General features: G+C 37.8%; 2 protein-coding genes and 1 non-coding gene across 5 annotated transcripts; all 3 read right to left on the bottom strand.

The window, feature by feature from the left end:
- Nucleotides 1–10,124: 10,124 nt before the first annotated feature.
- LOC121968890 lies at nucleotides 10,125–10,230 on the bottom strand. Its single transcript, XR_006108408.1, has one exon. It is a non-coding gene; the product is annotated as a small nucleolar RNA R71 (small nucleolar RNA).
- Nucleotides 10,231–38,386: 28,156 nt separating this feature from the next.
- On the bottom strand, nucleotides 38,387–82,075 carry LOC121968283 (NAD-dependent malic enzyme 59 kDa isoform, mitochondrial-like). The gene is made up of 19 exons (XM_042518722.1): nucleotides 81,887–82,075; nucleotides 80,923–81,019; nucleotides 65,815–65,933; nucleotides 65,565–65,732; nucleotides 61,679–61,807; nucleotides 61,356–61,416; nucleotides 47,454–47,557; nucleotides 47,289–47,372; nucleotides 46,899–47,005; nucleotides 46,057–46,159; nucleotides 43,908–44,021; nucleotides 43,383–43,448; nucleotides 43,103–43,175; nucleotides 42,942–43,028; nucleotides 42,806–42,860; nucleotides 39,274–39,345; nucleotides 38,941–39,003; nucleotides 38,740–38,854; nucleotides 38,387–38,611 (listed from the first exon to the last, which is right to left on the bottom strand). Exons 1-19 carry the CDS (start codon nucleotides 82,010–82,012, stop codon nucleotides 38,543–38,545), a joined length of 1,812 nt encoding a protein of 603 aa, XP_042374656.1. The 5' UTR covers nucleotides 82,013–82,075; the 3' UTR covers nucleotides 38,387–38,542.
- A 1,038-nt stretch (nucleotides 82,076–83,113) lies between these two features.
- LOC122056481 (putative nuclear RNA export factor SDE5) lies at nucleotides 83,114–115,550 on the bottom strand. Of its 3 annotated transcripts, XM_042618458.1 has the most exons (13): nucleotides 114,806–115,550; nucleotides 113,445–113,564; nucleotides 112,250–112,859; nucleotides 109,849–109,874; nucleotides 101,398–101,475; nucleotides 100,902–100,975; nucleotides 100,553–100,788; nucleotides 94,212–94,300; nucleotides 94,037–94,090; nucleotides 84,691–84,758; nucleotides 84,488–84,594; nucleotides 84,323–84,393; nucleotides 83,114–83,486 (listed from the first exon to the last, which is right to left on the bottom strand). In XM_042618458.1, exons 3-13 carry the CDS (start codon nucleotides 112,812–112,814, stop codon nucleotides 83,370–83,372), a joined length of 1,485 nt encoding a protein of 494 aa, XP_042474392.1. In that variant the 5' UTR covers nucleotides 112,815–112,859; nucleotides 113,445–113,564; nucleotides 114,806–115,550; the 3' UTR covers nucleotides 83,114–83,369. The 3 variants fall into 3 exon arrangements, with proteins under 3 accessions (XP_042474392.1, XP_042474391.1, XP_042474393.1); XM_042618457.1 differs by lacking the exon at nucleotides 113,445–113,564; XM_042618459.1 differs by lacking the exons at nucleotides 83,114–83,486; nucleotides 113,445–113,564 and adding an exon at nucleotides 83,498–84,173.
- Between the last annotated feature and the right edge of the window lie 28,629 nt (nucleotides 115,551–144,179).

Genomic DNA, 144,179 nt, shown 5'->3' with positions numbered 1-144,179 from the left:
TAGAGTGAGTCTACTTGGAGTTCAAGATATAGATTGATTAGAGGATGACACGGTCTATGCCTCAATTGATCAATCTAGATGTCAAGGATAGAAGGACATTGTCACATATTGTGAGAGTTACAATTAGTAGTCACAAAGGTGGTGTTGGATCTCAACATTCTTGTAACTTGGGTAGTAATGATGTGTTGCTAGATACCGCTCATTACTTATGCTTCTAATGGGTTTAGGAGCATTACCAATGTTCCAAGAACCTATATGGTCATATACAAAGGCAATTAGATGGAGAATAGGTTCATATAATGAACCAAGATGATTGGGTTCATGTGATGAACCAAATTAGATTAAGACTAATCCAAATAGACTAATTGAATTGGACTCAATTTGATTCATGTGTTGAATGAGTCTAATTTAGATTATGACTCATTGAATCAATTTAATTCAATGAATAGAGATTCATTAAATTTAAATTGACTTGAATCAAAGGTTAGATTTGATCAACCATGGGAGATAAATGGGTCAAGTTTGACTTGACTTGAGAGGGAAGATGAAGGGTCAGGTTTGACTTAACCAAATGCCACCTCATTTGTGACTTGGCATGGGCCGGCCAATGATGGTGTTCCACATCATCAAGGCCACATCATTGTGTGCCACCTCATGAGGAACACCAAGAGTCATGACTCTTGGTATTACATGGAGGTTTCAAACTCCTCCATTAAGTGGTCGGCCACATTAGTGAGGCATTAAGCAATTGGTGTGCTAATTCAAGTCTTCTTCTTCCTCTCTACATTCTCTTCTCCCTCTCATCCTCCATTGTCGTGACCACCAAGAGTGCTAGCACACTCTAAGTGGTTTTTCTCCACCTTTTGTCCGTGCGGATACATTTAGAGGGGTGTACACTTGACACCCTACGAGATCCGACAACTCTTGGACGAGCGGGATAAGCGAAGGGCTTCGCTACAAAGGTATAATCTCTACCATGTAGATCTAGTGTAGATCTAGGATAAAATTATATATATGTAAATTTTTATCTTCGCACGGATCCGTGGTAAGAACTTCGGGGTTTCAGCAATGCAAAAAACGGTTTTTGCGGCTTGAAAGTTCTAACAACCACTGTTGTCACAATAAATTGTGATAACTTTGGGAAAACCAAGAATCACATCTAAGTCTATCAAGAAGTTTCTGAGTCATACAGCTTCTCTTGCTGCCTCAGAGGCTGCCACATACTCAGCTTCCATGGTGGAGTCTGAAACGCATTTCTGCTTAACACTCCTCCATACTATGGCCCCACCTCCCAACGTAAACACATACCCCGAGGTTGATTTACTACTGCCCCTATCTGATTAGAAGTCTGAATCCATGTAACGCACAGGGAGCAAATCATCAGCCTGGTAAACCAACATATAATCTCTAGTCCTTTTTAGGTACTTTAATATATATACTTTACGGCAGTCCAATATCCTTGTCCTAGGTTACTTTAATATCTACTAACCATGTCCACAGTAAAATAGATATCCGGTCTCATACATAGCATCGCATATATTAGGCTTCCTACAGCTGAAGTATAAGGAACTGCCTTCATCTCCTCTATCTCCTTTAGTATCTTATGACACATCTTTTTAGATAAAGGTACTCCATGCCGAAAAGGTAGAAAACTTTTCTTGGAATTTTGCATGCTAAAATGAGCTAGGATAATATCGATGTATGAAGCTTGAGATAAGCACAACATCCTTTTCTTGTGATTCCTTATTACTTTGATCCCAAGAATATGTCCACATTCTCCCAAGTCCTTCATATCAAACTGCTTGGGCATCCATACCCTTATGTATGACAAAACTTTGACATTGTTGTCAATGAGCAAAATGTCATATATGTATAGTACAAGAATTGTCACCATGTTTCCGTCACTTTTCTTATATACACAAGACTCATCTGTACACTGAATGAATCCATGTGAGCAGCAATAGATAAAAGAATCAAGATAGACTTAAGCATGGCTACCAGCGAAAAAGTTTCCTCATAATCAATTCTCTCTTTCTGAGTATACCCCTTCGCAATAAGCCTCGCTTTAAAGGTTTTCACCTTCCTATCTATTCCTCTTTTCCTTTTGTATACCCATTTACATCCAATGGCTTTTACACCATTTGGTGGTTCTACAAGCTCCCAGACCTGATTAGAATACATAGATTTTATTCCAGAGTTCATTGAACTTTGCCAAGATGTCGCATCTTTATCTTGGAGTGCTTCATCATATGTCCAGGGATCAGCTTCATGTTCACCAGGGATCAAGTCCAAAGACTCTCCCAAAAACATGAATCTTCCAGGTTGTCTAACAATCCTCCCACTACGACGAGGCACTACCTGTAATTATACATTATTTGTGACACGTGTTGCAGTTACTTGTGGTATCTCATCTTGTACCGTTGGCACTAAAATAGAAGTGTCCTCTCTTATTTGCTCAAGAATAATTTTACTCATGGGCTTGTGGTTCATTACATAGTCCTCTAAAAATAGGGCATTGGTGCTAATAATGACCTTCTAATCTTTAGGACTATAAAACAAACCGCCTTTCGTTCCTCTAGGATATCCCACGAATAAGCGTACTTCTGTACGTGATTCCAACTTATCAGCGTCTCCCTTCAGCACATGTGTTGGACTACCCCAAATCCGAATATGTTTCAAACTAGGCTTACGCCCATTCCATAATTCTGTGGGAGTAAAGGGTACTAAATTAGAAGGTGCCAAGTTCAGAATGTACATCGTCGTTTCCAGAGCATATCCCCAAAATAAATTTGGTAATTCTGAATAACTCATTATTGATCTAATCATTTCCATAAGAGTCATATTCCTTCGTTCCGCCACACCATTCTATTGGGGTGTACCAGGTGCAGTCAATTGGGATTGAATCTCGACCTCTGATAAGTAACTCCTAAACTCTCCTAAGATGTACTCTCCACCACGATCAGACTGTAGTGTCTTGATACTTTTACCATGACGTTTCTCCACATTAGTCTTGTACTCTTTGAACTTATGAAAGCACTCAGGCTTGTGGCGCATCAAGTAAATGTACTCATATCTTGAATAGTCGTCTATAAAAGAGACAAAATATTCGAAACCACCTCTTGCCTGGATAGTCATAAGCTCACACAAATTAGAATGAGTCAATTCCAACACTTCTTTGGCTCTATACCCTTTTGCCTTAAAAGGCCTCTTGGTTATATTTCCTTCCAAGCAAGACTCACAGGTCGAAAAGTTTTCCACTACTAATGAACCTAAAGGTCCATCAGCTATTAACCTTTGATTCCTACTCAAGTTAATATGACGCAACCTTAGATGCCAAAGATATGTTTGGTTCATTTCCAAAGGTTGCTTTCTCTTGTTAGAATTAGAAGATGTGTTATTAATTTCCATTTGTTACATCGTGGGAGTTATTGGATTAAGAGTATACAAATTGTCAACCAACGCACCAGAACAGATAACCACCCTATTTTTCTTTACAACCACTTTGTCATCAAAAGAAACAGAATATTCATCCATAAATAATTTAGAAACTGAAATCAAGTTCTTTCTAAAACAGGGTACGTAAAGATAATTTTTCAAAATCAAAGTTTTATTCCTATCAAAAGATAAATAAACATCTCCCATCGCAACAACCACCACTCTCATAGCATTGCCTATGTAGACGGTGATCTCCCCTTCATATAGTTGTCTGGTTTCCTGAAACCCCTACAATGAATTGCAGACATGATCAGTGACTCCCGTATCTACACACCAGGTATTGGTAGATAACACTGCTAAATATATTTCAACAACTAATGAATAAGATATACCTTTATTGTTCTCCTTTCTGCGAGGGCAGTCCACCTTCCAATGTCCAGACTTCCTGCATATGAAGCACTTACCTTTCGACTTCTTCACACCTGCCTGCGGCCCAGTCCCTTGAGGTCAAATCACTTTCTTTGTCGAACCAACTTATTTCTTCGTCTTCTTTCCGCCTTTCGACTTAGAGGCAGAAACGTTTTCAGCAATGTGAACTTGAGAACTTTGATGAAATATCCCTTTTGTCGCTTGGAGTTTTGTCAGAAGTTTCGCCAACGAATAAACCCTTTTGTTCATGTTGTAGTTCAGGTAGAACTGCTCAAAACTCTTGGGCAGCATTTGGAGAATGATATCGACCTGGGTTTCCCTATCGATTTTAGCTCCAAGGACTTCCATCTCATTCAAATGAGTCATCATCTTGAGGATATGATTCCTTACGGGTGTCCCCTCAGTCATGGTGGTCATCATTAAGTTTCTCATTACCTCCTGCCTGGCAACCCGATTCTGGTGTTCAAAGAGTTTCTTGAGATTGAGCATCATGTTATAGGCAGTGGGTATGGTCTGATGCTGATGTTGCAGCACATTTAACATAGAAGTCAAAATATAACACCGCGCCATCTCATCTGCCTTGATTCATTTCCTATCTCTCTCTACCTCCTCTTCACTAGAATCCTTATCAGGCTAGGACAGACCTCAAAAAGTACGAACTTATATTTTTCAACAGTTAAGACAATGTCCAAGTTCCATTTTCAATTAATATAATTTGGACCAGTAACTTTATTTTCTTTTAAAATAATAACAAGAGGATTGAAAGCCATTTTGAAATCTTGAAAATCACAAAATAAAATATTTGGTCAAAACTTTAGAATTTAAAATAATATTGATTTCTCAAACAATATAATTTAAATTCACCAATACCTCAAAACACCGTGAATTTCATATGCCACGATAGTGTAGACGTATACTAATTCAAACATTTGTAAGAGGAGGTTTTACCCATTAATTTTATTATCTTGTCAACCTAACTTTATGACAAATAAAATTAATAGTTGATTCATCTTCGGTCACACAAATAATAGCAGTGACTCTAATGGGGAGGATACTATTAAATACACCTAAGTATATACCATTACTTGATACTTAGTCCATTAATTAGGATTGTGCCCTTCAGATGGAGAAGATCACACATACCTAAATAACTTCCTATAATCATCCATAGAGGAAGTTTAATCTATTGATCTGCAAACAAACTCATCCAATATGGAGGAAGGCACTTAAAGTCAACGCGCAAGTTTGAATGCATCACTTACAAACCAGTAATGGAGATCGTGAAATTTATTTAAATAATACCTCTCCTAGTTAGTTATTTAAATTGAGGAATTTTAACATGCACACACATCACAACACATAAAAATAACATATAAAGGTAATAAATATGAAAATAAAATTTCCAACTATTATGGCCTCATCCATCACTGTCCTCCAATATGCCGCCAATGGATCAAGCCGTCGCATTTATCTTGCTTCCTTCTTTGCCGCACCTCCGGTCCTCAAAATAGCACCACGCATAGCAAGGATACAAGCCGCAACAAAAAGAAATAAAAATTTACATTTATCGATCCTATATTCTACAAAGAAATTTACATGTAATCTAGATCGAACAGAATGTAAAAAATAATACAGCAACCGACTATATTTAATTATTACAATCATGAACAACACAAAACAACCGCGACATGCCCGAGGGTTCAAATCATACACAAACACAAAAAGCCATAATGGTTAGACCTAGGACGCCTGCAACCACAGAGTTAATCTTTCTTGCACATCCTACTATTATCATGCCTAAACTTATATATGAGCAATGCATAATTTAACCGAAAACCAATCACACAGAGCTAGAAACCTCACTCTGATACCACTTGAAGGCGTTGGAATTCCGTTCTGTTTTAATTTTCCCTGTACAAAAATTGTACAAATACAGAACTTTTCCTAGCAACCTATATTTTTTATCAGACAAGTGTTTGATCAATCGAGCAAGTACTTAATGGATCAAAGCACACCTTGATCGAAATACAAGATCGTTGACCTCTTATGTTGGTATTCAAGATCGATACAAAGAAAACTAAACTAATTACACAGCAAAATCCAAGAACTAGTTGTACCTTTCCTTTGTAGCAAAAGACCTCTTGATCTTCTGTTCTATTCCTCTCCTCTTCTTGGACGTCGTGTGGGTGACGATCTACCAAGATAACAAACACCCTTCCCTTCTTTGTTTCCAAATCGTTGACCACCAAGATAAGCTCTAGGATGAGGCACCTTCTCCTCTTCTTCTTCTTTTCCAAGCTATCATCCACAAAGGATTCTAAGCAAGGGGTGTTGGCCCTAGCAAGGAAGAGGCACTGGCCCTAGCAAGGAAGAGGCACCGCCCTTAGCAAGGAGGTGGAGGTGGCGCCGACCCTAGCAAGGAGGTGGAGGTGGTGTCGGCCCTAGCAAGGAGGTGGAGGTGGCGCCGGCCTTAGCAAGGAGGAGAAGAGAATTGTGGGAAAATTAGGTTTTAGGGGCCGCCACCTACTCCCTTTTATAACCCTTGCCACCGGCCCTAGGAAGGTAGGATTAACCAATAACCAAACGTGGATGGGTGGATGCGAGGCTTTATATAGAGGCTACAATAAGGACCTAGAGGAGGAATTGGTTTAGACCTCCTGATGAGCTTGAGCTTCCTGTGTTCAGCCCAAACACTCAACTCAATTCCATCAATAATAACACATACCACTAAAGAGTTATTATTAAACTACCGCATCAATCTCATATTACAATATGGGCTCCTTTTTATCATGAGTGTGTTAATCTCTCTGTGTTTAAGATATCGTATGTCCATTAATTAAATGATTTACTGACAACTCAATTAATTAACATCTGATTCCAAGAGTAGTACCACTCAACTTTATTATCATGCCAGACTAAGTCCACATGCAGGGTTTACATGATAATCCTTATGAGCTCCTCAAGGGGACATCATCAGCCTAAATAATTAGGGCACATATTCCTTCTATAATTAACAACACACCATATAAACAGTATTATCTCGCAACTCATCGAACTTATTATTTAACGAATAAATCTCACCCATTGATAGGTTAAAGAAATAAATACTAAGTATACGTGCTTATTATTATATAGGGATTAAGAGGACGCACATCCATAATAACAGAGATTTTGTTCTTTTATGTAGTCAGTACAAATCAAACAACCTCAAACGGTCCTGCTCAATACACACATAGTGTACTAGTGTAATTTTATAGTCAAGACAAACTAATACCAAATTACACTACAACCGTTCCAATGGTTTGTCTCAATCCATCTTGGTTGTGAGCTACTATTTATAATTTATAAGGAACCAATAACATGATCTTCTGTGTGGCACCACACACCATGTTATCTACAATATAAATTAAATGGACAACTGCATTGACATATATATAAATATAAAATACAAACATTTGACCAAAGTAATTCTCATTTCAAAATATTTCAAAACAGATATTCATACAAAAGCTAGGCTTATAGTATACATCCCAATAGGGAGGATCTCGACCTCGACTATGTCCAAATTCGGGGAGATTGAAACTTAAAAAGGATATAGTGATATGGTACTCGCTCAAACCTTGTACGAAGCGTAGTCAACTTTTGTAGTCAGGAGGATCTCAAACCCGACTACATCTAAGTCCAAGAGAGTTTGGACCCTAAAAAGTACACGATAATATGGTACTCGCTTGACCCTTGTATGAAGGAGAGTCCGCTACCGCAGTTGGAAGGATGCCAACCATGACTATATCCAAGTCCAAGGGAATTTGGGGCATGAAAAGGACACAATAATACAGTACTTGTTCAACCCTTATACAAAGGGGAGTTCACTATCACAGACAGGAGGATCTAAACCATCCAAGTCTGGGGTATTTGGGCCTTAAAAAGGATACGATGATATGTTACTCGCTCGGTGATGTGCGTAGATTATATACTCTTTTATGCATGTTTTTACGCACATTTACATACTTTGAGCATGCTTGATCTATGCATTTTTATACTTCCAGCTTTCCTTTTAGCATATTTACTCTTTTGGTTCGGAGATCTGCTTTTTGTGCATTTTCTGTACACAGGATTCGAAATTGGTGAAGATTATGCGTCCTCGGACAAGCTTGGAAGGAATTGAAGGGAGAGAGCATCAGGCCGTGTAGTTTTAACAGGAAGGGAAGAGGACATGGCCGTGTGAATCTCACACGGTCGTGTCTTGATTTGAAGAAATTAGAGGGATGCCTTACATGGTCGTGTAGATCTACACGGTCGTGTGAGGTTCCAAGCAAGCTGGTGGCCGTGTGCACCACACTGCCGTGTAGCATTTCCAGAGAAAGGGTCCTGGCCGTGTGAGTCACACGGCCTTGGCAGAGAAGGAACTGGACATGGCCGTGTGAATCTCACACTGCCGTGTCGTGTGGCGCCCGATTTCCTCCTCTATTTAAACCCTCCTTCATGAATTGAAAGGGATCTCTTCCCTTTGGGAGAAGGCAAGATTTGGTGGTATCCTCCCATTCTTGGGAGGATTTCAGGCGTTCGAGGGGAGTTCTTGACGATTTCGACTCCGGAGCGAGGATTGGATCCGAAGACGAGGCTTCTTCGTAGATAAGTTTTCTCTTTCCCCCTTTTCTTGGTTTCTTGGATTGGGGATTTAAAAAATGCTTGTAATCTTTATTTCTTCGGGTATTCTTCCTCGATTCATGGAGTAGATCTTGTATTCTAGGATTAAGGGAGTATTTTTATGATGGATTGATGTAATCTCTTATGGATTTGCCAATTTCTTGTTTCAATGACATTGTCTTGCTTGTATCAATTAGATCTTGAATGATTAATGGTGATTTGTGCTTAATTCTCATTCTTGATTGATTGTTTGGATTTCTTGTGGACTTAGTAAAGATAAACTCTCACTCGATCATCCGAGGGATCCATGTGACAGGTGCAAGCCCGTGTAAGGACGTTTGAGAGATAATCTTGAAGAGGAAATAGGAATATTCAAGAGAGTAGGATGGATCTTGTGATTAGTTTCTTGTATCTTGATAGATTAATAAGTTGTGGGCTTCTATGTTGATATCCGAGGAAGGCATAGTAATAGGTGCGCTTCTGTGTAAGGACAACGTAGGTTCACGTCTAATTAATCATATTTAGATACATTTCTCAGTCCTTAGTCGGTTATCTATTGCAAGAGAGAACCGGCAACTTTCTACAAGTGTTTGGCAATTGAGGGATAAGAATTGGTGAACCATTTACATTCAAGAAATCTTACAAAGAAACCGAAACTCCTAGAATCTCCTCTTATCATAACCCAAAACACTAAACTCTTGTTTGTTGATCTTTAATATTAGATTTGTTTACCTTCACTTTGCATTTGAAACAATTGGATAGTTGTTTAGCTAATTCGCATTGAGGCATTTCTAGTGCTTATTCCAGTCCCTGTGGATACGATAATCTTTTATATTGCTTGCGACATTTCCGTACACTTGCGGAGCGTAACAAGTTTTTGGCGTCGTTGCCGGTGACTGCATTATAACATTAGGAATTATCAATTGAGTTAGACTAAACATAACATTTGTTTTCCTTTCATATTGCATAGTTGTAACTAATCATTAGATTTCTGTTTTTACTTTCTTGTATAACTTTTACTTCTTGTTAATTCTTTTTGTACAAATTCAATTCTGTATTTTTTATTCTTTTATTTTTTTTTCTTTCTTTTTCTATTGAATTGTCATTTGCTATCTTGTTCTTGTGTATGCGAAGATCTAACTTTGCAGGGGAATTCTTTCCTTTTGACCCTGAGATTGACAGAACTTTCCATAAAAGAAGAATTCTGCAAAGGCAAATTGAAGAACAGGAACATTTGAACATGGCGAATAGACCACTTAAGGATTATGCAGCACCTTATGCAAGAGGTTTTCGATCTAGTATTTCAAGACCTTCAGTGGAAGCTAATAACTTTGAGATCAAACCCGCGATTATATCTATGGTGCAGCAGAACCATTTTGGTGGAGGACCTCATGAAGACCCCAATCAACACTTAGAGGTCTTTTATGAAATATGTGGTACCATGAAAATAAATGGAGTTCCTTCAGAAGTAGTTAGATTATTGTTATTTGGGTTTTCTTTAAGAGATAGGGCAAAGCAATGGCTGAATTCTTTGGCCCCTAATAGCATCACCACTTGGGAGCAGTGTGAGCAACAGTTTCTTGATAAATTCTATCCACCAAGCAAAACAGCTCATATGAGGAATTTAATTGCAAGCTTCAAGCAAACTGACTCAGAATCTCTTTTTGAAGCATGGGATAGATATAATAGTATGCTCAGACAATGCCCACATCATGGGTTGGAAAGATGGTTAGTGTTGCACACTTTTTATAATGGTATCAACTATCATACCAAAGTGTCCCTTGATTCAGCTGCTGGAGGGGCACTTATGAATAAAAGTTTAGATGAAGCTGAAGAAATTATTGACAGTGTAGCACAAAATCATCATCAATGGGCAAATGAAAGAAGTGGTGGCTATTCTTCTGTAAACCCAACAATTAAAGCATCAGGGAAGTTTGATGTAGATGCAGTCACTCTTTTGTCTGCAAAATTGGACGCTCTTACAAAGAAATTTGAGAATATGGGGACTAGTGCTAATATGGTCAATGCTATTAGTACATCTTGTGAAGTATGTGGGAGTTCAGAGCACTCAAATGACTCATGTCCATTGGGAGCTATCACTGCACAAATCAATCAACTGGAACAATGTGATGCAATCATGAGTTACAATCAAAGGCAGAACAACCCATACTCAAATACTTATAACCCTGGATGGAAGAGTCATCCCAATTTTTCTTACAGAAATAATCAAGATCAAGGACCATCTATGGGGGCAAGACCAAATTTTCAAGCTGGGCAACAAAATTTTCAACATCTATTTTCTCAAGGCTTACCAAAGTCAAATATTGAAAAGATGCTTGAAGAAATTATCTCAAGTCAGAATGAAATGAAGCAAGATTTAGCAAAGCTCATTCAGAGAATGGATAATTCTGAAAAGCATCAAAAGATCCAGGATAGTCAAATTGCCCAACTAGCTTCCTCATCATCCAGAGCACCAGGACAACTTCCAGGAAAACCTAATGTGAATCCTATGGAGCATTGCAATAGAATTGAGCTTAGGAGCGGACGGACCTTGGGAGACTCCCAAGTGACTGCTCCAAAAGGGATACAAAAAGAAGAAGAGCTCTCTCCTCTTATATCAAATCAGATTCAAGCTAATGAGGAGAGTATCATTGAGGTTGAAGAGACTTTTCCACTGAACCATCAGAGCAAAGCTGTCCCTTTTCCTCAGAGACTTACAATGCTCAAGAAAGATGAAGAATTTGGCAAGTTTTTAGAAAAAGTTAAGGAAATTTGTGTAGAGGTACCTCTTATTGATCCTATTCTTCAAATGCCTAGATTTGCCAAATTCCTGAAGGATCTCATGTCAAACAAGAGAAGAAGAGGAGAGGTTGAGACAATTGCGCTTAGTGAGGAATGTAGTGCCATTTTGGAGAAGAACACTTCCCCAAAACTAAAGGACCCAGGGAGCTTTTATATTCCTTACAACATAGGAAAATATTTTTTTTGAAAAAGCTTTTTATGATTTGGGGGCAAGTGTTAGCCTCATTCCCTATTAAATTTGTAATAAATTAGGTCTCAAAAACATTAAACTTACTACTATGGCACTTCAACTTGCCGATCATTCCTGCAGGTACCCTTTGGGTATTATAGAAGATGTGCCAGTAGAGGTGGATGGGAATGTTATTCCCACAGATTTTGTCGTGTTGGACATGGAAGAGGACCCCAGGATTCCTATCATATTAGGAAGACCTTTCCTTGCTACAGCTAGAGCTATAATTGATGTCAAAAATCATAAGCCTTCTTTGGTAATTGGTAAGGAAAGGTTGGAATATGATTTATCTAATATCTCTAACCATGTCTCGTCTCTTTTAAATGCTTGTAGTAGGACAAGCATTTATAAACTTGAGGAATGGAATTTCCATCCTCATGGAAGGCCACCAAACGAAGGAGACAATGTGGTGGAAGATGTTGGGAGAAGATCTCCCAACAAAATCGAAAAGTATATCTGTCCTCCAAGGGCGAGGAAAATAAGTGAATGATCAAGTTTGGTCGAGCTAAAGACCTTAAACAAGTGCTTCTTGGGAGGCAACCCAAGGGTTATTTTAGTTAGTTTTGATTTGTATTTTAATTTCTTTTAGTTTGATGCATTCTTTTGATTTTGTTTTCAGGTTAGGTGCAAAACAGAGCCCGGCCGTGTGCTATACACGGCCAGGCAAAGGTTGCAGAGAAGGGAAGTGCTTGGGCCGTGTCATCCAGACACGGCCGTGTAGGATCTCCCGAGGAGAAAAAGGACTAGGTCATGTCCCAAACACGGCCGTGCAAAGAATTCCGAGAAGAAAGATGGAGAGGCCGTGTCCCAGACACGGCCGTGCGAAGAATCCAGAGAAGGAAGAGGGGGAGGCCGTGTGGATCTGCACGGCCCGTGTAGGAGAGTTATTTAAGTCTTCTTTCTACCTTACACGACCAGATCTTGGCCGTGTTCCGCACACCCCCAACTCTCCAAAACATCTCTTTCTCTCCCAATCTCTTAAAAACTCCTCTCTAATCTCTCAAGATCTCTTAGATCCGGATTCTCTTTCTCTCTAAGACTTGGACTTTTTGTTCTCCTAACCTAAGATCTTTGCTCTTTGAAGTTTGTTCTTTGAGTTCCATTTTTCCAACCCTAGATAATTCTTCCCCTATCTAAACTCATCAAGATGTCCAACATTTTGAAGAAACTTCGCAAAGGAGGTGGTGGATCCAGTGGAGACAAAGAGAAGGAGCCATCAAGGGACAAAGGAAAACAACCAGTGAAGGGCAAAGGCAAAAGGACTTCACGCAACGAAGGTAATGACAATGAATTCAATATTGTGTTTAGAAATGATGATCAAATAACTAGATTTGCAATTCTTGTCAATAGAAAGATAGTGTGTACTAGATATATGGACCCAACTGTTCTTGATATGCTTGGAATTAGGGGAGATGTAGATTTGATGATTGGGTTTTTGGATTGGAGTGATATTATGTACACACATTTGCCTACATATCCTCATCTTGTTTTGAAATTTTTAAGTTCATTGGATGTCCATTTTACTAATGAAGATGATTATTTTGGAAAAATCTCATTTAGACTAATGAATCAAGAATTTCTATGGGCATTTAGTGACTTTAATTCTTGTTTTGGATTAACCACCGGTAGCCCTCGTAGGTTTGATCCAAGGTTTAATTGGAATCATTTTTGGAATGCAATAACTGGGTTAGATCAACCTTATGAGCCTTCAAGAGCTAAGGCCTCCCATATGCAAAACCCCATCTTTAGGTATCTACATAGAGTCATGAGTAAAACTATTTTTGGTAGGGGAGAGAGTGATGGGATGGTTAAAAAGATAGAGCTTTATGCTTTATGGGCTATGCTTTATAAGGTTGAATTTGATTCTGGTTTTCATTTTGTTCAAACCTTATTAAGATCTGCTAGGGCATCATCGGGATCAATTGTTTTTGGTGGTTTGATTACCCGAATAGCTTATAATTTAAATCTTGATGTTGATGGGTTGGAAATAATTCATGGTAATGACATGATTGGCATTGATGCATGTCTTGCTATGAAAATGATCGTTCGGGATGAGAATGGTTTCGCGTTTCCTAGGAGGAGTGGTTCTCCTTTACCCCTTCCTTTTCCTGAACGAACTACTATTCGTAACCCGGCTAATTGGGTAATTTCTGAGTTAGATTTTGAGGATAACCCTTCTATACCTGGAGACACTGAGCCACATCATGAGCCCTCGTCATCTGGACACCCACAGCCTTCTAGTTTTATGGAGCCTGCTAGGCATTCTTTTGCATATGGCACGGGATCTTCTAGGTTTGATTTTTCAGATTTTCATACGTCTCTAGAATCACTTCATGAGAAGCAAGATGCCCAACGAAAAATGTTGGAGGGGCGCTTCTCTTTATCTGATGATCAGTTTAGGGAGGTACAAAATCATTTTCAGTTTACAAGGAATTTTCAAGGTCAAGTGGCTGAGTTTGTGCAGGATTATGATACTGATCAGGCTAGGATGAGAGATTTTATGCAGAGCATGATGCTTACTAGCCAACAAGTAGATGCTTTATATGAGTATCATAGATCCTTGGGTGAGATTCCAGGTTTTCCTAGTTTTCCTATTGGCCAACCACGTCGTAGACCTCCTTTCCCTTGTCCACCTCCTCCACCATATTGATTTCATCGGGACGATGAAAAGTTTAAGTCTGGGGGGGTGTCATGTACTGTTTAGTTTGGTTTTCAGTTTTTAGTTTTTGTTAGTTTTTCATGTTGGTTCATATTTTTATTGCTTGTTGCTTTATTTTGCTTGTTTTTGAAATAATCATGGCAAAAAAAAAAAAAAATTGAGAACATCAAATCTTCACTTATATGCTTTCTTGGATTCAAGTGAAATGTTAGCATGATTATTGTCTTGATTCATGATGTTCGAATGATGCTAGTAGTAAACTTTGTGTAGTTCTTTTTTCTATCTTGGGAAGCATTAATAAGCTAAGAATCTTATGGTGATGAGTTTTAGTTTTGGTTCAACCTTAAGGATTTTATCTTCACTACACTTGTGCTTGATGCTTGAATAGTTGATGTCATTGAAATAGTCATGATTCATCTTGTTTGATTAGTACTTGGTTTCCATGGTGATTTCTCAACTTCCATTTTGGTTACTGGATGAGGCTCAAATCATTAAAGCTCATTTGGAAAAATCAAAATATCCCAACATGTGTGCTAAAAGTACATTTGTGAATAAGTTTTGCACAATGCAAACACTTATAAAAAAAATAAAAAAAATAAGGGATATAAAAAATAGTTGTCATGAGTGGAATCTAGCAAGTCACCCCTTTGAGACCGAGTTAGGTTACTGGGGAAATGACTGCCTAGCTTCCCTTGAGATTGAGCACACCTTTGAGACCTTGGGTTAGTTGAGAAATATGAACCAAGTGAATGGTGAGTAAGTGCCTATCACTGGTTACTTGTCTTTCACTAGAAACATTAGGAATTCAAATTTGATGACGACTTGACTAGGACATGGATTGAAACTTGAAGGGTGTTGAGTTACTTTTACACTGTGCACAAGATTCTTATGCTTGAACCATACTTTACTTGTCTCCATGATCACGCTCGTTAATGAAACTTTTTGATAGAGTTAGGAAAGTGCACTAGGTTTTATGAATGTGTTATAGAACATATGAATTTAGACTGCAGCATTTTGCTTGAGGACAAGCAAAGGTTTAAGTCTGGGGGTGTGATGTGCGTAGATTATATACTCTTTTATGCATGTTTTTACGCACATTTACATACTTTGAGCATGCTTGATCTATGCATTTTTATACTTCCAGCTTTCCTTTTAGCATATTTACTCTTTTGGTTCCGAGATCTGCTTTTTGTGCATTTTCTATACACGGGAGTCGAAATTGGTGAAGATTATGCGTCCTCGGACAAGCTTGGAAGGAATTGAAGGGAGAGAGCATCAGGCCGTGTACCACACACGGCCGTGTAGTTTTAACAGGAAGGGAAGAGGATATGGCCGTGTGAATCTCACATGGCCGTGTCTTGATTTGAAGAAATTAGAGCAGATGCCTTACATGGCCGTGTAGATCTACACAGCCGTGTGAGGTTTCCAGAGGCCAAGCAGGTGGTGGCCGTGTGCACCACACGGCCGTGTAGCATTTCCAGAGAACAGAAGGGTCCTGTCCGTGTGAGTCACACGGTCGTGCAGCTTTAGCAGAGAAGGAACTGGACATGGCCGTGTGAATCTCACACGGCCGTGTCATGGGGCCGTGTGGCGCCCGATTTCCTCCTCTATTTAAACCCTCCTTCATGAATTGAAAGGGGATCTCTTCCCCTTTGGGAGAAGGCAAGATTTGGTGGTATCCTCCCATTCTTGGGAGGATTTCTGGGCGATTCGAGGGGAGTTCTTGACGATTTCGACTCCAGAGCGAGGATTGGATCCAAAGACGAGGCTTCTTCGTAGATAAGTTTTCTCTTTCCCCCTTTCTTGGTTTCTTGGATTGGGGATTTAAGAAATGCTTGTAATCTTTATTTCTTCGGGTATTCTTCCTCGATTCATGGAGTAGATCTTGTATTCTAGGATTAAGGGAGTATTTGTATGATGGATTGATGTAATCTCTTATGGATTTTCCAATTTCTTGTTTCAATGACATTGTCTTGCTTGTATCAATTAGATCTTGAATGATTAATGGTGATTTGTGCTTAATTCTCATTCTTGATTGATTGTTTGGATTTCTTGTGGACTTAGTAAAGATAAACTCTCACTCGATCATCCGAGGGATCCACGTGACAGGTGCAAGCCCGTGTAAGGACGTTTGAGAGATAATCTTGAAGAGGAAATAGGAATATTCAAGAGAGTATGATGGATCTTGTGATTAGTTTCTTGTATCTTAATAGATTAATAAGTTGTGGGCTTCTATGTTGATATCCGAGGAAGGCATAGTAATAGGTGCGCTTCTGTGTAAGGATAACGTAGGTTCACGTCTAATTGATCATATTTAGATACATTTCTCAGTCCTTAGCCGGTTATCTATTGCAAGAGAGAACCGGCAACTTTCTACAAGTGTTTGGCAATTGAGGGATAAGAATTGGTGAACCATTTACATTCAAGAAATCTTACAAAGAAACCGAAACTCCTAGAATCTCCCCTTATCATAACCCAAAACACTAAACTCTTGTTTGTTGATCTTTAATATTAGATTTGTTTACCTTCACTTTGCATTTGAAACAATTGGATAGTTGTTTAGCTAATTCGCATTGAGGCATTTCTAGTGCTTATTCCAGTTCCTGTGGATACGATAATCTTTTATATTACTTGCGACATTTCCGTACACTTGCGGAGCGTAACACTCGGCCTTATGCGAAGGGGAGCACACTACCATAATTGGGAGGATTTCCACCCCAAATATATCCAAGTTTAGGGGAGTTTAACCCCTGAAAGGGATACAATGATACGATACTCGTTCGGCCCTTATATGAAGAGGAGTCCGCTACTACAGGCCGAAGGATCTCGACTCGGAGTACTTCCAAGTTTGGGAAATTTTGGGCCTGGAGAAGGAGATGGTGATACAATACTCGCTCGACCCTTATACGAAGGGGAGTCTGCTACTACAACATAGAGGATCTCGACCTTGACTACATTCAAATCCGAGAAAGTTTGGACCCTAAAAATGACACAGTGGTATGGTACTTGCTCGACCCTTGTACCAAGGATAGTTCACTACCACAGTTGGAATATGGTACTTACTCAACCACGACTACATCTACAGGGGAGTTTGGGTCCTAAAAATGACACGATGATATGGTACTCATTTGATCCTTGTACAAAGAGGAGTCCGCTACCATAGTTAGGAGGATCTTGACCCTAACCATGTCGAAATCTGGGAGAGTTTGGGTCTTGAAAAGGAGACGACGATACGGTACTTGCTTGACCCTTGTATAAAGGAGAGTCCACTACCACATCCGACAAGATCCCGACCCTGACTACATTCAAGTCCAAGGGAGTTTAGTCCCTAAAAAGGACATAACGATACAGTACTCATTCTACCCTTGTACGAAGGGGAGTCTTCTATCGCATCCGGAAGGATCTCGATCTCGACTATGTCCAAGTCTGGCAGTGTTTGGGCCCTGAAAAGGAAATGGTGATATTGTACTCGCTCAACCTTTGTATGAAGGGGAGTATGCTATCACATCCGGGAGGATCTCTACTCCGACTACGTCCAAGTCTGGGGGAGTTTAGGCCCTGTAAAGGACACTGTGATATGGTACTCACTCGACCCTTATACAAAGGGGAGTCCGCTACCGCAGCCAGGAGGATCTTGACCCCGACTATGTCCAAGTCTAGGGGAGTTTAGGCCTTAAAAAGGATACAACGATATGGTACTCACTCGACCCTTGTATGAAGGGGAGTTAGCTACCACATCTGGGAAGATATCGACCCCAACTATATCCTATTCTAAGGGAGTTTGGACCCTAAAAAAGATACGATAATACAGCACTCGCTCATTCTTTTGTTAGAATGTATACTAAAAGCCTAGCTTTTGTATAAATATTTATTTGGAAATGAAAATCACATTGGTCAAATGTCTGCATTTAGTTAAATATAGTTGTCCATTTAATTTATAGTGTAGATAACATGGTGTATGGTGTCACACAGAAGATTATGTTATCAGTTCCTTATAAATTATAAATAGAAGCTCACAACCAAGATGGATTGGGACAAACCATTGGAATGGTTGTAGTGTAATTTGGTACTAATTTATCTTGACTATAAAATTCTATTAGTACACTATGTGTGTATAGAGCAGGACCATTTGAAGTTGTTTCTTTTATACTGACTGCATAAAAGAACAGACCCTCTGTTATTATGGATGTGCGTACTCTTAATCCCGATATAATAATAAGCACACGTACTTAGTATTTATTTCTTTAATTTATCCAATGGTGAGATTTATGTTAGAACACAAGAAGCTCAAGCTCATCAGGAGGTCAAAACAAATTCCTCCTCTAGGTCCCTATTGTAGCCTCTATGTATAAAGTCTCGCATCCACCCAAGTCATCCTTATGGTCGTCCATATCCTTGCTTGGTGCCCAAGAAAGGTGTCGACCACCCCTTGCTTGGTGCTCAAGCAAGGGGCCGACCAAGATGGGTTTAAAAGTGAGTTTTTAATTTTTTAAATCTTTCTTTTTGTAGCCATCTATAATGTTTTAAAAGAGAGATTTTAAATTTTAAAAATTTCCCTTTTTTTGAAGCCATCCACATGGTTTTAAAAGAGAGTTTTAAATTTAAAAAATCTTTCATTTTATAGTCATCTACAATGGTTTAAAAGAGAGATTTTATTTTTGTTAAAACTTTCCTTTTTTGTAACCATAATTTAAAAGAGAGGTTTTAATTTTAAAAATCTTTTCTTTTTATAGTCATCTACAATGTTTAAAAGAGGAATTTTTAATTTTAAAACTTTTCTTTTGTAGTCATCCACAATAGGAAATTTAAAAGAGAGATTTTAATTATTGTTAAAATCTTTCCTTTTTAGCCATTATCAAGGATTATAAAAGAGGATAGATGGTGCCTTAGAAGAAATAATAATCTACACTATTTCTATTCCTCTTCTATTCTCCTTGTGGTCGACCCCCTCATATTCTTATTCTCTCTTTGCTTTCTCACCTAAGGCCGGAGGCATCAAGAGGCTTCAACCATCTTGTGGCCGGCGGGTTGCAAGGAAGAAAGAAGAACAAGAGGTAGTGTTCCTAGCTTTGATCCCTTGATGGCCGAAAGTCTTGGAAGAAAGAAGGACTTGGGTGGTTTTTGCGTCTTGGTAGATCGTCACCCACACGACGTCCAAGAGGAGGAGAGGAATACAGCAGAAGATCAAGAGGTATTTAAGGTACAAAGAAAGGTATAACTAGTTAATTGTTTCCGCTGTGTACTAGTTTATTTTTCCTTTGTATGGATCCTGAAGTACCGACACAAGAGGCTAGCAATCTTGTGCTTTGATTGAGGTCTCTGTAGTTTAGCCTAGGATTTACTATAAGGAGTTTAAATATTCAATTTCTTTGAAAGGCTTTGACTAGGAAGTGGTGGATGATCTCATACCCAAGAAGGTCGAGTGCCTCGCCAATGACCTGGAAGTCAATCCTTGAAATAGATATTTAATCAATTTCTGTAATATGGTTTAACTTCTGATGAACACATGGGTTGAACTTGGATTAATAATGTTAAGTTTCATTTGCAATCCAAGTTTAACTTCTGAAAAGCACATGGGTTGCTAAGAAAAGTTCTGTGCTTGTACAAATTTTTATACAGGGGAAACAAAATGGAATTCTGAGTAGCGCCAACAATTGGTATCAGAACTAGTTTTCTGCCTCTGTGTGTTTGGTTTTTAGTTAAACTATGCACTTTTCATACATAAATTTAGGCAGGATAATAGTAGGATGTGCAAATAGATTAACTCTATGGTTGCAGGCATCCTAGTTCCAACTATTATGGCCCTATTATGTTTGTGTGTGATTTGGGCCCTCGGGCATGTCGAGGGCATTTTATGTGTGTGCATGATTGTAATTATTAAATACAGCAGGAGCTGTACTAGTTTTAGGAGTTTACATTCTGCTCGATCTAGATTACATGTACATTCCCTTATGGAATATAGGATCGATAAATGTAAAATTTTATTTTTATTGCGGATCGTATCTTTGCGAGACGTGGTGCTATTTGAGGACCAGAGGCGCAGCGGAAAAGGAAGCAAGATAGGTGCGACGACATGACCCGTTGGCGGCGGCTAGGGTTAGTGGCACACGGAGGATAGCTATGGATGAGGCCATAATAATTGAAAATTTATTTTTCATATTTATTGTCTTTTATGCTGTTTATATGTGTTATGTGTGTGCATCTTCAAATTCCTCATTTTAAATAACTAAGTGGGAGAGGAATTATTTGAATTCCACAGTCTCCATTACTGGTTTGTGAGTGATGCATTCAAACTTACGCGTTGGCTTGAGTGTCTTCCTCCACATCGAATGAGTTTGTTTGCGGATCACTAGATCAAACTCCCTTTATGGATAATTATAGGAAATTATTTAGGTTTGTGGGATCTTCTCCATCTGAAGGGGCACAATCCTATTTAATGGACTAAGTATCAAGTAATAGTATACACTTAGGCGCATTTAATAGTATCATCCCCATCGGAGTCACTGCTATTATTTGTGTGACCGAAGAAAAATCAACTATTAATTTTATTTATCATAAAGTTAGGATGACAAGATAATAAAATTAATGGGTGAAACCCCCTCTTACAAATGTTTGAATTTGTATTCGTCCACACTATCATGGCATACAAAATTCACGGTGTTTTGAGGTATTGATGAATTTAAATGATATTGTTTGAGGAATCAATATTATTTTAAATTCTAAAGTTCTGACCAAATATTTTGTGATTCTTAGGATTTCAAATGACTTTCAATCCTCTTATTATTATATTGAAAGAAAACAAACTTACTGGTCCCAATTACATTGATTGGAAACGAAACTTGGACATTGTCTTAACTGCTGAAGGTTACAAGTTCGTACTTTTTGAGATCTGTCCAAGCCTGCCTAATAGTGATTCTAATGAAGAGGAGATTGAGTATCATAAGAAATGGGTCAGGGCAGATGAGATGGTGTGATGTTACATTTTAGCTTCTATGTCAAATGTGTTGCAACATCAACATCAGGCCATGCCTACCGCATATGACATGATGCGCAATCTCAATGAACTCTTCGGACACCAGAATCGGGCTGCTAGGCAGGAGGCTATGAGAAACTTGATGACGCCCACCATGACTGAGGGGATACCCGTAAGGGATCATATCCTCAAAATGAACCCTTTTGAATGAGATGGAAGTCCTTGGAGCAGAAATCGATGGGGAACCCCAGGTTGATATCATTCTCCAAACGCTGTCTAAAAGTTTTGAGCAGTTCCACCTGAATTACAACATGAACAAAAGGATTTATTCGTTGGTGGAACTTCTGATAGAACTTCAAGAAGCAGAAGGGATATTTCATCAAAGTTCTCAAATTCACATTGCTAAAAATGTTTCTGCTTCTAAGCTGAAAGGTAGAAAGAAGAAAAAGAAACAAGTTGGTTCAGCAAAGAAAGTGAATCGATCTCTAGGGACTGGGCCGCATGCAGGTGTGAAGAAGCCGAAGGGCAAGTGCTTCACATGCAAGCAGTCTGGACATTGAAAAGTGGACTGTCCTCACAGAAAGAAGAACAATAAAGGTATATCTTATTCTCTAGTGGTTGAAATATGATTAGTAGTGTTATCTACCGGTACTTGGTGTGTAGATACGTGAGCCACTGATCATGTCTGCAATTCATTGCAGGGGTTCCAGGAAACTCAACGACTATATGAAGGGGATATTACCATCTACATGGGCAATGCTACAAAAATGGCGGTTGTTGTAGTGGGAGATGTTTATTTATCTTTTGATAGAAATAAAACATTGATTTTGAGAAATTATCTTTATGTACCATGTTTTAGAAAGAACTTGATTTCAGTTTCTAAACTATTTATGGATGAATATTCTATTTCTTTTGATAACAAAGTAGTTGTCAAGAAAAATAGGATAGTTATCTGTTCTGCTATGTTGGTTGGCAATTTATATACTCTAAATCCAATAACTCTCACGATACAATAAATGGAAATTAATAATACATCTTCTAATTCTAATAAGAGAAAATAACCTTCGGAAATAAACCAAACATATCTTTGGCATCTAAGGCTTGGCCATATTAACTTGAGTAGGATTCAAAGGCTAATAGCCAATGGACCTTTGTGTTCATTAGTGGTGAAAAATTTTCCAACCTACGAATCTTGCTTGGAAGGAAAAATGACCAAGAGACCTTTTAAGGTCAAGAGGTATAGAGCCAAAGATGTGTTGGAATTGGTTCATTCTTATTTGTGTGGACCTATGACTATCCAGGCAAGAGGTGGTTTCGAATATTTTATCTCTTTTATATATGACTATTCAAGATACGGGTACATTTACTTGATGCGCCACAAATCTGAGTGCTTTGATAAGTTCAAAGAATACAAGGTTGATGTGGAGAAACATCATGGTAAGGGTATCAAGACACTACGGTCTGATTGTGGTGGCGAGTACCTCTTAGGAGAGTTTAGGAGTTACTTATCAGAGGCCAGTACACCCCAACAGAATGGTGTGGCAGAACAAAGGAATATGACTCTTATAGAAATGGTTAGATCAATGATGAGTTATTCAGAATTATCAAATTCGTTTTGGGGATATGCTCTGGAAATGGCAGTGTACATTCTGAATTTGGTACCTTCTAAGTCAGTAACCTCTACTCCCAAAGAATTATGGAATAGGCGTAAGCCTAGTCTGAAATATATTCGGATTTGGGGTAGTCCAGCACATGTACTGAAGGGAGATGCTGATAAGTTGGAATCACGTATAGAAGTTCGCTTGTTTGTGGGTTATCCTAAAGGAACAAAATGTGGTTTATTTTATAGTCCTAAAGATCAGAAGGTCATTATTAACACCAATGCCCGATTTTTAGAAGATGACTATGTAATGAACCACAAGCCCATGAGTAAAATTATTCTTGAGGAAATAAGAGAAGACACGTCTACTTTAGTACCAACGGTACAAGATGAGATACCACAAGAAACTACAACACGTGTCACAAATGATGCACAATTACAAGTAGTGCCTCGTCGTAGTGGGAGGGTTGTTAGGCAACCTGAAAGATTCATATTTTGGGGAGAATCTTCAAACTTGATCCCTGGTGAACAAGAACCTGATCCATGGACATATGATGAAGCACTCCAAGATAAAGATACAGCATTTTGGCAAAGTGCAATGAACTCTGAAATATAATATATGTACTCTAATCAGGTCTAGGAGCATGTAGAACCATCAAATGGTGTAAAAGCCATTGGATGTAAATAAGTCTACAAAAGAAAAGAGAGACAGACAGGAAAGTGGAAACCTTCAAAGCAAGGCTTGTTGCAATAGGATATACTCAGAAAGAGGGAATCGATTATGAGGAAACCTTTTCGTCGGTAGTCATACTTAAGTCTATCCAGATTCTTTTATCTATTGCCGCTCATATGAATTATGAGATTTAGCAAATAGATGTCAAGATAGCTTTCCTTAATGGAAGTCTTGAAGAAAATATTCATATGAAGCAACCAGAGGGATTCATTACGAAGGGCAAAGAACATCTTGTATGTAAGCTCAATCGGTCTATCTATGGACTGAAGCAAGGTTCGAGATCTTGGAACATCCGGTTTAATGAAGTGATATAGTCTTATGGATTTATTCAGTGCATGGATGAGTCTTGTGTATAAAAGAAAAGTGACAGAAACGTGGTGGTATTTCTTGCACTATACGTAGATGACATTTTGCTCATTGACAACAATGTCAAAGTATTGTCAGACGTAAGAGTATGGTTGTCCAAGAAATTTGATATGAAAGATTTGAGAGAATGTGGATATATTCTTGGGGATCAAAGTAATAAGGAATTGCAAGAAAAGAATGTTGTGCTTATCCCAAGCTTCATACATCGATATTATTCTAGCTCGTTTTAGCATGCAAAACTCCAAGAAATATTTTCTATCTTTTCGGCATGGAGTACCTTTATCTAAAAAGATGTCTCCTAAAATATCAAAGGAAATAGAGGACATAAAAGCAGTTCCTTATGTTTCGGCTGTAGGAAGCCTAATGTATGCGATGTTATGTACGAGACCGGATATCTGTTTTACCGTGAGTATGGTTAGCAAATATCAAAGTAATCCAGGACAAGGACATTAGACTGTCATAAAGCATATATTGAAGTACCTGAAAAGGACTAGAGATTATATGCTAGTTTACCAGGCAAATGATTTGCTCCCTATGGGTTACACAGATTCGGACTTCCAATCAGATAGGGACAATAGTAAGTCGACCTCAGGGTATGTGTTTACTTTGGGAGGTGGAGCCATAGCATGGAGGAGTGTTAAGCATAAATGTGTTTCGCACTCCACCATGGAAGTTGAGTATGTGGCAGCCTCTGAGGTAGCCAAAGAAGTTGTATGCCTCAGAAACTTCTTGATGGACTTAGATGTGATTCCTGCTTTGCCCAAAATTATCACAATTTATTGTGATAATAGTGGTGCAGTAGCAAACTCGAAGGAACCACGAGCTCATAAGGCAAGTAAACACATTGCGCGTAAGTACCACCTGATACGAGTAATCATAAAACGAGGAGAAGTTGTTATCGCCAAGATTGCGTCAGAAGATAACCTGACAAATCCTTTCACTAAGGCCCTTCCGGCAAGAGCTTTTGATGGGCATGTTGAGGGAATGGGGATCAGATGTATGGCAGCATATATGGCAGCATAGTCTTTCAGTATAAGTGGGAGATTGTTAGAATATATACTAAAAGTCTAGCTTTTTGTATAAACATTTATTTTGAAATGAGAATCACATTGGTCAAATGTTTGCATTTAGTTAAATGTAGTTATCCATTTAATTTATATTGTAGATAACATGGTGTGTGGTGTCACACAGAAGATCATGTTATCAGTTCCTTATAAATTATAAATAAAAGTTCACAACCAAGATGGATTGGGACAAACCATTGGAATGGTTGTAGTGTAATTTTGTACTAATTTATCTTGACTATAAAATTACACTAGTACACTATATGTGTATAGAGCAGGACAATTTGAGATTGTTTCTTTTATACTGACTGCATAAAAGAACAGAACCTCTGTTATTATGCATGTGCGTACTCTTAATCCCGATATAATAACAAGCACATGTACTTAATATTTATTTCTTTAATTTATCAAAGAGTGAGATTTATTCATTAACTCAATAGGCCCGATAAGTTGAGAAATAATATTATTTATATGGTGTGTTGTTGATTATAGAAGAAAATTGTGTCCTATTTATTAGGATGATGATGTCCCCTTGAGGAGCTCATAAGGATTGTCATGTAAACCCTACAGGTGAACTTAATTCCAACATGATAATGAAGTTGAGTGGTACTACTCTTGGAGGTAGATGTTAATTAAGTGAGTTGTCAATAACTCATTTAATTAATGGGCATTTGATATCTTAAACACAGGGAGATTAACGCACTCATGATAAGAAGGAACTCATAATGTAATATGGGATTGGTGCGGTAGTTCAATAATAACTATTTAATAGTATGAGTTATTATTGATGAACTTGAGTTGAGTGTTCCGGTCGAACACAGGAAGCTCAAGCTCATCAGGAGGTCAAAACCAATTTCTCCTCTAAGTTCCTGTTGTAGCCTCTATGTATAAAGCCTCGCGTACACCCAAGTCATCCTTATGGCCGGCAACATCCTTGCTTGGTGCCCAAGCAAGGGGCCGGCCAAGATGGATTTAAAAGTGGGTTTTTTTAATTTTTTTAAATCTTTCTTTTTTAGCCATCTACAATATTTTAAAAGAGAGATTTTAAATTTTAAAAAATTTCCTTTTTTGAAGTCATCCACATGGTTTTAAAAGAGAGTTTTAAATTTAAAAAAAAATTCCTTTTGTAGCCATCTACAATGGTTTAAAAGAGAGATTTTATTTTTGTTAAAACTTTCTTTTTTTGTAACCATAATTTAAAAATCTTTCTTTTTTTAGCCATCTACAATGTTTAAAAAAGAGATTTTTAATTTTAAAACTTTCCTTTTGTAGCCATCCATAATAGGAAATTTAAAAGAGAGATTTTAATTGTTGTTAAAATTTTTCCTTTTTAGCTATTACCAAGGATTATAAAAGAGGATAGATGGTGCCTTAGAGGAAATAATCATCTACACAATTTCTATTCCTCTTCTATTCTCCTTGTTGTCGGCCCCCTCATATGCTTATTCTCCCCTTACTTTCTCACCTAAGGCCAGCGACATTAAGAGACTTCAACCATCTTATGGTCGGCGGATTGTAAAGAATAAAGAAGAACAAGAGATGGTGTTCCTATCTTTGATCCCTTGGTGGTCGAAAGTCTTGGAAGAAAGAAGGACTTGGGTGGTTTTTGCATCTTGGTAGATCATCGCCCACACGATGTTCAAGAGGAGGTGAGGAATACAGCAGAAGATCAAGAGGTCTTTAAGGTACAAAGAAAGGTATAACTAGTTAATTTTTCCGCTGTGTAATAGTTTATTTTTCCTTTGTATGGATCCTGAAGTACCAACACAAGAGGCTAGTGATCTTGTGCTTTGATTGAGGTCTCTGTAGTTTAACCTAGGGTTTACTGTAAGGAGTTTAAACATTCAATTTCTTTGAAAGGCTTTGACTAGGAAGTGGTGGATGATCTCATACCCAAGAAGGTCGAGTGCCTCGCCAACGACCTGGAAGTCAATCCTTAAAATAGATATTTAATCAACTTCTATAATATGGTTTAACTTCTGATGAACACATGGGTTGAACTTGGATTAATAATGTTAAGTTTCATTTGCAATCCAAGTTTAACTTCTGAAAAGCACATGGGTTGCTAGGAAAAATTCTGTGCTTGTACAAATTTTTATACAGGGTAAATAGAACGGAATTCCAAGTAGCACCGACACCCTTATACAAAGGGGAGACAGCTACCACTGCTAGAAGGATCTTGACCCCAACCACGTCCAAGTTTGGGGGAATTTGAACCCTGAAATGGACATGATGACATTGTACTCGTATGAAGGGGAGTCTGCAACCACAACTGGGACGATCGCAACCCCGACTATGTCTAAGTTCAAGAGAGTTTGCAACTAAATATAGTTTCTTAATGTTAGTGTACCTGATCTCGTCATCTTTTAATAAATATTCAAAGAAATAAATGGCATGTTGTTCTCCATTTTCTTGGTGGAGTTAGACCACCGCTACTTCTCCTTTAGACGCTGATAAATATACCCACAACCTTTCTCTTCTTACTAGTTTGGAGAACAGAAGTAATCAGGATAGATACTCTTTTAATTCTGTAAAAGTTTCATCACACTTTTTGTCCCACTTAAACTTGGAAGCTTTCCTTAATATCTTAAAAGGGGATAAGCTCCGATCAGCTAAATGAGAGATGAATAAAAAAAGTATAATAATATGCCCAATTAATCGTTGCACTTCTTTAAAGTTACAAGAAGGTGGAATGTTTTGTAGTGCTTGGATCTTTTTAGGTTTTGCCTTGATTCCTTGTTTAGTCAACATATATTCAAGGAATTTTTCACTTGTAACCCTAAATAGATACTTATTAGGGTTAAGTTTAAGCTCATATTGTTGGAGTGTATGGTGCATCTCCTCAATGTCTGAGATTAAAGTACCAAATTGTACAGATTTGATTAAAATATTGTTAACATATACCTCGATATTTCTCCTGATTTAGTGTCTAAAAATCCAATCCATGAGCCTCTGATAAATTACCCTTGCATTCTTCAACCCGAATAACATAACAGTATAATAAAAGGTTTCATTTGTAGTTATGAAACTAACATTTTCTTAATCTCAAGGAGCCAAGGAAATCTAATGATATCCTTGATAAGTGTTTAACATGTATATAAGTTTGCAACTAGAAGTAGAATCCACTATCTGATCACTATGGGGTAGAGGGTAAAAATCTTTTGGATAGACTTTATTGAGGTTCCAAAAATCAATACAGACTCTTCATTTACCTCCTAGTTTGGATACCAACACTATATTGGCTAGCCAAGTAGGAAATTGAACCTCCCATATGTGCCTAACCTCCATTAATATAGTGATTTCTGTTTGAATTACCTGATCTTGTTCTAATGAGAAGTTGTGTTTCTTTTGCTGAATAGGTTTAACTTCTAGAAGTGTATTTAGCCGATGAACTTATTACAATCGGTGGAACTCCTGTAATGTCTCTATAAGGCCAGGAAAAGATATTATAATTGCATGAGAGATATGTAATTAATTCTTGTTTTAATTCTGAAGAGAGATTAGCTACCACTCGAATAATCTCATTTGATTGATCGAGATGTATCCGTTTATTTTCATAATTCTCCTCTAGTAAAGACATTGGCATCTTTTTGATAGCTTAAACAACATTATCTTAAGTTCGGCGGATTTTACATGAATCAGTTTGGATTATGTCCACATAGCATTTTCTCACTACCAATTGATTGCCTTTCACCTCCCCACTTGACTTTCTACTAAAAATTTAACTTTCTAATGAAAAGTGGAGACTAATGCTTAGAAAATACTTAATATCGGCCCCCCTATTATGATATTGTAGGCCAAAATGGTATTCATGATGATAAAATATGTCTGTCGAGTTCGTACTAATGGCTCTTCTTCTAAGGAAAGAGAAAGATTAATTTGATTGATAGATTACACCTCATGTACTATGAAACCATACAGGAGAGTATGTATAGGATGAATCTCTTTACTGTCGAGCTGCATCTGATCAAAAACTATTTTAAATATGATATTGACAAAGATACCTATGTCAACGAATACTCTTTTTACTCGATAATTAGCAATGAACACCTCAATAACTAAAGCGTCAACATGTGGGGTCTTGATTCTAGGTAGATCCTCAATTCTAAAATTTATGGAAAGATCCTGTCCTCTTCCCCAACTAGCATGTAACGCCCACCCTTCTTACCTAAGGGCGGCGCTACGTTCTTATACTACTTACGTACATGTTTTACTATAACAGCGGAAGAATAAAAACTTTAAAGAATTTAATTAAGCATAATATCACATATTCTGATTTGTTCAAATGTGCATATATTGAACTTATAACTAAAAATATTAATTTGTCCGAATCGTCCTAGCCGAGCCACCACCACACACATCACTATCTGCTCCTCCTGCTGCTCCGTTGTTCATCTAGCTTTCTCTTTTATCTGCGGTACAAGGAAAGTAAGCTATGAGCACTCATGGCTCAGTAAGTTCCTTTCCTACTCACTAAAACCGAGAATCATCGTATATCAAGAATGGATCAACATATCATCGTCTCAACTAATCATAACATAACATATCATTCTATTCAAACATATCATGCATATTTCTTATTCACATATCATTTCATAGAAGCATGAATATCATATCATAAAACAAATAAATCACAAGCATAAGACATACAAGGGCATCATATTCATATAATATCACATGACATTATATCATATCATCATATAATTCAAGCACATATGAATGTAGGCAATGCATCGTGAATTTGAAAACTTATACTTAATAGTACTTGAAATTAATATCATCATCATTTGGGATCCCGGTTTGTACCACATACATAATGCGTAGGTCCAAGGTAGCAAGTCTTGAGCCCTACCATGCATACATACTAGGCCCGAGTCTTACTCCATCGACCTAGGGCACTCAAAGGTCCATTACTGACGAGGCCCGAGTCTTACTCCATCGACCCCGGGGCGTTTACGGAGCCCACCCTTGGTACAAACCATAAAAATAACTTATCATGCATAACTATCATATCATGTCCTTAACAATCTTTCATGCATTTATTCTTTTTTTTCATTTCTTTTCATTATGTATAGCATTTTCTATGCTATCACATATCATAACATAACTTCATTTCTTTTCATTATGTATAGCATTTTCTATGCTATAACACATCATGGCATATTTCATAATATAACTTCATTATGCATATCATTTCGTAACTAAAGCAATCATGCATTCTAACTTATTATCATATCATTTTCATACAGCATGGCATAGACATATTTAATTTTTGTTCTAGGGTTTCTAGGGCATCTATCCCTTCATGGCCGAACACATAATGATTCATTTAGGTCATACAAACATGTATCACATTCACACATTATCAAGTTTTCATAAGAAGTACTTTTAACCCCTTAGGTTTCATTTCCAAGGCCTCTAGGTCCTTTAAACCTTACTTGGCCGAAATTCATAGAATATAAACTTCCTTTAAGTGGCCTAAAGCATGGGAAACCTAAGTAAATTTCATAGCAAGATTTACTAAGAACATCATACACAAAGTTGGATCATAAACAAGCTAGGACTCTTGTGATCTTACATGTCATAAATCATGTAACTAATTTTCTACATTCCAATTAAACATGAGAGCGTTAATCATCTTTCATAACATAATATCACAGAGGTCATTGAGCATATTAGAATTTTGTTTAAGCTTCTCTAAACCATCACCTTACCATGGCCGAAATATTAAGAGTAAGGTTCATGAGTTTCTTTCAACATACAAGTATATAACTCTTAAGAACTTTATATCATGTCATATAAGCATAGTTATTTTAAATTCAAGGTCCTCATAACCCTAAATTCTTTCTTGGCCGAAACATGAGAGTGGGGTTCTTTTGGTTCCAATCAACTTCCGAGCAAGAAAACCATAGGAAGGTCCTTAGCATTTCATAGAGGGAACCTTGCACTAGTTTGGTTAGACAATAATTTTCCTAACCTATTTACAATATTTTTGATTGAAATTCTAGGGTTACATACACTTTGATCATGCATCATATATGTATAAAAAAACATAGGGGAAAACTTTCTTTCAAGGCATAGAAAAAGAATCCGAAAATCCCATGAAAGCCTTGTACCGCAGGTGAGGGGAAGCTTACCTTCTTTGCTTAAGTTTCCTAGAGTTGAGAACTTGCTTGTGGACCTTTCTTCCTTGCTTGCTTTGCTCGGCACCAATGGAGGAAGAAGTGGCTAGGTCTTTTGGTGGAGAGGAGGAGGAAGAAGAGGAGGCTTCTTCCTCTTGTGTTGCTCGGCAACAAAAAGAAAGAAAGAAGGGGGAGAGTGTTGCTCTCGGCAACAAGAGGAAAGAGGGAGGGAGAGTGCTCGGCACAAATGGAGGAGAGGAGGAGAGTGAGTTGAGGATGAAGCCCCCCCCCCCCCCCCCTCCATGCCTATTTATACTAAAGTGAGGGGAGGAAAACTTGACTTGATTCATCTTCCTCATTTACTTCTCCTCTTAATGAGAAAGAATATGCTAGAGAAATGCTTCTTGAGTTTCTCTCTTTTCTTTCTCTTAATTTCTCTCCTTTCTTTCCTTTAATTATAATTCCCATCTCTCCTCTTACAATATTCACTCCTATCACACTTGGTTAACACATGCATGCATCCACAAGAGAACCAAGGATCAAATCCTTCTCCTAACATATTTTTGTACAAAATAATTCATGTATATGCATTATAAATATTTCATACATGCATATATAATATCTCATATTTCTTTTGTTTACATTAATTCCTTGCATTATAAATCATGTATAGAACTTTATATTCTCAACTTTATTTTCTTTCATAAAGTTTTTAATCATCTAAATCCTTCCCATCGTAACATTCAACGTAGACTATCTACACATTCTTTTCATTACATTCGTACTCTCATTGCCCTTACTTTATCTAGGCTTTCTAGGGGTGTTACATAGCACTAATAACAGAACTTTCTAGCCTTCTGTCATGAGCCTTTCGAGTTTGAATGGAGTCTCTATCTGTGGTCCACCTGAGATTATGTTTACGGTTCCTCAAGTACTAACCTTTTCCTTGCAAGTATCTTTTTCCTCAACATTCTGTCAAGACTAAGAGGAGTTTCTAGGTTCTTTTGAAGAATGACATCGTTGACTTGTGGATCGACCAATATCATGGTGACGACGACTCTTGTAAGGTTCATTAGATTTCCTTTTGCTTGACTCGCTCTGCTTGGCACTTTGCTGGTCAACTATTCGTTTCAACTCCCTTATATATTGTTGAGAATCTCAAATGGAATGAGTACTTGATTGATGATAAGCATAGTACTGAGTCACCTCAGTGGATCATTGGTCAGATTTGAGAATAATTGTGGTCACCTCTAAACCTTGCACCACTTTTTCTCCTCTATGATTGAAGTCTCGACTCTACATAGGCGAAGGAGAGGCTCTTTGATATTGATGAGTGGGGGCAAGAGTCGAGGTTAGAGCTGATGTTTCCTTTCTTGCTAGTGTGCTTCCTCAACTTGAATATACTTCAGTGCTCAAACTTGTAACCTTTCAAAGTTTGTTGGAGGCTTTTTTATCAAGGATCTAAAGAAATCTCCATCAATCAGTCCTTGAGAGAAGGCACTAACCTGTACTTCTAGGGTAACTGAAGGGGCATCCATGATTACTTGATTAAACTATTGTAAGTGTTCCTTCAAGGGTTCTTTGAATTTCTGTCTAAGAGCGAATAGATTATGCAATGTTTTTTAGTATCTCCAGCTTGTCGCAAAGTGTTGCATGAATATGACTTTAAATTCATCAAAGGTCCAAATTGAAGAAGGGATGAGTCGACTAAACACCTTTGGACTGAACCCGAGAGCGTAGTTGAGAAAACTCAACACTTAACACCATCTGTATATTAGTGTAATAAGGAAGTTTTTTCAAACTTACATATATGATCTTCGGGATCCGTAGTTCATTATATTCCTCAATCTGCAATACTCAAAAGAGTTTTGGTAATTCATCCTGAAGGATGTCTTTTAAGAATGAAGAACCTTGGGGAGCTTTCGAACTACAAAATTTGAGACATGTTCCCCTGAAAATCTTAATGAGAAGTTTCGCTAGAAAATTCTACAAATGGTTCTCTAATTACATACTTACCTATCGATAGAGGAGAAGTAGTTTGCGACATTCCCATTGGGCAAGGCACCTTTTGATGCGCTGGTGTCGCTTCAATCAATTGGGGTGGTGGTTCGATTGAAGGATTACCTGTTGAGAGGTACAACAGTTATCCTTTAACATCGCTTGTACCATCGCGGACACCAACTTGTCAAAATCCTCTATCGCCATGGATATGACATTATATCTTCCAGTATTATCCATCTTCACACTTTGGTTCATCTCTTCACTCAGAGTTCCCACAGTCAACGTCAATTTGATCCTGCCCGCAAGCGTCAACAGATGAACTACTGGTGAGTCAGCTCTGTTGCCAATTGCTGAATAACAATGAGGATGATGACATGGTGGAAAGCCTAGATAGAGACAAACAATGAGAAGAGGGTTAGAATGACGACCAAGGGTTTCCTAACGAAGTCACTCCGACGTTCAAGTTAGAGGATGAAGAAGATGAATATTAGAGTTTTGATATATATAGTGATGTGTATGAGTCTGTGTACATTGGAGATTGAAAAGAACAATCTTTTATAGAGGGAAAGCAGACCTTTTGCATCTATTCTGATCCTCATGCTATTATTATTTAATTCCTTAAATAATATAAGATTTATTCGCACTGCTGTCTTTTTTCTAAAATAATCGGGATTGGTAGACTTTTTCCTTATGTTCCGATTTTCACACTGTTATTATTTAATTCCTTAAATAATGTAAAATTTATTCCCGTTGCTATCTTTTTTCTAAAATAATCGAGATTGATAGATTTTTTATTTCTATTCTCATCCTCATACTAGGGGCGAGAGGCCCAAGAAGCTAAGTAATCGGGAGACCATAGAGGATATGGAACCAAGAGGTTTGCATAACTATAGAGCAAGGAAACCCGAGAGGATATGGAACTAGTAGATTCGAGTAGCTTTAGAGCTGGGAGACGCAAGGAGATATGGAACCAGAAGGTCCAAGTAGCTATTGAGCTGGGAGGCTCGAGTAGTTATATAGAGTCGAGAGACCCAAATAGCTATAAAGTCGGAAGGCCCAAATAGTTATGGAATTAGGAGTCCAACGTAAGTATATAACCAAGAGATCCGAAGAACTATGTAGCCGAGAGGCCCGAATAGCTATGGAGCCGGAGGCCCGAATAGCTATGTAATACCTAAGCACCAATTTGACCTTAACTATCTCAGCAGATTCACTAGCTTCCTATCCACGTGACATGCTACTCAGCATTCCCCAGATCAGCTACAATTATTTTCTTATTAATCAAGTCTCTTAGAATCTCACCGAGCTCACCAACCAAACTCATCTTCTTAACCCCTCCCTCCATTGTCTTTCCCGTCGTGGATCCGCCCCTGATTGGGCTTAAGTTCTCACCCCCATGTCCCCAACATCCTCTCATTGACTTTTCATGGTTTTGGTCCTACTTTAACCCTAAGCCACCACTAATCCTTTAACTCTTCTAGGATGTTGAAGCTAGTGAAGTGAGTGGTGCAATCTCACTGCAACCTCCTCACCCTCATCACATTTTACCAAGCCACAATGCAAGATGCGACAGAAGAGGATGCGTGGTCATGAGCGAATCGGTTCACAATCCCACTATTCAATGTGTGTTGGATTCTGCCAGAAGAGATGATAATTGTTCAAGTTTAGTACAATGCTTACCGTAATGGAGAGTTGTTCAACCCACTATTCATGAGAATGTCATTGTTGATAGTGCTACCAATGGCTTAGTTCAAAATTGAACAAAATCTCTCCTTGAAGGTCCATGGATGCAATGGTGCCCAGCTTGGTTGAGAGGTGGCAAAGGATTTAATTTCATTACCTACATCCAAAGATGGTCGCTATCCTCACAGGAGTAGAGGAAAAATTATCATTGGTCACAAAATGTTAGAAATAAATAGTACTTGTGGATGGCAATGGAGTCAAGACATAAAAGAAATTTCATTGGAAAATAGATTTGATCTTGCTAGCATGAAAAACCGTATCCACTTATGGATCCAATGTGAGAATTCTTTTACATATATAGCAACTGACTACGTGAACATTACATCGTCCATTTAACAAAAATAGAACAACAATAATGCATCTTTGATTTAATATGAAACTTAAACGTACAGTTGAACAACAAGTGACCATGCTAAGTTCTTGTTGGATTTTTCGAATCGCGAAAATCGCTTTTCGCGTCGCGAAAACTCCGAATCACCCATGCCACTGGATCTCGTGCGAAGGATAGATTTCAAATATACGAGTACGAGTTTCAAATTATGATCTACAGTAGATCTACAAAGAGAAAAACATTTTATACCTTCGATGCATGCCCTCGCAAATCCCACAAGTCCAAGGTACGTCAGATCTCGAAGTTGTCAACGTAGACAACTCTCTAGTGATATCCACACGAACAAGAAGTATTCTCTAACACTCAAGGATAGAGAAGAGAGCACCACCAGTGTGTTAGCACTTCTTGGGCTCTCGGGTAGAATTTAAAAGATAGAAAAGAGAGAAAGCAAAAAAGAATCTTATACACTCACTAGTAGTATCCTCCTTTGTTACCTTCACTTTCCCTTATTCTCTTGGAACACAACTCACACACCTCCCTTTCTTGAAACCCACGGCAACAGCAAGAGAAGAGGAGGAAGAAGCTAAGGAGGAAGAAGCATTCAACACACATCAATACTACAAAAAAATGAAACCCTTTTTCATTATGTGACCGGCCACACATGGGTAACTCCCCATTTAATGTGGCCGGCCACATTAAATGGAGAATTGTAACCTCTTGATCTCCCTTGATGATGTGGAGATGATGTGGCAAGGTTAGTCATGCCATGTAGGATGAGTCTACCTTCATGATGTGGCAATGCATCAAGTCAAACTTGATGTTTCAACTTCCATTTGGTCAAGTCAAAATTGACCAATTCTCTTCCTTGTTGAGTCAAATCCAACCTTTGATTTAAGTCAATTTTAATTTAATGAATCTCAATTCATTAATATAAATTGACTCAATGAATCAAATTTAAATTAGACACATTCAACAATTGAATCTAATTGAGTCTAACTCAATAAGTCTAATTTGAATCCAATCTTTGGTGCATTATATGAACCTAATCCAATTGGTTCATCATATGAACCTAATCTCCATCCACTTGTTCTTTGTGTGTGACCCAATAGGTTCTTGTAATGTTGACAATGTTTCTAAACTCCTTTAGAAACATAAGCAATGAGCGGCATCTAGTAATACATCATTACTACCCAAGTTACAAGAATGTTGAGATCCAACATCACCTTGTGACTACTAATTGTGACTCCTCACAATATGTGACATTGTCCTTCTATCCTAAACATCTAGATTGATCAATATGAGGCATAGACCGTGTCATCCTCTAATCAATCTAAATCTTGAACTCCAAGTAGACTCACTCGATCAAATGAGCTCAACATCTCATGTTGACTCATTTGGGCATGGTCATGCACTTCATGGTCTAACTCTATCAAGAATACCGATATCGCTCCCGTCATATGGGAGGGATAGATCCCATCTACATCACTCACATCCCTCTGCATAATTCGTTATATACCCAGTAATCGCCTTTATAGTCCACCCAGTTACGGGTGGCGTTTGACGAAACCAAAATACATAACTCCTTATGTAGGGAACCATGGTGACTTCAGGTCTATGGACCAATAGTCATACTAATAGTCACATGAGAAAGTATATGACACTCATATAACGATCCATGATACTTTCTCATGGCGGGTCATTTAGTATATATTCTCTAATGCATACCCATGTGTCAACTTGATATCTCTATATCCATGACTTGTGAGATCAAGTCATCGAGTTGACCTACATGCTAGTCTTATTGTATTAACATTGTCCCTGAATGTTAATACTCGACTAGGAATGATTAAGAATAGTGTTCCCTATATCATCTCACTATCGATTCAACCAATCGATTGATATAGGTAAGAACCTTCTACTCAAGGACGTTATTATACTTAGTTTATTTGGCACCAATACAAGTAAGTATAATAACCAAAAATCAAATGTCTTTATTTATATAGAATATGATACAACAAGTCCAAAATACAATCATCAAATGATTGGCTCTAGCTAACCGTTCTGCATGAAGATGAACACTAATTAGAATATTAATCTTAACAATTGTGATACTCCTATGTTTAATTATTCGATAGGGCCCAAAGAAAAATGTGATCATGATTGAAAATCATTGCCCAAGAAAATGTGACTGAATAAATGATGCACTTAATATTCTAGACAAAGTCGATATCACTTGAATTAAATGATGCCCAAGAAAATGTGACTCGAGAGATCAGAGATGCATTTGAAATAAAGGGTGGAATATCACTTGAATTATGCATAAGCCGATATCAAGGTTCACCTACTAAACAGATACATGATTTTTAGAATATCAATCACATTAATGAATAATAATATCCACGAGCTTGTGTAAATTTTGTCAATAAAATGAAAATCTTAATCACATGAAAGCAAAACTAAATGTTGATTGAAAGACTAATAAATAAATAAATAAAAAGGATAAAGATTGAATATAAACTACATTACCCCACCATCAATCTACAGGACGGTCACACTACCAATCCAATTGTGCCTTTGTCTTCACCATAAGTTTCATCCAAGTCGTATATCAAATAAACACCAAAACAAGACTGCCGTTAAATTATAACCAATTCAAACCAGTAAGATACCAGTGACATATATGAGAAATGGAACCTGAAAAGAAATTTTTATATTTCCTCTATGTAGGCAATGTTTGAAAAAATGGAGCAGGTTTTCTATAATAACATTATGACTGGCCACAATGCCCACAGTCTGCTAATCACAATCTGAGCTGCCATTGTCTCTGCGAATCCAGGGAGAGACTCAAAGAGCATGGAATAAAATTTCAAGCTGTTTCGTTATCTCGTTCCACAAACGGATCGGTATGAATACACACCTCCAGTGCTGGCATGCCACGGCGGATCCAGACGCATTACGTGAGCCCACGGTGGCTGGCGGTGCGAAGGGATAATGGGGTAAGGTTTTTAATTTAGATTTAATTAAATAACCTAGGTTAATAATTTTAATTAACTCCTAATTATATTAAGATAATTTAATATACTTAATTAAAATCATGAACAAGTTCCATAATCAAGCATGAACTGTGGAAGCTAACAAGCAAGGTAAACAAAAAAAAAAACAAAAGGGTACATAGCTCGGTCTTTTCCAACTAATCAACCAAAAACCATGAATTAATATATTGATGTTCGTTGTGAAGAGGGAGTACTGAATATGAAGCACCACCAAAATTGTTATATTTGGAACATTTTTCCATATAGTGACCAAATTCCTCTGAAATTTTACCCACGGCCAGAAAAAGAATGAAAGGCGAATAATAATGAACTCATCTGTTCACAATATGGACTTTTTTTATATAGCATTGTCTTATCAATCGTGAACGAGAGGACTATAAATAGGGTACCACATATTTCGAGCAACGTACTCCATAATTTCCTCCTGAAATAAAACATGGAAAAGCACTTCCATAACTTCTAAATAACAAGGTAGTCATCAATTAACTCAAGAATAAAAAGACAGATTATTTCTCTCAAAACAGTAGTAATTTTGTGTACTTTTTGTAGTACCTTTGACATGTGAGAAAGCTGTTTTATATCCACGTCGCCATGTCCTTCAGCAAGATCATCAGCGACAGCTGCATGTACAACAGCTGCCCCAACTTGAATTGTAATATGCCTGATACTGGATAAAGATGCCAAGTTAGGAAGAATAGTAATTCTAAGGTAATATTCACATGCATATTTATTCTTAAAATATGTGAAATTTACCTAGAAATAGAAGGGAAGATGACTCCTTTTTTAATATCTTCATCAGTGATGTATGATGCTAAGCTGTTTTAAAATTTAATTCGGTTTCCAGTTAGTAACAGAAAGATGAACCAAATCCATTATTTGAGCAACAAACAAAGCAACATACCACATGGGAAATGACAAATAGAGTAATAAATGCTTCGGCTTTCTAAACGATCATTTGTGATGAATACAACTTACAAATCTTTGCACTCTTATTTTAAACAAGTCTACCTAATGATCTCGATGCCTTAGCACAACTCTAGCAAATTCCTAACGAATTAAATACTTTTTTCTAGAATAGTGACTTACCATTCAGCTGCTGCTTGAAGCATTCCATCAGAAATGTGTTTAGCACCAGAAAGAAGAGCTCCTAATCCAATCCTGAAATTTTTTATCCCGTCAGTATCAGTCTGGTAGTTTCTAATTGTTGAGCACAAAATTGTAAATATAATTCAACCCTCGAATGTAAATATGCCAACTCAGGGGTGTAAATGCAAAAGATCAATAATAACAATATGAGGTAAATCTCAGACTAGACTGGGCGGTTTGACCAGAAAAAAGAAGACCCATGTTTGGATCTAATACAGTTGTCCAATTATATCAGTTCAGCATTAGAATTGATTAAAAATGGATAGCTGACCATGATTTAAAATTTTGAGCTGTGATGGAGTTTCGGATTATAACTGAAAAGATACGGTTTTGGTACTAAATGGTGCAGTGCCAATGCGGTTTTGATAGTTTTTTAAATATAAAATATATCAATTAAAAAATATTTTTTTAATATCTAATTGCTATAGATGTTTACTATTAAGTTATATTTGAGATATTAAATGTTGAGTTTATGTTTTGATATTTTCTCATCAAATATTTGATACTTATTGAATAAAAGTCAATTTAGTATTAACTGAAGTCCACCAAGTTTAAACTAGATTTCATTTAAATTTATTTTGATCAATTTAAAATTAAATCAAATTTATATATAGAATAATTTAGTTCATAGTAGTATTAGATTTATTTTTTTTAATCTTTTTTAATAATCGATCTCCTATATCCTTAAAGGGGGTTTTCTTTATGTTTTAGCTTATGGACGTATGAAGAATGGAAAAGCATAGCCATCCTTAAAGAGGTTTTTTTTCCTCTTACATTGGGAAGAGATGAAGGGAAGAGAAAAATTAGTCATTCTTCAAAGGTTAAAGAGTTTTTTTTTTCTCTGTGTTTACCTTCATAAATAGCTAAAGCGGAAAAAATTAATGAATAAAGGAGTGAAAATTAACGAGGAAAAAAAATAATGAATGAAAGAAGGGGAAAAAATTAAGATGGGGAAATGAGTCACCTTTTTAAAAATAAAAATTTCTATCTAAAATTAAAAAATAGTAAAATAATAATTAAAAATAATAATTAAAAAAAAACCCACTAGGTAATGGCAACCACCTCAATTACACAGTTGCGAGGACATCCTAGACTCAACATACAAAATAGTCATAATAGTTCAATGTTCAAAATTTTGAATGAATCCTATCAATTAAGAAAGTATGCACAACCCTCATTTTCTCTAAGTATCCATAATTTGTTTCTGCACCTTTATCCTAAATAGATTGTGATATTTGGGATTCAAGTTGTGTTTCATCAATATTTGGTTTAAGAATTTTGTTAGTTACATAGATGACTACTCTAGGATGACACTTTTCTTGTTAAAAGTCAAGTTCTAAGTTTGTGCTTCTCAAAAACTATTCTAAATTTTTTATTCCTCTCATAACTGACTATTATAGAATGACATAGCTTTTAAAAAAAAATTCAGAATATTCGTAACCATTTACTCTTCTTCCTATGATGAGATATGAATACAATTTCAGGTATTCACTAAAGCCTCGAGAAGTAATAATGCTAAGGCGTATTTTCTCATTCCTTTCAACCTTTCTCCTTTGCCATATTCTTTACTTATGTTCATGTTCTTGTAAACCTTAATAGAATAGTGTTGATGAGAGGAAAAATAGAGATCTAGTTGACATAGCTTATACAATATTAGTATAGAAGTTCCTTTGAAATTTAAAACAATATCATTCTCACTATGTTATATTCGCCTACAATTCTTCATCTTCAAATTCCCTTCACAATATGTTTTCTTCATGATTCTCTCACTTCTCTCGTGTATTTGAAATGTTTTTTCATCTCATGACTTCAAATGAAGAAAATGATCTTTTAGATTTATCAAATGTGCCTTTCTTAGTTATCTTCGCCTACAAAAGCTATCTTAGTGGTTACATTGGCAGTTAGCTTGGTGAGTATCAAGTAAACATAAAAACTGATTGTATTATAATGATCTAAAATAAGTACACATGGAGCAATGCCCAAGGCTTTTTGCTCAAGGGAGATTTATCTCGTATGTATGTGTTAAAGTAATCTCCAAGGGCATGATTTGAAATATCATACCATATCAAACAACATGTTGAAACATATCATTCTCCTAAAACTCAATATCAATCAACACTAGTAATTTCTCTAATGACGCCTATGCTTGGCATGCTAAAAGCCTTAAACACATACTAAGATGAATTGGAGTAATTTTTTTTGTTGCTTTTGTCTGCACAATACAGTATCAAAATTTGTACCATTCGAGATCGACAAAGAGTGTAACATGGAATGTTATTTTAAAGTTTGATCTTAGGTATAAGTTGTCTTCTCTTATTCTTTCTCTTCTTCTTACTCTTCATCTCCTTCCTCTCACCTCCAATTTGTCATTAACATCATATCGACATGCATGTACGATATCAAGACTCTTAACATAGTTTGAGATTTCAAACCTTGATCAAAAGTATGTCAGATCACTATTACTATACTATTCATTGTGGAAATCATATTCTTATCATTTATGTAAATGTTATTATGAGTGATTATTGTATAGACCACGACTAAATGCATAATTTTGTTATTACTTTCAAATAAAGGCATTGACACCTTGAAGGATTTTGTTAGCATAAAGATTGCTAGGTTAGGGAGAGATCAATATCTCTCAATGGTAATATGTGCTTGATATGTTCAAAAAGGCAAGTACATCAAGACCAAAGTCAATTGATACCTCACTAGATCCTAATATCAAGCCAATTCTAGGACAAAGGGAATTATTATTTGACCCAAGGAAGTATAAGAGACTAATCGAGGAGTTAAATTGTCTTCCAATCAACAAGTCAAATATTTTATTTTTATAGTTAAGTGTAATTAGTTAATTTCTTGACACTCCATGTCATGACTATTATTAGAAAGTAGCCTTAACAATTCTATCATATGTCAAGAATGCTCTAGAATAGTTTCTCATACACTATGATCGTGGTCATCTATAAATTATGGGGTATGATTAGGTAGGCTCTCTCATAGATTATGATAAAGTATATCATTTTCTTGTTGCAGGCAACTTGATATCTTATAGGAGAAAAAAAGAAAATAGTTGTGATTAGACCGAGTGTAAAGGTGAAGTATATCTCAATGGTCTTATGATAATCAAGTTGTTATGCAAACTGCTTCCAATCCTATCTTTCAGTCCAAGGAGGCTCGTCTCTTTTATTAATTTTAATGGTCACTAATTTGTTTGCCAACTTCAAGTGGTCCATAATTAGAATTAGGTATATTCATAATAAGTTCACTTTTACAATATTTTTGAATCGATTTAAGGGGAGTGTTGAGACAAAATTGTAAATATAGAATGAGACAATTATACACATACCAACTTCAAGTGTGCAAATATATAATAATTCCAAAGTAGAGGGGCCTACCTAAGGGAAGAGTCCTAAATATTTCCCAATTTTTAACACTAATGAAATATGAGCTACATGAAAGAAACTCGTACCCAGGGAACAGATACATGTTGTTTGCTTGGTTGACATAACCTACTTTCCCATTTCCTGAAAATAGGAGATGAAAACATCAAGAACCAACACTTCAAAAAGTAAAATACATAATTTTGATGAGAAGAGAGTTTTTACCTAAATCTACATTTTCAAAAGGGCTTCCACTAGCAAAAATTATGTTTTCGCCAGCATATTTGAATGCATCCTTAGGAGTGCACTCAGCTACAAAAAAAAATGACATGCTTTTGAACATATACCAAGAACTATCTGTCAAATGTAAAGTACGGTGAAAATACCATTCTTTGTGGGATTTGACATAGCAAATATTGCAGGGCGACAGGAATCAGAGTGCTTCATGGCCCTAAGCACCTATAGAAAGGTATGGATCAGATAGATGTCACTAAAGACAAATCTTTGTGATAATATGGCACAAAGGAACCTAAGGACATGAAAAATTTAGTTCACTCAATAACAAAAAACTCATAAACTTGATGATAGTCAACGCCATGCAACAATAGAAATATAATTATATTGTATAAAACCATTGAGTGCATTTGTAGGAAAAGTTCAACATACCTCCTTATTGAAGATACCGCCAACTCCCGACAATCCTAGAAGCACATGGGGCTTCACTTTTTTTACCTATGATACACATGACAATTGTTGTCACTGAGTGGCTATTGTATGTAAGAAAAAGTTAATTACTAAAACAAGTATTAATCTTCCAGTTTTTCAAGAAATCTAATTCTAATCACATTTGATTTTAAATTTTTCTATCACCAAATGATTAGGATTCACTTCATAATATTGGATGCTATTCATTTAAGAGAAAGCAGATGGAAGAGTTAATAGATGGTAAATTTGTTATAAAATTGAATAGGAAATGAAAATCTTGTTGGAATTAGAAGGCAAGAATATATCTGTTAACACCTAAGAGTACTGGATACATTTAGTAGTTAACCACCAGAAAAACCAATAAGTTACACATTGATGGGAAAAAAAAACTTGAGAGAATTACATTACTGCTCAAAGAAATTATGAAGCATCATGCATCTAATCTGATAATCCAGCTTACAAAGAGGAGTTCCAATAAATACTTACTACTTCTAGCAGACTAGCACCCTCTTTAAGTCCTTTGACTTCCTCTGAACCATAGCCACAAGCAAATGGAGCAGCTGCAGGGTCAATGTCTTTCCTCTCCTTTGTAATAAGACCCTGCACATAATAATTTAGGGAAGACCATTAAATATAAGAAAAATCAAAATTGGCCAATAAATTGTTAGAACCTTGGTTGATGAATATGTAAAGGATAGTTAATTTAATACTAATTTGTGGTCTCTTTGCATCACATTTGTGGAGTAAAATATAATAATCCTGGTGGGAGAAAGAGCCAAACAAATAAGGGAGGAAAGGCTTACCCAATGGAAAATATTGTAAAAAGATTGTGCAAAAATAATTATAATATGCACAGATACTTAAAGCAATTTGATTCAGATCTATGATAAAAATTTATGTACGACAGCCATTGTACATATAGGCAGCTAAGCGGTAGAGAATTTTGAGAAATAATAATGATCTTGTGAGAAGAGACAAAGAAAAAAGTGGATGAGATTCATGAGAAGCCAAAATCATCCTGAACAAATGATTGCAGAAAGTAAGCAAAGAAAATCACGACTAATACCAACTCAACCCAGTGAATTCTAGTTGAATCTGTTTGTATCAAGCTGTATTGCCAGATACAGAACCCTATATTGCTTCATACAATGACTATTTTAGCTGCAAGGCACAAGTTCATTTACTTCTAATTGTGACTCTCTACTAGAGTGGACCAGGAGGGGAGCCTTGGCGCAACGGTAAAGTTGTTGCTTTGTGACCAAAGGGTCACGGGTTCGAATCCTGGAAACAGCCTCTTGCAAAAAGTAAGGTAAGGCTGCGTACAATGGATCCTTCTCCGGACCCCGCATAGCGGGAGCTTCGTGCACCGGGCTGCCCTTTTTATTGGAGTGGACCACTGAAATCTCTCTACCTCTGTGTAACTATCCATTTTCCAAACAATACACAGGAAGGGGATTCTTGTTCTACCACCAAAGGGATTTTGAGAGAAGATGTAGCTCACCTTTTGCATCTGTTTCCAATTGAGCTATGATGGCAAGAATGTATCCACTTCTTAATGGCAACTGGCAAAACACCTTCTAGATAAAGTGGTTTGCATGCCATAACTAAGATCTCGCATACTGGAATGGAAAAAATTCTTGACTTATGCCAACAAAATGTACCATTCTAACAATTCATGCATCACTCCAGTTGCACCAAAAATGCTTACAAAGTCAAAATGTAAACCTACTTTACTAATAGAGACTTGGCATAACGAAATTGCATCAAACCATACTAGTATCACTTGTACAGGTAAATCATGATTCTCCAAAGCAAAAATACATGTGACATGACCTTCCAGTAGTCTAGTACCGGATATCATGAGAGTATTTGAGTTGTGATTCTGCAGATGTACACTAAGCTTTAGACAATCTCAACATAAAAGCCGTACTCATAGTGCACAAAATTCATTTTATTAGTAGTAAGAGTTGCTCCAACTAACAAGATGGATTATATTTTCTCCTTTTCATTCAGAATTGAGGCAAATATACCTAAAATTCATAAATAATAGTTAATGCAGGTGAACCAACTATTGTAGAATTGACATGAGAGAGACTGAGCAGGTTCAAATTGGTAGAAGAAACTTGAGCAAACCCATATTTTGAGTCACATAAGATTTAGCATGACATCCAATCAGTCCAAACAAAGAAAAAAATTTGCATAGGCTCAGGATTTAATTCCTAAGTGAAACCTCATTAATAAAATTCTAAACAGACTTAGGAACCAATTTCAAAAAGAATGGCATTTCTAATAGAAACCAATATTAAATAATGTAAACTGCATCTCGTGTTTGGGAACCCAGAATGAAATCCATTGCTCCCAGCCAATTTCTGCTGAACTCATTGAATTATCATGTTGGGTTTGTTTAACTAATTTGCTAACTATATGATAGTAATCTTGTATCAATGGATGTGAGATTTCTTATATCCCATAGTTTGGTGATATTTGTTGAATCCTTAACCTTTTGGAACCTGGAATTCGAATTGCCACACTTCTATTGCTCCCAAAAAAAAAATAATCTAAAACTAACTCAATTGAATATATTTTAAATTTCAAGCAAGTTGGATGTTCCGAGGCAAATAGAAGAGAACCAGACATCTTTGTCAATCAGCCAGAATTGATTTCCCTCAAAAGATTCATTGCTTCCACACATTCTAGAAATAGCCTTTTTAGCCATGTTGAGCACACCTATTCCTGCACTGAATATCACAAGAAACATTAGCAATCAGAAAAAAAAAATGGTTTAGAAACATAATTGGGGAATTTCCTTAATAGGATCCATGTTAAAAAATACCCCAACAAGGCTCACATGTTTGAAAATGACATAGAAGAGCCCCTAGGTGATCTTTCCCTCATACCATTGTGTAGATATTTTCACACACACATTTTGGATTCATCAAAATGATTGATTATGTGGTTCAGTAGGTCATTTCAAACTTTGGGTGCTTGTTTGGGAATTCTTCAGCTTTTGGGCATGATTAGGGCATTTAGCCTACATTAATTACAACTAGCAACAAGTAGAAGCATTCCATTTAGCTGATTAAGTTCCAAACTGGACAAAGTTACAGGTAGAAATCAGAATCAACTATGGTTTGCCTGAATCCATAGAAGAAATTTAGCATACAGATGTTTATAACAGAATAACGTGGATGTGGATCTACCTACATCCCCTGATGCATCAAATATAGAATACAAGCAAATCGGTTATTGCACTTCTTGAAAATAAAAAATAAAAATTCCTCTTTCATTAGCCAGGCCATTTTGCATAGACGATTAGCATTGATACAACAGGATATTCACAAATTTTTTTTGAGCACGAAATACGTTGCATCTCAACAAGCTTATCATACTAATTGGAATGATTAGGAATGGTGTTCATGAATTTTGGTGGATTTTATTTCATATGTAACAAGGGCAACAATCATAGATTTAGCATACCTTCCAGCTCCTACCACAACAATCTTCTGCTTCATGAAATCATTTAGAGATCTCCCTTGTGCTCTCACAGAACCAAGCAACCCAGCTAGTGCAACACCAGCAGTTCCCTGATGAAGAAAGAGCATTTATCACAAAGAAGCCTTCTAGAACACCCCCTTTAGGGTCTGTTTAGTTGGATGGGAAATCAAGAAGGCAGAGAGAAACGATCACAAAATCACATATGGAACTCAATCATTTATGTGCATCTTTAGTGTTATTTTATTTCCTCACTCTCATATATCCCATCCAAATAAATGGACCATTAATGTGTAAACAAAATCAACACTTCATGAAACACAAGAGATGTCCTCAGGGGAAGCAAAATACAAGCTAGAAGCCATACAAATAGACCTGTATATCATCATTGAACATGCAAAAATTTTCACGATATCGCTGAAGAGTTTCAAAAGCCCACTTCATTTGGAAATCTTCAAACTGAAACAAGATAAACACATCATGCAACAAAATAATCATATAACCATTCATTAATTATAAATGCCATTTGACAATGTAAACCTGAATTACTGCCTTCGGCCAGCGTGCAAATGCTGCTTCCATAAATTCGTCAACAATAGCCAAATACTCATCTCCTTCCAGCCTTGATTGTCGTAATCCTAAATCTAAAAAGAAAATACAGATGTCAAATATAAGATACTTATATACATCAACATGTGTGCTTCTTTATGGAAATATAAATGAATAGAACAACCAATAGACCAACACAGGAGCATCCATCAAGCCATCATCACTGTCTTGTGGCTATGACAAGCGCAAGTATCAATAGACATCTAATTTCTCCCTATATTTACAATTTTGGACAAACAAATGCAAAATATAAACTATTTACTGTGACATTATATTTATAATTGTTTGCTAAATTATTTACCCTGCAGATTTCTCTTTTCTTAAATTTTAAAGTAGATGTTAGAGCCTTAATCTTACTTCTATCAACTAATCTATATTTGATGATTAATTATTATCATTTTGATTTCAAGATTACACACTATGTAAGTGCTCCTACCAATATTTTCTCTTTTCTTATATTCTTTTAGGTAGATGTAAGAACTTAATAATTCGACATTTTTGCAATTCACAAGTAAATATGAGACTTTTATTGGTTCATTTTTTTATTTACTTTATCAGAAAAAAATACATATATCCTAATTTCCTTCTTTGAAAACCAAATAAATTGCTTTTCTTCACCTTTGCAAACTTTATATTTGTGCATATCATCAGTTTTGAAAAAGAAAATATATAATATTCTTCGGCAAACAAATTGCCGTCTTCACTCCATAGCATGATTTGAAATCTCATACCAAGTGGCACAATCTAAGTGTTTTGTTTTAGTAAATTACCGACTCTTGATATTAATCAGCATAAGTAATCTCTCGTGTGTCTTCTGTATCATGTCATGCCTAACACTTGGCATGATTAAGATGAATTCAAATAGCATTTGTTATTTCTTTTAGCTCTTTCTCAAATATTCTAATGAATTATATAATTCCTATAACTTTTATAAATTACCAAGTTAAGTGGATTAGCATTATAGAAATAAAGCTTATATGAATTCATTTTGATACACATTGAAGTAAAAATTAATAAAATTAGACTAATTGATATAGTACATGTAAGTGAAAGAGAATTAAATGTAAGCTATGACACATGTCGAGTATCAATATGAAATAATACTATCTAATTGTCTATTTGTAAAAGTACATAAACTAAGTTAAACGACATTCAAGAAAAAAAAAATCATCTAAACTTGTCTTGGTATACTTCGATGCATTCTAAAACGTGTCAAGTATCAATCGACATGGTGACTACCATTTCACCAATGGACCAAAACTTTGGCATGTAATCCCCTATCTATGTAGTAGTCTTTTTTTTTCCTTCATTTTCTTACTCTCTCCACCTTCAATTTTTCACTAGCATGATATGTTTGCATTTGTGGGCATGGCTCAAGACTTTAAAGCTTGTTGCAAAGCATTATATCATCAATGACTATCAAATGAGTATAGTCTTGCATCTGTTCAAGTGGTATGGATCAGGGAGTGAAATACCCTGCCGTGTCACCCAACACACACGGTGTTTACCATTCCGTTGGCGACCGAAATCGGCACCTATTGCACGAAGATTTCGCCATCATGCGTGTGCTTCTGCGACGGCATGCGCGATAGAGGAATCGGATTTGATTCCTATCGAATCGAATCCTTTCATCGTGATCGTTTGTATAAAGAAGAGAAGGGGAGGAAAGCACCGATGGATCAGCGGCGAGCGACGGTGAGCGACGGTGAGCAAAGGCGAGGCGAACAGCGACGAGCAACGGCGAGGCAAACAGCGACGAGCAACGGTGAGGAGAACAACGGCGAGCGACTACGAGGCGAGGCAAACAGTGGCGAGCGATTACAAGGCTAGGCGAACAGCAACGAGTGACTACGAGGCAAGGCGAACAGTGGCGAACAGCGGCAAGTAGCAGCGAGGCAGCGGTGAGTAGCTCTGAACAGGTATTATTTTCCTTGTTCACAAACGGTCGGGACACCTCTAACCATGCCTCATACACGGGCACATGAACTCGCAGGTGACGTTGGAGGCGTCATGGGAGGCTTCCGGTGCTACCGAAAGCCACCTGTGTTGCCTTTGGCACCGCCGGAAGCCTCTTACGTTGCCTTCAGCATCGCCGGAAGCTCCAGCGTCGTGAGGCGAGGCGCCTTCGGCGGCGCCGGAAGAGTCGCAGGGCACCTCCCTCGGCGTTGGAAGCCTCCCCAACACCTTCTGGGTCCGCTGAAAGCTTTCCTGACACCTTCCGTCCCCGACGAAAACCTCCCTGACGTCGTCCGACGCCGTTAGAAGCCTCCGCAACGTGACTCATCGGAAGCCCTAAAACCCGAGTAATTGTTTAAAAAAAAATTATTAAAATATTATAAAATTCAGATTTATATTTTCATATTTTTATATTATTTTAAATTTCATTTAAAAATCTTAAAAAATTCTAATTTTTTAATAAATTATATTTATATTTTTATATATTTTTTTATTATTCTGATTTTTTTACTATTTAAAATATATATTATTTAAATTAAAAATTAATTAGATGAATAAATATTTAATTTATATAATTATTATATATAAAATTCCGATGGTAAATATATTTTTGACGTTATAAAATGATGACCATTACTTGGAAATATGTATTCTGTATTTTTCTTAATTTTTGATAATGCATAGATAATAACACCAAAAATAACAATCTTATGATCCAGCTTAGAGACACGCACGTTGATTAGAAAATTGATTTCATTGGCAATGTTTACATTGCAATATGATTGGACGCGATAGTGGAGTCATACGCGATCATTCTCAGTTTGGACAAATCCAATATCAAATGGGTCTACATCACCCGACTCTTGTTCTTCATTCTCTTTTGGTATTGCTCTTAGTTGAAGACTCATATTATAATGAATGTAAACCATCTTCTCCAAGCGACGATAAGAAAGACGATTTCGTACTTTTGTATGAACGAGGGAGAAAGTTGACCAATTTCTTTCACAACCACTAGAAGATATTGTTTGTGAGAGAATTCGTACTGCGATCTTTTTCAAATTTGGAGTTGATCCTCTATATTGTAACCACCACTCAATTGTAAGATAAATAAGAACAAAATTAAAATAGTATTTATATTTGTTGACAATAATTAGTAATAATTTTTACTATATTTACTTGCATCGATTTTATATCTGCATATGACAATGCAATAGGGTCGCTAAAAGAACCATATACCTCTCGAAATAATCAACTTTCATTAATAGTCTCAGCAATTGATTCTCTATTTGTATGTAGTCTTGATATTCCATGTCTGAATGCCACTAATAAATCATCATTTGTGTTAATCTTATTATGGTATTGATATGCCGGATTGAGATAATAACTACAATAATTAAACATATATAATTATTAATAATAATATTAAAAAAAAATTATCATTAAAAAATACGTACCGACCAAATGAATATATTTTCCCATTTGATCGTCCCATCTTGTAGTGATTATATCAATGTAATGTTGATATTTGGTTGGTGATTATAGACGCCTCTTAATTTCCTCTTTTGCTTCGTGAATTAGGCGATAAACATTGCTCATTTGTGGCTTCTTGTCCATATCGACTTTAAGTAGAACAACGTACAATGGTTCTACTGCTATAAGAATATCTGCGATATAGTCCCAAAATCTGACAGATATAATAATTTTTTGCACCTCTCTTACCTCTCTTACCTTTAGTCGTGTTAGAATATTGAGAGGTTTCTCAATCCTCAGAAGAACATGACCTTCAATCCGACTTTTTGCTGATTCAACGATTTTAACAGGAGAAAGTGAGTGACAAATATAATCGCTCCTAGTTGTAGAATCTCCTCATTAATAAATTTGCTCATTAATCCATGAACCCAATGATGATTATAGAGAAATTTTGTTAAAGATTGACCTTTTTTCACTACCTTCTTCACTATATCGAGCTTACCGATATCTTCTATCATCAAATCGATATAGCGTGCTGCGCATGATGTCCAAAATAATGTTTGATACTTTTACTCCAATAACTCTCCATCCCTCTTAAAGTTGGCACTATTATTTGTAATCATTTGTACTATATGTTTTGCACCTATCTCTTGAACTACACTATCCATTAAACGATATATGTAGGGTGCATCATGATAGTATGTAGTTGCATTAATAGATTTATGAAATATCACCTTTCTATTGCAGTATAGTAGAAAGTTGATAATGCTCGTCCGTGTAGGTCCTATCCAGCCATCACACATTAACGTAACCCCATATAAGCTCCATTGCTTCTTGCATGAGAGGATCCAAGTCTTTTATCTCCTTCACTTGTTCATCTAAATATGGACCGGCAATTTCATATGCAGTTGGAGGTTGAATACCAGGACCAAATTTTTGGATGTTGGACGCCATGCTATGGTAGTATGTGTTGTTTGTTGTATTAGGGAGAATCAGTAAATGAAATCTCGAGTCGTGCCGCCCGAAACGGGCGGTTTTTATCGTCCCAACGCGGGACCAACACCGGCACCGTAGCACAACAATTTTGCGTGTGTCATGCGCACGCAACAGAAGGAAGGAAGAAGAAAGAAGAAAAAGGAATCAATTTGGGGGATGAAGACCTACCTCGAATCATCAGTGAAAGCTTGGCGAGGCAGCGACGAAGCGGGGAGGCGGGGAGGCGACGAGGTGGCGGTGACGAGGCAGCGACAGTGAGGCTGCTGCGGTGAGGCGGCAGCTGTGGCGACGAGTGAAAAAAAATCGCGAAGTTAGAAAAAATTAGGGTTTATTAAAACTTTTAAATAAAATCATTATGTTTTTATATAATTTATAATTTCTAATTAATTATTATATAAATTATAATTATATATTATATAAATTAATAATTAATTAAAGAAACGGTTAATTAATTGATATAATTATAATATATAACTTTATATTGTTATTATTTTTATTAAAATTAAAAAAAAATAAAGTAAAAAATAGATAATTTAAAATAATTTTAAAAACAAAGTTTAAATTATTTTTATAAATTAAAATAGATTAAAATTTTGTAAAAATATTTAAAATAATTTTGAAATTTTATAATAATTTTAGAATTTTATAAATAATTCTAAAAAATTAATTGTTAAAAAAATTAAAAATATATATATAAATATTATATATATATATATATATATATATATATATATATATATATATATATATAAAAAATTATGGTATTGTATCTGTCTTAGGGGGAGGATCTTGATTCTCCTAAAATTAGGGAAATATGAACATTTCTGATCTAAACTTAAATTGTGTTGTCAAACAACAAAAAGGGGGAGATTGTTGATACAGTCTGACCTGGCTGCTGTTTTGATGTTGACACTGATTTAAGTTTGTATCAGATATTAATTAAACTCAGACTGATTAATGATCAAGGTTGATCATGTGGAGAGGAAAAGTCCAAGTACGGACACTTGGCACGCGAAGTCGGAGAGGGCTCGGTAGCTTGTTCTCCGGACTAGGTCAGAGAGGGCTCGGTAGCTCGTTCTCTGGACCGGACGAAGTCGGAGAGGGCTCGGCAGTTCGTTCTCCGGACTAGGCGCGGTAGCTCGTTCTCTGGATCGGACGAAGTCGGAGAGGGCTCGGCACCTCGTTCTCCGGACTAGGGGGCTCTGTAGCTCGTTCTCCGGACCGAGAGGGCTCGTTCTCCGGACCGGACGAAGTCGGAGAGGGCTCGGCACCTCGTTCTCCGGACTAGGTCCGAGAGGGCTCAGTGTTCTCTCGACCGGACGATGGAGTCGGAGAGGGCTCGGTAGCTCGTTCTCCGGACTAGGCCGAGAGGGCTCGGTAGCTCATTCTCAGCATCTCGGGTTTGGTATCAGGAAATCAGAGGCATTGGATCGGTCTGCTGACCGATCCAGTAGTGTACCAGGCTTCTGGATCGGTCCGTCGACCGATCCAGACGATACTATGCTATCTGATCCTCCTGGATCGGTCAGCGAAACTTTCGTGGGTTATCTGATCGGTCTCGTGACCGATCAGTAACCACACAGTACCTCTCTGTGGGTTATCTGATCGGTCTGGTGACCGGTCAGTAAGAAGCAATGCGATTTAGAACAATAGGCGGATCGGTCTGTGGATCGATCCACCTATAGGCTGATCGGTCCACAGACCGATCAGCATCATCCCAGACCGATCAGGATGTCTCCTGATCGGTCCAGAGGGTTATGGATCGGTCTGTTGACCGATCCACAACGATGTCGTTCGTCTTCTGTTGTTTCTCTACGATTTCTGATTCATCTGAACTAACCATCTGCTATAAGCTTTTTGAGTTACAGATTGCAGGTGTCGTGCCAATGCTCGAATTCAAATTAAGCTCCATCAGAAGAATAAGACCAAGTGATCTTTCTGCTGTGTTTCGCTGCAAATTGTGCAATTGGAGCGTCAATGTTCACTGGCTGCGATCAGTTGGCAACAGCTTGACTCTTGCTTATTGGTTCGAGCTCAGAGACACCAGTGAAGACCATGGATGGTATTGGTGTGAGTTCAGAGAACCAGATGAGGAGGAAGAGTGATTGGCGATGCCTGAGTTGGTCGCAGTGATTCGATACAGGTGACAGTGATTCGGCTCTGGCTGAAGACAGTGAGAAAGCAGAGGAATAAGAAGAAGGAAGAAGAGAGGTTTTGTAACAAGGATTTTGAAAAACTCTCTGTCGATCAAGCAAGGGGTTGTGTGTTTGAGCTCTTGGCTGAGGAACCTTCTGTCTTTGCGCTTTGCTTTTCATCGTGGCTGTAAGTTGATTGTTCATTCTTTTTAGCCACTAAACTCTGTAAGTCTTGTGCTTCATTTTCAAATCTTTTCTGAGACTTTGTAGAGAGGTTACTCCACCGAGAAGGAGAAATACTTAGCCGGAATTTATCCGGGGTGTGATCTACCGAAAGATCAAGGGATCGTCCACCTTACGGACACGCCGAGGAGTAGGGGCAAGTTATCCCCGAACCTCGTACATCCTTGTTGTGTTAGTGGTGGGTTGTTTCTTTTCCTTGCATCAGTTTTCTTTTTGTTTATTTCCGCTGTGCTAACAAATTTTTGTGAGGAATTAATTGAGTTTTAGTGGAGGCTATTCACACCCCCCCCCCCTCTCTAGCCATCCGAAGGTCCTAACAGTTAGTTGGGCTCATTAAGATTTTTAATAAACAAGCATGAACAAATAAGTTCTACAAGAAAATGAACAAGCTTGAACATAAACAATCTAAGCTCAACTCATGTTATTGGATGAACACCCTACTTGTGTTCCTTTTTATCTGAGTTAATTTGAGAATTGGATGGACATTAGATTTTTTTCAACCAAAGGATGACCCTCTACTATTCACATCGCAAATACTGGAAACTATGGTTGTGTTCTTGGAATGCTCCTGAATGATAGTCTGGTCTTAGTTTTACTGAATGTTTTAATCTTATTGAACTAATTTGAGTAGTAGAGGTTTCTCAAGTACTTTTGCCAAGATACTTGACAACCCAACCTTCCACTAAATATCACAGATTTTGAACTATGCTTCTGTTATTGGAATGCTCCTAAATTGTAACATAGTCTAACTAAGCTAATTTAAGCTTTGGAGAGATTATCAAGTATAGGTTCTTCTCACTGCAGCCTAATATCCCAATGTTATATGATCTCTTGTAATGTTGATCATATTGTTTGAAAGTTGATAACAGTAGTACCCATGTTGAGAAGTTGAAAAGACAGCTTACAAGGATTAGAACCATATAGTATATGTCACTGTTAGAGCTTTAACATTGGGATTAGGAGAATACGTGGTTCCAAGCTCTAAAATCCTATAACCATTAAAATTGATATGCAAAGTTTGTTTGCAAGTCTCAAAAGGTGTCATTGCCAATGTCTTAGCTCCCTTAAGTACCCAGGAAGATTATTGTAGGCTTTGTCATAGACTCATCAAACCTTTGTTAGTGCTTTATCTAAGCAAGGTGTGTCTTTTTGTATAAAACATGAATCCAAAATTTGGATTGCTTCTCTCCTATGTAGCACGGACACCCCTAAAAAAAAATTTTTGGGTGTGTCGGACACGGACACGACACGGACACGGACACGACACGCAAATACGCGTGTCGGACACGGCAAAAACCGTGTCGTTGACTTTTTCCAAGTTTGACCAGCCAGACACGGCTAGGACACGGATGAGACACGTTTGGGCACAATTGTAACAAAATTAAAAATTTCGAGGGTAAAAATGAAAAATAATAAAATTATGAGGACTACTTATTAAAATGAAAAAAAAAACCCTAAATTACTCTCCCCACTCCCGATTCCTTTTCTCCATCGCGACAAATTGTTTCACGCCGCGAGACGCGACCATCTCCCCTGTGCTTTCGACGCGTCGCCTGTTGCTGCTCGAAGAAGTCCGCCACAGCTCCACTGCTTGCAAAAGCCAGGCGTCGCGCCGTCGCCTGCTCAACAGCAGCCCTCGCAGAAGCTAGCAGCAGCCCGGCGCTGCTCACCGTCTCCCGTCGCTGCTCGCAACAGCCCACTGTCTCCCGTCGCTGCCCTCTTTCTGCCCAGTGCCCTCTTTCTGGTAAAGTGGTAAGTTTAGTTTTTTGTTTTTTCTTTTGAGATCACGAATTTGTTTTTGATTTTGGTACGATTTCTGGTAAGTTTAACAATAGGCTCCCCAGTCCCTTGCGTTGCTTCTTATTTCTTAATTGTTATTTCTGCACGATATGGATGTTTGATTTTTTTTTACAGTTTTACTTGTTTATTTAAGATGTATTTGGTGTATTGCATTTTGTTATGTTTACTTTTTGTTTGTAATGGATATTATGGTTGATCTAATATGAACATGATTTTCTATTATAGGATTTTTAATTTTTAATACGATATATATATATATAATATTTTTTATTTTTTTAATAATCGTCGTATCCTAGCCGTATCGTGTCCTATATTTTTAAAATTTTTCGTATCCCCGTATCCGTGTCGTATCCAATACGATACCCGTATCCGTATCCGTGCAACACTGCTTCTCTCTCTAGATCATACCAGGTTTGTATTGCTATACTAGATTTATATTGCTGAGTAGAAAGAAATAGGCTCTTAACTAGTGAAGCAATAAAGACCAAGGAGCACTCTATGTTCTGCATATTGCATTGAGCATGTGGAACTAAGATCAGGTAAAAATTTTGTAAACTTGAAGTCCCCAAGATCTCTAGCTAGTCTTCTGTTCATAGTCATCCTCTTAAGTATTTCATCCTAACCTTATAAGCTTTGGAATCCACATCTTGTACTCAAATCTCTTGACTATTGTGTACACTTGAAATTTTTCTTTGATGGAACCTTCTACAAAAATTAATGCAACCATGAAGGAGTTAAACACCTCGACCAATATATGCCTGCAAAGACTAGTTGTTGCCTTATTCAGCCCTATATAACTCAATCCCTAATCCATCATCCGGTAAATGCAGCTCAGGCATAGCAAAGTTCATCTCAAATCCATTCTCAGTCTGCAGGATCTTCTTTAATCAAACTCCCTTCTCCACATCAAAATAGCTTAGATCTATCTACAGAGCATGGTTTTCATTGGCTAATAGACCATTTGATAGATCTATGACTGTTGGATCGTAGAGTTCGATAGAAGGGGGGTGAATAATAATTGTTAAAAAAAATTCATTATTAAATTGAGTACGCAGCATAAAAATAAAAGACACAACGCTAACACAAACCAATTTTACTTGGTTAAGAGCCTTCATCGACTCCTACTTCAAGACCCGCACTCGTCGAGTACTTTCGTTGGGCAATCACTAATAATTCATAAGATATTACAAACTTAAGTACAAGAATAATTAAAAAAATACCGACAATACAGAAAAAGAAGTTGAATCGCAGGTTGTCGGAGGAGCCTCGCAGCGACGTAGGAACAGAGCGCAACAGAGCAGTCGTAGAAGAAATTGTTATCCGTAGCTCTAGGAAGGCTCCTTTTATAGGAGTGCTCCGGGCGCCTGGACCGTGACGTTGGCCCAGCCAATTAGCGTGCTCCACGTGGCGACGAGATAAGTTTTTGCACTCCGGACGCCCGGATCCCTTCCGGGCACCCGGACCACCATTTTCCGGCACATCAATTTCCTATAAGAAAATGTTAGTCCGAGACAAATACAAATTATACTACCTTGCAAAACAAAGTGTTAGTACAATTATAGAAAAAAGTGTAGTAATTAGATTCTGTCTCACCAATACCAGAATCTAGTCACGATCTCAAATTAGATTCCCGAAATGGTTCTAAGTTGGATCGACGCCTACTGTTCCCTCGAACGGGGAACGCGCCCTCACCAAGTCACTCCCCTCCAGTAACTTACCTTAACTTACCTGTCAGACATCTGATCAGCCCCTCGACCTGTCTAGACTTCGTGTCAACTATCTGGTCAGCCCATCGACCTAGCTAAACTTCCCTGCAATACTGAGTTAGCACAATAGATAAAATGGTAAGGTAAAACAGTGTTAACAGAATTCAAGTATAACCTAGGGTTATCTCCCCCTAGGGTTATCTCCCCCTAGGGTTGCCTAGCTTCACTCACTAGGACTTCCATTGTCTGGCTTCACTCACTAGGACTTCCTCTACCTAGTTTCACTCACTAGGGTCCAGCTTCACTCACCGGGACTTCCACCACCTAACTTCACTCACTAGGGCCCGACTTCACTCACCAGGACTTCTACCACCTAGCTTCACTCACTAGGGTCCGGCTTCACTCACCAGGACTTCCACCACCTAGCTTCACTCACTAGGGTCCGGCTTCACTCACCAGGACTTCCATCCACTACCTAGCTTCACTCACTAGGGTCTGGCTTCACTCACCAGGACTTCCACTTTGCCTAACCTCCAGTTAGGACTTCTCATCTAGTCCTGACTAAACTACTCTCTTCCAAACATCAGAATTAACTCTTGGTCAAACTGACCAAACTTGGGTGCATTGTCAAACATCGAAACCCTAGAAGCCAATTGCACCAACAATGACAACATTAGAACCATTGATGAGCGACACCTTTTCTTTATTGAATCTTCTCTATAACTCAAATGATATTCAATCCCCTGTAGAATGGTGAACAATTCATTTGCAATGGCTCATCCCTATAAATTATTAAGTTCATTGTACTTACAATCGTTCATATTTAATCAATTTAGACCCCTCAAACACTTTTGGATAAAAGTATTTGGCGGTTCATATGCAATGAAAACAAGTAAGAAAGACAATATATAGTCCTTGGACATTATGTAAGTCACTGCTGTGACAAACTATTTGAGAAGTGTAAATCTATTAAACAATTTTGGGAAAAAGTAATGAAAAATGTCAATCAATACCATATATATACATATAGTTGTCGATTCTCAAAGAATGCATTCATGCTAAGACATTGACTATTTGAGCAATCTAAGCCAATCAAGTACTTTGGGCAAAAGTACTTAATGGTCTCTATACAATTAAAAATATTGACCACGAGCAAACATAGACTCGTGAACCCTTAAGTAATACATTCATATTAAGATATTATCTATGTGAGTAGTGTAGGTCCATTAAGCACTTTTTTGATAAAATCTAAAAATATTTGGCAACATATGTGCAGTCGAAAATATCAACCAAAAGCATATATGATGTCCTAGAGTCTTAAAAAGGGATATTTACGATGAAACATTACTTATTTGATCTATGTAGATCCATTAGTAACTTTTGAATAAAAGTATTTTATGGTCTATATGCAATGGCAAATACCAACCAAGAGTATATGTGCACTCTTAGATCCTCAAGCATGATATCCTTACTAAGTGCATCCCTACTTATAGATACTATGAGCGGGGATCATATTTGCATTCCCAAGATGTCGAAGAGCTAAACACAAACACATTTATGATTTCAAACAATTTCAACTTCATAACATATTAAGCCCTTTATAACAACAATGTAAACAATCACAACATATAGTTTTATAATGCTATCGAGGAATCAAATATCATGTCATGCCTGTAAGCACAGATAGAAATTTTCATTCTACCAACAAACTAACTACGGCATGATGTCAAGGAGATAGTCGCGATCTCACAACGTCCTTCGCGAGGCCACGACATCGCGAAGACAGCCGCGATGTCATGGTTACCTCTGTTTATTTTAATCGATTTAGTTATTTATTTTACATTTTTATTTTTTCAAATTTATTTATTTATTATTTCTAACCATTAAATTAAATTCCTTTTTTATTTTCCTTTTAATTTTTTTCTCCTTCATTGTTAATATTTTTTCTGCTTCATTTTCCAAAGGGTACACAATGAAGGAAAAAAACTTCTTTACCTATTTAATAATGGTTTTTTTTTGTATCTATCCATGAAAAAATTCCTTTAAGGATTGTTAATTTTTTTCCACTATTTATCTACAAAGTAAACATGAAAAAAATAAACCTTTTTAAGATAGAAAAAATATATTATTAAAAATTAAAAAAATATATACTTTTAACCTTATAAAATATACTACTATAAATTAAATTATTATATATAAACTTAGTTTAATTTAAAATGGTTAAAAAAATATTAATTTAATTTAAATCTACTTGATCCTTCCATGTTTACTTACTTGATGGATTTTAACTAATGATAAATTAACTTTTACTCAATAAGCACTAAATATGTTATGAGATAATATTAAAATTTGAACTCAACTTTCAATATCTCAAAGGTAACTCAATAATAAATATCAAGGATAATAAAATATTAATAAAAATTTTTTAAATTAATATATTTATAATTTAAAAAATATCGAAATCATATCGACATGATATGATACAGAAACCATATCATTCTGGTCATAAACCAAAATTTCGACACGGCTCAAAATTTTAAACCTTGAATGTTATATCAACTATTTTTAAAGGGAAATAAGGATGACACAAAAGGAAATGTTTAATAAAAATCAGAATTGAAACAAATCAATCAAAAATTGACACAAAATGATGAACTTACATATGTTAGTCAAATCATGATAAAATGCAATAGCTTATAAGGAGGAAGAGGATGAAATAACACAATGAGAAAAAGAAAGGAATGCAACTGAATAAGCAAGAACTTACCCTAAAAAAATCTCTTTCGGGATTAATGATGGATTTGGACAACCCTGCTCATTATGTACATTACACTATTCAGTTAAGGAGTAAACCGGTTTAGGGGGGAATGTTGTTGGAATGGTTTTGGCAGTTTCAGGAAGGCCATTTTTCAAAGTCCGGTTTAAGAATAGGGAGTATTCAATCATTTACAACTTGTAGGGCATTTTTTAGGCATTTCTCAAGTCTAGCTAGGGGCACGGTTTGAGAAATTTTCAAAGATAGCTCATTGATAAAGTAGAGTTCTTTTAAAGGATCAGCAACACAATGCCTTTCCTCCTCTTCTTTTATCCAGGTTGCAATACCTCTACCCTCCCCATGATGTCTCCTCTTCTCGCTAAGCCAACCACCTCCAGCATTTTTTCCCACCTTACTCTCCCCTCCGTTTGTAAGAAGATCTTTGAGTTCAGATAGCAAACGGCATAGAAAATTTCCTCCGTTGCTTTTTTTTTGCCTCTTTCTTGTTCCTTTTTCTTCCTCTCGCTCTCCTCTGATCTTCCTAAGCTCAATTCATTCAAGTAAACAAATGGGTCCACCTCCTTAGATATTTTTATACTCATACCCATGTTGCGTCGTGTCAAATATCAACAGAGGTACAGAAGCGAGTTTCACCAAGTCTAAGTACCGTAGATAGTAAGGTAGATGCAAAGTTTTAATCAGGCCGAAAAAAATGAAGGAAGAGTTAAGGCCAGATGAGGAAAAGATAAGCAATATTCACAAATACACGCACAAAGATTATCTTCAAGAAGCTTCTGATTGTTGGTCCCAACATCCAGCATAATAGGTAGAATCTGTCATGCAGATAAGAATGATGTCATTTGTTTATGGAATTAAAAAGAAAGCCTATTAGGCACAACATTATTTTCCACTGTTAAACACGAAGAATTGAGCATAACAAAGATAACATAATTACTGCAATGTATAGATCAATCGTCATTGTCAAAACTAGAAGAAAAACAAAAATTAGCCATCTCTCTCGTACATAAGAAAGCACCATCTGTTTAAGGCATCATTAAATCAATTCTCATGATTGAGAGATGAAAAAATACTAACCCTCTGTGGATTGATTCCTGCAGCTGCAACATAAATGTCAAGTTTTCCTATAGGAATTCCAATACCCTGAATTCCAAGATCCCCAAGACCAAGAATCCGACTCCCATCTGTCACTACTATCATGTCTACCTAAAATACATAAGATAATCACATCATAATCCACAATGAAGCATTTTCTCCCAAATTTTAGTGTAAAATTAACCAAAAAGTTAAAAGTATGTGTAAAAAGGAAGAATAAAAACAGGTTTTATAAACCAAATGCAAAAAGGACTATTAATGCATGTATTTACCTTGTTGGAAAAGTGGTGCATAGTCTAGAACTTTAATATTTGAACTTCAGCTTCTCAATTTAACACCATTTTGTAATATGAACTTATTTTCCTTTCAATCCAAATGTCTCCTACTCAGAATTAGGTGTGAGCTTAAGTGACTAAAATATAATAGATTTACCATTCCAAGAGATTCTTTAGCAATCATAAGCATTATATCTACACCACCTTGTTCCATATTTTAATAAACTATTCAGTTTCAATAATGAACTGACTCATGCACACATGTTGCCTTTAGGGAGAGTTCCACAGTAGATGCACAAGAAGTCGTAAGCTCCTAGATAGATAAACATATCAACTTTTGTAGGATCACACAGCATCATCTTGTCTTTTAAAGCACTTGTATCTTCTTGTGTTCCTTAAATGAAAATGGGAAAGGGAAAAAGAGAAACATAAATCTTCATAACATAAAAAAAAGGCAATATTCATTAGTGTGCTTTTTGTCCATAGGAATATAGGATCAAAATTCAGTTGCCTTAAGATGAAGCCAGCCTAAGTTTCTGTGAAGTTGGGAAAAACATAGTAATTGCAGTTACAAGTTTGATGGGGAGCCATTGCACTATTAATGGGCAATTATCTAGACATAATCATCAAGTTAGAATAATGAATGAATCATGGTCGTGATGGTGATGGTGTAATTAATCACAGGATTTTAATCCCACATGATATATAGAGATCAATTTAAGATGCATAAATCTCATTTGATTATCGAATTGATATGATCATATTAGCACTTTATTATTTTGACATCTTAGTCAACATATAGCAAAAGTGATTTGGTTATTTCATAAAGGTTTTACACATCATCAATAGGGATATATCAAGTATCCACTAGGAACGTTGGTATTCCATATAGGCATGAAGGGAGTAGATTAAGTGTTGCTACGATTAGGGATAGTGACAAGTGATATATTAAGGAATGGGGGAAGTACATATTTTCTTTTGCCAATTGATGAAGCAAGATGGGAAGAGATAGGAGGAGAGAGCAAAGGTTTTTTTAAGTATTAAGAGGTAAGGAAGAAGGGAGAGAGGTTCTAAGAGGAGGGGAAGACACTTGCAACTAAGAAGCAGGATTGGAAATGCTTGTTACAAGGAGGGATGAGGCTTCTTATGTGTGGTTGCCTTTGCCTGATATCATGAAAGCGACATAAGACGTCACTAAACGGTGAAGTAGCGAGTTTAGGAAGTGACTGAGTTTGTCCTATGAATTTTCCCTTGTTGCTAGATGTTCTTTTAGTGCCCAAATTTTCTCACAAATGCTTTGAATCTCTAAATGACAACTTCGCCAATCTAAGAGAACACTAAAGCTTTGTTTGAGAATCAAGAATTTCTTATAATTTTTTTTTCAATGAAACTAAAAATTTTGAGAAGAAAAATTTTCAATCAAAATGAAATTTTGTTTGATAAAAAACAGCAAGAAAAGTTTTAAAAGAGATGAAAATTATAAAATCTTGTTTGGAAAAAAATAGACTCAGTTTGTATACTCATTTTTTAATGAAAAGTAAAAAATATATATTAGATTTAAAATATTTTCATAGGAAAGGTGATCATATTAATAGAAAAAACTATATTATTGTGCAAATATATCTATACAATATAGCAAACTACAACCATACTAAAGTGATAAACCGATTATCAATGAAATTAATTATATTAATTTGATTATTAACAAATAATTTATTATTGACATAATGAACAATGTTATCATTAAATAATTTATTATTGACATAATGACTAAATTATTAATGAGATACAAAGTCTAATTTTTATGTGAAAATATATAAGGATGAAATACAAAAAAAAAAATATAGAGAGAGGGAAATTAAAAATTCAATGAGAATAGTGTAAAATTTTAAAATGAAATTAAAAATTTTAAAATTAGACGACTAAATTACAATATTAAGTGCCAGGGAAAATGGTGAAAATATACAATTATGGGAGTTAAAATGAAATTTAGATAGTGAAATAAAAATTTAAAAACTTTAAAGGATAAAAAAGTGTAATTTGACTAAAAATCTAGAGGTGATATGAAAAATTAAAATATTTTAGAGATAATTTGTAAATATGATACCTTTAACATTAGGTTAAATTTAGGGACTCGATTAAAAAGAAATATTCTAAGGACATATGACTTTCATGTGATGGGTTGGGGAGGCAATTATAAATTTAGAAAAAAAAATAGAAATCTTGATATAATTTAAAACTTTAGGGAGGACTAAAAAATAATATTATTGGTGACACATATGAAAAGCACAAATATTTTTATGGCAAATGTTGTTAAGTTAATTATAATTTTTTTAAATTAAAGGATCTGACTTTTTTTAACATGGGAGGATAAAATTTTAGAGATGAATACAAATTATAAAAATATATGGATGAAAATGAACACCTTTAAAAATAGACATAATTCTCATATACACATTATTATAATTACTACTTTTCAATTATTTTTTTTATCAAAATAGAAAACTCTTCCAATAACTGTTAAAAATTTGAAAATTTTAAATATAAAATATATATAAAAACAAAAATATATATTGATAGATTACACATTGTCTATATTATTTTTTGTTTTATAAAACATACAAATTTAAAATTCAAATATTTTTCAGTTCCCAAACATGCCATAATCTTCTAAAGAGAGGATAAAGAAGAGAAAATAAACTAGTTGATATTTAACTTGCTACGTATATAACCAACTCTTGCAACTTGGTCTTCTATAGACTTTACCTAGAATTGGACGGATATAATCAAATAACAACGGCCAAAAAATAACTATTTCAGAGACATTGATCCACAGTTGAAGAACTGCCTTAGAAATATAGAATTATATATAATAAAACTCTTAGAAATATAATTGAAACCAAATATAATGATTTTTTTTCTTTATTGTTGGCATGGAAACTCATCAGTGTGTTTAATAAGCATATAACAATTGTCGACACCAACAAAAAATGTAAGAACCTCACTCTAAAACATGCATAAAATATATTCAGAAGAAAATTAAAACAAACATTTAAGAATAGATGCCATACAATTAGAAACTAATCTACTCCATAACACTTAAAGATCATTTACCTCATATTCTCCTAGTTAGAATGGTACTTTCAAATTTTATTGTTGGACTAACATGCCAATTGGAAAATTATCATAAACTCTTAAGCGATTTCAATATTAGCCTACAATTAGTAAAACAAAGTCTTGATTTTCAATTTTTGTGATGGTGACTATGTCACTTCAAATCTTACATCATAAGTAGTACTAGGATAACAACTTGCTTTAGAACACTCTGCTAATAATATCTAACCATTTGGAATTAGTATGCCAGTTTTTTTCCATCCCATACTAATCGATAATTATTTTAAAAGGTTCCAATTTAAATTTTTCATGATTTATTTTTGTAAAAAAGATCTCTGAACCAGAAATATAGTACTTTGTGAAAGAGCATTTCAGTTCTTCAATTCTAAGTTATTTTTTTTATAATAAACCTAACTAAAAAATCACTTGTTCAACCTATGACTATTTATTGGTGTTTCCTTCATGAGTATGTATGCAACCTGTTTAGAGGGCCAATTATGAATCATGGACATCATCTCTCCTTGGTCTTTTGCACTGAAATACATGCCACGTGGCCGTCTATACAAGCCTCCATAGTTTTCACAGATCAAACCAACAGTTGGAGTATAAACAATTGGAGCAAACTCCTTTATGTTGTCAATGAGAACCTGAAGAGACAAGCATATCAAAAGTTTCATCAGAACTATCAAATATTAAAACATCCAAGTCATTGCAACTTAACAAGCTCACCTTGTAGTATAGTGTCTCATTTCTATCATGTAGTCTATTCAGTATTCGCCACTTTGCTAGAGATACAGTAGTTTCCTTTTCACCTTTGGTATTATGCTCCAATGACCGATATGAGTCCACTAAGAAAAAGAGGAGGTAAGAACCCGGGAGAAACAATACATGAAATAATATATAGAATAAAATTAAAAACATATTACATGCATCATATAATTACAGAGAAAATGGGTGGGTGAAATAAACACATAGTACATGTGAAATAACACACTCGGATGATGAAGACAACCATGACAGTTAGCAATTTGGGACAAATAATCTCTACGTTTTTCAGTTTAAGCTTCATAGCTGTGGTATTATTGTATAGTACAATACAAAATAAAAAGTACTATTCTTCTCAATTTCAGATCATAAAGCAAATAAGGATAAACTTACAGTCTTACATATGTTCACAATGAGAAAAATAGCGTAGAAGTGAAATAAAATCTGCATTAGTGTTTAATGCATTTGGCTCCATAGTTTCAGTAATTAAGAAAATGAACTTCAGACTTCAAAGTATTGTACTGAAAGAATCCAAGATAAGCATCCCTTATAATACCTTAATAGCACTCAATGTCTCCTATTCATACTAGAGAAAACTGCCCTTACTATAGTCGAAATCAAAAACACTTGAGATCATGTGTGACTGGAGAAAATTTTCTTTTTTCAAAAAATAGAATCAGATGAAGCTAAAACTTATTCACACTGCTAATAAATATTCAAATTAGTGTTTCTGTTTTTTCTTTTTCAGTTCCACTAGGAACCTAGTAGTACCTGATTATCAATTTTGAACAAATTGGCATATCAGCTAAAAAATGGATCAGTTAGCAATTCAATTTTTACACAACTTTGAAAACACTAGTTGCTCTATCCATCTTAACCAAGTAATAGATGACATAAAATGCTGATGTTCTGTAGGATAACAGAACGAAGGTAAATGGTGGATGAGTAAATGCTAAAGTTCAAACAAGGCTATAAACAGTGAGAAGATTGGATTTCTAAGCTCAGAGCACCTCAAATATTAGTCACCTTGTTTTAGCCAGTTTTCTAGTTTTGGCAAGCCTTTTCTTGTTGTTTAAGACCTTAATTTCATTCTAGGGGTATCTAGACCACAAATGTAGCTCCCTAGATAGCATATGCAGCTGCCTGGTACCCCAGTCAACAGCATGTAGGAGCACATGCGATATGCAATGCAGTCCCCTGCTGCAGTTGTACAGGCAATCATATACACAACCTAAGCAACCACTTTCTAAAACCATGGTTCAAATGACTTTGATGTAAGTTTAGCAATACGGAATACCACATTTTTTATTTAGTCAATCAAAATTGTACATTGCCATTATATTTAAGATATAATACAACAACAATCAAGTCATATCCCACTAAGATGGGATGGGCATATTTAAGATATAATAAATAATAAAAATAATAGAATGATAAATTAAAATTTAAAATTATTTGTTTATATGCTTACAGCAAATTAAAATTATATACTATGTAAAATAAATTTAAAATAAAGCTAATTTATTTTATAGATTAATTACTTTCGTCATGTGTACCATCTGCTAAAGAAACAACGCATAATGTAGCAAAGATGAAAATACTAAGAAGAATGGGTAGGATACATAAAAGGCAACAAAAAAATTATTTTTTAAAGAGCAATAAAGTGTAGGTCGATAGATGATAAAGTGCTAAAGTGAGACCCTAAATTGAAATGGTATGGACATATCAAAAAAAAAATCAATAGATTTTAGTGATAAAGCATTGTTCTGCAAAATTTGAAATCTATTACCCTAGCAGCCCCCCATGAGTGTCCCACACCATTAGGAGGGAGTAAATCAGGAAACCGAAGCTAGCCATCACATGGGAGGGTAATTCCTCGATCTTTGCCGAGATTCGACCTTGCTCAATTCTACAAACCTGTCATGTTATAACCAGCTCGACTATGTTGGATCGAAAAGCGCTAGAGGGGGGGGTTGAATAGCGCTCGTGGCTTTCACTTTTCATTTCGGAAAATCAACGAGTAAATGCAGCGAAAATTTAAAACAAACACAGAAAGACACCAAGTGTTTTTACTTGGTTCGAAGCCTTGGGCGACTCCTACTCCAAGACCCACACTCGTTGAGCATTTACTTTGGGCAACAACTATAATCTCGCAAAAGGTTACAAATGAATGTTACAATTAATCTGTACTGAAAATTATACTGACACAAGCGAATCGTAAAACTGAAGCTTCTGGTAGTCAGTGTCTTGTTGTAGCTCAGCCGGATCGTCTCGTTAGCAATGCGCTGAAGAAGGATTGCTTCAAAAGTGTTGTTTCAAGCTACTGGTCGAGACTGGCTGATATAAGCCGTTGAGGGCGCCTTCAAGGCCCTTGAGGGCGCCTCCGAAGGCCCGGATCCACAGCGTGGATAAGATCCGCAACTCCCGCAGCTTATCCTCTTGAGGGCGCCTCCAATGTCCTTGAGGGCACCTCCAAGGCCTTCCGAGGTGCCTCCAGCTCCTTTGGAGGGCGCCTCTAGCTCCGCTGCATAGACTCCTTCGCCCTTGCACCCGAGGCGCCTCCGAACTCCATGGAGGGCGCCTCGGGTACTGTTCATCCAAGACAAACCTTGCACTTTTATCCCTGCAAGATATGTTAATCCCAAAATACCAAGTATACCCTGCAACACAAAGTTAGCACATAATAATAACATAAACATAAATGTCTGACAGTCACCGGATTGTTCGGTTCTGACTTCGAATTTCCATTCGGAAACCCTAGGTCGAACCGACGCTTACTGTTCCCTCAGGGAGAACGCGTCCTCACCTACTCCACTCGGGAGAGTATACCTGTTGCCAGTTCGATCCTCCAGATTGACTGGGCTTTTGCTCAGCGCCCAAGTCTTCAGGTCTTTCCACTGGACGTCCACTCCACGACCCGCCCAAACTTTCCACCCGATCCGCGACACCAGGATTTTCACCTAGAGTTTCCGACTCTAGGACTTTTGCCCGAAGACCTCAACTCGCCAAGGCTTTCCGCCTAGGGTTACCACCCCCTAGGACCTAGGGTTACCGCCCCCTAGGGTTTTCCCTTTGCCTAACCGCAGCTAGGACTTTTCTTCACCTAGGGTTACCACCCCCTAGGACCTAGGGTTACCACCCCCTACGGTTTTCCACCCGCCTAACCGCAACTAGGACTTTTGCCTAAGTACACTTAGGATTTTCCTACAATCTCATTCAAACATGTTAGATCAAAAGACAACCTAACTTTGAACCCTTTGACATAATCAAAACACAAGTTCGATCGTCGGATGCTTCCCGCACCAACAGGCTATACCCAAGGACTAGTGATAAAGCATTGTGCAGAGTTCCATAGAGGGATAACAACAATGTTACTACCTCTAAAAAGTTTGGATAGTCATGATTTTGACTATGATGATGATGTTGTTTAATTATATAATAACATATAACATAAAGTTTTGTAAAAGTATTTTCTCATATAATAATTTACATACACAATAAAATCATGTCGAATTATATAAGTGATGATATATATTGTTATATTTGCTATAGTACAAGTGCATCATTATTTAACAGTTTTTTTAATAGTATATTGTTAGACAAGCAAAAATTATAATCTATAGAATGTTTGCAAATTAAAACAAATATAATATTTATGAAATAATAAATTCTTAAAGTAAAAAAAAAAAAAACTTTTTAATTGATATGAAATAATTGAGATACATCTAGTATATGATATATGGCATATTTTAGGCAACTCAAAATGAAATTAGATACAGCATCCTATACCAAAAGCATTTCCAAAATTTTCAAATTTAAAAATTGAAAATGATTCTCATTTTAAATAAGGTTTTGAAAAGAATTTTAGGTGGCCTGCTAAGGAGGAAATGGAAGGGGATTGCTACGACTATCCCAAGGCAATAGGTGACCTTGGTAGACAATCCAACTAGATTCATTAAAAAACTTTATTTATATAATTGGTTCCATTAAATTAATGTTAACTATCGAACTCTATCACATGTGTCCTCGTTTGCTCTCCTTTGTTGTGTTGTATATTAATCTAATTGTATTGTGTGTGGTTTTTTTAATTGCAATGTGAAAGATGATGTGAGTTGATGTCATTATGTGTTTACTTATGAATTATCACTTATTTGTAATTATAATTGTTCCCAAGGACGTCGCATGGCGGGAGCTTCGTGCACTGGGTTGTTTTTTTTAATTATAATTGTATATTTGTTTTGATGATATATATATTATATATACCTCATACAATTCCTTGGACATTGTTGCAAATATATGAGATTCTACCACATATATCATAGGTATTATCATTATATATTATTCACAACTTTGGACCAATAAATGTGTGAATTTTGGAGATTATTATATCTAAAAACAATAAAAAGGAAAAGTTAGAGTGCTTTAATGTTTTTCTACTCTTCTCTATTTTACTTTAATATTATTTTAATGTCAACATAAGAAATGAGAATATTAAAAAGAAAATCAGATTGTCCCTATTGAGGAAAACTCTAAAGGACACGTTTAAAATGGTATGGATATATAGTTAGGCGATCAATAAACGTCTCAATTAGGTAATGTGAGACCATCACAAATACACACATTAATCGAAAAAGAGGAAGACCAAAGAAGACTTAGTTAACAATGATAAAATAGGATAAAATTCATTTAAATATAGATGAACATATAGTAGGGGATTGAGCCTAATAGCATAGGAAGATCCATATAGTCGATCCTACTTAGTGGAATAAAAGTTTGATTGTTATTGTTATATTTTTTTAATGTTAACCATTTAGGCCCCTACATAGGTGTTATGCATTGGATCTACTACCTACTACTTAAAACCACCTTTAAAAATCTTAGATTATAAAATGAATTTTCATTCCTACCTAAAGATACAAATTTAGGTTAGTTTGAATTAGATTATATAATGAGTTTTTTTTCTTAAACAAAAGCTTTTGTTGCTTTAGTCAAAACCACTAAAAAAATTTAACCAACATGAAGCACCTCAAAACTTACGAAACTCCATAAAAATTTAGGGAAAAATTAAAAAAAAAAAAAAAAAAAAAAAAAGGCAGCCCAGTGCACGAAGCTCCCGCCATGCGGGGTCCCGGGGAAGGATCCATTATATGCAGCCTTACCCTGCTTTTTGCAAGAGGCTGTTTTCAAGATTCGAACCCGTGACCTTTTGGTCAGCAACAACTTTACCGTTGCGTCAAGGCTCCCCTTCAATTTAAGGAAAAACTGAAGAAAAAAATTATATAATAAGAGGAAGAATTAGGTTTTTGGAGATTAAAACTTGCAAATTGTTATAGCCTTTTTTTACTTCAATTGTTCCATCCTTATATGTATACTACTATCATGACACGTTATTACATTTTAGTTGAAACATAATTGATCGAATATTAGAGGAAGCCTGAATGTAATCACAAAATAATATTAAGTAAATTGGCATATGATACTATAGTCAATTAAATCATTTTTTATTACATAAGCCAGAGAATTAGTTTCCTTCAACCCTTGCATCCTCCACTAATTAATATAATTACACTAACAATTGAAGCGAAAAGAAGCACCTTGAAAACTCAAGAAACTCAATAAAATAATTTGGGAAACAAACTGGTATTGAAAATACACATACATGTACATATAACTTCACTTACAATGAATGATAAAATTAATACAATCTATATATTGATATCATAGTCAATTAAATCATTTTTATTACGTAGGCCAAAGTTTTACATTCCTACTAGAGGTGTAAATTGAGTTGGGTCACCTGCAACCAACTCGGCTTAGGGTCATGCCTAGCACTACCTACAAAGGAGTAGATCATGTCATGTAAGTAGATCATGTCATGTCAAACCTAGGTCTATAAATCACGTCAGATTACCTGTGACGTAACTCGGCGCAGGGTCATTCTTGGCATTGCCGGAGAAGGAGTGAATCATGTCATGTCAAACCTGACCTGATTCAGGTTTGGCCCTGCACAATCAGATGATGATCCATGATGTGCATAGAACAAGCACAAGCCAAGTACCATGACTCACATGTTGAGATCAACCCAAAAAAAATAAAAATATAAAAGATTTTAAAGCAAAAAAATTGAAAAATAGTTTTAAAGAATATTTTAAAATCTTTTAAAAAATATTTTATTTCTATTTTTTTAATTTTCTTAATTTTAAAATGTTGTATTTTTTATTTTATATATATTTTAACATTTTATATTATTTTACTTAAAAAATTAAGTCGGATGCATTGAAGCCTTAGCCAAGCAACCCTTGTCAACATCTAGGGTCATACCCAATAGGGCTTGTGATAAACAGTATCATGTTCAATCCGGCATAGCACATAAACAATCAACCCTATGTCATACCCAACCCGATCAACTTATTTTGACACATCTACTTCTACCCTTCCACCAGTCAATATAATTATAAAAATAGAATACAAGAAGCAATAAATTGTGCGTTGTAAATTTTATTGGCACTTTATTTAATTGAGTATGCAGTTTCAGATTTCTCATTTCGTATACCTAACTTTCATAATACCCAAATCACGTATCGTATTCTCAAAATGACCCTCATCTTTCTTTCACGAAATAATCAAGGGATTTCTTTATATTTTTATTCTACCTATTCAAAAATTTACTTCTCTCAATTTACGTTATTGAATTTAGATCTAAAGCATGGATACATTAAGGAGGCATATAGGAATACATTAGTTTGGGTTTGAAGTGATTCAGAGTTCCTACACCATTCAAAAATTCAAAAATTTGATATTTTTCAAATCAGAGGAGTCCTAGGAGCCCATTGGTGGTGTTAGTTAGTATCATTATCCTAGGCCTTATAATGAGCTTGTAATAAATTTTATCGAGTTTTTGCAAGTTTAAAAATTCACTTCAGTGCTCTCATAATATTGATTTCAAATCCGAGGGCATGGATACATTAAGGAGGCTTCCAAGAATACATTGATTTTAGTTTAAAGTGATTCGGAGTTATCTAGATCTATCAACCAATTTCTGATGAAATTTGTTAATGGACCTACTCTATTCGAAAATTTAAAAGTTTGATATTTTCTTACTCAGAGGAGTTCTATGAACACATTAGTAGTGTTGGTTAGTGAGTATCATTGTCTTATGTCTAATAATGAGCGTTGTGATAAATTTTATCCGGCCTTTGTAAGTTTAAAATTTCACTACTCTCAATATATGCTATCAAATTCATATTCGAAGGCTTAAATACATTAAGGAGGTCCTAGATGTTGATACTGAAAGTACTAGCTAATCAAACCTGTGTTTTGATATTGACAAAGGTTCAAAGTTAAGGGTTGTTGTGATCTAACAATCTTACCTAAGTGTGCAGGCAAGTCCTAGTTAAGGCTAGGCAAAGAAGTCCTGATCAAGAGTATTGGGCACTAAGTCCTAGTTATGTGGACTGGTAGAAGACTTAGCAAATTGAGGACATCGAGCGGAAGTCCTAGGATTGCGGACACCATGCGGAAGCCAAGGCGGGTAGAGGATCAGACGTCTAGCAGGAAACAAGTCGGGAGGTCAAGATCAGATGCTGAGCAAAAGTTCAAACAGGTCTGGAGAACTAGATGTTTGGCAAAAAGTAAACTCTCCTCAAAGAAGTATGTGAGTACGCATTCCCCATTGAGGGAATAATAGGTATCGGTCCAACCTTGGGTTTCACGACAAATTCGAAAGTCAGGCCCGAATAGTCCGAGACTATCAAATTAATATTGTTTCATATTATATCTTTCTGTACTATCTCTGTGATGCAAAATACTCTTAAGTCTGGAAATGTTGATCCAAGCGCCTGGAAGGATCCAGGCACCTAAAGCCGATATAGGCATCTAAAAGGTATTCAGGCGCCTCTATCACCTCAGTGCGCACAACAAGATGGTTGTAAACTGGACAAGAAAAGCATAAGTGATAGCTGTCAAAGTCTAGTCGTGCAATAGAAAGCAATATTGTATTGTATTATCCACTACAAAAGCCGAATACATAGCAATGGGAGAATATGTAGCCCGACTATTATGGATGATGTATACACTTGAAGACTTTCAACTAAACTATACCAATAGAAAAGTCTTAATGGATAATATTAGTTCGATTAACTTAACAAAAAATCCAATTTAACATTCTAGAACTAAACATATAGAAGTAAAATACTACTTTGTAAGGGATGATGTAGCTAGGGGAGACACTGTACTTAATTATGTTAAGTTCACGTCTAACATAGTAGATATTTTCACCAAACCCTTACCTGAATATGAGTTTAGCACGACAATTAGGAATGTGTTTAGTAGAATAGATCATAAATACTTTCAAAATTCAAATTATCTTTCAAAAGTTATATTTCTTTCAAACTTCTAGGTTGAAAACTGAAATTTTTTATTATTATCAAATAAAAATTTCCATTTTTTTAGTGGTTTTCAGAAATTGGACATAGTCTAGGTTTCTCCTAGAAAGCATGATCCTATAGTTTTAGGCAGCCAGCATCTCACAAGCACACTAGAAATACCTTGCTTGTATATTGAAAACACTTAGAATAGTGTGAGATGCTTAGGGTTTTGCCTAAATTTTCAGATACTTATATCAGTGCATCAACATAAAATCTAGAGGAAAAATACCAATTAATATCGATCAAGTTAAGTAATTCTTCAAAATAAACCTAGCTGGATAATTTTACTTAACTTCATTAACTAAGTGAAAACTACTATCTTTTGGTACTTAGTTAGTAACTAAAGTTACACATTTTTAAGAAAGATAGATGTGTAATTTTTTATTAATTTTCTAATCATGCTTAGACTCTAGGATTAATACTTAAACTGTTGGACAAGTGTTCTTTTCAAAAAAACTTGGTGCATTTTTTTTTTTTTGAAATTCTTCAAACCTTCTTTCTCAAACTAGTTCAACCTCTATTTAAAGAATTTATTTTTGATATATATATCATTGGGGAGAGAAAAAGATAAGTTGAAAGTTAAAGGAGAGCCTTAAAAGTTAATAGTAAAAATCCTTGATATTAGGGGAGTGAGTCTTAAATAAGGGAGAGCATTTTTTCTAAAAACTTGAAAATTTTTAAAAATAAGCATAACCTTAACCAAGGTTTAAAATCTTAACTCGTGTCAAGGTTTCGGTCCTAGACCAGAACGATACGGTTTCAGTATCGTATTGTGTCGTGCCGAAAAAGTTTCGATATTTTTTAAATATAAATATATATTAATATTTTATTATTAAATATGTTTTATATTTTATGATGTTGATTAATATTTTAATATTTTCTCATAAGATAATGCCTATTATATTTTAATAAAAAAAATATTTTAAAAAATAAGTAATTCTAAAAATTTGTTGCCATGTGACCAAAAGGTCACGGGACCAAAATTCTTTAAAAATTTTAAATTATTTTTAATATTTTATAATTATTATTAATAATAGTTTATTTATAAAAAAAATAGATATTTAAAAATAAAAAAATTAACTAAATTAAAAAATTGGGGTTGCAGTGACCTGCGAAGAGTTTTAGGAATATATAATATTTTATTAAAAAAATTTAAAATTATAAATTATTTTTTATATATTTTAATAGTATTATTTAATTAAGTTTTTTAAAAATATATTTGATTATTTATTTAAATTAAAGATAATTAAATTATTAAAAAATAATAAGCTAACTAAAAACTAAATAAATAAAATATTTAATTAATTAGATAATTTTATTCAGATTTAATTAAACCTTTGAATTATCCCCATTCCTTCTGGGAATTGTTTCAATTAAAAAAACTTTTAATTAAAAAAGCTACGCGTGATTACCGCAACACCGAGCCATTGTCGCGAGGTCATGCGATCGCATTGACGCCACCGCGAGCGTTGCACAGCCTGTTCCACACGGTTGTAGGGGTCGCGCAGCTCGTTCCGCGCAGCCGCGGGGTTTGCACGGCCGCAGGGTCGCACAGCCGAGGGGTCGCACCGCCACGGGGTCGCATGGTCACAGAGTCGCGGGGTCACGCTACCACAGGGGTCGCAGGGTCGCACAGCCACGGGGGTCGCGCGATCGTAGGGTCGCGCGGCCGCGGGGGTCGCGCGATCGTAGGGTCGCGCGGCCGCGGGGGTCGCGCGGCCGCGGGGGTCGCGCGATCGTACGGTCGCGCGGCCACGGAGGTCGCGCGATCGTAGGGTCGCGCGGTCGCGAGGTCGCGTGGTCGTAGGGTCGCACGGCCGCGGGGGTCATGCAGCCGTGAGGGTCACGCAACCGCAAGGGTCATGTGGCCCCTTCCGCGCAGCCACGGGGGGTGTCAACCCCTTCCGCGCGACCGCGGGGGTCGTGTAGCACCTTCCTAGCGGTCGCTGGGGTCGCACGGACCCTTCCGCGGCACTGCGAGGATCTTGCGGCCTCTCCGACGCGGCCGCGAGGGTCGCACGGCCTCTCCGATGGGACAACGAGGGTTGCAACGCCCCCTACGCGGTCGCGGGAGTCACTACACCCCCATTCGCCGCTGGGGGGCGTTGCAGCTATCGCTAGGACCAGTGTCGGGTTCGTGCCAATGTCGATCAGCGGGCGGAACAAGATGTTTCGCCCGTTTCGACCAGCTCGGCATGAAATCTCAATCCCTGGCCTTAACTAAGGAGGAGCATTTTTCTGAACTTGTAAATGCTTTTCAAATAACTAAAGTGTTTACTTTGAAAATGCTTTCTACTCATTGAAATTGTTGAAAATGTTTATTAAAATAATGTTTACTTTAAAAACATTTACAAAGGAATGTTTTACTTGAAGATATTTTTACTTGTTAAATATGTTAGTTAACCTTTTAATTAGGTTGTCATAAATCAAAAAAGAGGAGATTGTTGGTGCTGAAAACACTAGCTAATCAAACATGTGTTTAGATATTGGCAAAGGTTTAAAATTAAGGGTTGTTGTGATCTAACAAGTTTACCTAATTGTGCATGCAAGTCCTAGTTGAGACTAGACAAAGAAGTCCTGGTCAAGAGAGTTGGGCACTAAGTCTTGGTTATGTTGACTAGGTAAAAGACTTGGCAAATCGAGGACCTTAGGTGGAAGTCCTGGGGGTCGCACCATGCGGAAGTCTATGCAAGTCAAGGATCGAACGTCTAGCAAGAAGAGTAGGTGAGGGTGTGTTCCCCATTGAGGGAACAGTAGACATCAGTCCGACATAGGGATTCACGAGAAATCCGAAAATCAGGCTCGGACAATCAAACTGTCAAATTAATATCGTTTCATATTATATCTTTCTGTACCAACCCTATGATGCAAAATCCTCTTAAGTCAGGAAATGTTGATCCAAGGTGTCGGGAAGGATCTAGGCACCTCAAGCTAATACCAGCACCTGAAAGGTATTCAGGCACCTCTATCACCTCGACACACGCAGCAGGATGAGGTGGCAGCTTCTGATTAGTTAGCGCACATCAAATCCAGGTGCCTCAAAGAAATTGAGGCGCTTGGGATGAGATAGAGTCGATCAGGAGAGCTTCGCTCAGCGCTCGCTACGTCAGCGATCAAGGCGCCTCAAAGGGATTGAGGCGCCTGGACGAGGATGAGGCGACAAGCTCGGATCCGATTAGATTTGATTGAGGCGCCTCAAAGGCATAGAGGCGCCTAGATCATCCTTTATAAAGGGATTCGACCAGCAACTTGGATTATCACTTCTACTCACTGCTAACGACTTCGAGGTATCAAACGATCTCCGCGCTGCTCCGAACTTCAACTACAACACCGGGACACTCCGACAACTAACTTTCTCAAAATCTTGTAAAGTTGTTGGTATAATTTATTTAAGCAAAAGTTGTATTTTCATATTCTTGTTTTTGTACTTGATCGAATTGATAGTGAATTGCCCAACGAAAGTGATCAATGATCGCGGGCCTTCGAGTAGGAGTCATCAAAGGCTTTGAACCAAGTAAAACTAATTGTGTTAGCATTGTTTCAATTATTGTCTTATTTCCACTGCTTTAACTCTAAGCTTTACAAAAAAATGTGAAAAAACCACGAGCAATATTCACCCCTCTTTAGTGCTTTCTTTGATCCTACACTAGATAACTTTTAAACCACGAGCGATATTCACCCCCCTTTAGCGCTTTCTTTGATCCTACACTAGATAACTCCAAAGCACTTTAAACCAAAACCAAAGTATTCCTGCAAGCATCCTTAATGTATCCATGTCCTCATATCTGAATTTGACAACGTGAATTGAGACCAGTGAATTTTTAAATGGATAGAGTAAAAATATAAAGAAATCCTATGATTATTTCATGAAGAAAGATGAGGGGCATTTTGGAAATATGATACGTGATTTGGGTATTATGAAAGTTATGTACGCGAAATGAGAAATCCTGAAACCTACATTCGTGGTTCAATAAAATGTCAAAATTTTATTGATTTATAATAAAGAAATAAATAACCACAAGTTTGTCTTAATAAATATAATTTTAATAAATAAATATAAAATTTGAAATCTAGACTGAATTAAGCACTTCATTTTCAATCTTTTATACTTCTTTATTAAAAAAAAATGTATGATATATCCGGAAAATTGACATGTTACATGTTAAAGCTTTCCAACACTTGTCTTATTAACTCGGTTCTTGCTTTGTTGTTTTGATATTTCCACCTATTCATATCAACTTAATGCATTTACTAGTTAACTAATGGGCATTTTAATTGGGAAATTAGCCATATAAGAAGATACTGTTGTGCCAATGTTTGACTTTGTTAAAAAAAAGACTAAAATCAAATTTAAATTCTTACTAGTTAAGTATTGAGGTGTACTAAAAATTAATAATATTATTAATTAATTAACTAACTGTTGAATACAATAATTTATATATAGATTTTAATTAATATTATCATATAAAAATATTGCTAACATCAAATATAGCATTATCAAATTAAATATGATATTAAACTATTATTGAGAATCCGTGCTAAATATTATTATAAATATTAAATCAAATATTTCAGTGACAATTAATTAAAAAATTATAACATGCAAATTTGTTGCTAAATCCAATTACAGCATTTAATATCTAATGCATGAATGGTAGATAGAAACAAAATTTCATGCTTGCATCGTTGGGGAAAAAATACAAAAGCTTCACATTTGCCTAGATAGAATTGGTTATCCCTAGGCTCAAAATCCTATATGGCAAAAAAATAGTTGGGCACCTACTACACATTGCTTTCAAGTATATAAATTGGTCACCTTTGAACAAGTCCAAAAGTAACTTCCAAATATAAATATTATATGAAGGGGATAAAAGGAATCCAAATCAAGCTAATTGTGTAATTCCCATCAAAGATTCAGAAAAATGGATTCTTGACATCAAGCATCATATAATGGTGCAAATCCCATTGAGACCAAAGATAAAACTTTCTCGCAAAGTCTCACAAGGCACCATGATAAGACTGTTTATTATTCCCATAGTTTAAAATCTCTATGTCATGGTTTCGGTCCAGACTGGAACAATACAGTTTCAGCGCTGCATCATATCGTGCCAATATATAGTTTCAATATTTTCTAAATATAAAATATATTAATTAAAAATAAGAAAATTAATCTAAATAATTTTTTTTTAAATTATATATATATAATTAATGGGATAATTTTATTAGGCTTTAATTAAGCCTATTTAAATTATCTCAATTATATCTAGGAGTTGATTAAAATTATTAATTATTCAATTAACCTAACCTTATCACCCCTGTTCCCTATTCCGCGCCGCCATGACCGCGGGCACGCGCGACTCGCACGATGCTTGCCTTGCCCAGACATGCATCCTGACTCATTGTCGGGCCGAGCAAAGCCTCCGGACACATTGTCGGGCCATGCAACGCCTCTGGATGCATCATCAGGCTCGTGCAATGCATCTAGACATGTCGCTAGGCTGGAGCGATGGGTCCAGATGCGTTGATGGGCTCGCGCGATGCGTCTGAACACGTTGTCTGCCTACGAAATGAAGATGTTTCACCTGTATCGAGCGAAATGGCTCGAGATTTTAATCCATGATTATTCCTAAGTCACTTTGCATACAACAAAAGGGCAGATCCAAAAGTTAGTTAAGACAAACTATATATTATATAACGGTGTTTCTCAAACCAAACCAGCAAGTGAAGCAGTGTCTCTGTTAGTTTTCAGTTTTCCCACTTAACTAAGGCAATAACTGGTTCATCCAAAAATCCTCCATTAATTAATATGGACCAGTATGGCTTTGGGTTTCAAGTTTTACCGGTTGAACCTGACAATCTGGACCAATTTTGCAAACACGGCTATATGATCATGTACACAAATGTGGCAGGGTATTGACTAATTCAGCAGTGTTTCCTAGAGTAGATTAATTATGCTTGAAGCATGTCCCATTACTAGAAGAATTTATCATTCTAATACTCATCATCTAAAATAGAAGGAAAAAAAAGGCCACATGCAGAAAGTCCACATAAGGAAAAAAAAACCTAGCTAGAAAATATCAGTACAACAGTTATAACTTTTCAATAGTTTAGAAACATTATAGACTAAACCCTATTATGTCTAATTGAAACAAGTTGTTCGGGAAGGTTAAAATAAGTTAATCAGCTTTTCATATATGTTGGATTTTCTATAGAAAACTTGCTGCATTATGCAGAAAAGACATTCAATTGCACTTCACAGTATCTTAAAGTTTTTCAAGAAAAATGAAATACTCTACAAAAGACTATTGTATAATATACTTCATAAGTAACTCATATCATACACATAGTAAGTGCATAATGAAAGTTGTTAAATTGCAGTTAGTCCAACAGAAATGGCTTCATTAGCATCAAGAAGTTCACCAAAACACAAATGATTTGGAAGACTAACATATGAGGAATAGATTTAAATCATGAAACTTCTGACGCAGAAGGTACATGCTGGTCCAACAAAGTTGTACGCAATTTAGTTGTTAAAATAAGTGAGATGAAACGTAAAGCAAAAAAAACAGTTATGTGCAGAAATACATGTAATAATAAAATCGCTGCATAATTGAACATGCCCAAGATACACAGGATGATGACTCACTAAAACGCTGATGTTGTTGCTCAAATGATATAACACGAGGAGGAAGGAGACCACGAAGCCCGAGACGATCTCTTTCAGTCAAAGGAAAAGCAGTATCCTGATCCAAAATAAGTTCCAAATCAGATGAGGAAAATGTGTTGCAAAATCATTTCAAATTTGTCAAAATACATGTACTTAAGCAAAGAGATATTGTAAAAGGAAAAAAAACCTACCATTTTTTCCAGTGCATGAAGACATTGAACAGCTTTGAAGTACCAAAAAAAAAAAAGAGAGAACTTTGCAGTACATCATGGTGAAGACAACAAAATTAGCACCAAAGTCAATGGTCTCTTTTATATTCTTCTCATTTTCCCAGTCCAACATTAAACTGGTTTCAAGTACGTAAGAGAAAGAGAACTTTGAAAAATATGATGGTGAAAACAACAAAGTTAACATCCACGTCGATGGACAATTAAATATATTACAAAAGAATAATGTCAATGAACCAGGAGTCAGATATATATTATAAATAGACAACACGAAGAGTTTTTCACCACTAAATGCTCAACTAGATTTCTTTGTGATTAGGTAGTTCATTGCAAATCATAGATAAATCAGCATCGGACATTTATTTTAATACAACTGGAAAAATATAATTCCCCACAAAATCCACACTGCACGCCTCAGTTCATCGGCTGCATTAATTGTTAACGTGCTAATGTAAAGCAGACCCACGTCCATTGAGTAGAATACAAGAGCTATGGCAAATAAAACTTTTACACATTCCTGGAGGAGAGGCGAAAATGATAACCTATCGAACTTCAAACATTCTAACCCTCTTCGTTTCTCATTCGGAAAAGGAAAACAATCTCATTCTTCAAAAACAAAAGCGAAAAGGGGAATTCCGTGTCCCTACCTAACCATCCAATCCCAATGAAGATCTTCGAGAAAGTAGAAATATGATATAATCGGAGGACGACGTCACCTTATTGAACCATGGATCGTGGAGTATGTCGGTGCCCCGCTTGCTAACGATGCAGGGGCCGCGGATCGACACCGACGCCGACCGCACCTGACGCAAGCTCCAGGCCACTCGCACGAGCTTCCACATTCCGAGGGCGGTCCTCCGCGGTCTCCTTCCCTCTCGATCTCTCCGACGAGTAACGAGTGACGAGTTACGAGCGCAGACTTACAGATTTATATTTGCATCAAAGCAAAACTCGCCGATATTAATTTAGAACAGTGGCGGATCAGGTTAAAGCTAAAGATTCCTCGATTCCGTTGGACGGTAGAGATTTTATTTGATGCCTGTCGAAAATAATACTTGATGATAGCGGTCCGCGAGGCCGCGTACGCAGGGAATAGAATTTATGCGGTGAACAGAACGGGGACTGACACGTGGGTGTCTCCCGATATGGGAATGGGATGCTTTAGAAAAAAAAAAAGAAAATAATGGTGCCCAATCGCGGCGCATCGTATCGCGGCCATCGGTGGACTTCAATTGCACGATCGGTCGGCCATCGTCGATTTGGACGGTGGATATTGACTGCATGAAACGAGATGGTCTGCTGCATCACGCCTACTTAGCATACAAAGAAATTAATATGACACGTTGAGGAATTAAGTGGGCTCCACCAGTTCGTCCTTTTCCCCTGTTTTTTTAAAGGGAATTTATAGTTAAATATCCATTTTTTAGGGGAAAAGTCCATATTTATCTTTTTCACAAAAAGACTGTTCGCACATCAAGTGTCAAGCCCGAAATGGTGACTTTATTCTGCTGCATTATTATCGATGTTTTGTAAATTGTGTATAGAGTGAAGCTTATCGATCCAATTGTACCAGCGGTACATGTGGCCATTTTAGATACCGCGTCAAAGTACAACTGCATTGGAACGTTACATGGGCATTCAATCATATAATAAAATTTATAGTACATATTAATATAAAATGAAATACTACTTGCGATGCAATAAATTACATTATTTGTATAAGTTTTCCCTCAAAAAAGTGCCATAAGTACTTGAATAGTTGAATGGAAAAAAAAAACATGGAAGTCATCAACTACATTCATACCGACATCTAATTCCTCTATAGATGAATATACTTTAGCCACTTAAGTCCTAACACACACGTGTAGGGCACATTGTGCATTAAGGTGGTACCCACGTCGCACATACAAGTACATATGACAACTGAGACTTGGTATTTTTAGCAGGAAATTGTAAGATGTACTTCGAAATCCCATTGCCACAGGCAACCATCATTTCACAATCATATTAATTATGTTTAATAAATTGTAATTAAGCATATGTTTCTTAATAAGACTTGACGAAACACATCATTCAACTTGTCAAATCCCCAGCTCAGCTTAGTTTTTAAAAATGATTTTGGAAGTTGATTTCACAAAAAAGAATAGTAATATTCTGAAGAAGGTTTGAAGTCCTCCCAAAAAAAATTGAGTACTTTGTTTATTCCATGACAAAACTCAATTTGCCGGGATTCACCTGATCCAAGTCAATACAGATAACTCCCTGCTCAGCATCTTCATTCCACTGGATTGACTCATTGTTGAGAAGCTTTATGACCTAAACAATTAACATATCTCATCAAATGTAGATTTCCATTAAACAAAATGATGCCAAGTTGTTGATGGACAGAATAAATTGTAATGTCACTCTTTTCATGCAGCGATAACATCAAGATTAGGTATTATATGACTGCACAAAAGAAAAGCCAGTTTTATTGTACAATCCATATTAACGAAATAAAAGAACAAAAAAATCAAAGTTCGATGAAATGCACCAACAATAATAAGTCTATTTTCCTAGAGGGTAAGGACTATGGCTGCTATCTCCTTGGACCTAGGTAAAGTTGCTGAAATTTCATTTGAAGAGGCGAGATTTTGCTAATACAAATTTCATGGATAAAATGGATGGTTTAAAGTAGAATCAGAAAGACTATGTAAACCTGCTAATGTAGCAAACAAATTACCAATATATATATATATACATACATATATATATATATATCTTATCCTCTCTTTTTTTTTCATTTGCAAATCCATTTCAGCATACCCGCTACAAGGGAGAGGTGGGCAATAGCCGTATCAGTGCAAGCCAACAAACAATAATATGCATAGGAAAGTCGAGACAAAATGGATGGTTTAAAAGTAGAATCAGAAAGGATATGTAAACCTGCTAATGTAGCAAACCAATTACCAATATTTATATCTTATCCTCTCTTTCTTTTTCATTTGCAAATCCATTTCAGCACTACAAGGGCGAGGTGGACAATAGCAGTATCAGTGCCAGCAAACAAACAATAATATGCATAGGAAAGTCAAGAGAGTTCAAGATAAGTCCACGCTGAACAAACAAAAGAAAATCATGCATAGTCAAGAGAGCACAAGATAAGTCCATACCAGACGTCTTGTTTTTGCCTTCTTGCTATCCCCACCATCAGCACCAAAGACAAGCTTTAAACATTTAAAAGCTAAAAAGAACAATGTACAATAAAGTCATTTACAACAACTGAGAATATGACAGAACAGAGCAAAACAAAGGTTCTTGGATAGCTGGATGCATACTTGGAATACCAGCCAATTGACGGAGGTGTAATTTGACCAAGTCCAAAGCTTCCCTTGAACGATGTGGCTCTAGATCAAGAGTGACTTTGTCTTTGTTACTAGACTTTCTGCAAAATATAACAAGCACGCATCATATACTGTAACAGTGAACAGAGAAATGAAGTAAAATTATGCACCTCCAATAACCGAAGACATTTGGTTACCTTGGTTGTAGTAGCATTGCAGCAGATTTTTCATCTGCTTCTCGAGCCTTCTGAGCATAGTTGTTACCCTGATATTTAAAAAAGATGACTTTGTTTGGGAGTGTGAAACATTTTCCTATAGTGCTAGGTTTACATCAATGGTCAGTCTTTAAGCTTGCATATTTTTACGATATGCAGTTTATAGGAGATTGTATTAACTGATGAGAATGTAATAGATTGTATTCAAATTCAGAATTAAGAAGAACGACTTTAAACTAGAGACTTCAAACTAATTAGAACAAATACTAGACATCAAATGTGATTTCAATAATAAGAGAAAAATAAAGTAGTTAAGATGGATAGACCTGAAATTCCTCCAAATAAGAGTAAAATATCTTAAAATCTATTTTGGGATATACTAGTGAAGATACTGTTAATAGGATATAAACAATAATCAAAATGGAGAGAAGCTTCTGAAGTCTTGTGTCATCATGTGTATCAATTGTATTAAAAGAAGATTAATGCAAAATAGAAATTATTTTGTTAAAGATTTAGGATTTGTAAGAGTTTATTTGGTAGGGTGTTCTCTTTAGGAGAGTAGTTTTTAAAGTACGTCTTCAAATATCTAATTGTCTTCAGAATTGCCAGAAAGTTTTAATTGGAGTTATTTAACTTTGTTCATTTATTAATTTGTAATTTAATTTAGTTCATAGTTTATTAGGTTCATAGGAGTATTTCTTTGCTTCGCTGTTTTTAGTTTATTTCCATTTTTGTTTTGTTTTGGTTTTTTTGTCTTTAAAAGAACCTCAATTCCTCTCATGTCATAAATCTTTTGTATAATATCCATCTTTTGTGTGTTTTTGTTCTCTATGTGCAATTGTGACCACCATCTCCTTTATGCTCTTGCATCATCCTCAATCGACATAGATCCTGAACCTCCAACCCTAATTTGGATCAATTGGCAGTAACACTGCCTCACAACTCCGCCACACCCTTGTATCCACTCCGTCTCTCTGGCCACAATGACAAAGGAAAAGGACACTAAACCTTCAGTTGCAACACCATAGTCTTCTTTCTTTTCGTGCCTTATCCCCGACTAATGTAAGTCTCGACTCCAACCCATGTGTGGATCTACTAGTAGTAGCACCACTGTCCTATAGCTCAGTCTTACAGGGTGAATTGCACGCCCCTCCACAAGGGGTGGAACAACTTGACACAACCTATTTACATGAATTGACCCAATCCACAATTTGTGGGTTTAAATTTGAGGTAAATAAACTTAGGTCATAGCCAGGTCATATGTTTAAGACCCACAAATAAACCAATCAAATAAGGTCATAAATGGTTAACACAATTATAATATATAATTATTTAAATTAATTATTTAATAGAAATTTATATAAGTTATAAATATATAATCTGCTAAATAAGTTACAAATATATAGTATCATAAAATATTTATTATAACACAATGCTATAGATTATACTTTATGCTTTTGTAAAATTAAAAATAGTTGCTGTGTTATTTGCATTTAAAGTTTATTTGACTTTGTTAAATAGATTGCCATTCAACTCATTTATAATTCATTTATGACCCATTTAATTATATGAGTGATGTCACATGACCTATCTATGATTAATCTAATCCATCATGTGTGGATTATAGATTTTGATCTATTTATCAACAGGAGATTAAGTAAATCGTAGGTCAATGAGACATAACTTGTTTATGACCCGCCAATCTAAATTGTAATACCTACTCTCCACTATTAATCACTCATTTCTGCGCCTGACATACTGCAATCATCCAATCGCCACTACCTTACACATCTCCAATTTCCAATTTCCAATTTCCACACACATACACCCCACCCCCAACCTATTGTCTCATCTCATGCAACAATATCATGAGCCATAAGCCTCAGTAGGAATCCAATCTCTCCTATCAAACAATATCGATTGTTCCTACTTCTGTTTCAGATATAGCGACAGCCTTCACAATTACCATGCGATTTGACACAAGCCTCCCCTCTTTCCCACATAACTTGCAACCTTGCACTTATTCACATAAGGGCAGAACCACTCTGCTTTCCTCACAAAACGTTGTCTCTCCTACTTACAAGCGACATCACTTCCACGATCAGTGGGTCAAAATTCAACATATGCACAATACTATCCATGCTCACAACCATCAATTCTCTTCGTGATCTAACGCCAATAGCCACCTCTTTGAAATCCTATGCTCGGGTTTTTCTCTAGAATATTTTTTTTTCTAATCTTAACAAGAGGCCACAGCTAAGTGTCATTAAAAAGAAAAGAAAAGTGACACTAGTGTCGACTCTAGATCCCAAAGAAACAAAAGTAGAAACTTCATCCTCTTTAAGTCAATTATTTAAGTGAATAAATCTGAATGTACAATTTCAAAAAAGTTACCTTATGACTTATCATCAATTTTAGAAGGAAAACAAAGATCTAGAGGTCAAGCAAACTTAGCACTATAAGAGATAGTCCCTACCTCGCTCAATGATTTTCCTATTGATATTAAAAGACCTTTAACTATGTCATGAAATTCATCTCCAAAATAGCCCCTTGATAAATTACCCCCTTTAGAATGTATCCAGTATGACAATCAGTGACTCATCTCATAAAACCAATGATACTTTATTCTTCTCTCCTAAAAATTCACTTGACGCTCTTTGCTTGAGCTTTCTAAAGAATCTCTAATAGCTTACTACATTTAAGGGACACATTACACACAATTAACTATGACCTAAGCATAAAATTATTACACAATCCTAAGACCTAGTAGAACAAATCAAATTAGAAAAACAAAGTGATAAACTAGGAAAGGAAATTTATAGCATTGCTCGCTTGAGCTTTCTAAAGAATCTCTAATAGCTTACTACATTTAAGGGACACATTACACGCAATTAACTATGACCTAACCATAAAATTATTACACAATCCTAAGACCTAGTAGAACAAATCAAATTAGAAGAACAAAGCGATAAACCAGGAAAGGAAATTGATAGCATTGCTTATAACTGTCGAGAATATAGATTATTTAGGAAAGCTCCGAGGTGTAAATTATGCCAGCCAGCTGTCTTGATTATTCTTAGCAAGTTTTTGGTTATTCTTAGCAAGTTTTAATTATTCTTAATTGATTGTCTAAATCAGTGATTATGCTGTAAATTATTGAGCTGTAATTATACTGTAAATTATTATAAATACAATCTCAATAGAAGAGATTATTATTCCCTCAAGTCACCTCTTTCAAGTTGATATCAGAGCCATCCTTCCCTGTCCAGACATTTCTTTGTGCCTTAAGCCAAAACCATGTCTGAACACTCCAGCGAATCCACCACCATTCCTCAGTCCTCCTCACATCCTGTGGTATCACATCTTGCCCAGATAACCATCATCAAGTTGAACGGCGACAACTTCTTACGATGGTCGCAATCAGTGAGAATGTATATTCGGGGTCGAGGAATGATGGGCTATTTAACGAGTGAAAAGAAAACTGCATCGGAAAAAGACCCAATATATGCTACATGGGATGCCGAAAATTTCATGGTAATGGCATGGCTCGTAAATTCCATGGAAGAGGAGATTGGCGCAAATTATATGTGTTTCCCTACGGCATATGAATTATGGGAAAACATAAATCAGATGTACTCTGATTTGGAGAATCAGTCCCAAATCTTTGAGTTGACTCTCAAACTTAGTGAATTGCGGCAAGGAGAAGAACCGGTCACCAAGTATTTCAACTCCTTGAAGAGCATCTGGCAAGACCTTGATCTCTTTGATGCATATGAGTGGAAGAATGTTGAAGATGGACAGTACCACAAGAAAACAGTGGAAGACAGTCGTATCTTTAAATTTTTGGTTGGCCTCAATATTGAGTTCGATGAGGTAAGAGGAAGAATCATTGGTAGGAGACCACTACCATCCCTCGGTGAAGTCTTCTCCGAAGTTAGAAGGGAGGAGAGTCGGAGGAATGTTATACTTGGCAAGAAAGGACCTACAACTATCATTGAAGGTTCTGCCCCTACCTCTACAGGCTCAAACATACGCAGAGGCACTGCCAATCTACGTAAACTAGAAGAAAAGTCAATTCTGTGGTGCGACTTTTGCAGCAAGCCACGTCAGACCCGAGAAACCTGCTAGAAAATTCATGGCAAACCCGCCAACTTTAAAGGCAAATCAAGGGAGAAAAATGGACGTATCTTTCCCACTGTGAATGAGGCAATGACTACTGCCAGCACCATCACAAAAGAGCATCTGGAGCAACTTCTAGCACTGTTAACTTCAAACCCATCATCCAGTACTCCTAATGTTTCTGTGGCGCATACAGGTAACGAAATAATTGCCTTTTCGTATGGTTTAGGAATTTCTGCTCCATGGATAATTGATTCTGGAGCATCTGATCATATGACCAATTCCTTGAAATTGTTAAAATTAAACTCACCCTGTCCTGAAAATAAAAAGGTTAAGATTGCAGATGGAAGTTTTTCACCTATTGCCGGAAAAGGTTCAGTCCAAATTTCTGAGAATATAGATCTTAAGTTTGTTCTCTATGTACCTAAACTTACATGCAATCTTCTTTCAGTCAGTAAATTATCCAAGGACTCTAACTGTCGTGTAGTTTTTTGTGACTCTCATTGTACCTTTCAGGACCGGAGCTCGGGGAAGACGATTGGCAGTGCTAAAATGGTGAATGATCTTTACTACTTTGAGGACATTTTACCTAGTACGGAAATTGTTCAAGGACTTAGTAATATTAGTTCTCTTTCTGTTTATGATCATTATTATTTGGCATTGCCGTTTAGGTCACCCTAGTTTTTCATATATGAAACATTTATTTCCTGATTTGTTTAAGAATATGAACCCCTTAGATTTTCAATGCGAAAGTTGTATTCTTGCAAAAAGTCCTCGTAAAACATGTCTCTAGACCTTACCTTGAATCAAAACCTTTTCACTTATTCCACAGTGATGTGTGGGGACCCTCAAAGGTAACTACATCATCGGGACAAAAATGGTTTGTAAGCTTTACCGATGACCATACTCGACTCTGTTGGGTATTTTTGATGAGAAACAAAAATGATGTTGAGAAAATTTTTAAAGAATTCTACAATTTGATTGAAAACCAATTTCAAACAAAAATAAGCATTTTGAGAACAGATAATGGCACAGAATATTTCAATCAATCTGTAGAAATTTTTTTGAGACAAAAAGGCATCTTACATCAATCAACCTGTCCTGATACTCCAGAACAAAATGGAGTCTCTGAAAGGAAAAATAGGCACTTACTTGAAGTTGCTAGGGTCATAATGTTTACATGAATATTCCAAAGTACTTGTGGGGAGATGCAATTCTAACAGCAACTTATTTGATTAATAGGATGCCTACTAGAGTTTTAAAATACATCACTCCATTGCAATGTCTGAAAAAGTACTTCCCTGAATCTCGCATCAATTCTGATTTACCCCTTAAAGTATTTGGTTGCACCGCTTATGTACACATAACTAAGATATCACGGTCAAAATTAGATCCTAGGACAGAAAAATGTGTTTTTATAGGCTATGCTGCAAATCGCAAAAGCTACAAATTCTTTAATCCTCTAAAAAAACGGTTCTTTGTAACAATGGAGGCCACTTTCATGGAAACCATACCATATTTTACGAAAAATTTGATTCAGGGGGAGAATCTAAGGGAACCAAATATTTGGGAGATAACTAGAACTCTTTCAAATTTGGTTATTGACCAGCCTCTAAAATCTCAAAATGAAAATAATGGGGAGTCCGAACCCATAATTGTCAACCATGAAATTGATCTATCAGAAAAGGAAAACTTCGAATGAAAAAAAACCGAAATATTCTTGAACCTTTGGTTTATTCTAGGAGAAATATCCTTGGAAGAAGTAGAGATGAATTGACCATTCCAGCACAAGCCTCATTGGAAGCCCCGGGCGAAGGAACTCTGAATACTCCAGGTACCTCTTTTTCCCCTAACTCACATGAAAACTCCACTTTACCTATTATTCTTGAGTCTACTAATCCAACCTCAATTGTTCCACAAGAAAATGACCTTGACAACCTTGACCTTCCCATTGCTTTTCGAAAAGATACCCGAACCTGTACCAAACATCCCATTGCCAGATACATAACCCATGACCATTTATCCGAAACACATAAGGCATTTACTATTAATATTTCAAAACTTGTTGTACCTAGAAACATTCAGGAAGCACTGGAGGACAAGGATTGGAGATTAGCAGTATTTGAAGAAATGAATGCCTTAAAGAAAAATGGTACTTGGGAAATTGTTGAAGCACCTAAGGATCAAAAGATAATAGGGTGCAGATGGCTCTTCACTATAAAGAGTAAACCAGATGGGAGTGTAGAGAGATATAAGGCAAGGTTTATAGCAAAGGGCTTTACGTAGACATATGGAATAGATTACCGGGAAACATTTGCTCCTGTCGCAAAAATTAACTCAATTCGAGTTCTTCTGTCACTTGCGGTCAATCTCAAATGGCCATTATATCAGCTGGATGTTAAAAATGCCTTCCTAAATAGAGATCTAGATGAAGAAGTACTTATGAGCCTCCCTCCGGGTTTTGAAAGAAAGTTCGGAGTCGGAAAGGTGTGTAAACTGAAGAAAGCCTTATATGGTTTAAAGCAATCCCCAAGGGCATGGTTTGAATGCTTTGGCAAAGCTGTGAAGCGACTTAGTTATGTTCAAAGTCAAGCTGATCACACCATGTTTTACAAATACTCAAAGGAAGGTAAAACAGCTGTGCTTATTGTATATGTTGATGATATCATCCTAACAAGGAGTGACGACAAGGAACTTGAAGAACTTAAAGGAGAGCTTGCATGGTATCTCTGACGGTGGGCGCATGGTATCTCTGACGTAATGGCTAGGGATCGATTCTCAGGAACTGACGACCTGGGGTTTACCCCGCCATGCGCCTATGGCCTGTGTACCTGCATGAACCTCCCTCCATATCCGTGGGGCCGGCACTAGGGGGGCCGCTAAGGTAGCGGATCTACCTTTTTAAAGGAGAGCTTGCAAAAGAATTTGAAATCAAGGACTTAGGAGTGTTAAAATACTTTCTTGGCATGGAGTTTGCAAGGTCCAAGGAAGGTATATTTGTCAACCAACGAAAATATATCCTTGACTTGCTGACCGAAACTGGTATGTTGGGATGTAAGCCAGCTGAGACGCCTATGGAGCCTTACGTCAAACTACAACCAGCAGCGGCAGAATCAGTAAAGGAAAGGGAGCGCTATCAAAGACTTGTCGGGAGACTGATTTATCTATCACACACTCGACCTGATATAGCATTTCCAGTAAGTGTAGTTAGCCAATTCATGCACTCGCCTGGGTCTGAACATTTCAACGCTATGTATCGGATCCTAAGGTATATGAAGAGAACACCCGGTAAAGGCCTTCTGTTTAAAACCCGGGGGCATCTACAAGTTGAAGCTTACACTGACGCAGACTGGGCAGGAAGTCTAACTGATAGAAGGTCTACTTCGGGATATTGCTCATTTGTGGGTGATAATTTGGTCACTTGGCGTAGCAAGAAACAAAATGTGATAGCTCGAAGCAGCGTAGAGGCTGAGTTTAGAGCCTTAGCTCATGGGATATGTGAAGTTTTGTGGATCAAGAGACTATAATTGGAATTGAAGATATCAGAGTCGGCGCCAATAAAGATGCACTGTGACAACAGAGCAACAATTTCAATTGCACACAATCCAGTACTTCATGATCGCACAAAGCATGTGGAAGTCGACAAGCACTTCATCAAAGAAAAAATAGACAATCATGTGATTAGTGTGGACTATATCCCTACCATTGAACAAGTAGCTGATCTACTTACAAAGGGGCTACACAAGAGACAGTTTGAATGTTTAGTAAGCAAGTTGGGTATGGAAGATATCTTTAAACCAGCTTGAGGGGGAGTGTCGAGAATATAGATTATTTAGGAAAGCTATGAGGTGTAAATTATGCCAGCCAACTATCTTGATTATTCTTAGCAAGTTTTTGGTTATTCTTAGCAAGTTTTAATTATTCTTAATTGATTGTCTAAATCAGTGATTATGCTGTAAATTATTGAGCTGTAATTATACTGTAAATTATTATAAATACAATCTCAATAGAAGAGATTATTATTCCCTCAAGTCATCTCTTTCAAGTATAACTATTCTAAAGAGGATAGAGCTCATTGGCGTAGAAGGATCTATATAGCCGAACCCACCTAGTGGGATAAAACTTGATTGTTGTTGTTGCTGCTTATAATTATTCTAATAAGGTTATACCAATACGATTGTTCATATGTCAAAGTGTCCCATCCATGGGAATGAGACTCATTTAAGGCGTAACACCGGTCGGACAAATGTCATTTTAATATTGTACTTGCTAACACCCAGCAAGCTTCTACACGAGTCAAAGGATGTCGAGATGAAATTCATTAGTTTTACTCCTTTAATCCTCTTCCATTCACTTTAGTTACATATAAGATTGTAATAATTAGATAATTAAATTAAAATTTAGTTATATCATATAATGTTGCTTCAACATATGGCAAAGCATATAGAGATGCATTCAAATGAATTTTTCTCTTTTAATCTCTTTCACTCAGCTTTTTTTCATCCAAACCTAAAATTACTTATTAGAAAGTTGATTGGATTCAAATTTATACATTTTGTGCCAAAAAACTTAACGCACCTAGGCAAGGATTGAAGGATATTGAGATGATTTTAGACAATTTTTAGTCATTTAATCTCTTTCCATTTACAAGGTTTCCTTCTAAATAAAACTAAGGAATCAGATAATATTAAATTAAAATTTTGGGGATATGTTACAAAGATATAATAGTCAACCCCACTTAATGGGAGGCCTGGTTGTTATCATTATCGTTGTTGTTGTTGTTGTTACAAAGATATAATACACATCTCAATTAATAAATATGGTCAAGATATCACTAGCTACATTTGTTTGGACATGTGCTTTGGCACATGTCAAGCATGCCATGTTTAGAATGATGAACTAAATCTTTAGCATGTGTGCATAAGAGAGACACCTATGCAAATAAGAAGGGGTTTTGGTAATTTACCAAAATGGTAATTTTCGAGCGTGCCACTTCATCCAACATAAAATTTCAAACCATAGGTAAGACATAGGGCACAACTAAAAACAACCAAACCCAATAAGATAAAAGGTTGTTTGAGTGGGATTATGTGAAACCACAGCTAGTATGGCGCAATAGTTAGCAAGGACAGGAACATACATAACTGAATAGTTATGGTTACTTGTCAACAATTACAGGCAATCTTTCACCTTAAAGTATAAAACTTACTTCCACTCGAAGATAGTTGACTGCTGGATCACCCTTTACAAAAGCATCAGCAGCCTAAAAAGCCATAGTCATAACTGAAATTATAAAAATGAGTACTTGAAAAACAAGAACTGTAAAGAGTAAAGAATATATTAAAGGAAAACAATCATGTTAAATTGTGAAACAAACTGCTTACGGCTTCATAATACTGCTTCATCAAACCCCAATTCTCCTTGACAGATCTCCTGAGGGCTTCATAATCATCATCTTCTTGGGTAACTAGACCTAGGAAAACAAAGGAAATCCATCTTAACTAGCAGAAACTATTGAGAAATCTATGAGAATGATAAAAAATATCCAGAAGTCATCAAATAAAGAAACTTTAAGTTGGACAGTTTGTCATGAAAATGAAGCAGTCAGCAAATTAAGAAAATGAATTAGATTGAACTCTACAACAAAGAAACTGATTCAACCTTTCTCCTTTCAAGTACTTATTAGGACAGGTGAGGTGATGACCGGATGGCTAGAGGGGTGGGGGTTTGAGGTCTTGTGCTCTTGCGAATGTCTTAACAAGGTTTCACATGAATTATGTGCAGCAAAAAAAATAAATAAATAAAACAATACATGACAATGACTAACAAGTCGAAATAGCATGATTTGGAACCCTTGTTTCACAACCTATGATTCGTCAGTGAATAATTCCCAAAAGCCCACAATCTTTATTGTTATCAGAGATTTTCCAAAGGTGAAATAACCCCCACAACAACAGTCTTTACAAAATTGATACAAATGAATGCTTAGAGGATCAGGCTGCGAGTAAAAGAGAAAAAACTTAAAAGACTAGACAATCAATATTTCCTAATCCTTCTATAGCCTCAAAACATCCCCAACTTTCAGTTCCATATTGAGGACTAGTTTCAGATCACTACAGTCTTCAATATGTCAACAATTACCTCTATCAATTGGTATCAATCGATTTATCTCTTATAGACCGTAGATCAGCCAACCACTGTAGCTTCAGATCAACAACTACTTTTGGTTTTTCTCGCTGTCATTAATTAAACAACATCAATTTATTAAACTCAATCAATCAACTCTCAACTTACTCATGAATTTCCCTTCAACAACTTGGCTCCACTAATCATCCTTTATGCTTCACCCATATTGTTTGCCTTCTTCCAGCTACAACCAACATTGCGCCTCGATAGTGCTTATCATGCGGTCCCTCAAATGTTCAAATTATTCTTCTCCAATCTCCAACAGAGTTTGAGCCATTGAGTCATTATCCACACTCGACTTCGTCGAGTCAATAGCTCTACTAGCTCCATGTGTGTTTTGCCAACTTCTACACAAAGTTGGGCCTCAATACTGCTGATCTTACAGTCCCTCAAATGTATCATATCATCCTTCTCTAATTTCCAATAGGCCTTGAGTCGCCAAGCCAACTAACTTGGTTGGGTCAAGCTTGGCTTGGATGCCTCATGTAACCTACTACAAACTCCATCAGATCTCCAAGTCATTGAGCATGTTGCCTTGGCCGCGCCAAGTCATTATCTACACTTAATCTCGTCAAGTCACCAGCTCCAAGAGCTCTATGTGCATATTGTTAAGTTCTTGCACAACTTAACTCATACATCAAATACATATGTAAATTCTAACTTAAATCTTTTGTCCAAATATCAAAATTCACTTAGAATATGATTGCACTTACAGTACTAATAAAAACATATTGGGTTATTTTCATGCCTACATCAGGATCCATCTAGTTACGTGATCTCATATGATGTCCCATATGATGCAACACACAATGTTCCAAATGATAAATATTAACTGAAAGTCCAATAAAAGCTACTATTAATCTATTTTCATCTTCTAAAAGTGGAAATTGCAACTTTATCAACAAATTTAGGTTGATTACCAAAGTCCAATAATTTACTAATACTGTGTTCACATTTAAGCCACTTTGGCAAGTCGTTTGTCATATATAGCTAGTATTAGCATCAAGGTTTAAAATTTCGACACGTGCCAAGGTTTCGATCATGGATCGAAACGATACGGTTTCGGTACCGTATCGTACCGTGCCGATATAGTTTCAATATTTTTTAAATATAAAATATATTAATTAAAAACTAAAATATTTAACATAAATATTTAAAAAATAAATAATATAAAAAATAATCTTAAAAAAAAAATATGAAAATAGATAAATAAATAAATAATTTATTATAATTTTTAAATTAAAATAGATGAAATATAAAATTAATTAGATAATTTTATTAGGGTATAATAAAGTCTCTTTAGATTATCTCCATCATAGCTAGGAGTTGATCAAAATAATTAACCTAAGTTTAATTTTTAAAAAATCTGAAATTCGACACCACTCGCGAGCCCGCACGACTTCGGCGTTGTCGTGGGGTTGCGCGACCGGCCATGGCCGAAGGGATTGCGTGACTACTTCGACGCGACCGTGTTGGTCGTGCGACGCCTCTACAGCGACCGTAGGGTTACACGATGCCTCTGCGGTGGCAGCGGAAGGGTTATGCGACTCATCTGCTGCGACCACGGCGTCACGCAACACATCGCACCTGTCACGGGTCTAGTGCCGAGGTCGTGCCGGTGCCGGTCGGAACGAGATGTTTCGCCCATTTCGACCGTCTCGGCACGACACTTTAAACCATGATTAGCATTATAATTTTTCATTAAATTATAATAGCTCTCGCTAGACATACATTTTCACTAGAAGATTTGCAAAACCAAATGAGAACAATTGACTTAATTCTAGAATTTTTTGTTAGGAAACCATCTATCATTTAAGTTGATCATAATAAAGACAAAGGAAACCATCTATCATTTAAGTTGATCATAATAAAGACAAATTTAGCCTAAATATAAATGATGTGGGTAAATTATCCATTAACCTAGGGGATCTCTAAATGAGCGACATGTGTCATCTAAAAGGCTAATAGCATGAACAGGTTCTGGTCCATGTGGTCTGGCTTCGACCATGACAACTTGACATGTTAGCAACAAGTGAAATTGTTGCCCACACAAGCTTAGCTGAGATGGTAAGTGGATGACAGATTTGGCCAATGAGGGAAGGGGCAAATTTCAACGAGGCGTAAATCCCTGCACCCAAGCACAACTCACCCTCCCATCCATATTACCTCTTGATTATCGTGATCTACCTCTCTCATGATGGTCTTGGGGTGGGTTGACTGGGCACGGGCGAACGCAATCACCTTTTGTCCAACAAGTGAAATTGTTGCTAAGTCAATCTAGACAATTGTCTAAGTGACACTCCAAGTTTGATTAATCACATGCTTTGAGGCCTATAAAAAGAAGTTCGGTGTTACATGAAGAGAGCTATTGTAGCCCTACGGCCCAATACACTATCAATCAAAACCAAAATTATTATAAAAGAAAGAAATGCTGAATTTTATATTATATGATAGAAGTATAAAGGTTGAAGTAGAATGTCAAAGTTAAGAACATAGAAGAAAAAAATTATAAAGTCAATAATAGCCAATATTAACATGACACCTAATAAAAATTAAGAATAAACGTTGTCACATAATACATAGAAAGGATGTCTTTTATTTGACAATAATGATTTTTATTTGCTAAAATCATTTTATGGGCAAGTTTTTTATTGCTCGCTTCATTTCAATTCATAATTGAATAAAATAAATAATAATTTGTACAATATCGTCAATGAAAGAAATGAACTTATGAATCATATTGTTAAAACCCAAAAGGAAACTCAATCCAATCCAAACTTCTAAGACATTCAAGAATTATATTGTTAAAACCCCAAAGGAAATCCACCACCAACAACAACAACCAAGCATTATCCCTATAGATCCTTTTACGCCATTGAGCTTTATCTCCTACTATATTATCATCTATACTTAAATAAATTTATCTTGTTTTATTATTGCCAACCAAGTCTTTTTTGGTCTACCTCTTTCCCATTTAATGTGTGTTTGTCATAATTTCACATCGCCTAAGAGTATTTATTGGTGTAACATGCTCGTACCATCTTAAACTTATCTCTCAGAGTTTTCCCTCAAAATATGCAACTCCGACTCTCTCTAATACTCTCATTTCTTATTATGTCCATCCTCGTATGTCCACAATCCACCTTAACATTCTCATTTATGCAACTCTCATCTTCTGCTCATGTACTCGAGTCATAGCACAACATTCATCTCCATATAACATAGCAGGTCTAACTACGATTTTATAGAACTTTCCTTTAAGTTTTAGAGATACTTTACGGTCATATCAAACACCCGACGCTCTCCTCCATTTCAACTATCCTACTTATATTCTATGTAAGACATCTCTCTCAATCCCTCCATCGTTTTGCAAAAATAATCCTAAATATTTAAAGTTCTCGGTTCCGAGCAACTCGTCATCTCCTATCTTAACAATTATCTCATTACGTCTAATATTGCTAAACTTAAATTTCATATATTCTGTCTTTATTCTATTAAGTCTAAAGTCTTTCCCTTCTAGTGTTTCCGGCCAAGATTCTATTTTAGCATTTACCCAAAGGAAACCCAATCCAAGCAAAAATTTTAAGGCACTTGGAATTAAGCATGACTTAAGATCCCTCATATGGAGACGTGGGATCAAGAAGAGTCTATCTTTTTCTTCTTATATTCTATTCTCTTTTAGTATATCTATTATATATGCTATTATATGAGATGTTATATTATTTCATATGCTTATAGATGTCAAACAATTTTGAATAAACTAGAGTTACTTTTTAACAAATTTTATAATTTTTATCTTAACCTTACGATTTTGGTTTGATACAATTCAATAATTCACCAAAATGATTCATGATATCAATCTCAATCTGGCAACCTCAACCACAATTACTTGATGCCAACCACATGAATCCATCCCCCCATTATATAACACCTATAATATAATTATAATAACTAATGAACCTATATTTCTTTAGCATCCATCTGCACCCATATCTTCATCTTCAAATAAAGATTCAACTTTTTCTTACTAATTATTTTTGAACAAGTTCATCTAATTTTAATCCTTTTTTTTCTCATATTACTATCGCAAATTGTAATATGGACTAATAAAATTTTTCATTTAAATTAAGGGGCACAGGAGAGTTCACACGATTAGAGAAATTCCTCTTTGTTTCAAGTTATTCTTTCTTTTATTAATGATATCTTCATTCAGACAACTTCTTATTGCTTAATAAATGCAAGATATCTAAGTTCTAAAATTCATAAATTTCATGTCTATCCACTTGACTCTTCACTAAACAACATTTATTATATTCCACTTTAATTGTATTTAACTTAAAAGCTTTGTTCACAATTCAAGCTTTGAGTTCAATATTTTTGGCCTGCAAATAACATAAACCAAGTTAATCTTAAATACAACTGGAAAGTTCCATTTAGTACTAAAGTAAAAAAGAGAGAAATAGAGGTCTAGAATTTGATTATTGATGCAAAATATATAATACCCTAAGATTGTACTATTGAATATAAAAAAATATGATAATGGATTTATTGGAACATGAAACTAATAACATGGTTTAAAATTTTGTTTCAGTGAAATTTATCGTTCCCCCCGCCGGCACTGCGTGTCACCGTGTGGTCAGGGAAGTCACCGCAATTCTGCACGACCTCCGCGAATTGCGGTGGGGACACCCAAGGGCGGCCGGTGCGATAATTAATTTATATTTAACCTTAAGTTAATAATTTCAATCAACTCTTACCTATAATAGGATAATATAAACAGGCTTAATCAAAACCTAATAAAACTATCCCATTAATTTAATATATATATTTTATTTATTTTAATTTCAAATATATATAATAAAAAATTTATTTATTTTTAATATTTAGATTAAAAAAATTATTTTAATTAATATATTTTTATTTAAAAAATACCAAAACCATGTCATCACAGCACGATATGGTACCAAAACCATATCGTTCCGGTCATAAACCGAAACTTTGATACGGCTCGAGATTTTAAACCATGACTAATGTATAACAATGTTATTGTTTAAGCATATCAGAATCATGGTTATTTAAAAACATAATACGGCCAGTAAAAATCTACATGATACAAAGAAAACAAAAAAGAACACATTCAGTTTCTTGAAATTTTTGGATTGGGTGAGCAGGCAAGTCTTTGAAATAGAATTACAGTGAATACATAATAATAGTCTTATAATACTGCAACATGAAGTGGGTTAATACAAGTGTTTCACATCTTTCTCCTAAGGATTAAGGGAATACTCATATATGAAAAAGGAAGAGAAGCTTAATATAAGTAAACAACGCCATGATCAGATGTATCATCCTGCTGGATTAAACATATTAAAAGCTGCCAGTTAAGCCAGTATACTATAAAAAATATACTATAGTCCAAACAAAAGTGAATGTCACGGTCAATGTACTATCCAATTTGCACCCTGCCATCATGAACCTAGATATATTTATCTCTAAGACAATGAAGATGCAAAGAATAGTTGGGATTCAAGGGGCATACCACCATGCATCATATTTGAATGATCAATTGTGGATGATGAGTAAAAGTCCTCCAGTGGTTCTTTCACTGACTTTTCTTTAACAACTCTTGTTCTGTTCAGACCGATTCGTGTACCGATTCGTGTACGGGTTTTCTGTGGTTCCTCTGACCTCTCAGGAACATTGAACAATGATTGTAGCACCTCATTTGGGAGATTAGCATTCTTTTGTTCCATGCCAGAGTGTATGGGAATATCTCTTCATGTTAATAAGGTTCACTTATTAGAAAATGCATTCCATGTCTTGCATTGTGCATTAAAGAAAGATGGGAAAGGACAATGTATTATCTTACAAAAGATGCAAAAGCACACCTAACACTAGATGAAGAGTTGGAACTAGAATTTTGGCAAAAATTGTTCTCCATCTCTAAGCCTTTGCCTGTGAGCTGGCAGCAAAGTATCAAAATTTGGTATGATCAGTGAAAGGACATAATTATACTTGGGCAATTTGAGTCATACAGCTTTCAGTTCAGGAATCTGCTACTGCACTTAAATATTTACATAATCATAAAGGTTGTCAACAAATATTTCTTATGCAGGTTATGTATACATTGCTAGTGGAAGACACTACCAGGACAATGAACAAGTGATTAGATGTGTCACTACTATGTTGCCACTACATTCTAATACAATGTGAACACAAGAAATGGAAGAAAGCTACAATTCATGCATCAACCAAATGCCAAGCATGCTTACACTGACCATGTCAAAGAAAGAAATTGTTGTCTAAGTGAAATTAACACTTGGCCATGAAAAAAAAAGTTAACACTGCTAAAAATCCAACACTACAGATTGTGATTGTACTGACCTTTCCCAATTCATCAAACTCAACTGATTTGCCCTTTTCCAAGTTTCTGGAAGATAGTTCCAATAATTCTTCCATACTCTGCAAGATCAAAACAATTTCCAAGTTGTCATGATCAAAATAAACAAACAAAAAAACTTGAAGAAAAAAATATAAGAATGTGCACAAAAAGAAAGGTGTTTGCATGATATTCAGTTCAAATATTACTCTTTGGAATAGATGTCAAGGTTCTCTATTCCAAATCCACTCTCACTAAAAGAAGAAATGCTACAGATACATATATTTATATAATTATAAAATAGAGGTTCTGGCCTTCTACAATCCCCTTTCCTCATCATTTATTATCACATATTGGCATGTATTTAATTACTTGATTATCCTCATTTTCAAAAAAAATCATAATGATCCCAATTTCAATGGTCCTATTGTTCAAATCCGGATGATACTTAGATTTTGACCATCTAATCCCACCTCAATTTTGACCAACTAATCCTGATATCATCAATACCTTGACAACTATGATTATAAGGAACATTAATTGCTTAGTGATGGTTTACTAAGGTTATTTCCCAGTTGAAGTGAATTTTGTTTTACAGTGTCTCAATCTCCACCAGGGCACCTTCACAGGACCTCTTTTTTAGATTATTTTTTTAGTAGTGTGATTTGCATGACATTGATTGCGAAAACAACAACTACTAAAGCTATGACATTAGAGTTGGCAGAATTTAGCATGAGCCTACATGATATTAAGTGGGTTTGTGCTTAATTTTATTGTGTCCCATGTTGTAGATAGGTTGGCCAATCAATGTATGTCACCATATTCTTAAACCATTATTTTAATGGGTTATGTTTCCATGTTATTTTAGAATAGGATGTTAGAGAATAGCAATAACCAAGCATTATCTTACCAGGTGGGGTTGGCTAATAGGACGTTAGAGAATGAAGAAGGGAAGTGGGGTCATCTAATAAGACGTTAAGAGAATGAAGAAGGGAATTTCAACTAATCTCACACTCAACAAACCAATTGCTCATGTTATCCACTCTGCAAAACCTAGGACGTTAGAGAAACAAGAAGGGAATTTCATCTAATCTCACATTCAACTAACATGCTATTCACTCCACAAAAGCCAACTAGCGAGCATGCACTTTGACAATTCTATCGGGGAACAATGGAAGGCTGGTCTTCAACAATAGCTGTGGACAATTGCCATCAGCTACTCTGATGAAGTATGGTTGGACCTTTGTTGCCACCACAGATTCCAATTTAGGGACCTGACACACTCCAAATGACTAGCTTGCTCAAAGTAAGCAGAAGGTTTTGCTTCTCTCCTTAAATTATCATAATGTTGCGCCCTTAAATCACAATATCATCAGGAGAAAAAATAACAAAATATCCCTTCCATATAATCCAGCTTTAGATAAACCAGGGCAAGCAATATTAACTGACTGAAGGAATCTGGGGAAGCAAATGACAAACCTAAGAAAACAACAAGAAATGTACTTGAGCTTCCATCACAACTTTGAAATCACAAAAGAATCAATTGCATCATTCTAGAAGGCTTTGCTTAAACTACCAGCATCCACAAGATCAGAGCAGTGCAGGCAGTAACTTAAAACCCAAAGGTTGACGAAGCCCAAGACACAAACTTGGTACACCTTTATGCACAATTAATGCGAAAGATAATATGGGTTGGATCACAAGTAGGGGTAAGCAAAAATTCGATTAAACAGAATAAACTAACCAAATTTTAAAATTCAGTTAGGTTTATTCAGGAATTCATTTTTTTTCTTAAAAAATCGGTTAATTCGATTCGATTTCGGTTTTAAAATTTCTTATTCGGTTAAACCGAATAGACCAAACTAATCGAATTTATAGACCAAACTAATCGAATTTTTTGACCAAAATGAATTTTTAGACCTGAATTTTTAAGATCAAAAGTTCAAAATCGAATTTTATTAAAAAAATTCAGTTAATTTGGTTTTCAACCAAATTAACCAATATTTTATCGGTTCGGTTTGTTCGTTTTTTTTTTAAATTCAATCGGTTCAATTTGTTTGAAAAAAATCAGTTCGGTCCGTTTTAACCGAATACTCACCCCTAATCACATGCATCTTGGAGAATATTGCAATAAGAGAATTGAAACCATTTGGCATAAGAAATCACCTATAAATAAGACTTTCACAACATTAGCCAACAAATCATTGAGAACTACCACAACACTGACAGGGACTGGATTGACTCTCCATCACCAAGGGAGAGAAATTTACTGCAGCCTTCCCCATTGAAGAATTATCTATTTGGGCCAAAAACAGAGTGCTCTTTCAAATTTGCAGCACTTAAGATCCAATCAATACCAAGCTATCTAAAACCAGATGGTAGAAAAGACTCATATCAAATCATAATAGCCATTAGCAAGCCTAGAATGAAGGTGTCAAACATTGTTTATCAGTTTCAGAGCTACAGACACAAGAAGATTTTGTGGCACAAACCCATCAGGATATCATGTCTGCACAACCCACAGAAAAAATTCAGTTGTGGGATCGCTAATAAGAATAGGATTACACTAAAGAATATATTTCATATATAGCTTCTATGTCTATGGCATACTGTGTCGCCTTGGTATATTGTGACACACATCAAGGAGAATTCTAAGTACTGTTTGGTTTTTTTTTTAAAAACTTGTGTTTATTCTTTCCCTTAGGTATGTAAGGATCTTCTCTTTTTTTTTTTCTTCCCTCCATCTCAAATTCGCCACTGACTGTGTGTTAGAACTTGACACATCACTGAAATCATACCATTCCAGTCCAAATTTCCAATATGGCTCAAGATTTCAACCCCTTTTTAAAACAATTTGTAGGATGTTTTGAAGCAACAATTATCTCTGGGACCTCCACCATTAAGGTGAAGCAGACCCTAAATTATCTAATTTGTTGTTACCTTCATAACTCTTACTACCGTGTACTACCATATATCAAGACCCTACTTATTTACTTCTAGTTTGTTGTTCTATTGGTATCAAAGTTTTGACAAGACTAATCAATCTTAGTAGTGTTCGTCTCAAATGTGTAGTATAATTTCATTTCAGTGATTTCACATATGGCATAACATAATAAAAAACAGAAAAAAGATTTTCCAGCACCAATATATGGAAAGGATGATCCAATTTAGAAGTTTAGTAGTACCTACCACCACATCCTAGTTGTACCAAGATGACACATTCAGTTTCTGCATCCAACAATATGAGATGTGTCCCTCATGAATTGTAATTTTTACCCTCTCTAACTTAAATTATTGTGCCATTCATATGACCCCCATAAGTACATAAAGTGATGGACCATTTTATTTAAATTTTACACATAAAAGGAAAAGAAATACTAAGCCCGTGCATATCTAGGCAGAAAAATTACAAAGAAAACAACCAAAACCTTGAATACTATGGAAGTATATGCTAAACATTCGGCTAATATTTTGATAGACACACAACCCAGCATGCCTGACAAATTTGATAGAGTAGTCCAAATTTAACTCCGCCCGACCGGTCATGACCGGTCCCAAGCTCGGATAAAAGAGGAGGGTTGCGTTAGGTTGCCAGCCAGCGTTAAAATTATGATAAATATTCAATGAATGGATCTATTAAACTATTGTGCTAATGCTAGGTTGTTCCCCGGGAGGAACGCGTTGCAAGGATCCGATTGTAACATCTCAGCAAGGACCGCTATATCTCCGGTGTAGTACTAAATATGCAAGAATTCGCATTACAGGGTTCGACTGTAACATATCAACAAGGACCATTACATCTCCATGAGAACTTGAGTGTAATGTTAAATAGGCAAGAGTTCTCACACCATAGATTGGATAATAACAAATATAATAGGAAAACTAATAATCTAAAATTTGGAACATAGGAACTCTCACTGGTAAATCAATGGAGGTAGTAGATATGAAGATTAAGAGAAGAATTAGTATTTTATGTGTACAAAAGATAAAATAGGTAGGTGAGAAGGCAAAGATAATAGAGAACTCGAGTTTTAAGTTATGATACACTGGAAAGAGTAAAACAAAAAATGGAATGTGTATTATTATAAATAGTTCGTCAAAGGATGAATTTGTAAAAGTAGTTAGAAAAAAGGATAGAATTATAGCCCTTAAGATAATAGTAGAGAAAGAAACTATGAACATAATTAGTATATATGCACCGCAAGTAGAATTAGATGAATTTACCAAATTAAGGTTTTGAGACAACTTAGATAAAATATTACAAAATATTTCACCAAATAAAATGATTTTAATAGGAGGTGATCTAAATGATCATGTCGAAGTGAAAAATGAGGAATATGAGAGGATACATGGGAGTTATGGATTTGGAACAAGAAATGAAAAAGGGAAAACTATATTAGATTTTGACCTTATATTAGCTAATACGTTTTTTTAAGAAAAGAGAAGAACACTTAGTCAGATTCAAAAGTGGGAATAATAAATTACAAATTGACTTTCTTATGATTAGGAAGAAGGAAAGAAAGATTTGTAAAGATTGCAAAGTCATCCCTGGAGAAAACTTAACTACCCAGCATAGGTTAATAGTGTTGAATATACGCCACAAACATAGTATCAATAAAAAGAAAACATATACGACTTCTAGAATTAAGTGGTGGAAGTTAAAGGATGAGAAACAAAATATATTTAAGGAGAAAGTAAGTTCAAGCATTAGGTGAAATATACGATGATGAGTTAAGATGGTATCAAAGTTGAAAATAATAGCTAAAAGTGTACTCGGTGAGTCAAAGGGACATACACCACTAAATAAGGCTGCATTGATGGTGGAATGAGAAAATACAAGAGAAAGTAAAGGAAAAACGAATAGCTTATAAGGAATTATGTATTTGTAAGAACAAAAAAAAATTAAAAAAATATACAATAGCCAAAAAAGAACCTAAGAAAGTAGTGAGTGAAGCAAAAAATGAAATTTTTGAACGATTATATCAAAAATTAGATACAAAAGAAAGGGAAAGAGATATTTATAAAATAACTCTTGAAATTGGATACAAGAGAAAGGAAAACAAGAGATAGGAAAACAAGAGATCTTATCTAAATAAAATGTATTAAAGATGAATATAATAGGGCATTAGTAAACGATGGAGAAATAAAAGAGCAGTGGAAGAGGTATTTTCATCAACTTTTTAATGAAGGTTTAGGTGACCAACTTAACTTAGGTAATTTAAGTAGGTCAAATGAGCATAAAAATTAAATTTTTATCGTAGAATTCAACTTCAGAAGTATCACAAACTTTAATGGGATGCACAATGGAAAAACTGTTGGACCAGATGATATCCCGATAGAGGTATGGAAGTGCCTAGGGAAACAAGGTATCGAATGACTTACAAAATTATTTAACATGATATTGAAAACGAAAAAGAATGTCTGATCAATGGAGGATAAGTACTTTAGTTCCCTTGTATAAGAACAAGGAAGACATACAAAATTGTCCAAACTTTAGAAATATTAAAGTAATGAGTCATACCATGAAACTTTGGGAAAAAGTAATAGAAAAAAGATTAAGGAGACAAACCAAAAAATAATTTGGGTTCATGTCTGGAAGGTCGACAATAGAAGCAATCAATCTTCTTAGATAATTAATTGAAAAATATCAGGAGCAAAAACAATATTACACATAGTATTCATTGATTTAAAAAAGCTTATGATAGAGTCCCAAGAGAAATTATACGGAAAATTCTAAAAAAAATAGGTGTTAACGTAACATATATTAAACTAATTAAGGATATGTACGAGGATGTAACGACCAGAGTAAAGACTTCAGGCGGAGTAACTGAAACATTTCCAATAAAGATAAGATTACATCAAGAATCAGCTCTAAGTCCTTATCTTTTCACACTAACTATGGACGAACTCACTGTGCACATTCAAGACACAGTACCGTGGTACATGTTATTTGCAGATGATATTATTTTGGTAGATGAAACACATAAAAGAGTAAATGTTAAACTAGAATCTTGGCGGGAAACACTAGAAGGGAAACGTTTTAAGCTTAATAGATTAAAGCCAGAATATATGAAATTTAAATTTGATAATATTAGAAGCAATGAGACAATTATTAAGATAGGAGAGAACAAGTTGCTCGGAACCGAAAGATTTAAATATTTAGGATCATTTTTTGCAAAACGATAGAAGGATTGAGAGAGATGTCTTACATAGAATACAAGTAGGATGATTGAAATGGTGGGGAGCGTTGAGTGTTTTATGTGACCGTAAAGTACCTCTAAAACTTAAAGTTAAGTTCTATAAAACTGCAGTTAGACCTGCTATGTTATATGAAGCTGAATGTTAGGCTATGACTTGAGCACATAAGTAGAAGATAAGAGTTGCAGAGATGAGGATGTTATGATGGATGTGTGGACATACGAGGATGGACAAAATAAAAAATGAGACATTAGAGAGAAAGTCGGAGTTGCATCTATTAAGGAAAAACTCCGAGAGACACGTTTAAAATGGTATGGGTATGTACTTAGACGACCAATAAATGCTCCAATTAGGCGATGTGAAACTATGACAAACACGTATATCAAACGAAGAAAAGAAAGACCAAAAAAGATTTGGTTAGCAACAATAAAACAAGATAAAATTTATTTAAGTATAGATGTGGCAAAAAGATAATTCGCTCGCCCAGTGCCCCCACCAACCCGTCCCTAAGCCAACACGGATGAGGTAAATCACGGGTGGCTACTAGTCATTAGTGTAAGTGGCCAAGGCATGGGTGAGGAAATGCTCGGACTTGCCGAATTTCAACCCCAAGAGCTCATGTGACAACACCTCAGGTCTCAAAAACTGTTGGATAAACTTTTTTAAGTGATTGCCCCACCGCCGAGCGGCCCCATACTCCAAAAAAACCCCTAAGGGATTTTTTTGAGACACACAATACCAATGTGCTGCTAAGAGGACTCGAACGCGGTACCTTAAGCAGCAAATATTTGTGCTGCCAAGAGGACTTGAACTCGGCACCTCAGACAATAGATGTCAATATGCTTGCCACTAAAGCAAAGGCACATCAACAAAAAAATGTGTTGGGTTAACTTTTTTAAGTGACTAGCCCCACCGCTGAGCGGCCCCATACTCCAAAAAAAAACCCTAAGGGATTTTTTTTTTTTTTGGAGAGGCACAGTACCACTGTGTTGCTAAGAGGACTCAAACGTGGTACCTCAGGAAGCAAATATTTGTGCTGCTAAGAGGACTCGAACTCGGCACCTCAAGCAGCAAATGTTAATGTGTTTGCCACAAGGGCAAAAGATAAGTATAAATGATGATATAGTAAAAGATAGAGCGCATAAAAGGATTCATATAGTCGACCCTACCTAATGGGATAAGGCTTGATTTTTGTTGGTGTTGTAGTCCATAGTTGTGAAAAACACGTACCTGACTGTGCCTAGGCATAAGGCGCAACAAGGCGAGCCATTTGTGCTGACCAAGACCAGTACTTAAATGAAGCGCGCTTAAGCGCGCACCTTTTGAGAGGTAAAGGCAGTCCTAGGGCACGATTTCCTCGCTTTATTGAAATTTTAATTTTTTTTAGTCCAACTCATACCTTTAAATACCCATTAAATTAATTAGGTTGCACGAATTTATATACATGCGGCACATTTTTCTTGCTTAACTCTTCCTCTCCCCTAAAAAATTAGCATCAACCTCCCCTCGCCTCCACTCCATTCTCAAATGTGAACTCTTCTCTTGCCTACAACATCAACATCGGTCTTCTAGATTTGGCTACACTTTCTTTCTTTGCTCCTTCTGTTTCATCATAACGGTATGTTTTTTTTCTCACATATTTAAATTCATAAGTTTTCCTATCGGTTTTTTTTTCCTCACATAATCAGCGTAACGGTAAAATTGTTGCTTTGTGACCAAAAGGTCACGAATCCTGGAAACAACCTCTTACAAAAAGCAGAGTAAGGCTGCGTACAATATATTCTTCCCCGAGATCGGGTCGCCCTTTTACGTAATCAAATTGTAAATTAGTTCAGAATTTACAATCTAATGATTCTTTTTTTCGTTCCTCGTAAATTCAAATTGTAAATTAATTTAGAATTTTCATTATACTAATTTTATTTTTCTTTAATTTGAAGTTTAATTTTGATTATGAAGATAAACTATTTCAATATTTGAATTTTGTTAATGAAATATTCTAGTAGAAATTCCCTATATATATTTGAATTGTAAAAAATTATACCCAAAGTCTCTTACTTCGGTAAGACATGCGCCTCACCTTGTGCCTAGCACCTCAAGCCAACACCTATGCATTTTTGGACACCTCATACCTCAAATAACCATGGTTCTTTTGTATACCAAAATAAATCAAGCAAAAAAGAAATGGAGATATATAACAAATCATTTACTAATGACTGAAAGTTGCTAATCAAAAAGGATAAGTGAACACACTTGCGCACCTTCTTCATGTCATATCCACAAATGCCTGCAGTGACATGTACAATTTTATTAATGCCCCTTATTTCAAAGTGAATAATAGTTGAAACACATCAGAAATTTGACAGTAAATATATAAAATATTTCATTGCTTGAAATGCAGCATTCTGAGGTGTGTGTAACATATTTCAACAGTCAAATATATTCACTCATATTACAGGACAATAATTAGATGTTTCAGTGCCATCCTTCAAATGCTATAGTATAAATTGTAATGAAAGGCTATCATGATAGGAACTGCAAAATCTCATTATGTAGATTTTAACTATCAAACTATGTTTTTCATCAATGATCACAAGCATTTCAATTTAACACTAGAATAATACTAATACTAAGCAAGGTTTTCCCATTCAGGAGTTTCAGTGCTTAGTAGGAACTTCGGCTCATGCCAACAAATGGTGTCGGTTGCTCCTATGAGGAACTTGAAGAAGAATAGGAGGAAGAAAAGAATCGGAGGAAGTTTACTTGGAGGAGGGATTGCCGCATCAGGTAAGTCATGATGAGGGCATGGAATAAGGAGTAGCATACTAAAAAAGAACTAAAGCAGAAAAGGAAAGCTCAATGAAACCCAAACATACAGATGAAGAGCTCATGGTCATAAATAAACTCATGGATGAAGAATTGTTGTCATGGATAAAGTTCATGGTCACAGACATACTCATGGGTGTAGCTCGTAGTTACAGACAAATTCGAGTATTCACAAACTTACTGAAAAAGTTTGGGGTCGTGAATGAAGCTCATGGCTGCACACAAACTCGTGACAAAGAATATGCCCGATGAAGAAGGGGTTTTGAAGGTTTCCAAATGTTAGCCGACAAGCGGAATACAAACTTTTGCTCGTGCAAACAAGATTTGAAGCTCTAATAGTAAGTTGACACAAAATTGATGCAAATGAAGCTACACTTTATTGTTCAATAAAATGGTTAATAATTGTTGGATACAAACTCTAATATGGTAGTGAAACATTGCCTAGATCCTTCGCTTTTGTGGGACTTAAATATTTTAATATAGAGGTTGAATGTCCAAATACAAATAAGTAAAAGGCAAATTTGCATATAGATCATTATAACAATGACAAAATAACAGGTAAAATATTATGAAAAAAGTACAGTTATGTGGTTTGTCACAGGTCTATGTTTTTTTGGAATAAACAAAAATCTTCAAAGATTCTGTTAGATAAAGGACAAGGGGCGTGCGACCATGATTTTAAGGCAAAGATTTTCAAGAATGATAGATAATTCTTCACTGATGAACCTCAATAAATCGAGAGACTACTAAATCTTTTTGTTCGCAAAATTGTTCACCAAGATTAATTGGGGACCAAGCAAGAAAAATCTTTTTGCAGCATAGAAACTACTAAATAGGGACCCTAGATTAACTTTTTCTTAATCAAGAAAAATTAGGAAACAGTCCAGTAGCACCGGACCTTTAAAAAATAAATAGGGAATCTACAATAATTACATAACTATACCCCAAAAAAAACATTCTAGAACCCATGATTTAAAATCTCAACCCGAGTTGAGGTTTTAAATCCCAGATCGAAACAATACAATTTCGGTACCGTATCGTGCCATGCCAACATACAGTATTTTTTAAATATAAATATATTAACTAAAACAATAATCTAAATATTTAAAAATAAAAAATATATAATATTTTTAAAAATATATATATTAAATTAATGGGATACTTTTATTAGGTTTTAATTAAGTCTATCTAAATTTTCTCAATCGTAGCTAGGAGTTGATTAAAATTATTAATCTAAGTTATTTAATTAAACCTAAGCTAAAACTTTTGCCCTACTATTCCACCCACCTGCTCTGCACCACAATGTGTCGTTGGCGTCCGGATGCAAGCACAACGCATTCGGATGTGTCGTCGAGCTAGCGTGACACCTCCAAACACATCACTAGGCCTGCACGATGAGTCTAGACACATCGTCGGTCTAGCGTGACACCTCCGGATGCATCATCGGTCCCGCAGGGCCTCGGACTCGTCGGCACCGGATGTGTGCCTCTGTCGATCTGCAAGTGGAACGAAATGTTTCGCCCGTATCAGGCAAAACAGAACAAAATTTTAAACCATGCTAGAACCCGCAATGTGAATTACCGAGACGCCCTTTGTTGACATCAACATGGAAACAACCTTTAAAATGGTTAGCATGGTTTATGTTGGCACCTTAAGAACAAGATAAGCTTCAACTAATAACCCAATGATGCCACTAATGCACCAGCACCAATTGACTTAATATTGATTATGTGTAGCTGGTGGGTGAACTATAAAGCACTGAACTGGATGCATTGTTTATAAATTACACATCACGTGTATATATTAAATATATGGAAATAATGAAAAGATAATTACCAAGCACATTGCGTATCACATCCCGGCTAAGTTTGAATCCATCCCCAAGCATTGAGAAGAGGAAGTCTTCAACATCATTGTCTTCAAGAAAATCATTTGTTTGAACAGACTTTAGCACAGACGATTCATAATATCCACATGGCATTGGTTCCTTGATTTCAATCTTAAGCGGCTTCTGTGTTACATTTGGTCTATTCCAAGATGATGAGACTCCATTCACATAATTCTTACCCAGAACACTTGATATAGAACCGGCTGAAGCACTGAACTTTTTGGGCTTTGTTCCACAGGAAGTTTTTCCCTGGTAGGCAGAATTCTTGAGCCTTCCTTCATCTAGTGACTCCACTGATTGAAGAAATTGCTTTCCAAATTGTGCATACGATTCACCAGAACTACTACTTCCTTGCTGCCGAGCCAGTATGTCAGCTGCCTTGGATTCATCACGTCCTGCCTTGCAGTAAGCAGATGCTATCTCTTCAAGACAACAAACTTTACCAAATACATCAAACAAGTTTTGCAAAGCCCTCATTTCATAATCATATTCAGAAGTATGTAAGGCAGACATAATGAGATACTAAATAGTCCTCAGATTTATATACCACTTGTTCACCTGATAATCAAAAAGAAAGACCAATTATAATCTTGAAGTGAGTAAAATATCAAAATTCATGGTAAAATGAAATGTAGCATCAATTTAGGGGGACAGGGGAGTTCTGAAAATTGTGCCATAAATCGGTGACTACAATCCCACTGTCAAGAGAACAGTAGTTTTAGCCAATAGCAGTGCTCCAACCAGCTACATCTTTCACATATCTGTTTTTCAGCATTTAGTAATTTGTATGATGTTACCAGGACATTGATCAGTTTGAGGAAGAAAAACAAATTTGTAATTGTACAAGAACCAAAAGCTAATTTAGGACATGCGACAGTGCAAAGATGCTCCATCTAAGGATCAGCAAATGATTTTACAGAAGTTGTAGGACATGCAACAGTGCAAAGATGCTCCATCTAAGGATCAGCAAATGATTTTACAGAAGTTGTTATAGCATTATTCTGATTACCAACCGAAGAATCCAAAACAATATTAGGAATTCGGAATCTTTGCTTGAGTATCAATTTGATAATTGAAACAAAAACATGAATGAAGAATTAGTACAAGGCCCTAGGATAAAGCCATCAAAAAAAAATGACAAACCAGGTAACAGGGGCGACTGCACGAGACCGGCCCACGAAAATTTCCCACCGGCCACCAAGATAAATCAAGAAGTGCTCACAACGGGTGGCCCAAAAACCCAACATCCCGTGGTTGCGCGCCCTGAGACCAAATGACTATATTTCTCACTAGTGTAGCAAGTTAGCTTGATTGTTATCGAATAAGAAAAATCAATTTCCCACCTAATTCATAAAACCCAGATAGGTATTATCTGCAATGTTCATTTCCTCTCTTTGTTCACTCATAAGAGAAGGCAATCTCTTTTCAATTAGACTTCTCATCTTATTTTAAGAAAGTCAACACCTTAGCTAGATTTATATTGATATCATATTATTTGTTTGGATTAGATGTTTATGTAGTACGGATAATTTAAATATAACACGAGAAAATTAAGGTCAAAACTGGATGCAAGAAACAAATTGGCATAATCATGGATTCCAAAGGATTGTCCCACTAAATATCTAACTGAGACAACCCATCTTGCAGTTCCTTCCACCAAAATAGCATCAATACCAAGAAAACAATTGATCAACCTTGTAAAACTTAATCCTCCAGTACAGGAAACAAAATTAATACACTGACAAAGAAACATGAACTAGATAGTCTAATAAGGTAGCAACGGATACGCATAGGATCATGTTTCAACTCAAGTCTTATCCCTTTTCAAGGCTACAGCATACTCAAAGGGTCAGAGAACGAGCACACTCATATATGTATAGCACAAAAATATGTCACTTATTTACCCCTCAATAATTTAATTAATTTTAAAACCTATTTCATTATTTTAAATATTTTAATTCCTTGTTCAAATACAGTTATAAAGCATGTATAAAATTCAATTTGTATTTTTATTCATGCACAAGGAACATATATAGAAATCTTACCCAACTCAATATATAGCAAAAAAAATATTTAAGTGACTGGGAATCAACGCCCTCCACCCAAATGAGTATCTATAAATACAATATGAAACTAATTAAAAAAACTCAATGTAAATCTCAAATAATAATAATGATGACACAAAAATATAAAAAATAATAGAGCTCAATGTCGATGGATCCTATATTGATCCCAGTTCCTCGATGTAATCTCAATTACAACATGAGACACCCATTACTAATGAACAATCATTCCTTTTCCCATCCTAACCAAATATGCTAACCTAACATGAAAAATTTAATGCAATAGAACATTTAGCTTGCAATTTTCTGAGACGATGGAACAAAAAAGATGTTTCACTAATATGAAACACTCAAGTTAAATGAACTAAATAACAGGTCATGATTAGTCTAAAATAGTAATTTTCAGTATCAATCAGGCAATTATTCATCGAACATTTTTACCTTTAATTTGGTGATAATGGCTTCGTTCGTTTTTACAAGGATACGAAGAGGTCAGTGGTCCCTCTTGGCTCGGCTAAAAGCAGTGGGAAATAATCTGAGAGAAAGGAAAAGGAAGAAGAGGGCCGACTGTCCCACTTTCTTGGCTGACAACAGCGGCGGTTCGGATGACAGCGGTGGCTTCCGTGTGAGAACAAGAGAGGAAGAAAAGAAAGAGAGAAAAATAAGGGAGACTGTGTTCGGCCCTTCTCCCGACTTCGAGTGACGACGACCACCGAATAGAGGAAAGGGACAAGGGAAATCAAGAAGGGGAAGAGGGAGGGCTGCCGGGGGTTAACTCCGGCTCTTGCGCGTGAAGGAGAAGCGGCGATGGCGACGACGCACGAGGGAGAGGAGCGATCAGGAGAGGAAAAAAGAAGGAGAATGGGAGGGCTGCCGGCAGGAGGACGAGCGGCCCGTGGAGAAAGGCAACCGTGTTGTGGGTGGTGTCGACGGCTTCCGTGTGGTGAATGGCGTCGGTCGGGGGAGAAGAACAAAATGAGGAAGAAGACTAGGGAGAGGTTCGAGGCTTTCCGCTTTCAGATAAGGGCTCGGAAAGAACGGCGTGAGAGAGAGAAAGAGTGAAGAGTTATAATTCTTGACAAAAGAGAAAGAGAGAGGAGTTATAATTCTTAACAAAAAGAGGAAGAGAGAGGTTCGAGGCTTTCCGTGAGTGCTCGGAAAGAACGCCGTGAGTGAGTGGGGGCGAGAAAGGGAGAGAGGGGGAGGGGAGAATTATAATTCTTAATAAAATTTTAATTCGTTTGTTGAATTGGATTATCAGATTAGAATTAAATTTTTGATAATTGCTTTTTTTCATTACTCTGACAGCGCACCTACTCTCCCTCTCTGCTTAAATGATTTTTTTTTATCATCCTTTCGGATGAATCTCTTGATTAACACATGATTTAGATTTTAATAAAATCAAAATAAATATTTCTTTTATATATTAGGCATTATTTAAAAATTAATAGTTATTCATGATTTACCTCTTCAATATTAGCCCTTGAACGAATTGTTAGAGATGAGTGTATTCATTTTTTACCACAATTAAATGACCTTTTTATCTCTTTTTAAAAAAAATAATAAATTATTTTATTTTTTCAATTTTATTTACTTCTTTAATCTTATTTTTTCAAATTTTATTTACTTCTTTAGTCTTAGTTTTTTTAATAAATTTTATTTATTAATTTTTTATCAATTTTTTAATTTTTTATCCATATTTTACTTTTAAATTTTTTTACAAATAATAATCTATAAAATCTACTATTAAAAAAATAAAATGTAAAATGCAACACCCAAATATTAACTAAATAATAGGATTATTGAGAAATAATCTTATTATAATTTTTAGAAATTTTCTGGAATTTAATCGGAGCTCGTACGACGTATTTAGAGGGGATGCACTTACGGGCTCGAGAAAAAACCTGTTTGGATTATCACTTAAATGGGAGTTAATTAATTTGATTAGCGTATAGTTGAATTAATCAAAATCTAAGTTATAAATACTAAACTTAATCTCTCATCCCCAAATTCCCGATTTCTTTTTCCCACAATCCCCCGCCGCACTCCCTCTTCCCCGAGCCCTCACCTTCTCGCGATCTCCTCACCAAAACCGTTGACTTCATCCTTCCCTTTCCCTCTCGCGAGTTCCCACACCCCAGCCGACGATCTCTCCCTCACGCGAGCACCACAGTCGGAGATCTCTCTCCCTCACATGAGCACCACAGTCGCTGGCCTCTCCTCCTCACGTGAGCACCACGGCCGCCAGCCTTTCTCCCTCGCATGAGCACCCCAGACGCTACCGGCCTCTCCTCCTCACGCCAGCACCAGAGACACCGCACCACCGCCAGTTGCAACGAGCCAGCGGCCAATGCGACGCCTCTTCATCACTTGCTCTAATATCGAGTCCCCTGGCGATTTCCTCCTTCGTCGATCACTAGGTTGCGTTGAGGTGGGTTCTAGTCGGAGAGGAAGTTGTGGACACCAAGATATGGTAAGACACTTCGTTTTGGATCCTAGGGTTGTAGTGATTTGGTGTTCAGATTCTAGTAAGAAGGGTTACACTAACTAGGGGTTGTTTTGTAATGAATTCACAGCAACACCAACCCTAGACCTTTGGCAGGAGTTACCTCTGGTTAGCAAGGATTCTCCAGCAGCCACTTCCTCGGTCGTGGGTCAACAAGGGAGACCTCATAGTAAGGGTAAGGTGTTGGATTTAATCTACGGTTAAGTAGATCCGAAGCTTATAGTTAATTAAGTTAATGATAGAATTTGAGTCCTAAATAGGAGTTCAAGCATATTATTGGATGCATGGGGTATAGCTTAATTATATGTGTTATTACATGATTCTGACTTACGACAAGGCACTTAATGGGTGGATAAGGTTAGATGTTTGATCCTGTCCGAGCGCTGAGTCGATAGACGCTGGGGACGTGGCACGCTCCGCTGTCTCCGACTGGTGGTGTAGCTCTCCGGCGAACCTGCAAAGAAGCCGAGCCGGGAGGGGTTTCCCGGCGACGGCCCTCCGACGCTCAAGTCAGGCAACGAGAGAAGCAGCGTGATGTGGCTACAGTAGAGATGTGCGCATACCTTTGTCGACGTTTGGGGGTCCTTATATAGGACCCCGGGGAAACGCGGGCATGCTTCCTGATGCATGCACGCTTCCCCAAACATACCTTAACGAGCTTGTGTCAGAAAAGTACCTCTGGCGCCATTCCGCAATCGTCCGAGCATATGCCGGATGTGACGGTGGAATCTTCCACTGTATGATCTTGTGTACGGTTCGGCCGCCAACTCTGCTGCTTGTCGGCGGCGGACATCTCGAGGATGATGTTATCCCCTGTCTCCTTTGTCCTCTTGCTCTCCCTGTCTGTTCCAGGGCCGAGCAGGTCGGCCACTCGGCAGGCATATAACTTCTGCCTCGGTCGTATGCTCGGATGAGACTGCTCCCGCCTGTGTTGCCTTGTGTACCGGCCGAACGGACATCCCGCTCGGGACTTGAGCCTTGTTACCTTGAGTATCGGAAACCCGACCCCCGGTCGGGTTGTCTTCCTTTGGTTCGGGAGATTCATGGCCGGTCGGTCTGCCCTGCGAGGTCAAAGGTCAGCCTGCTTCCTCCGGTCGGCCCGTCGGCCGATCTAAGGGTTGAATCTCTTGACCTTTGACATCTACGTGCCATTGATCTTCCGCCAATGAGGATCCCCCGTCCTTATCACCGGATCACATACCTCCCCTTCAAGTCTAGTCGAAGGAGGCGTTAAGTCCAACTGACTGGACTGCCGATCGGCCTGAATGACATCGCCCTGCCCCTCTGAAATGTTCCTCCCTCGGCCGCTCGGCCTACTCCGAGCGCTGGCTCTGCTACCGTGCCGACCATCATTGCTGACGCCCTTTTGATCTCCTCGGGATTTGTGCAAATCTTCTCCATTAAGACCAAGCACGCGCGCTGTGCGCCGTAATGACCCTCATTAAATGCGCCCCTATGACCCGGTGCCACGTGGGGCCTCCGTTGGCGTCACCGTACGGCTCGGCGATGTGTCCGATGGGACATCAGTGGTTTGAAATGAACGGCCCAATGGGGGCCTTGGTTCCTGTGACCTGCATCGGACGGTCAAGGCCGATCGGGCCTGACCTTATAAAGCCGTCATCTTCCTCCTCCGTTACACTTCTTCCTTCGCGTGTCCGCCGCCTTTCTTCAGTGCTTCAGTGTTCCGGCGACTCCGCTTCAGCGTTTTCCGACGATTCCCCGCCGTCTTCCTTCGATCCCCAGCCTCTTCGTAAGGTTCCTCCTCCTTTCCTCTCTGTTTTCCTCGTCCTTTTGTCGAGTTCTCGTCTTCTGGTCGCTGTCCTTTTCATTGTCTCCTTGCTGTGTCATTTTCTATTCTCTTGGCTTTTGTTTTTTGCCCGATCGGATAATGGCCAGTTCATCCCGACCCGTAGAACCCACTTTAGGTCCCTGGTATACTACCATGGAATCTCGCTTCGATCGGCGTGACGCCGAAGCCTTGCTTGACGGTTTTGACATTCCATCTGACTTTGAACTTATTCTACCCTCTCCAATCACTCGGCCTCACAAACCGCCGAGAGGAGCCGTTTGTTTTTTCCGCGACCAATTCATGGCCGGTCTGCGATTTCTTCTTCATCCCTTCTTCGCCGACATTTGCAACTTCTTTGGTCTTCCGCTCGCCCAATTAGTTCCCAATACTTTTCAACTTTTGTGTGGAGTGGTGGTACTGTTCAAGATACACCGCATCCCTCTCCGACCGGAGATTTTTTACTTTTTTTATTATCCCAAGCAGTCCGAGCTGGGCACCTATCTATTCCAGGCTCGGCCCGGCCTTGTCTTTTTTGATAAACTCCCCTCCTCCAATAAACACTAGAAGGAGTATTACTTTTATCTTCGTTTCCCCGAGCGGGCTCCTTTCCAAACCAAGTGGCAGGTCGGACCGCCTACTTCTCTCGAGCTGAAAAGATTTAAGACCCGACCGGACTATCTCGAGGCTGCGAACATACTGGCCGGTCTGAAGCTCGATATCAACAAGCTTCTGCCCGAAGGCGTGCTGTATATATTCAGCCTGAGTCCGAGCCGCACTCCACTTCCGAGCAGCTTTGGTAAGAATTTCCCTTGTCCATGTACTTTGAGTGCTAACTGATTTTCTTCTTTTTCCTTTACAGCAAATATCGTCATGGAGTCAGTGATGCAAAGGATTTTGAAGAGGAAAGCCGAGGCGCTCGAGGCGGTCACCGCCAAAGAGATGGAGCGACTGGGCATCACTCCGGTCGGCTCTCACGAGGGCGAGAGCGACACACACGCAGAAGAGTCAGCCGCCCAGGCCTCCCCTATGGAGGTGACAGGAGGTAACACTTCAAACAGGGAGTCAGCCATGCAAGAAGAAGGCTCCGGTCAGGAAGACGAGCAGCCACTCAAACAAAAGAGCCGCAAGACGGATACATCGTTGCGATCGGCTACTTCTGCTGTTCGCGTGTCCGAGCGGGCGGGGTCCGATTCTCGTGGGAAAACTCCAATGGTGGAGGCATTATCCTCCGATCGGACTCCGTCTCAACTAAACTTGCCCGCCAACCCTATTGAGGCTGTGCCGGTCAGCGCTCTTCCACCTGCCCCCAGCCGGGTCCAGCGCTCGGTTATTTTGTCCAAATTCTCCGCCCCGGCCTCTGCTCCTTCTGCATCTGCTCATACGTCTCCCGGTCGGAGCCGCACAATCAGGGCCACCTTGCATCTTCCCACCGAAGAACTTTTGCCCGAGTCTGATCGACTGACTGCGCCCGAGCATATGATCACCATGAAGGGGCCCCTCGCCGAGATGTGGGTCGATGCTCAGGCCTGAGTCGTTATGATTTCGCTCGGCAAACTGGCGAACAGCCATATGCAGCAGGCCACCGGGGTAAGTGTGTTTTCTTCCGAAGTCCTTTACGCCCTCTTTTCGATTGGCTATTAAAACTCTTGTTTATGTCAGCGATGGGTGGAGGAGATCGCTGTCGCCAATCGTCTGGCCATGGTGGACGAAGAGCTGAAGAAGCTAAAAAGTTCAGGCGGTCCGTCCTCCCAGAGCCCCTCATATGCCGAGCTGCAGAAAGAGCTTAAGAAGACCAAAGATTCATTGGAGGTGGAGCGAAAGAAGACGGCCGACCAGGCCCATACTCTGGCTGAACTTGAAAGATAGGTCAAGACACTTGACCGGAAAATAAGCCTAGCCACCGATCGGAAGAAAACGACCATCGCTGATCTGGAGAAGAAAAACGTCGAGGCGCGGGGCCTGGAACAACGAGTTAAGGAGTTGGTGGAGCAGCTGGACGGCGAGAAGGCGAGCCGCTTGGGTGAAGCGATCAAACATAAGGACAAACTGAAGAACTTGCAGGAGGCTCTTGAAGCTTCCCAAGCTGTCTTCAAGGAGTATCAAGAGGCCGAGCCAGGCCGGGTCGCAGCCCTGAAGCAACAGCACATCCGCTCGAACGAATTTTCTGAGAAGGTCTGCGAGCGGATGTATACCGCCTTTGAGTTGGCCATTACCGCCACAACGGACTATCTGAAGTCCAAGGGTCAGCTCCCCGACTCCACAACCATCCCGGCCGAAGACTATGTGGCGCTTCTTTCCTCCATCCCGAAGACCATCGGCCCTATGGGCCAAAATTGTAATGAAGTTATGCCGTATTTTTAGTAACTTACTCTTTTTTCTTTTTGTCAATGCTTGTGTCTTCCGATCGGCTAGCGAATTACTGTCGTTCGTGTCTCCCCCTTCTTTCTTCTTCGTTAATTGTTTCTCGTCCTGCCTTGCTTTCCTAAGGAATTTTTCATGAAGTATTCTACACAACCAGGGTGCTCGCCTGAACATCCCCCACTTCTTTAAATGGGATCCTGATAGATGTTCACGAAGTACTTTTGGTAACTTGGCCGATCGGGCAATCGACTCACAAGTCGACTTCTTTATTGTATTTTTTCGACCGGAGGGTTTATAGTCGCCGGTCCGACTCTAAGGTTTAACATCGCTGCTCGACGGTCTTCAAGCTGGGAGGTTTATAGTCGCTGGTCCGACTCTAGAGTTTAACGTCGCCGCTCGACGGTCTTCAAGCCGGGGGGTTTATAGTCGCCGGTTCGACTCTAGAGTTTAACGTCGCCGCTCGATGGTCTTCAAGCCGGGGGGTTTATAGTCACCGGTTTGACTCTAGAGTTTAACGTCGCCGCTCGACGGTCTTCAAGCCGGGGGGTTTATAGTCGCCGGTTCGACTCTAGAGTTTAACGTCGCCACTCGACGATCTTCAGGCCGGGGTTTATATAGTCGCCGGTTCGACTCTAGAGTTTTACGTCGCCGCTCGACGGTCTTCAGGCCGGGATTTTATAGTCGCCGGTTCGACTCTAGAGTTTAACGTCACCGCTCGACGGTCTTCAAGTCGGGGGGGTTTATAGTCGCCGGTTCGACTCTAGAGTTTAACGTCGCCGCTCGACGGTCTTCAGGTCGGGGTTTTTATAGTCGTCGGTTCGACTCTAAAGTTTTACGTCGCCACTCGACGGTCTTCAACATCGAGCCGATGGCTCGGATAATATACGCTCGGCCGATCGGCACGGGGTTTTCGATATCGAGCCGATGGCTCAGATAATATACGCCCGGCCGATCGGCACGGGGTCTTCGACATCAAGCCGGGGACTCGGATAAAGTACGCCCGGCCGATCGGCACGGGGTCTTCGACATCGAGCCGATGGCTCGGATAATATACTCCCGGTCGAATGGCACGGGGGTCTTCGACATCGAGTCGATGGATCGGATAATATATGCCCGGCCGATTGGCACGGGGTCTTCGACATCGAACCGGGGGCTCGGATAAAGTACGCCCGGCCGATCGGCACGGGGTCTTCGACATCGAGCCGATGGCTCGGATAATATACTCCCGGCCGAACGACGCGGGGTGTCCGTCATCGAGCCTTTGACTCGGATAATATACTCCCGGTCGAACGGCGCGGGGTCTTCGTCATCGAGCATTTGGCTCGGATAATATACCCCCGGCCAAACGGCGCGGGGTCTTCGTCACGCGATCTTGTAGCTACCCGCTCGGTGTGCAATGCTCATGCCTTTGTTTTGTTTTTATAGCTTCGATTCCTGCAACCAAATGATACATTCGTACGGAATATTCATGAAATACATTACATCGGCGCACCTTTCATCCGGCCTGATAGGGCTGGAGGTGGTTTGCACTCCAGGATCTCTCTAGCCGTCGTCCATTCTCATCTTTCAGGTAGTAGGCGCCCGATCGGAGCTTCTCGACGACTTTGAAGGGTCCTGCCCAGGGCGCCTCCAGCTTGCCTACATCCCCGACCGGCTTCACTTTCTTCCAAACTAAATCGGCCACCTGGAATGCTCGAGGAATCACGCGGCGGTTGTAGTCCAAACGGACGCTTTGGCTCGCTCCTCGTCGATCAAATCCAATTCCAGCTGCCTCCACTCGGAATTCGCCTCGTCGTAGTTCTGGATCCGGATGGACTCTACGCCGACTTCGACTGGGACGACCGCCTCGCCCCCATACACCAAATGGAATGGTGTTACTCCCGTTCCCTCCTTGGGGGTCGTGCGTAGGGCCCATAAGACTCCCGGCAGCTCGTCCACCCAGCTTCCTCCCATGTGGTCGAGCCGAACCCGAAGAATTCGGAGTATCTCCCGGTTGGCTACTTCGGCTTGACCATTACTTTGGGGATACGCCACCGACGTGAAATGTTACTCAATCCCATAGCCATTGCACCATTCTTCAAGCTGATTTCCGGCAAATTGTCGCCCGTTGTCCGACACGAGCCGACGCGGAATGTCGAACCGACAGATGATGTTTTGCCATATGAATTTCTTGACCATGTGCTCGGTTATCTTGGCCAACGGCTCAACCTCCACCCACTTGGAGAAGTAATCTACTGCCACCAATAGAAATTTCCGTTGTCCGGTCGCCATAGGGAAGGGTCCTACAATGTCCATGCCCCACTGGTCGAACGGTCAAGACACTGTGGACGCTTTCATTTCTTCCGTCGGCTTATGTGAGAAGCTGTGATACTTCTGACAGGAAAGACACGTTGCGACAATTCGGGCGGCGTCCTCGTGTAGCGTTGGCCAGAAGTATCCAGCCAGTAGGATCTTCCTAGCTAAAGACCGGCCGCCCGGATGACCTCTGCAAGATCCTTGGTGCACCTCTTGGAGAATGTACTCGGCGTCTTCCGAGCTGACACACTTCAGCAGAGGTCGGGAGAATGCCTTTTTGTAAAGTTGATCTCCGATGAGTGTGAACCGGCCGGCTCTTCTCCTCAGTAGCTGAGCTTCGTCCCAGCTACTGAGCGCAGAAACTCCATGATGGCTGTTCTCCAATCGCTCGGGAATGTGAGACCTTCCATTCGGTCTATGTGCGCTACCAAGGATACTTGCTCGATTGGTTGCTGGATGACGACCGGCGATATCGAGCTTACGAGCTTGGCTAATTCATCTGCCGCCTGATTTTCCGCTCGGGGTATCTTCTGGACCACCACCTCGGTGAAGCTAGTCTTGAGTTTTTCAAAGGCGCCCGCGTACAACTTGAGTCTTGCATTGTTTATCTCGAAGGCACACATGAGTTGTTAAGCGGCTAGTTGGGAATCTGAGTGAATCACCACCCGGCTGGTTCCAACATGTCGTGTGGCCTGCAATCCAGCTATGAGGGTTTCGTACTCTGCCTCATTATTTATTGCCCGATAGTCCAGCCGGACGGACAAATGCATCCGCTCTCCTTGAGGCGAAAGTAACAGGATCTCAATTCTACTTCCGAGCCGAGTGGACGATCCGTCCACATATACTTTCCATGTAGCTTCGGGCTCGGGCTTTTGTACCTCGGTTACGAAATCTGCCAAGGACTGTGCTTTGATCGCCGAGCGGGGTTGATATTGGATGTCAAATTCGCTTAACTCCGTCGTCCACTTGATGAGTCGTCCGGATGCTTAAGGGTACAGGAGTACTCTTGCTAGCGGGCTATTCGTCATCACGATAATGGTGTGCGCCAAAAAGTAAGGGCGCAACCTCTGAGCGGCAAGGACCAGGGCGAAAGCCAACTTCTCGAGACCGGTGTAGCGAGACTCAGCATCCTTTAAGATATGGCTAAAAAAGTACACTGGTTGTTCTTCTCCGCTCGGTCTTACTAGTGCTGAGCCCACAGTATGCTCAGTTGAAGATAAATAAATGCGGAGCGGCTCACCTACAACTGGTTTCGCCAATACGGGTAAGGAATTTAGATAAGTCTTCAATTCCTCGAATGCCCGATCGCACTCCTCGTCCCATTGAAATTTGGCGGCTTTACGGAGAATCTTGAAAAATGGCAAGCTCCGGTCGGCGGTCTTAGAGATAAACCTTGACAGCGCCGTTATCCGACCGGTGAGACGTTGTACCTCTCGGAGAATTCTAGGAGGCGGCATGTCCTGCAATGCCTTTATCTTACTGGGGTTCGCCTCTATGCCCCGCTCGGTCACAATATAACCCAGGAAGCACCCTCCTTTTGCTCCGAACAGACACTTCTGAGGGTTGAGTTTGACGCCATACCTTCTTAATGTTTGGAATGTCTCCTCCATGTCCGCGTAGAGATCGGCCGCCCGGAAGGACTTGATCAGTATGTCGTCCACGTACACTTCCAAGTTGCGTCTGATCTGCTCCCTGAAGACCTTGTTCATCAGACGCTGGTAGGTGGCTCCCACGTTCTTCAATCCGAATGACATTACATTGTAGCAGTAGGTGTCGTCCGCCGTGACGAAGCTGACCTTCTCCTGGTCTTCTCGGGCGAGCGGCACTTGGTGGTAGCCTTGGTATGCATCCAGCATGCATATCAGCTCGCACCCGGTCGTGGAGTCCTCCAGTTGATCTATCCGGAGCAAGGGGTAGAAGTCCTTCGGGCATGCCTTGTTCAAGTCCCGGAAGTCGATGCAGACTCTCCACTTGTTGCCTGGCTTGAAGACCAGAACCACATTGGCGAGTCAACTCGGGAATTGTACTTCCCTTAGTGGCCGACCTCTAGAAGCTTTTCGACCTCCGCCCAGATTATTACATTTTGCTCTGCGCTGAAGTCCCTCTTCCTTTGCTTCACCGGACGAGCGTCCGGCCGGACATGAAGTTCATGTTGCGCTACGCTCGGCGAGACCCCAGGCAGCTCATGGGTCAACCAGGCGAAGATGTCATAGTTTCGCCGCAAGCACTTGATCAACTTCTCTTTCTGCTTCTCCTCCAGATCGGATGCTATGAAGGTGGTGGCCTTCGGTCGGGAAGGGTCAATCTGCACCTCCTCCTTTTCTTCATAAACTAAAGAAGGTGGCTTTTCAGTAATAACATGTACCTCGACCCGCGACACTTTCCGAGCGGACTTGGCTTCGGTTCGGACCATCTCTACGTAGCATCTTCGAGCGGCCAGCTGGTCTCCCCGCACCTCCCCTACTTGATCCTCCACCGGGAATTTGATCTTCTGGCAGAAGGTAGAGACGACCGCTCAGAACTCGTTGAGAGCTGGTCGCCCCAGGATGACGTTATATGCAGAAGGAGCATCCACCACTATGAAGGTGGTGGTCCTTGTCCTTCTGAACGGCTCCTCGCCCAACAAGATAGCTAGTCGGACTTGGCCAACCGGCAAAACTTCGTTCCCCGTGAATCCATAGAGGGGGGTCGTCATTGGCAGTAGTTCAGCTCGGTCAATTTGCAGTTGGTCGAAATCCTTCTTGAATATTATGTTGACCGAGCTGCCTGTGTTAATGAAAATGCGGTGAATAGTATAATTGGCTATTACCGCTCGAATGATCAGGGCGTCATCGTGAGGGACTTCAACTTCTTGGAGGTCCCTGGGCCCGAAGCTAATCTCGGGTCCGCTCGCCCTTTCCTTGCTACAGCCAACCGCATGGATCGTCAACTGCCTTGCGTGTGCCTTTCTGGCTCTGTTGGAATCTCCGCCGGTCGGCCCCCCAGCGATGAGGTTGATCTCTCCCCGAGATGCGTTGCCCCTATTTTCCTCCTCCCGAGCGGAAGGTCGAGGTCGTTCATTTGACGCTCGGTGGTGGGCTCCGTGCTGCTGACGGTGATGCCGTTCGGGGGATCGCCTTTCTATCCTTTGTATGGGGCTTCATTGTCGATGTTGCCGATCTGGTGAAGGCGATCGACGGCGGTAACTCCTTGGTGCGGGATGAGCGATGGGGGGTAGGCTCCGGCAGTCTTGAGTATTGTGAGTGGTCGACTGATGGAGTGAACAAAACATTGGGGTTCATACCTTCCCCTTGGGCTTGGGACGATCAGCCGCGACTTGCTGGACGGCGTGCGACCGAGTGTGTTGGTGAGGACGGGCGGCTTCGGCTCGCGGTCCTCTGGGTGGCTGGTGACTGATGGGTTGCTTTCGCTCGGTGGGAGCTGGTTGGTCGCTCTGGGCTTCTTTTCTTCTCGCCGCCTGGGCTTCCTCCACATTGATGTATTCGTTGGCTTTATGCAGCATGTGGTCGTAGTCCCAAGGCGGCTTCCGGATGAGCGATCGGAAGAAGTCACCGTCCACGAGCCCTTGCGTGAACGCGTTCACCATTGTTTCCGAGGTGACTGTTGGAATGTCCATGGCCACCTGGTTGAAGCGCTGAATGTACGTTCGGAGCGGCTCCCTAGCGCCTTGCTTGATGGCAAACAAGCTGACGCTTGTTTTCTGGTGGCACCTACTACTTGCGAAATGATGGAGGAATGCCGTTCGGAATTCCTTGAAATTTGTGATGGAGCCGTCCGGCAGTCTTCGAAACCACCGATGTGCCGATCCCGAAAGCGTGGTGAGGAACACTCGGCATTTTACACTATCTGTGTACTGATGCAGAGTGGCAGTGCTGTTGAATTTACCCAAGTGGTCGTCTGGGTCGGTTGTCCCGTTGTACTCCCCGATCGTAGGGGGCACATAATGCCTCGGCAGTGGATCGCAAAGAATGGCATCTGAGAAATGTCGGATGGTCCGCTCGGGAGATGAGTCCGATCGGGGCGCCTTTCCTTTTCTGACGTCCCAGATGGGTGCTTCGTCCGATAAAGATCCCTTGTCTTGGTTAGCTTGCGCTACCTCCGCGGGCGTCTGGAACAGAGCCCGATGAAAAGGTATCGGGGCGGGTGGCGCCCCCATTTGAGTGCCGGCCGACCCCTTGTTTTGCCCCCATATGGAGAGCTACTCCTGCCTGTCTTCGGGCGGCGCTCGGCCCCCCGAGGCTGATGTCGCCTGCTGTGCTGCCCGCTCAACCTGAGCTTTCTGTTGCTGCTCCACGATTTTTGCGGCTCGCGCTTGGACGAGTGCTTCGAGCTCCTCGGGAGAGAGTGTTACCAGAAGTTGACGTCCAGCTTCTTCCATCTCCTTGGCTCGGATTCAGGTGCGTTCCCACAGATGGCGCCAATTTGATCATGTCCGAGCACTGAGTCGACGGACGCTGGGGACGTCGCATGCTCCGCTATCTCCGACTGGTGATGTAGCTCTCCGGCGAACCTACAAAGAAGCCGAGCCGGGAGGGATTTCCCGGCGACGGCCCTCCGACGCTCAAGTCAGGCAACGAGAGAAGCAGCGTAATGTGGCTACAGTAGAGATGTGCGCATACCTTCGTCGACGTTTGGGGGTCCTTATATAGGACCCCGGGGAAACGCGGGCACGCTTCCTGATGCATGCACGCTTCCCCAAACATACCTTAACGAGTCTGTGTCAGAAAAGTACCTCTGGCGGCATTCCGCAATTCTCCGAGCATATCCCGGATGTGACGGTGGAAGCTTCCACCGTATGATCTTGTGTACGGCTCGGCCGCCAACTCTGCTGCTTGTCGGCGACAGGCGTCTCAAGGATGATGTTATTCCCTGTTTCCTTTGTCCTCTTGCTCTCCCTGTCTGTTCCAGGGTCGAGCGGGTCGGCCGCTCGGCAGACATATAACTTCTTCCTTGGTCGTATGCTCGGATGAGACTGCTCCCGCCTGTGTTGCCTTGTGTACCGGCCGAACGGACATCCCACTCGGGACTTGAGCCTTGTTACCTTGAGCATCGGAAACCCGACCCTCGGTCGGGTTGTCTTCCTTCGGTTTGGGAGATTCATGATCGTTCGGTCTGCCCTACGAGGTCAAAGGTCAGCCCGCTTCCTCCGGTCGGCCGATCTAAGGGTTGGATCTCTTGACCTTTGACCTCCACGTGTCGTTGATCTTCCGCTAATGAGGATCCCCCGTCCTTATCACCGGATCAACCTATATTAAAGGCGAGTACTTCTTACTTTGACTCTCTTTAGTTCTTTGGAACTTTGTGCATGAGCTATTTTTTGATAAGAACTACTTTACCTTGACTCCACTCATAATATTTCCTGTGCTTGATACTTCCACTCAAACATTTAAGTTATTCATTTCTATATCCATACAGTCTCTTGTTGTCATCTATGATATTTAGCAGATATTAGATACTCAACCTTGTATGCTTTGATTGTTGTTTATTTATGTATCGTATTGAGCGTACTGGCTTCATGTAGCATACTTGATTCCTGTTTATATGTATATGATGACTATTGTATTTTACGCATCGTATCATTACATGCATGCCAACGACGAATTCTCCCTTGCGGTCGAGAGAGTCGTTGATCAGGGTCGCACGCTCGACCACTCGAGAGAGTGGTAGCTGGAGCAAATACCGCTTATCCGGTTATGCCCCACTCGCTCACTCATGAGTAGAGAAAGCTTGAGTTGCGAGCAGCAGGGACCCCCCGTCACAGATGTAGCTAGTTAACTACTATACAACTGTCCACTCGGTCACTCGAGAGAGTGGTAGCTGGAGTATTGTACAGTTTGTCACTGACCCGACCTCTCAACCATACAAGGGTCATGGAGCAGAGGAGTGGGTAGAGGAGAGTCCTAGCTACCAATCCCACTACACATCCGAGGACGGTTTTTTTTTCGGTCTTATTAGTATTGGGTGGTATATTGATTTCGCGTATTTGTTTTCTAATAAGTTGATGTGGGTTTTAAGTCTAGTCTGGTGGTTGTAGGTATTTTGGTTAATGACTTTGTTGGTCGTACATTCGTATTTTTTGCGATTTCCGTTGTGTTTTACTTCCAGCCGTGTGAGCTGTTTATAAACTGCGTGGTTGTGTGTAAATCCAGCCGTGTGGGCTGATGATTATTTCCTTATGTTGAGTGTTGATATATATGGTTATATAGATATGTATGTATGTTTCAGATTGTCACTAATACAGGAGAAATGCTTTCGGATTTTCGTCTGGCAGAGACTCCTCTGGGGCGTGACACAAAAAAATTACAAGAAATTGAATCCTCGGTCCCAATATCACCTATCCCAGTGTCCCATTCGTCGCCCCAGCCCACCACCGGTGGCCTCCGACCACCGTCCCGGTTAAAACTATTTCATAGGGCAAGGTGAATGTAGTGAGGTTGTCATCGGCACGATCGACATCGAAATCCAGTCGGATCTGAGTAGACTTTCCTTGTCGATCTGAGTCCCTTCTCAGATTCGACCGAATTTCAACATCGATCACGGCGACAGCGACCCCCTGGTTCACCTTTCCTCTAGGATATAGTTTTGGTTGAGGTGACGGTCATAGATCGCCGATAGTAAGCTGGAAATGACGAGTGAGACATGAGGATAGAAATTAGAGACAGAGAATCCGATCTCATATTACAAATATAAAAAATCTCATAACATTCTTGCTAAGAAAATACTTAATAAAAAATAAAATAAAAAATAAAAAATGAAATAAGAAAAATAGTATAAAAGTAAATAATAGAGGGGCTGGGAATGGGAATGGAGTGTGTAGGATGTGAAAATTTACAACTAAAAAATAAATAAAAGATTATAAATATATAATAAAAAATTATTGAAAAGAATAAAATTAATAAAAAAATTGATAAAAAAATAATAATTAATAAAACAAAACAAAACAAAATAAACCGTGGAGAGAATAGAAAGGGATATAAGAGTAAAAATAAATAAATGGAGCCGGAAGGGGAGAGTATTAGAGGGGTGGGAAAAGCACATCTCTAAATTATTTTATCAACTAACCGATTAATCCTGTTCACTAAAAATTAATCCAGATGCCAACTAATTCAGGTGAAAAAAATTAACTGATTATCAAAATAAATTTAAAAAATATTTAAAAAATTTAATAGACGGGCATCCCGACTGATTTAAATACCATGGATTTTGAACCCTTATTACATGATAATCCGTCCTTATAATAACACCGGACTATCAAATTCCAATTAAAGTGAATGAAGGCGGCGGATGTAAACCCGATGAAGCTTTCAAAATCAAATTTATTCATCAAATTTTATTTTATATCTTAAAAAATAAAAAATAATTTAATTTAATGCAAAAAAATGTGATAAATACCAATATCAAGTTATATTATGTACTCTGAATACCAAAGATAAAATCATCCACCCCTAAATTCGGTAGGCGAAGACAGCTTGACACGATTCTTTCTTGCAAAACAAAGCATATTAAAGGTTAATAGTGGTACAATATTCATGTATGACTTGATTTATTGTGTCAAGATCATATAACGTAATAAATATAATATTGTTGTGCTATGATAGTGCTCATTTGATTAAAGAATGATAATTTTATTATAATATAACAAAAGGTTAATTGTTGATAAATACATTTTTTCATAATAAAAATTTCTTTCATCTTTTAATCACTTGATGATTAGTTATAAGTTTGATTTTATAATTTATCTCTCTTTAAGTAACATAAGAATTAACCGTAAGAGACATTTAGGGTGAACATAATCATCTTTATTACTACAATAAATACAATAATACTACCGGTAGATTTTGTATTCTTTTGGAGTTTCATTCTTTTTTTTTTCCATTTTTTTAGCTATCATTGGATATCTAATCATATCAATTGACTAATTTTAAGAATGATTGACCTCATAAAAATTTCTCATCTAATGGCGTAGCTAGAATCTAAATTTACCTAAGCTTGACTAGATATAATAACTTAAATAATTCAAAAATATAAACAAAAAAATATGATCATTATTTTTTCAAAACTATAAAATAAAAGTATTTAATATTCAATATATTCAAAATTAAAGCATAGAGTCAAAGATACTATTGAAGTTGCGCTCTTCGATTTTTCTTACAATCAAACTCATTAATTATTATATCATTAATACATTTAATCAGTTTATCAAAATAAAATAATAATAATTAACTTGTAGAAATAATATCAAAAGAAAATAAACCTGATTGTCATATAGATATCGTGTGCTATTTGAGAAAAGGGATGTCATGGTTATACTCATCAAGTCGATGCAGATGCCTGTACAGGACATGAATAATGAAGTATCAAGTGAAAAATAATGTAAAAATCTTCAAGAAATAGAGAAATTATAGAGTTGAAAAAGGAGATCGAAAAAAATCTATCCAAAGAAGAATGAATCTGCTCAAACCCAATGAAGGAAAAGGACAAAGAAAATCAAAATCAAAATCTTTTGCACATGCAGATTTGCGGTTACGAGGAGGAACAAGCAAGGCCGTGGTGTTGGTTGCTCTTGCGGCGTGCAATAAAAACATCATGTGGATGAAGGGTAAAGCGTTGCAAAATTTTTGATTTAATTAAAGTTTCAGGCTTGCAACTTTGATTAAATCAAATCTAATACGAAAAAATATAAGAATCTTATGCATAAAATAATACATAATGCAGCAGAAAAAAAATCCCTCTAGAGATCCATATAAATGCAATATACTCATTCTTGATACTCTATCACATAGTTGAGTTAGTTACCTTTGTTTCATGAATGATACTCCTGACAACAACTTTGATTTGGATGCAGATCTCAACACGATTAGAATGTTTGTATCTCTTTAGTGTCCATACGAATACGTTCTCCGTTCGTCTCACAAACTCACTACTTTGAGAAGTAACAACATTTGTTATGCTAGCAACTACTTAAGGAAGTTTCGGATAAGGGAAGAAGAAGAAGAAGACTAGAATGAATACTCAAAAGTCATATACGAAAATCATCAAAAAAATCCTTTTGTACTCATCCAAAGAATACCAAAGGTTTTTTGCCTTTTGACCTTCCTTCTTCAATGCATGATTAATCCAAATTAATCATCACTATTCCTCTTTAATGAGTGAATTCAATTGAGTCTGACTCAATGAGTCTAATTCAAATTAGACTCAATCCAATAGTTGGATTCATTTGTGTCTATCCCAATGAGTTTAATTTAGATTAGACTCAATCCAATAGTCTAATGGTTCATATTTGAGTTAAACTAAAAATGAAGTTATCTCTAAATTAATATGTTCTTTGTGTGTGATCTAATAGATTCTTGTAACGGTAGAAATGTATCTAAAATAATATTTTAGATACATAAGCAATGAGTGACATCTAGCAATGCATCATTACTACCCAAGTGATGAGAATGTCGAAATCTGACCTAATTTTTCTATGTCTATTAGATTGTATGACTTGATCCTTCTATCTTCAATATGTAGATTGATCGATGAGGCATAGACTGTGTTATCCTTTTATCAATCTTTGTGTTTCTTGATCTCTAAGTAGACTCACTTAACCAAATAAACTCAATATCTCATATCAACTCATTTGAGCATAGTCATGTATTTTAGCAATCCTACTTTATTAAAAGGCTCACAGATATCACTTCAGTCATATGGAAAAGATAGATCTCATCTATATCACTCACATCTCTTCATATAACTTATTGCATAATCAGGATCTACTTTATAGTCTACCTTATTACAGGCGGTGTTTGTCGATACCAAAGTATGCAACTTCTTATGTAAGAAATCATAATGATTTCAGGTCTAAGGACTATTCATAGTAATAGTCAATATGAGAATATTTATGACACTCATATAACGATTCATTAAATATTCTCATGACGGGTTAATTTAGTACATATTCTCTAATATATACGCATGTGTCAAATTGATATCTTATGTTCATAACTCGTGAGATCAAGTCATTAATTGACCTACATGCTACTTTTAACGTACTAATATTGTCCTTGCATATTAGTGTTTGACTATGAATAGTTTAGAGTAGTGTTCTATGTATATATATAGTCTCCCACTATCAATTCAACCAATTGATATATTGTAAACTAGAACTTACTATCTTATGATATTATTATACTTATTTATCTAGCATAGATCTAAAGTAAATATAATAATCATAATATTTGCCTTTTATTAATGAAATATGATACAATATGTTCTAAGTCAATCAACTCTTAATTGACTCTTAGAGCTTACACTAATAAAAAAAGTCGTTGGATTTTAATAGGTAAAAAAATTAAAAGGAAATTAATATTATGGTGGGGCTAATTTTTTTTTTAGTTTTATTTTTTTTATGGGTGGGGCCGGAGCTCACCCTAGCCTAAGGGTGGCTCTGCCCCTGAAATCTAAAAGTACTCATAGCAAACAATCTAACAGCTAACATCTGAGGTTTATCATCCCACTGGAGGAACCCTATAGTGTGTTGCAGTTAGGAATCAAATCATGAATATTTGAGAGACTGCTTGGACGTCCTTCCTGTTAGTGAGAGCCCTAGAGCCAATCATGTGATGGTTACTTTTTGGACTCTTTGTATCATATTCTTGTACATATATTTCTGATATATAAATAAAGGCATTGTGATTATTATACTTGTGTGTATTTGTGCTATATAAATAAGTATAATAATGTCCTAGGGTAGTAGGTTCATATCTATATCAATCGATTAGTTGAATCGATAGTGAGATGATATAGAGAACACTACACTTAATTATTCCTAGTCAAGTATTAACATAGAAGGACAATGTTAATGCATTGAGACTAGCATGTAGGTCAACATGATGACTTGATCTCACAAGTCATGGATATGAGATATCAAGTTGACACATGGGTATACATTGGAGAATGTATACTGAATGACCCGCCATGAGAAAGTATCATGGATCGTTATATGAGTGTCATATACTTTCTCAAGTGACTATTAGTATGACTTTAGTCCTTAGACCTGAAGTCACCATGGTTCCCTACATAAGGAGTTATGTACTTTGGTTTCGTCAAACGTCACCCGTAACTGGGTGGACTATAAAAGCGATTATTGGGTATGTAACAAATTATGCGGAGGGATGTGAGTGATGTAGATGGGATCTATCCTCCTATATTACAGGAGTGATATCATAGTCTTGATAGAGTGAGATCACTAAGTGCATGGTCATGCCCAAATAAGGCAATATGTGATATTGTGCTTATTTGATTATAGTGAGTCTACTTGGAGTTCAAGACACTTAGATTGATTGGAGGATGACACGGTCTATGCCTCATATAAGATCAATCTAGATATCAAGGATAGAAGGACAATGTCACATATTGTGAGAGTCACAATTATTAGTCATATTGGTGATGTTGGATCTCAACATTCTTGTAACTTGGGTAGCAATGATGTGTTGCTAGATACCTCTCATTGCTTATGTCCCTAATTGGATTTAGGGACATTGCCAACGGTGACAAGAACCTATAGGGTCACACACATAGAGCAATAGATGGAGACTAGTTCATATGATGAACCAAGAGGAAAGATGAAGTCAAGTTTGACTTGGCTAAATATGGAAAGTCTATAAAAGGCAAGTTTGACTTGACCTAAATCCACAAGTTTGACTTGACTATGAGTTAGACTCAAGTATGATCCAAATGTTGGATAAATCAATTAAGGGAGTTAATTTGGTCATGTTTGACTTTGGCCAAATTAGGAAGGTTGAAAGTCAATATTGACTTGACTTGGATGCCACCACATTTGATGAGGTGGCATGGGAGAACCAATGGGGATGCTACACATCACCATGCCACCTCATGCTTGCCACCTCATGGGAGGTTACCCATGAGTGGCCGGCCACATTAAGGGGGCAATTAAGAGCATTAATTGCCCACTTAATGACATTTATGTGGCCGGCCACATGATATGGTGGATTGATTGAATTTTTGAATTCAATTTTTTGATTCTTCTTCTTCCTTGGTGCTCTCGGCAACTTCTCCCTCTCTTCCTCCTCTTCTTGGCCGAAAACCACATAGGTGCTAGCACACCTTGTTTCGGTCATCTTCTCCACCTAATTGCTTGTGTGGACACATATAGAGGGGCTCTACTTTGTGCCCTCTAGATCCAACTTCAACCTTAGTCGAGCGGGATAAGCGAAGGGCACGCATCAAAGGTAGTTTTTCTTTAAACTATAGATCTAGGAGTAGATCTAACATATTCGGGTATTAAGCATGATATAAATACGTGGAATTTTTCGAATCGGATTTTTCTTTGCACGAGATCCTTGGCTAGGGTGTTTCGGGGTTTCCGCGACGCGAAAAGCGGTTTTCGTGGCCCGAAAAATTCTAACAGTGGTATCAGAGCCATCGTGCGAAGCACGTATTTATTTATTTATTTTTTTCTGTATTAGATACAAAATTTAGATGCTTTTAAGTTTCTGTGATTTTTCTAAATTTTAGGAATTTTTGGGTATTTTTCTCGTAGAGGCGAAAGAACGAGTGCGAAGCACTTGTACACTTTTGTCACCGAGAAAAATTTCTCCGAAACGGCAAGTTTCACCCAAATAGATTTTGGGACAGCGGGTAAGGGCGCTGTATAATCGCAAGAGGACACTCGCGAAGGTTATTTCGTGAATAGGGGCGCTGCCCCTAACCCCGCAAGGGGCCTTGTCCCGCGATTACGCCCGAAACCCGCTTAGCGGGACCGCCGTGGAGAAGGGACTCAAAAATTCAGAAAAATCAGTAGAAAAATTTTAAATAAAAAAAAAATACACAATTCTGAATTATGTACAGTATGTGTTGGTCATGGCCCAAGTCCCAGAATTTTTATGAAAAATTATGCGTGTAATTCATAATACGGCCTGCGTGCCGTCATGTGTTGTGTGTGCTGTATTGTGGATGCGACCTGCGTGTTGCCTTTTTCCATTATTTTATTTCTGTAAAAATTAGTTTTAAGACTTGAATGTAACTCGAGTATAAATTTTGTAATGTACAAAATTTGAAGATGACGAAATTCCGGAGAAGACGGACTCGCGGGAGCATGCCGGCAACACATGGGGATCGGAAGGAGGAGCTTGGAGAAGCTGCCACCTAGACCCTAGGATGACCATTGGATCTTCTCTTTGGCTAGAGAGGATCCTAGTAGGGCCATGACCAATCACATAATTTAAATGTATATATTTTATTTTTGCTTATGTGTATGTGATGCATGTTTGTGTAGAATAGAATATGCATGAGTGTATGTGATGCACATGTGATGTGGGAACCACATCTTGATGTGCACAATACACATTTAGGATTTAAATTAGATTTAATTTACGCCTAAATATGATGCACATCGTCGATTAGATTAGATCTAAATCGAAATCAACTCGTAAACGCCTACCGGGCCATGATACCCATCACTACCTCGATCATATGCGATTGTCGTATCTGCCAAAGCAGAGCAACGCATTTAATCTTGGTAGGATGCGGAGGGACAACCTTGGTCCCGCCTATCACGCTCGGGTTAGATTGAGCTCAATTAGATTGAGTAGCTAGCAAAGCTCAATTGGATCGAGTGAAGCTATAGGCGTATTCCAATAGTTGGAAAGGTAGGACAAGATCACGTTTATAAATAATCTTGGGCGATTTAGCCAAAGCTAACTCAAGATTATTTGTAAAAGTTAAATCTTGATCCTATAAACAAGAGTTGCATGGAGATGTAATTGGTAATTAGCTACCTACCGATCATACTAGGTCTTGGGCGATTCAGCCAAAGCTGACTCAAGATGTAGTATGATGTGGATCTTGTCCCACAAAATTCAGTGGGAGCATCATTTAATTAAAGGCCTAATTAGATGATAGAATATGATATTGATTCTCTGCATGTTTAATATGTTGTAGATTGCCATGTCACCAAACGCGAACACTCTCTCCCTACGATCTGTCCTTGAGAAGGACAAGCTCACAGGAGCTAACTTCCTAGACTGGTACAGGAACCTGAGGATAGTCCTCATGCAGGAACGTAAGCTGTACGTTCTGGAGCAAGCAGTTCCTGAAGCACCACCAGCCTCTGCCGCTCGTAGCATTAAGGATGCTCATCAGAAGCATCAAGACGATGCGTTAGACGTGTCGTGCCTAATGCTATGCTGCATGTCTTCTGAGCTTCAGAAGCAACACGAGAACATGAATGCCTTTGATATGATTGGCCATCTTAAGCAATTATATCAAGGGCAAGCCAGGCATGAGAGGTTTGAAGTGACTCAGGCCCTCTTTTCATGTAAGATGAAAGAGGGAACCCCTGTAGGAACTCACGTACTCAAGATGATTGGGTACGTCGAGAACCTAGAGAGGTTGGGGTTCCCATTGGGCCAAGAGCTGGCCACTGACTTGATCCTGCAATCGTTGCCGGCAAGTTACCGTCAATTCGTCATGAACTATAACATGAACGAATTAGACAAACCACTGCCCGAGATGCTCAACATGTTGAGAACTGCTGAGCCCAATCTCACCACTACCAAGACCAGTACCGTCCTGATGGTACAAAAGGGCAAGGGTAAGGGCAAGTGGAAGCCCAAGGGTAAGGGTAAGACCCAGACCAAGGGCAAAGCCAGCTCTTCAGCACTCAAACCCAAGGGCGGGGTGCAAAAGGATGCTACCTGCTTCCACTGTGGTCAGACAGGGCACTGGAAGAGGAACTGCAAGATCTACCTGGAGGATCTTAAGAAGAAAAGAAGCGAGGCTTCTACTTCAGGTATAAATGTTATAGAAGTCAACCTTTCTATTTCTACATCATGGGTATACTGGATGTGCATCTCACATTTGTACTAATGTGCAGGCGCTGAGAAGTAGCAGGGCATTGGCAAAGGGCGAGGTGGACCTACGAGTAGGCAATGGAGCAAGGGTTGCTGCTGTTGTTGTAGGAACATATTTTCTATCTCTGCCCGCTGGGCTTGTATTGGAACTAGATAATTGTTGTTATGTCCCTGCACTAACAAAGAATATTATTTCAGTTTCCTGTTTAGATAATAAAGGTTTTTCATTCATAATAAAGGACAAATGTTGTTCTGTTTATTTGAAAGATATGTTATATTGTAGTGCACATCTGATGAATGGCCTCTATATTCTAGATTTAGAGAGCCCTATCTATAACGTGAGTACCAAGAGGTTGAGATCAAATGAGTTGAACCCAACCTATCTCTGGCATTGCCGCCTAGGCCACATAAACGAGAGTCGCTTGTCCCAGCTCCATAAGGATGGTTTGCTGGACTCATTTGATTTTGAATCATATGAGACATGTGAGTCATGCCTTCTAGGCAAGATGACTAAGACTCCTTTAGTGGACATAGCGAGAGAGCGACAGACTTGCTAGGACTCATACATAGTGATGTATGTGGCCCTTTCAATATCACTGCTCGGGGTGGTTATAGGTACTTTATCACATTTACTGACGACTTCAGTAGATATGGTTATGTGTACTTGATGACACATAAGTCGAATCCTTTGAAAAGTTCAAGGAATTCAGAAATGAAGTACAAAACCAGCTCGGCAAAAGTATTAAGACACTTGATCAGATCGAGGTGGAGAATACTTAAGCCATGAGTTTAGTGACTATCTAGCAGAGTGTGGGATTCTATCCCAACTCACTCCTCCTGGAACACCACAGTGGAATGGTGTATCTGAAAGGAGGAATCGTACCTTATTAGATATGGTACGATCTATGATGAGTCACACAGATCTTCCTATATCCTTTTGGGGATATGCTTTGGACACGGCAGCGTTCACACTTAACCGTGTTCCATCAAAGGCGGTCATGAAGACACCATATACGATATGGACTGGGAGGAGTCCCAAGATGTCTTTCATGAGGGTTTGGGGTTGTGAGGCTTACGTTAGACGTCAAGTCTCAGACAAACTGGGACCCAAATCTGATAAGTGTTATTTTATAGGATATCCCAAGGAAACTAAGGGATATTACTTCTACATTCCTAGTCCGCACAAGTGTTGTTGTTGCTAAGACTGGGGTCTTTCTAGAAAGGGACTTTGTTTCTAGAAAGGCTAGTGGAAGTTCGTTTGATCTTGAAGAAGTTCAAGACAACGACCAAAACACTGAGCCATTGATGGATACTGAACAGGAACCACAAAGAGTTGTGGATGATGAGATTGTTGCACAAGAAGTTGTGGAACAACAACCTGTTCATGTAGACCTACCTCTTCGCAGGTCTGATAGGGTACGTCGTCAGCCTGAGAGATACTCATTTCTCTTGCCTGACCAGGATGACGTTATGCTCATTGAGAATGAGCCTACCACCTATCAGGAAGCTGTGATGAGCCCAGATTCTGAGTCATGGCTAGAAGCCATGAGATCTGAAATGGATTCCATGTACACCAACCAAGTTTGGACCTTGGTTGATCCACCTGAAGGGGTCAAACCCATTGGGTGTAAGTCGGTCTTTAAGAGAAAGACTAACATGGACGGACTTACTCATACCTATAAAGGTAGACTGGTAGCTAAAGGTTTCAAGTAGATTCATGGTATTGACTATGATGAAACCTTCTCTCCAGTAGCGATGTTTAAGTCTATTCGGATTATGCTTGCTATTGCAGCCTACTATGATTATGAGATCTGGCAGATGGATGTCAAGACAGCGTTTCTGAATAGAAACCTCCTCGAGGATGTGTACATGACACAACCTGAGGGTTTTGTAGATCCACAGCATACTAGCAGAGTATGCAAGCTGCATAGGGCCATTTATGGTCTGAAGCAAGCCTCTCGGAGCTGGAATCTTCGATTCGATGATGCAATCAAATAGTTTGGTTTCATCAAGAACGAAGATGAACCCTGTGTCTACAAGAGGGTTAGTGGGAGCACAGTTGTCTTCCTCGTATTGTATGTGGATGACATACTTCTCATTGGGAACGACATTTCCTCGCTACGATCTGTGAAGACTTGGCTGGGGAATTGTTTCTCAATGAAGGACTTAGGTGAAGCAGACTGCATTCTAGGCATTAAGATCTATAGAGATAGATCTAAGAGATTGCTTGGCCTAAGTCGAATACATACATTGACACGGTATTACTTGGTTTGCCATGCAGAATTCCAAGAAGGAAATCTGCCGATGTCACATGGTGTGAGTCTTTCGAAGACTCAAAGTCCCTCTTCTAGAGAGGAGAGGGACCGCATGGATAAGATCCCCTATGCCTCGGCCATAGGATCTATCATGTACGCCATGTTATGTACTCGTCCTGATGTCTCGTATGCTTTGAGCATGACGAGCAGATACCAGTCAGATCCAGGTGAGCATCACTGGATTGCGGTCAAGAATATCCTTAAGTACTTGAGAAGGACTAAGGATTATTTCTTGATATTTGGAGGTGATGAGCATCTAGTTGTAAAGGGTTACACTGATGCTAGCTTCCAAACTGACCAGGATGATTACAGATCGCAATCAGGGTTCGTGTTCTGCTTGAATGGTGGAGCTGTGAGCTGGAAGAGTTCGAAGCAGGACACAGTTGCATATTATTAGAGGCAGCAAAGGAGGCGTTTGGATCCGCAAGTTCATTTCGAGCTTGGGGTGGTTCCTAGCATATCTGATCCCATAGAGCTCTCTGCGACAACAATGGAGCTATTGGCTAAGGAACCTCGCTCACACCAGCGGACAAAGCATATACTATGGCGCTTCCATCTCATTCAGAGATCATCGATCGAGGAGATGTGAAGATTTGCATACCCACAGAGGCTAACGTCGCGGATCCCTTGACCAAGGCTTTGGCGCACAGACTAAGCATGATGGTCACACTAGGTCATTGGGTATTAGATACTACTGATTGGCACTAGTGCTAGTGGGAGATTGTTAGTGAGAGCCCTAGAGCCAATCATGTGATGGTTACTTTTTGGACTCTTTGTATCATATTCTTGTACATATATTTCTGATATATAAATAAAGGCATTGTGATTATTATACTTGTGTGTATTTGTGCTATATAAATAAGTATAATAATGTCCTAGGTAGTAGGTTCATATCTATATCAATCGATTAGTTGAATCGATAGTGAGATGATATAGAAAACACTACACTTAATTATTCCTAGTCAAGTATTAACATAGAAGGACAATGTTAATGCATTGAGACTAGCATGTAGGTCAACATGATGACTTGATCTCACAAGTCATGGATATGAGATATCAAGTTGACACATGGGTATACATTGGAGAATGTATATTGAATGACCCGCCATGAGAAAGTATCATGGATCGTTATATGAGTGTCATATACTTTCTCAAGTGACTATTAGTATGACTTTAGTCCTTAGACCTGAAGTCACCATGGTTCCCTACATAAGGAGTTATGTACTTTGGTTTCGTCAAACGTCACCCGTAACTGGGTGGACTATAAAGGCGATTACTGGGTATGTAACAAATTATGCGGAGGGATGTGAGTGATGTAGATGGGATCTATCCCTCCTATATTACAGGAGTGATATCATAGTCTTGATAGAGTGAGATCACTAAGTGCATGGCCATGCCCAAATAAGGCAATATGTGATATTGTGCTTATTTGATTATAGTGAGTCTACTTGGAGTTCAAGACACTTAGATTGATTGGAGGATGACACGGTCTATGCCTCATATAAGATCAATCTAGATATCAAGGATAGAAGGACAATGTCACATATTGTGAGAGTCACAATTATTAGTCATATTGGTGATGTTGGATCTCAACATTCTTGTAACTTGGGTAGCAATGATGTGTTGCTAGATACCTCTCATTGCTTATGTCCCTAATTGGATTTAGGGACATTGCCAACGTTGACAAGAACCTATAGGGTCACACACATAGAGCAATAGATGGAGACTAGTTCATATGATGAACCAAGAGGAAAGATGAAGTCAAGTTTGACTTGGCTAAATATGGAAAGTCTATAAAAGGCAAGTTTGACTTGACCTAAATCCACAAGTTTGACTTGACTATGAGTTAGACTCAAGTATGATCCAAATGTTGGATAAATCAATTAAGGGAGTTAATTTGGTCATGTTTGACTTTGGCCAAATTAGGAAGGTTGAAAGTCAATATTGACTTGACTTGGATGCCACCACATTTGATGAGGTGGCATGGGAGAACCAATGGGGATGCTACACATCACCATGCCACCTCATGCTTGCCACCTCATGGGAGGTTACCCATGAGTGGCCGGCCACATTAAGGGGGCAATTAAGAGCATTAATTGCCCACTTAATGACATTTATGTGGCCGGCCACATGATATGGTGGATTGATTGAATTTTTTGAATTCAATTTTTTTGATTCTTCTTCTTCCTTGGTGCTCTCGGCAACTTCTCCCTCTCTTCCTCCTCTTCTTGGCCGAAAACCACATAGGTGCTAGCACACCTTGTTTCGGTCATCTTCTCCACCTAATTGCTTGTGTGGACACATATAGAGGGGCTCTACTTTGTGCCCTCTAGATCCAACTTCAACCTTAGTCGAGCGGGATAAGCGAAGGGCACGCATCAAAGGTAGTTTTTCTTTAAACTATAGATCTAGGAGTAGATCTAACATATTCGGGTATTAAGCATGATATAAATACGTGGAATTTTTCGAATCGGATTTTTCTTTGCACGAGATCCTTGGCTAGGGTGTTTCGGGGTTTCCGCGACGCGAAAAGCGATTTTCGTGGCCCGAAAAATTCTAACACTTCCATTGCAAGGGGTTGTCTCAAATTTCACTCTTATTCCATAGTGTGAATCACTCTTATAAATCTGTTATCTATCTCTCTTTTATACAAGATGAAGAATGCCTTTCACAATTTCAGTATCTTTAAAGAAAATAACCTCTTAGATGTTTTAACTCATCCTTCTCTAATCACCTTCAAGTCCACATTTTCATAAGTTGTTAAGCCATCGAACTAGAAACCAAATAACTTGGCCACAATGAGACACAAACTCTACATGTTCTAATGTATACTATTCTAAATTAATACACACTTGATTAGATCTATGGTATGAAATGCAAGATCAAAACAATAAACACTGACAGTGATCGATATATAGTAGATCTTAATCTTCTTACTTGTTGTCGGAAGAGCAATCACAAGATTAAACTACCTTTGCAAGTTCACAAACCAAATCCCTTGCCTTCTTGATCTTCTCTTTACCTTTTGATGAATTGATCCTTTTTTCTTCTCTTGATTGCCTTGGATGTTTATATAGGAAAAGCAATTGGTAACTTGTGTTTTAATTGCACATAATGGAAGAAGATGAAGAGGATGCCCTTTCTGTTGGGTTTTTCGGACCGCAAAAGTCACTTTTTGCGTTGCGGAAACCCCGAAACCCCCGCCACCGGATCCGCGCGAAGAATAAAAGTAGTAAAACTTCGAGTATGAGTTTTCTAACCTAGATCTACACTAGATCTACAAAGGATAAGAGTTTACCCTTGATGCGATGCCCTTCGCGTATCCCGCTCGTCCAAGGTTCGCCGGATCTCGAGAGTATCAAAGTAGATACTCCTCTATGTGTATCCACACGAACAAATGATGGAGAAAACAACTAAAAGGTGTGCTAGCACCCTTAGAAGTTTCGGCCAAGGAGGTGGAGGAGAGGGAGAAAAAGCTGAGAGCTTGAGAGGAGGAAGAAGATGAAATCAATTAGCACACAAAATGCACTAAATTTCCTCTTTAAGTGGCCGACCACTTCAAGGCTTGTAACCCCCATGAAATATCAAGAGTCACCACTCTTGGTAACTCCCATTAGGTGGCATTTGGTCAAGTCAAACTTGACCAAATGAAGAAGCCTTGATGATGTGACATTGGTCAAGTCAAAGTTAAGTC

Source organism: Zingiber officinale, chromosome 3B, assembly GCF_018446385.1.
Source record: "Zingiber officinale cultivar Zhangliang chromosome 3B, Zo_v1.1, whole genome shotgun sequence".
NCBI classification, from domain to species: Eukaryota; Viridiplantae; Streptophyta; class Magnoliopsida; order Zingiberales; family Zingiberaceae; genus Zingiber; species Zingiber officinale.
This window is presented reverse-complemented; position numbering and strand designations above follow the sequence as displayed.

Coding starts and splice junctions, on each gene's coding strand:
- LOC121968283 (XM_042518722.1), bottom strand. CDS start 82,012: ATGTGGAAGCTCGTGCGAGTGGCCTGGAGCTTGCGTCAGGTGCGGTCG. Junction 47,558..61,355: donor GCTTCTTGAAGATAATCTTT/GTGCGTGTATTT, acceptor TTTTCTTTTTAG/ATTTAGGATTACGACAATCA. Junction 44,022..46,056: donor TCTGGCTGATTGACAAAGAT/GTCTGGTTCTCT, acceptor TATTATGTGCAG/GGTCTTATTACAAAGGAGAG.
- LOC122056481 (XM_042618458.1), bottom strand. CDS start 112,814: ATGTCTGCCTTACATACTTCTGAATATGATTATGAAATGAGGGCTTTG. Junction 109,875..112,249: donor TGTGATACGCAATGTGCTTG/GTAATTATCTTT, acceptor ATGTCACTGCAG/GCATTTGTGGATATGACATG. Junction 84,394..84,487: donor TCAATTGGCTGGTATTCCAA/GTATGCATCCAG, acceptor TGTTCTTTTTAG/CTTTTAAATGTTTAAAGCTT.